This window comes from Oryzias latipes, chromosome 22 (assembly GCF_002234675.1).
Source record: "Oryzias latipes chromosome 22, ASM223467v1".
NCBI lineage: Eukaryota > Metazoa > Chordata > Actinopteri > Beloniformes > Adrianichthyidae > Oryzias > Oryzias latipes.
Window position 1 is genome coordinate 14,173,470 of NC_019880.2, and position 118,878 is coordinate 14,292,347.

Sequence of the window (118,878 nt, forward strand, 5' to 3'; positions counted from 1 at the left end):
TTAAATCCCACGGAAACGTTGTGAGCAAACACGCTGCAAAGAAACATAAAAAATGACACGAATTGACAGCCAGTGATGAATTCAACTCTTTGTGTTGTTGGAGATTTTATCCCTTTATAACAAAAAAAAAAAAAGGCAAATTTTGTTTTTTCTATAGGATATGAAGAGCATATTGTCGTTAAGCTTGTGATATTGTTTTTGTTTTTATTAATCACATAAAATGTGTTTTTGGTACCGTATCTTTATTGTTTAATGCTATAATAGTACAGTTTCCTTGTTTATGTTATTACACTTTTCCTTTAAATCTTGGTCTATTCTGAATTTACAATTTTTTTATGTCCTGCATTGCTACTTTTCTTTTTTTCATGTCACAAGTTTTTTCCTTGCACTGTGTTTCACAGCAGGAGGGCATTATGGGTAATACCAAAAGGCTAAAAAAGAAAGTGGAGCAAAGATTAAGGACACTTTTATTATATTTCGTTTAGTCCGAAGCACTTAATAAGTTTGCAAACATGCAACATTTTAATCTCACTTTGGTCTCGTTTCACATGAAAAAAATCAACATGTTTCTTTAAGCTTAATAAGAATGTCAATCACAGGTGTGTGTAAAAACACAGCTGATCGTACCAAGACGGTGTGGGGGACACTGCACAGATTATTATGACTGTTTTAGAAAAGCACACAATCTGGAGCCACTGATGTGAACGTTGTATTGGATACGTTTTTTAGTTGAGATCTTCAAAACACAAAAAAAGATCTAAAACATCACAGACATTTTAAACTGTTCTTTTGCATCAAAATAATGAGCATGGTGATTGCTGGGTTCTTTCATGCAGGTCACCCGTCTCCAGGTTAGCCCATTTTTGGCCCACGGACAGTCCGTATCTCCCCCAGAAGGACAGGTGTGACCATAAGGCTTTAATGCGCTTAAATTGAATTTAATGTGAGGAATCTTAAGTAAAAACAATTTAGATTGGCAATCATCAGAGTTGAAGAACAACTTTCTCCCTTCATCTCTCCATCACCTGGTATACAGTAGCTGCCATGGTGTTTGTTTTGCAGTTTTTATGAAAAACTCCTGTCACTAGTTGGAGACTTGTCTGCAGGTGACCTGCTCCGGGTGACAACACAGACTGTGATTCACGCTGTTGCCTTTTGTTTTTCCACCCTGCAATCTGTCACTCCGCTACAACCAGCACCATGCAGGGCCCACGACGACAACTTTCAGCCACATCATCAATGGGAATTGTGGAAATTATGCCGTTAGGAAATGAGGATCAATCTTGTGTGAATCAAACTCCATAAGCCATAAATTATAAACCAAACCTCAACTTAAAAATCTTTGCATTTATGTGTTTTTTAAATATTCAAATAAAAAAAATACAATTTTATATTGAACATCGTTTTTGTCAAATCCAAACAGAATTACTATATTTTGCAATTTGTGTATTGACAGCCTAATACTAAGAGGAGGGACATGCAAAAGCTGGCATTTTTTCATACAGTTTACTTGTCCTTTGTGGTTTTCTCTTTCATAGGCATGCATTTACCTTAGTGGTCCCTGATGGGGTTTGAGTGGATGAATGATGGTTTGCACTATCACCTCAAACACAGTGGCTGTAGTGCATCTGAAAGGAGATGTTCAACTGCCTGATGGAACCATGATGTTGGATTTAGTGATGCCTCTCAGCTTACAGAGCTCTTTTGTGTGAGCTTGCCTTGTCTGTCTACTACCCCCAAGGTTTTCAGGGCTGTCACACTGCTTCTTTTCCAAACACCTCAGACTTTTCATCCCATGGAAAACACTAAATTCAGGTAATGAGCAATAAGTAGTAAAGGGACAGCTAAAAAAAAAAAACAAGAAAAATCAAACTCAAATATCTGGTGTTTTTCCCCAGGCAGGATTGTGAAAGGTGATCAGTCAGCAGAGTCAACACACATCCAGCTATGAAACTCAAACCGGCGACATTGAAGTTAGAAAAAACAGCATCCAGCCTCACATCTTTGCTGCTCATCTGAACGTTCTGCCTGATGATGATGGGACGTACATGTGTGTACACATGTGTGTACACTTATAATGTTATGTTGGGGGTGTGACGGGGTGTAAGCTTGTGGAAGAGCGTATGAACACATGGGTGACAGGAAGTGGGGCCGGGGTTACTTCCAGCTAACAGTCTTGCCCAGAACTCAGAGGGGAATTTTTAATTAACTACTGCCGCTCTGCAGAAACTATGTCCCAGTTTTTTTTTGTTTTTTTTTAGCTAAAAATAGCACAATCAAAATTAAAAGACCACTCGGGACAATTTTAAAACAAGTCAAAATATGATTGGAGTGGGACTTTTAAGCAATAAACAAAGACATGACAAAGTTAATCAAAAAAAATGCACAATTTTAAGAGACTTCACATGTAACATTTTGAAGCACTCTCAAAATTCAACACAATGACTTCCTCACTGGGCCAGAAAGTCCTGCAGAACAGCTTCTGCCTCCAAGTTGCTCCCAGCAGCAGCAGCAGCAGCAGGAAGCAGCACTGTGTGGTGCCTGAGGTGTGGTGACATGATGTGAGCTGACAGGTGGCACCATAGGTAACAGAGCCCAAAACTCCCATGATGCTCCCCACTGGGACCTTGTCCCACCTCTCTGACCAGCATAATGTGTTCAGCTTTGCCAGTTTGTTTACTGAGGCTCACAGACTGCATGAAAGTCACTTGGGATGCAGATTTTATTAATGCTGTATACATCTAAAAATAATTTAACATTTCAGATTTTTGAATTTCAAAGAGATTAAGAAAAGATAAGAGCCAAAACAAAGATTTCTTCTGATTTCTTTAATATTTTCTTTCTTCAAAAGAAATGCACGATTCAACAAAGCTGTTACATACAAATGGCCATACAATAGCAAGGTTTTGTTTCACGTTTCAGTGATAAGTGCCATTCATGTCAATTATACACTTGAACATCAGCAATAGTTCAGCAATAAAATAAAACATAATCTGTTCGTCCATGTTCAGAGGAAAACGTTCTGCCACAAACTACATACTCTAACGAATTATGTTACCACTTTAGTAACACTACTGTACAAACTTACAACAAATAATTAAACAAAAGTTTTGCATAGCGTCATTATAATGTAGACACAGTACTATAAGGCACTTGAAGAATTTAGGCTTTTTTTTTTATTTACCCTCCAACCTGTCTTTATGCTTCTCTTGCCTTAATATGCAATTTCACAAAAAAACCACACACATTTTTGCTAACCTTCTAAATTCCTTTTTTTTTTCTTTTGGCATTAAGTCTCAAGTTTAACATTCATACATTGTGCATAAAGAGACAAGCACGTTATCTCAGACCCCACACAACCCACAGTTCTTCCAAAAGACAAAAACAAAAAAATGAATAGATTGTGCAATGATCAGGTTATGTGGAGTAAAAGGCAACACACTGTCAAAGACAAGTCCAGAATCTCAAAGTGAACCCGCTCACTTGTAGCAAGTGACAGGTCCATTTAGACTGTACTAACATAAACAAGTCCAAATCTGGGCTGAGTGTTAGTTTTTGTAGTCGTAGAGTTATCTTAGTTGCAGGAAGGATGTCTTTTCACGCAGAAGGAGGTAAGGTAGATGCTTCATCCAAGCTGATCTTCATACTGTTTACGAAAACAGTCACCAGCAGGAAAGAAATCCCAGCAGCGCTCCTGATACATCTTCCACACATACGACTCCTGCATGGAGAAAAAATGACTTCATCCTAGTGTTTTGTGAGGTTTTGCTTACAAAAAACCTTTAAAAATCCAATGACTTTTACACAGATAAACATTTTATACTGAAACTTTAGTTATTACTTTTACCCAATGCACAAAGGCAGAATATTCCTCAGCAACACGTTTGGTCACGCGCTTTTTCCCCCTTCTCAATCCCAGTAATAAATTTAAGATAACAAAGATGAAACTAATGCACAAAGCTTTTTAATTCCAGGCCTATAGCTACCAGTTGTCTGAACCTTGCATGGCGATAAAGTTTTGGAGAAAAAGGCTGAAAAAACTTAACTACAACTGTGTTTTAGGGTGTACTTAAACTGGAAAGTCCTTTAGTCTAGACCGAGCCCACTTAATTTGGTCAGGACTGAATCTTGAACCTTGTGTTTGGTCTGTATTCAGACTGCTGTCTAGCGGACATTTCTGTGAAGGAAAGCTTGTAAACAAAAACATGTGATTGGGTAGGAATTATGTGGGTGGGGCAAAGCAATTAGAGAAAGAACAATAGAGGCCCATGCGCTTTGCCGTGCTTCTCGTGATAGTTTACTTATTCAAACTTTAATTTTGCTGACCAATTTTTAACAACTGTACCAACATCAGGTACAACACTTTGGTACGGCGGAGGCATGCTGCAAGGCGGTTACAGAGGAGACGACTGCTAAGAAGGTACGCTGATAAGTGTCTGATAAGTATAGATTTTTGCGAAAAAAGTGTAAGAAGCAATGTGTATCACTTATTGTTGCTCCGCTACTCTGTTTACATCCCATACTGCCCGGCTACGGTGGCTGTTTGGTCCAGTCGTTCCGACATCTTAATGCTGTTTATACACATATAATTGTTCATTATTCCTTCCAGTCAGCATATGCCCATTCATGTGACAGTGATACTTTACCTGGCCAGTGTGCTCCGTTTCATCCTTGTTGATAAGGTACATCAAAAAAAACCTTTTAAAAATAAAAACAAAACAGTTCAAAGCTAATTAATTTCAACAAGAATACAATGGGGTACAGGGATTCTGATGTAATAAGCTTCTAACATCACTCAGGTGTATGTTTTATTCTCTGTTTTGTGGTGGTTTTTACCAGTTCTGATGAAAGGCTCTATCTCCATTACCATGTTCTTTTATTAAATGAAGTGTAAATGGCAACAGACTGCTTTATCAGCGAGCATCACAGAAACTGAATAGCAAATGAAGTCACGCTTTTGCACACCTTTTCTCCAATAAAGTTCATGGATTTGAAAATGTAATGAAGCAACATAATGAGGTTGCTGCCCTGTCAACCTGTCAGGTGAAAACTAGATGATTTTCTATTGTAATTATTAAAAAAGAAATGACAGAAGCGTGCAGGAGAGGCACACTGATATGGAAAAATATATATATATATTTTTTAACCTGGAGAACTAACATTTAAACATCCTGAGAGTAATTTAAAGCTAATCAAATGAAGTTGCTAATTTTGTGGTTGAAATAAAAAATACAACATATGATGGTGAGATATGATTATTATGACTCACAGGTAGTTGGCCAAATTGTGCTCTTGTAAAGTGTGGGTCTCGAAGCCATGGGGGGTTGTGTCAAAGTAGTCATTTCCGATGCCACAAATGAAACACTTGGTCTATAGATGGATAAATAAAAACATCACTTAGATTTTTGACTTGATTGCATTTGGTGCATAAGGATTTTAGGACACTTTTCAAAGATATAAGAGTCACCACAATCTGCAAACGAAGGTCAAACCCCCAATCTTCTTCATTTCCCTCCTGCTGCTCAGAAAACCTCATCAGCACTCTTTATGCAAGTGCAGCTGCAACTAAAATGTCAGCTCACCTCCATGTCCTCTTTGACTTGTTCCTGCTGGTCTCTCAACTCTCCAAAGGCATCAATAATCAAACCTGCAGCCACAAAGGAATAGCCGTGAGCATATAGTATATACTGCTACTCCCTTGGGATATAGTAGGGAGCGTAACGTTGAGAAACTATTGTATAGAGAAGCTTTGCAATGCGTCCAAAGTGTCAGCATGTCAGTGGTAAACAACTAGGGCTGCAGTCTTTAGGTGGATTTTTGCAACTGCTGGAAAATGTAACCTGAGGAATGAGTAACGATGGAACGACTGACAAACCCTGGATGATGGCCAGGAGGATGACAATGACAAAGAAGAAAAAAGTGATGTCAAAAAGGATCCTGTAGAGCTCATAGGGATCGCCAGCTGGGTCCTCGATCTCATCTCCAATGCCTCCTCCTGCTCTCACTCCAACGTACATGTGAAACAGGTAACACTTTAAAAAAAAGAAGGGAGTCAATTTAGATGCTAAATTAAGTTTAAAAAAAGTACTTAGTCATGCAACAATTTTGCAAGTTCTCTCACTTAAAAAGATGAGAGAGACCTGCAATTTTCATCATAGGTATACCTCATCTACGAGCGTCAAAATGGGAACAAAGAATCCAGAAAATCACATTGTCTTATTATTAAAGAACCTATTTGTAGTTGATGGTGGAACATAGGTATTTATATAGATAAGGAGTTCAAAAAGTTTTCATTAATACAGGTAAAAAGTGGAGGACAGAGGAACCTCTTACAGAAGAAGTCAAAGGTCTGTGAGAGCCAGAAATCTTGCTTGTTTGTAGGTGACCAAAAACGTATGTTCTACCGTGATTTACAAATAAATTATTTTAAAATCAGACAATGTGATTTTCTGGCTTTTTTCCCCATTTATCTCTCATAGTTGAGGTATACCTAAGATGAAAATTACAGGCCTCTCTCACTTTTTTAATTGGGAGAACTTGCACAATTTGTGGCTGACTAAATACTTTTTTGCTCCACTGTAAATTGTGAGTAGCTGGAACATCAGGTCTTGTTTACCGTCATCATATCATCACACTTCATGTCTGGCTCATCGTCATCCTCACTCTTGTTGTAAAACTTCCTGAAGAAGTTGAAGGCCACCACTGTGTAGAGGTAAACCACAACGGCCAGCAGACCCACCGTTAGCACGAGCTGCAGAGGAGGACAGAGCAGACGGTTTTCAGTTCTAAACATCAAGAAAAAACTGAAAATTATTCATCTTTTGGTAAAACTGTCAAAAAGAACTCTGTGGGATTCCCAGTGATTTTCAAATGGATTCAATTATGTAAAAAAACAGGTTTTATGAGTGCAAAGGCAAACTCTTCTGGGTAGTCTGCGCCTGTGAGTTACATCATTTCTGTGATATCTGTTTATATTTTGGGCAGCTTGTGGGGTCTAGATGACCCCACCCTTAATTGACGTGTTAACCCTCCCATGACAAAGGTGGACAGGATTTCATGTCTGTCATGGACACCAGAGAGGATTAAAAATCATTGGAAAAAAGGTTCAGCGTCTTGTGGGTTCCAGATGACCCTATTCCCAATATTAACGCACCTAAGGCAAGCACAAGAGGGCACCTTTTGTCATAAGGACTTATGCTTAGATTTAAACAAAAGCACTAATAATTTTCTTTAAAGTTCATTTAAAAGATCTGTACATTTTAGGTTCATGTTGTTTTGCGCATAAAATTAAGGTTTTAACATAGACAAAACGTTGTAAATAATAGAACTATGTTTTTAGATAAGATTTTCTGAGAATCAACACTGGTGTAGAATTTTTGATCCAATAAAAGAATACACAACATGTGTACAAGATTGGAAAAGATTTTACAGAAAAAGAAATACTCGAATTTGGTACATCTAATTGTCAATTCTCACCTCACATCTGATAAAGCCCATTGAGAAAACTGTTGTGGTTTTGGGCTATACAAATAAATTTGAATTGAAGAAATGTAGACACCATCAAGTACATACATGTTTCCCTCTTTCTTCATTAGAACATACAGGGCTTGCACCTTTCCCTGGGGGCAGCTCCGGCTGTGGTTTTCCTGTCATTTTAATTACACTTGCTGGAAGTGGCTCCTAACAGGCTCAAGCAGGCAAATAGACCCCCTGTTAAAATAACTGACATCATGCCGGACTAACGTAGCGTTTGCCTCATCATTATTATCATTTGGAAATAATTCTCTCACAGCCAGTCATAAAAAGGTTGGACCTTTCAGTATAGAAAAGACAAAAATTCAAACACACATGTCAGACTTGCCTTTCAAATTTTGTTATTAAACAATACATTTCAAGGTAAAGTAAAACAGGAGATTCATTCAGTAGATTGGTGTCTACATTTGTTGCTTTAATTATTTGAGGAAAGACTAAATAATTTCAAAAAATCAAATGATTCTTACGTTTTCATGTCTTTGTAAGTAAAAGAGGCAATATTGGATTTTAGGATACAAAGGTGCTTACCCTTCTGCCTTTACACATGTCTGCACTCCTTCCTATTCAAGAATATCTACATCTTGATTGCAGACACTAACTTGTATCTGTTTTGTTTTATGATAGATGTTAGTGTTGTTGAGTTTGTCTGTCTCCTTCCAGTTTTTTTACAGTTGTACGTACTTTTTTTTTTGTCCTTTAGCAGATTTTTGACAAATGCATTATAGTTTCCTGCATGCTCTCTTTATTGTTTCTATTTTTGTCCATATCTTTCCTATTTTCGCAGTCCAGGGATCTGCAACATTTCACAATAAAAGAGTCATTTGGGTCAGTTTCCTACAGATTAAAACCCAGTGATAGCCACAAAGTCCCACGTTCTTGTTTAGAAAACCACATTTTATGTATGTTTCTGTTTCCTTCAAGCCATTCTTTTATTAAATGGTTTTAAAATTAATTCATCCATCTTCTAAACCCGTTTGGTCCCCTTGGTCCCAGCAGCCCCATGACCCCGAAAGTGACAAAAAGGGTTTAGAAGATGGCCACTCATGGGCGAAAGCAGGGGACATCCTAGATAAGTTGCCAGTCTGTCACAGGGCCACAAATCATACACCCATGCACAATGAAGCATGTTTTTGGATGGTGGGAGGAAGCCAGAGTCTCTGGGGAAAACCTCCACATGCATGGGGAGAACATGCAAACTTCACACAGAAAGGAACCCCACATACAGGCCTTGGGACTTGAACTGGGGCCTTCTTGGAGGGCCCCAGTAGGGCAAGAGCGCTGACCACTGTGCCACCATGCAGCCTGGTTTTAAATATTTGTAATAATTGAAGTAAGACGGGTTATAGCAGAATATAGAATGTTCTTTTCAAAATAAAATACACCCAAATAAGTGTGTCACATAAGATCCTCCTGCTGCGGCATATTTACTTGAAATTACAGTGCAAAAAAGCCATACATGGCATTTTCTATCATTATGACTTTTGGTGCACCTTGATCCTGATCTGACGAGTTAAAAATCTAAACAAAAATGGCAAAAATTAGGAAAATACACACAAATTAATCCTTAATGAAATAGTTTGGATCGAATGTCATTTAGTCATGAAAGCTTAGTCGGTTGTTTTCCTGGCTTTTGAGACAATCTTGAATAAGAATAGGTGCTTTTCTAAATAAAATTAATTACACAAAATTTTCCCCATCAATCATATTAATAATCATAGTAATAATTTTATATTCGTGCATGTTATGAACTGTAAAATATGCACAGGATGAGCCTTTAAATCAGTTTTATGGTTTAGTTTTACTGCTTTGTTTTATCTTAGGAAGCCCACTTCAACCACCAGCACTGGAGTGTCCCCTGCTGTTGAAAAGGAAGAATGACACCCCAGTGCTTTTCCTCACCTGTTTGCCGTTATGGGTGACAGACGAAAGGATAGTGCGAAGAGTCTTGAAGCCCATGGCGATGTCCAACAGATGGGCAGCAAAGAAGAAATTATTGTAGTGGCCCAGGATGGACATGGTTGTGTACCAAACAAGATACAGGAAGGACTGATGAAGGAGCAAAATCCATTAGAAATATAATAAATATGTCAGTCCCAATTAAAAAACATGTTGAATTGATCCATAAAAAACAAAGACAGAACAGAGACTTTAATATGCATGAGACTCACGTTGTCAGTAAAAACGACGCCCATTTTCCACACGTGGTACTTTGTATCAATCGAACTTAACCTGGTGGCAGAGAAAAGGCTCCGTTTTCCACTTGACCCTTTGATTTTGCTTCAGCCAAACCTGGAGGCTATTTATTGGTCTTATCTCTCACCATGACACAAGAGAGGCCTCCTTGGCAACTGTTTCCTCAGTAGGGTTGAAATCCAGGGCACTCTTGTCCAACCCCAGCAGCTCTGCTATCCTCTCTGCTCCATACAGATCTCCATACTTTTTTATCACCTAAAAATAGAAGCCACAGAAAAACAGAAGACATTTTAAAAAGGCTTGATTTTAAACTTGCAAATTTAAGTAAAAGATGTAGCCACTTACTTTGCGTTTGACAAACTTGTCCCAGTAGTTGTTTGGAAAGGAGCTGATAAAACAAGAAAAAAAGGAGTAGTAATAAAACTTTATTTACACATGTTTATGACCCAGAATTTTGGTCAAATTGATGATCTCACGGAGTGTTGATGACCAATCGGTCCCACTGTCCTTTAATGTCATCGTCAGACGGCTGGTCGGTGATGTAGAGGCCGGCAAACTCCAGCTTCCTCGCTATCTCCTTCTCCCGTTTGAACACAACCAGAGGAACCTGCAGCACAAAGCATTTTCTCACTCACCTCTTGTAAATATGGAAAATATTTTAGGAAATTCCTCCATACACATGTCAGGTTTTTTGTGTAGAAGTTCCTGTACCTTTAAATAGTAGTATCCCACTACACAGAGGAAAGATATAATGGTGTGCAGAATGGCCAGACATCGAAGAGTCGGGGCCATGTAACCCGTGCTCTCCTGAAGAACGAAGTACTCTAGAGCATCCTCTTCCTCTCCGGCTCTCCTCCTGCTGGTCCAGGGGTCTTCTTCATCCGAGTAATCCCCAGTCACCTGGAAAAAAAAAGGCCACTCTTTTTTGTAAACGCCTACATTTTCTCTCTCTGGACGGTAATGAATGAAAAAAAGAATCATACCTTGTAGAAAAGAAGAATGAAGTTGATCGCAAAGGCAACAAAAAGGGCCAAAAAGCGAAGGTTGTAGAAATTCCTGGCCAGGTAGTTCTTAAAAATATGAGGAAAAAACATGCAATAAATATTTCTTTACAGCAATTATATGTTCTATTTTACACAGATGTGAGCTACTGTAATTTTCATTTAGGCAATATAGCACACGATTGTTGTACGAGATTAATTTAAAATCAGACTTGTGTTGCTGTGTAGAGGCAGAATATGCTGCCCTTGGCTAGATTAAGGCCTTATTTGAGGTTTTATGTAAAGTGATGTGCCGTGATGTGCTGTAACGCACAAGGTTTTTAAAAAAACACAGAAAGGATTTTACTTTTTTATAAACACAGCATTCACGCCCCGGGCTTTGAGGAAACCATCTCACCAGCATTTTAGTCTGGTAGACTTCCAAGCCAGCAAAGAAGCTGGCCATGAAGGCCTCTGGTGGTTCTTTTTTCACACCGAGTCTTTTCTTTGGAGCTCGCTTCTCCTCCCCTGGACTCTCTGGAGGGCCTTCGTCTTTGGCCTTATCGTTGTCTTTCTTTTCCCCGTCCTCAGAGCTGCAACCACAAAGGCTTTGTTAGTGAAACGTCATGCATGCTGTGAGAAGTGTGAGAAGCTGTGATAACTCAAAACAACCTTTAAGCCTGAGTCTCATACACCCGTACGGGAGGTTGATCTGCACGGATGCTGCAGGTTTTTGGGTGGTTCGGGCTTGTAGAGAGTCTTAAGGGGAGTGCAGGTGTGTATTACATTTACTTTGAGGCTTGTGTGGCCACCTTAAGGGGCGTCACAAAATGGAATGTACCATTGTCATGCGTTTGCTAAGTGTATCTTTCACACACTTAACGATGTTCTGGTGCTGCTGTTGTACAGTACTCTAGTCATTGGCACGTGTTTAAACTAATACGAGGAAGAGAGCTGCATCAGTCCTGTCTCAAAGTCTCTGCACTGGCTGCCTGTCAGCTTCAGGATTGATTTTAAGATTCTTCTTCTAGTTCTTAAATGTCTTAATGGATTGGGTCCTTCCTATTTATCAGATCTCCTCAGTCCTTACAAACCCTCCAGAGCTCTCAAATCCTCAGGTTCTATTCTCTTATCTGTACCCACTATGAGAACCAGGACTCATGGTGAGGCCTCCTTTCAGTCCCAAGGTCCTCACCTGTGGAATAACTTACTTGAGGATCAGAGAGTTTCTCCCTCTCTGTGGAGATTTTTAATGCAAATTAAATACACATCTTTTCAACTTAGCTTTTATATAACTCATTTAATAAACCTACTTATTTAAGTATTATGCCTTTTATGGTTTTTCATTTGTACATTTTTTCTTTTCTATCTTTTTATCTATACAATTCCTCCCCAGTGTGTAAGCCACAGCATTTCCTGACCATCTTTTTATGTTCTAATCAATTGTTGTATGACTTGTCTTTTATGTTTTCCTCCATAAGAGGCATCCTAGCTCTTTACCGACCAAATGCTGCAGGGATGGGGGTGTGCATGTGAAATGTCAGTGCCCGTAAGACGACTGAAGGACCCCCACACAAACTAGGTTCCGATTGTATAATTTCCTTATTTCTAACAGTCAGGCTGTTTATCTACCCATAAAGGCAGTTCTGACGAAGGCTTTACATCTTTTTACCAAAACACCTGGTTGTTACTCTGGGTGCATTTCTGTCAGCAAAAGCTGGACACAAAACACTCACTCTCCTTTTTCTGAGTCTGATTTGTAGTCTCCATGAGCATCCCGCTTCTTTGCGGCCATCTATCACAAAGACAGGAAAGCTTAAAGCATTTTTTTAAAGTGATTTAAAAAAAAAAGACAAATTGAAGAAGCCTTTCAGTACCTGTGCCTTCTTCTGCTTTACAGCACTGGCTATGGAGGGAGCATCTCCCACCACCACCTCAGAAACATCTCCCAAACCGGGCTCACTCCCATGTTTGCCCTCCCTCCTAGGCTGTATGTTCAGTAACTCAGCCATCAGGTCGGCCTCTGCTGCCCCGCCCTGAGCCATCTGACCCATCTCCGCCAACACCGACGCTTCGTTCGTTTCCATCTTTTCTGTTTCCAGCACATCTCCGTGGATCCCAAACTGAGTTGGGTCGGGCATGTTTCCCAAAATATCTGTCACCTTCATGTTCTTAGCGCCTTCGACAAAACCGCCCCCAAACAGAGTGGTCCACAAGATGTGGAAAAAGCCCCAAATGAGGCTGTAGATGAAGTGGAAGAGGCCTGTGATGATCATCCAGAAGAAGGAGAAGCAGCCCTTCACCATCTCCTTCACGTTCATCTTCTTGAACTTCCTGTACTTCCGCCTCATGCTCTTCAGAGTAAGCTGCTGACGGAAATGACTGAGGCTCTTTCTCAAGGAGATGCATGCGATGGTGAAGGCGGAGGAAAACTCCATCATCACCGTCTCCTCCTCCTCCTCTTGGTTCTCCACCACACTCTGGCTGTCCTCCTCATCATCCTCTGATCGCTCGACCGGGTCCGGCTCTGAAATCTGCGACGCCAGCTGCATCTCAAAGATGGTGTCCTCGCAAAAGTTGACAAACAGCTCCATCTTCTCACTTTCTCCGCCTTCGTTGACCACATCAAATATGAACTGCCGTTTGGACTCTTTTACCTGGGGCTTTTCCCACTGTGTGCGGCTCGACTCGCTGATCTCAAAGTAGACTCTCTCAATGCGCTTGGCCCCACCCATGATCTCGATGCGGCCCAAGTAGGGCTCGAAGTAGCTGAGAACGCTCTCTGCCAGGTCGAGGAAGGTGGAGAGGCGAGCGTCATGTGGCATGTGTTCTGACAGGTTGGTCAGCAGCACGGCCACGTTGAAGCCAATATCCTTGGCTGGTTCGTGGAACCTCTCCACAAACTGTTTGTAGCTGAACATGTCACTTTCATCAGCTTCAGCACACGATAGCAGAAACTCAATCTCAGACTGGGAGTACTGCTTCTGGTTCTCCATGGACTTCTGGAAATCTTTCTTTGAGATGACCCCTTTGCTGTCTGAATCATACTCCTTAAAGCTATCCGAGGTGGTCAAGTCCTTTAACTTGAGGAACATGTCGAAGAATTTAAGGATCATTTCCACGTTGCTGGAGGACTCAACCAATGTGTCCACCATTTGCTTTCCAATAGTCCCATTGACGACATTTCCTATCGGGCAGAAAAAGGGATTAAAGCAGCTTGTGTCAGGAAAAGAAAATGTTTAATAGACTTAAAGGACACAAACCTTCAAGAAGAGAAAGCATCATGACGATCATATCCTTCTGTAGGTCCAGGAGCTCCTTCAACAATTCAATCTGACTAGAGTCCTGTAGACAGGAGAATAAAAACTCAGTGAGCAGAAGCAGTTTCGTCTCAAGGATGCTGATGACCTCTATAATGACCCTGACTGTTTCAGACGGTGCATGGGGCCACAGGTCTCTTTATGTAACACTCATCAATCATGGCCAGGGCTGATGTTATTCCCCTGTCTGGGAGCAGATGGTTGGGTCACTCTGACTCATTTAGGGTCTCCACAGAGCCTCTACTAAAGATGCTATAAATCTTAACCACACTTTGACAGGCAAAGTTCTACCTCCACCTGCGCTCTCCCTCAGATCGTCGGGCTCCAACACTGCAAAAACACAAAATCTCACCAAGTATTTGTGTCTAGCTTCTAGTTAAAATTTCTTATTACACTTAATATAAGAAAAAACAACTTTCGGGTACCTTTTCAGTAAAAGCTAAAAATTTGTTTTAAGACAATAAATCCTAAATCAATCTTTTTGAGTAATTCCATCTTGAAAACATCTTATTTTAATCAATATCTCTAATAAAAGAAGTACTTTTTTACTTTACATTATATTTTTAAACAGAATATTTAGTGATCTTGTTTCAAGACACAAAGTTGCTCGATTTAGGAAAATTGGAAAGTTAAGTTTGACTCATAAAAGAGGAAAAATGTATCTTAAAATGTGCATTTCTAATCCAAATTCAACATTATCATAGTCTAGAAGGAAGGATAAATTGACTGATGTAGAGCTTACAAAAGGGTTTAATTCATCTGTAACCCCCCTCCCCCTCACCACACACAGACACACACACAAATAACAACTTGTTTGAAGATGAAAATTACCTTAATATAATAGCCGAAGACAGAAATAAAACAGACTGAGAAACAAATATATAAAATAAAACAGATTATAAAACTCAAAAGGGATACTGTATATAAAGAATATTGAAATTTAAACTATTAAAGCGTTTTCAGTCTGAATGGAAGTTTCAGTTATAGTAACCCTTGTGCTATCCTAGGCACTTTAACATTGGGAGTTGGCTCATCTAGACCCACTAGAAAGTGTGTTGAACCTTTTTTCTTTAATGATTTGTTATCTTCACTGGTGTCAACGGATTACATAAAATCTTTCCACCTTTATCATGGTAGGAATAGGAATAATACGTCAAAGTATGGGTGGGGTCATCTAAGATAGCACAATGGTTAACCCATCGTCACTTGAAGCAGCAGGGAGGCGGCTCGCTGATGCTGATAACAGATGACCTGATCACATGAACCTGGTTTATGTTAGCTTTTCTCCCTTTACATATCATAATTTATTTATTTATTACAGTTTTGTTCCTAAAAAATAAATACTACAAAGTAACGTGTAAAGTAAAGTGTCTGATGTTTTTCAATAATTACGTTTTTTGGGGTGACTAGAATCGGTTTTCTGCAGTCTGCTTCCACTGAGGTTCTTCTTATGGCAAGAGTGACCTCTAGTGGTGATATTTATATATTTTTAAGACATCAAATCAAATGTAACTTCTTTATAAAAACATTTTTTTAAAGTTAGGAAAGTAAAAGTTGATACAACCAAGTGGGAATATACAAATGGTAGTAAATGTGCATGCTTTATTAATTTAAGCTAGTGAGGCAAAAGTGGTTAAGACTAATTGTGCTCTCTAAAAGAGTAAACATAAACTCTGTTTTACCAAATATAAAAGGTATTCAAACAGTCAAGGAAATTTTTGAGCAAATTATTTTTAGAGTCTGTAGTGAGAGTCCACAAACCTGAGATAACTTCATCTGCATGTTGGCAAAAACATGCAGGAAACCCACCACTGCATCCCAGAGCCTGCTGTGAGCCAAACTTTGCTGATTACCAATGCATGGACCCTGGAGAACACAACATGCGGGTCAAAACACATGACAAAAGAGGCAAAATATTTACAGATTTTATTAATTAAGCTGTAGCATAAGGCAGAAGTCAGACAACACACCTGGATATACTCAGTTAAAGAGTTGAAGACCTGTTTGGCCACTGACAGGGCTTTTGAGAAGTTCCTCTGTCCAGCTTCATCGATGACATCCTTACCAGAGTAGTACCAGTAGAAATCACTGATGGATTCCTTAAATTGGGAGAAATAAAAACCATAAAATTCAAAGTCTTTCAAAGAGTAGATCCGTCTGCCTGTGCGCCACACCTGGAGTCTGAGCAGGTAGTCCACAGTGCTGATGATGATGTTGACTGTAGTTGTGTTCCCCGTTTGAGTTCTCAGGAAATTTTGAAAATCTTAAATGAAACACAAACGATTATCAGCTTTTGTTTTTTCGCTCTGAAAAACGCAGGTGCAGGCAGCTTTATTTTGAAGTGGGAAAGAGAATACCATTGTTGTGTCCTTCACAAAGGAGCTGCAGAAACCTAAATAGGTCTTTGGTGAACTCATCATTTTGCAGAACTTTGGAACCTGAGAACAGAAAATCAGATTATTCGTCCCTTTCGGTACTAAAACATGCAACCTCCACTTTTTAGGCGTTAACTTTTTCGTTTTCTTGCAAAAACGTATACAAGCCATAACTATATAGACCAAAACATAATCCTTATTAAAGGAAATGATGAGTTTTGTAACACTCTACCAACAAAGCTTTGTGGTTTTCTCCAAACAAAGCTTTGGGAGATTTAATTGGTAACACTCTGGTTAGTTTGTTTCATAAAGTTTTAGGAAAGAAAAATGGATCACACGCAAATAACAAGCACTTGTAAAAGCTGTGTTAGTTTTGGTAGCCTGACATAGGCCTCATATCAGAGCATGCATTTATATTTTCAGTCCAGGTTAAAAAGAATGGAGATTAAATTGCATTCAGAAGTAAGAAGTGTGAAGAAAAAAGGGAAGAAAGGGATGGACAAGGAAGAAAATAAAGATTAGAGCAGAGAGGGGAAAAAAAGGAAAAGTCAGCATTGCAATAAATAAGTATCTAAACCGTGTATTTACCCCGCTCACTCACGTTGACTGCGACCGATGACATAAAAATATGACCAGAAGGGAACAAACAAAACAAAAGCAGACATAAGCAAAGGAGAACACATTTAGATTCAATCAGAAAACAGAGAAGGACTGTCACTACGCACTCCAGAGACACTGAGCTGTCACATTTACACTACAGTCGTCCAGCTCGGCAGGTGTTTAGAGGTTCAAGTTACCGTCACTTATGCCTGAACTTATGAAGTGGTAATGAGCTGGGGAATGTATGACAAAAGGATGTTTACATACTGTATGCAATCCATCTGTTATTTTTTTCATTTTTATTTTTTTTAAATAATGGAGAACATGACCCAGACAGGACTTGGACATACAGTAGCACAGGGTTGGCAGGATGACACGACAGCACCAAACATGGAGATGGACCTGGGCCACAAGAAACTAAAGGCAAAAGGTTCCGTGAAGCTTGAATTATTTGTTTTGTGATCATTTAGAGGTCAGACCTGACACACAAGAGTTTCAAAATAGGATAAAGTTGATTTTTGGAAGAATTAGCAGTAAAAATGAAACATTTATTTCATGGAGTTTTTCTGTTGCAAGATTGAAAAGGATTTGCAGTTATTCAAAAGGTTGAACATTTACTATTGAAGTGCTGTCCCTTTTTATATTTTCTATTTTTTGCACATTTTTGTATTTGTATACTTGCACATTTTGGAACACCCCTCACTTTTGCACATTGCTGTCACTATTCTCTGCTTTTTGGAACTGCTGTGACAATTGAATTTCCCCAATGTGGGATCAATAAAGAATATCTTATCTTATCTTATCTTATCTTTACGTAAGTATTGCTTTGCAGACACTCGTGGTCTGCCACGTTAAACTAACACCTATGTTGGTTACTGTGGTTTATTCTAAAAGGGACAAGTAGCAAACAAAAATCGACAAATTATTTGCTTAAAAGAATAGCAAACAAGCATTTCTCCATAGAAAGTTTGGCTTTCACACTTACTTGATCCCTCCTCAGTTACCATTCCCAAACCTTCCGCCTTGTTCTGCCTTTCAAAAGCATTTAAGTCCAAAACACTGTTGACAAAAAAAGAAGCATTTTAGACTGTTCCTTATTAAAATGATTTTATTTGTTACATTTTTTGTAGAAATGAAGAAATGTTTCATTTTCTGATGATGGAGGACTAATTTTAAATAGAATTAAACTTAACATTTCGAAGTATTTCTTTATTCATATTGTTGTGAATCAAAGGCAGACAGCTGTTTGAAAAAAATGTGTATTTGTGATGTATAAAAACACGCTGCATGGGCAAGGGAACGTTGGGTGCAGCAAAACAACATTGACCTATAGTGAGGGGCTGCGACTGTTCAGCTGAGAGGAAATGAATTAACAAATTTAACATCAAACATTTTTAAACTGAGTATGTCAGGAAGGAGTCAAAGAAATACAGGCAAAACACAAAAAAACCCTGCAAAATCGAGACAAATCCCAGCAAAAATGTTATGCCAGCTGAAGCCGCAGCAGCCATGGTTCCAAGCAACAGATCGTGCTCCAAGCGCTAACCTCACTTTCCAAAAAGCTAAAGGACTTGAAACAAGATGTACAACAATAACTTGGAAAATTTAAGAATAAGGTCAGCTAAAGGACTTGAAACAAGATGTACAACAATAACTTGGAAAATTTAAGAATAAGGTCAAGAAGAATTTGAAAACCCCACACCAAAATAAAAAGACATACAGTCTGGACCATAAATATTTGGACAGAGACTCGTTTTTTCTAATTTTGTTTCTCTACATCACCACAGTGAATTTTAAATCAAACAACTCAGATGCCGTTAAAGTGCAGACTTTCAGCTTTTATTCCATGGGTTGAACAAAATTATTGCATAAAAATGTGAAAAACTAAAGCATTTTTTAAACACAATCCCTTCATTTCATTTGACCACATCTACCACTCTTAATCTATCATATGAATAAAGTTTAATAAAAAAATGTATTAAGTTAGGAATAAAAATGAATTTTTCTTGGTTATATTTTGTTAAAGTGTAACGTGGTTGTGGGGAAGATCTTTAGACTTCACTTGGACCTGCAGGGCTTCAAATCCAACCATACATTTCTAACTTTGACGCATGCCTGTTTAGTCAGTATTCATTACCTGCACGATATCATCAGACCGGACAAGCTTTTGAAAAATCCAACATCCCGTTTCTCCTTCAGGTAGTCCAGCATTTTCTGCAGCAAAACAACAAAACAACAATAATTGGCGAATCTCAAGTAGTCAAAACTCCAGCATGAGGAGCGATGCAGACCTGTTGGACCAGAATGTTCCCCCCGTTGAGGATGGAGATCCCAAGCTTTAGGGTGAAAGTGACTGTAGCACCAAGGCGACCTGGAGGAATACAGATCACTACTGGATGAAGTAAGTTTGCTGCAAGACAGATCAATATGAGTTTGCCCACCGTACCTTTGCTGGCACTGATCATCTGAAGCACCATCTCTGCAGCTCCTCGGTCGTGTAACCTGGCCTGCTGATAAAGCATCTTTTGCTTCTCCATTTCCTTTTCCTGCAGAAATTAGAGGGTTTCTTTTAAAGAGAACTTATAAAATATGAAATGAGATGCAGAAATGTTTTCCTGAAAAACTGTGGAACCTCAAATGTTTTCTCTTTCCCTCCTTCCTCTTCTTCTTCTTCGTCGCCCTCAGCGCAACTCTATACAAAATGCACAAATATAGATAAAATATATATTATTGGAGAAAAGCAAATAATGTAGAAATGTATTTTCTGGAATGACGTACCTTTGCCATCATATCCGCATAAGCAATATACAAGGGATCTTCTTCTAAAGCGCTGTCAGAAAAAAACGCACCATTTTAATGGATAAAAGCTTTTGTTTCGAGCATTTACATTTTATTTTTATGAAATTAGTTAAAGTGATGATATATATCCATTAAACAAAAGGAAAATGCATAAATAAATTAAAAAACAATGTTTTGTCTTCACTACAAACTGCTATGGCCACGATTTATGGCCATCTTTATAGGCTAAGAAGCCAGCCAAAAGAAGCCAGCCAAAACTATTATGTGTCACAGATGGAGCAGCTTAGTCCAGATGCGTGTGTGTGTGTGAGTGAGTGTGTGTATTCACCTGCATTCAGTCAGAGCATTGTGGCTGAAATGCAGAATGAGCTGGTGAAGAGGATCGGGCTGCTTTCTGACTTCTTCCTCCTCCTCCTCCTCTTCCACTTTAGGTTGTGTTTTCTGCAGAAATGCCGCGTGAGTTTTGCAACTAAGTCAGGTAGAAATCCTTTAAAGTCATCCATGACGAATGTGTTCGGCGAACAAAGCTTTTACAAACTCAACAGAATCAGGATGCATTGGGAAAATAGACAAAACGAAAGCATGCAAAGTAAAACACAATTGAATGCATGGATTTGATGACCAATGCAACTGCTCACATGCAGAAAAATGCCCAAGGATGAAAAAATGTTCAGCAGGGAACCAATAAAAAGAGTTGAAACATGTCTCCTTTATTCCTGAAGGATCTTGTAGTTGTATAATAGGGAGGAGAACTGTCCGTCCTTAACTCACCGCAGCTTTTTTCTGTCATAAAAATCACTTCTTTTATGTGTAATGTTATTTCTATGAATATAGTTTCAAGGAAATTGGATTTCTTTTGGTTTTTGTGCTGAAAAGCACTAGAAAGTGAAACATAAAGCACGTCATTGAGTATCTTTAGTCCCAAAAATGCATCATTTTCAATCATTTTGTGTTTAAAAGGTAAAATACCTTAATGAATCTTGTGCGTATTTTGCCTAAAGCAAACTTAATTAAGAAGAAAAAGATTTTCATTTGTATAAAAACAAACATATTTTTTCTTCGTGCAATGTCACAAATAATTGATTCATAATCAAATTTGAAAGTCTGTTCTTTTAGATGTTTCTTTCTTGTAATAAAGAGAAACTGTTCCAAAAAATATTTTTTGCTGTGGCAGCTCAGCGTTTCCGTAGTTTTTGACATGTTCTTTATTATGCTGCAAAAATAGGCCCCCAAGAAATAGGTCAAATATATCAGATATCTTTAAATCAGTAAAAAACTGCCAAAATGGTATGAAAAGAAGACTTTTTTTTCAAGAAAAATTTTTTTTTCTTAAACTAAGATTGTTTTAATTATTAAAAAGGATAACTTTTCTTGTAAGACTGAAAATAAGACATTTTCTTGAAACAAGAGTCATTTTACTTTCTTGAGATTTAGTATTTGCAGTGTTTATCTGATCCATTTTTATAAAACGTGACTCCAGGAAGATACTACAAAGTGTAAAGGTCACCCAAAGAACTAAGAACTCTCATTACTGTCTTCTCATTGCAAAATAAAACTAAGTCAGTGGATGGTGTGTTGATTGTCAGGATGTAAAAATTTAGGAAAGACGAGGACTTTCATAAATTTCAAAGGTAAGCTCAAGCATCGAGATGCTTCCTTACCTTCGCAGGATGGGAGACGGGAGTCAATCGACTGGCTCTGACATCAGCGATGATGTCATGCTTGCCAAAAATGTGTCTTGTTGAAAACCACTGCATGGATGACCGAGAGTGACTCAGTGACTCACAGTGGAAAAGTCTGGGAGCTTTTCTTTTCTATTTTCAAACCAACATAAGTGCTTGAGAGCTGTATTGTTAGAGTGACGCAGCGCTCTCTGATCACAGACATTGGTGGGAGCACGCAAATACTTACTGCGAGGTCCTGCACTAGCTTCTCCTCAAAAGAGTACTCCTCTGTTTCTATCCATATTCTCTGATAGGCCTGGAGAAAGAGGTTAATAGAGCGATGCCTGGGAAGTGGGGGAGAGGAGATTAGCCTGGGTTAGAGAGGAGAAGCGCAAAAGGAGGGAAGAGGTTTCATTTCAGAGCGGGTTGGTGCTGGTTAGTTTGGGGAGCAGGCACATCCAACTGGTCACTGTGAATGAGCAGGGTGGGGCCAGATTTTGACCTAAAGTTTTAAAAGTTTTGTGCTTTTTTCAATAAAAATAACAGCCTCAGGAGAAGAATATCAACACAAATCCCCATAATATGTTCTCTAAAAAGTATGTTGATAACAAAAAATGTTTTTAAAAAGACAATCAAAACTGTATTTCCTTATTTCGAATGTCTTTTAATACAAACTAACAGCAAATGTGACGTATAAAATCACTAGCAACACATAGTTAATTCATATTTTGACAAAAAAATACTGTTTTGATAAAAAACAAACAATAAAAAATATTTTTTTAATTAAAAACCAATATTGAAATAACATGAGAAGATGAAGAAAACAGATTTTCTCTTTTGTTTACATAAAATCTTATTCATTTAAAATCAATAGAAAACCTATTAAGTAAATAAACGTGTTTGTAATCATTTAGATAGGGCTTTTAATTATCTAAAAAAAATATATTATGAATATATAGATATATTTTGAGCAAGACGCAAGAAACAGAACAAATCTTAATTATAATTTGACTGAGTATTTTTTTAAATTTCATGAAAGGCAAATGGTCTTTTGAATCAGATTTCAATTTCTTTTTAAAAAAAAATGTCTTCAACTGAAGTAATTAGTTATTTTCTCTTGTTACAAGTGATATGTATTGCTCTGATAACTGGAGATAGTGTGCATTAACAAAAAAAAGTTGTATATCTTTAAAAAAGGTACATATACATATTTAAATATTTATAATTTTTTACAAATATTATGTATTATTTTTAGCGCTACACATTTCAACTATCCCGGACCAATTAAAATAAGACTAGAAATATACTTTTTAAGATAAAGGTGACAACATTAGATGTAAATCTTAAGCTAAAAAAGCTTATTTTATTAGAGATATTACTTAAAATTAGATGTTTTCAAAAGCAAATTTTTCCGCAAGAAATTCAACATTTGTTGTCTTAAAATATTAGATCTCACTAAAAAGTCACTAGAGTTTTGTCTTACATTAATTCTAAAAAGATGTTCAAAATAAAAATGAGACAAAAATATTTGGTGATATTTTGTGCTTTTAGAAAGCTGCTTTTATTCAGAAGGTCATTTTATTTCTTTTTTATTAATTTATTCTTAGAAAACAGGGTTTGTACAATGATTGTTCTTTTGTGTGGACCAGTGAATATGCCAGGGACAGTAGGAGGGAAACCGACAGCAAAACCAGAGCATCAATCTGAGGAGAGAACCACGATTCAAAGGGAAACAGCACACGGATCAGCACTACGTTACCGTCAGCATTGAGAGCAGACTGTCATAGTCGGTGTTTTCATGTATTACCTCCAGCCAAAAGTGTCGGTAGATATTCAGGAAGTAATTATTATTTTTGTGCCTGAAGAGATGAGGTAGAGGTGACACTGCCGTCAAAAACCAGGATGAGAGAACCACACTGAATATGAGGCCTTTCATACGCAGATGTATCAATATATTAATCAAAAAAGGAAGAAGAAGCTGCTCCAGAACTGTGTCAACAACTCAGAGTAAATGAGTCATGCCGTCAGGTTGGCGGGAATCATGGTGTGAGCCCATATTGAGCACAGGCACCCCAAGGTTGTGCCTTATAATTGTTTTCCTCGCTGCTTTAGCTCTCCACCCCAACTTCCTGTGACTCTGTAAGGAAGCAACGGCCCATGAAATTGCCAGAGTCCATTTTTCACTACTGCTGTATGCAAGGAACAGCTGCAGGCTAGACAAGTCCCCTACAGAAGGAGAGAGGCTGTTTGTTAATGCAGGACCAGAACCAGAACACAGAACAGGAGTCTGGCGGAAGAGGTGACACCACACCAGCTGTTGTACTCTCTAACGTCTGTGTAAAGTACTGAAGGGAGGTCCCTGCCACTCTATACTGGAGTTGGGAACTTATGCTGTGGATTCAAACTGCAATAAACACACAAAAAAGGAAAAAAATGTGAACATTTTTAGATTTACCTTGGCAGATTGTAGAGCGGAGCCATTCGAAAGCAAGCGACAACCGCTCGTTTTCTTTGTTTGGACAGGAGCTTTTGCCAAACACATTTTTTAGATCGCAGTGGCTGCTCCACCTGATGAGGGGAAAACAGAAATCATTCAAACACAAAGATGGCGTTTTTACAATAAAGCAAACCAGAAATCAGCATCCCAGCATTTGAAGTGACGTGGCTTTTATTATTTAATGATCTTTTCCTCACCGCTGAACTAAGATGACTCATTCTGGACTCTACTGTCTAAAAACATCATTAAATACTCATAAAAAGTTTCAGCTGTTTCATCAACAGAATCTTTGCGGTTATATGTTTGTGGAAGGATCCCATGTACTTCAAAACTTACTATGCACTATGTTTTCAAATTATTTGTGAATTTCAAAACTGTACTAGGAACCTTAAAAGTCCAGGAGGAACGAAATCCTTGCATGACCAGGATGACTAATAATGTCCAGACATGTGTAAGAAAGATCAGGGTTTGTCAAAAGAGCTTAAAATTTCAAAATGACTGAAGTTCCCCTTAAATAGTATTTAAATGGTATTTAATTTCTGTATTTTTGTAAAATAAGTCACTTTTTTTGGGATATTTTGACCAGGGGTGCAACTTACACTCAGGAGCAACTTATATGTGATTTCAAGAAAATGAAATAAAGGCTCATATTTGTTATTTTCCCACTAACAACCACTAGAGGCCAATGTAGGTGTATGCATCTGTATTTGCAACAGACAGCCACACAGAAGAAGAAGCGCATCTGATGGTTCACCACATGAACTTTATATTTTTCTTATTTGCATCAAGACAATATTATTCTTATCATTCTTATTATTCTTGTCCCTCCTCAGACTGATGCGGGACAACAAATCTTCAAAATGGGTCACAGAGAAGCAGCTTCTGCAGTGAAAGTTAAAGATTGCAGTAAAAAAAAAGAAAAGAACTCTTGAACCCAGACATGGAGATGTGTTTACTGATGCTTTTTAAAATAAATAAACCTGATCTGTCAACGTCATCTGTGTCTTCCATTCATTGTAAATTGATGTACAGTCAATGCTTCCATTTGTCGATCAGGCTAAAAACTTTTTTTCTTCTTGATTATATTTTTGTTTTTTTTTGGCTTATATGCCTGAGCAACTTGTCCAAAACATCCGGTATACAAAAATGCCATCTTCTGCTTTTCATGTGATCAAGAAATTTGCTTTTCTCTTTTTTTAAAAGGATCATACTTTTTTGTGCTGTTACTAGAACTCCTTAAAGCCAGTTATCATTTTTTCCACTTCTGAGTAGGTTTTGAAAACCTTTCAGAATAAAATCAGTTTCCTCGGAATGTGACTGCATCAACGTTTGACCTGCTCCAGGTTGAAGACAGCAGCAGAGATCCTCTGGATACGATCCACCACCCGCTCAGGGTCGGGAGGCCCCTCGGTCCTCATTGCTATGTCCTTGTACAGGTTTAACTGCCACCTCACAGCAGGATCTTCAGACTAAGAACAACAATTATACATGCGAGTCCAACTGATACAACCTGAAATGATTTTCAACAGCGACACACTTACCTTTTCTCTGAGGTGGAGATTCTGGTGAATGTGGTCTTTCACTTCGTCATCTGTGTCTCTCTGCACAGCATCCATGCAACAAAAAACCCAGACATGTTGCTCTAAAATTCAATTCAAACAAAATAAAATACTCTTTTCTGTTAGAATTAAAGATGTATAACAAAAAAATCATTTTCATTAGTTCATTTACCAATTTAAGTAAAACACTGGAATATTATTCTATTATTGAATTACATGTACCGGTAAATGTAAGGTACTTAATGTAGACAATTTAGAAATAGCCGTGCACACAATTTGTAAAATGTAGAGACGGGTTATAAAGTTGTTGTTGACCCTTTTTATGTTAATAAGTTAAAAAAAAAAACTTTTTCTGCACATAATGTATACATTTTATGTGAGTGTGTGTTCAAATCCAAATGAGGTAAAATGCAAACTGAAAGAAAGGCAAATGTATAAAATAAATGACAAAAATTAAGATTAAGAAAAAAATAATTGACCTATAAAGTCAGTACTAATGAGATCAGAGAACTGTTGTGTGACCTTATATGACCTTGTTTGGCTCTTGCATAAGAGTTTGCATCTCCATTCATGGAGGGCTTCCTCACCATGAGGTAGCGCATCTTGGCGAGAGAGATGAGCTCCTGATCTCCAGGGGTGCACATGTTCAGACCGATTGGCAGCATCTTCTTTAGAGCAGCCACGATCAGAGAGGTCTGGATGGAGTAGAATTCACCTCGCCTCTTTTTGTGTTTCCTCTCTTGGTCTTGTCCACCAGACTGCAAAGTTTACAGTTAAACATTAGAGAGACTGGGTAATAAACTGTAAAAAAGATTTGTATTTAATAGAAAAACTGTCAGACAAAGACATGATCTGCTTTTGGTTTGTTTGCTTTTTGTTAACATATTTACATTTTTTTAGAATTTAACCCCCTTTACGGCATTTGTTGCTCATTTGGATTGTACCATTTAATTCCGGTGAACGGAAAAAAAACAAAAGAATAATTTTTCTTTATTGTTGGAATTCAGGAAAGAAGGGGTTAATATATAAAAGCTTTACTTATTCATTTCAGTATTTTAATTAATAATACATTATGCCTCTGTACATTACCTGAGGAAAAATTTACTGTATGAAAACCAATGTTTCTGCTCAACACATGATGCATTCAAGGCCATGGAACAATTTTAAAAAAGAGAACAACATTCACTAAAATGTGTGCTTTTTTGTACTATCAAAAAAAATAAGCAGTTAAATTAAGGAGCTGATTTGTGATTTTCACTTAGTTTACTCAAAATCAGGCAAGTTTTTTTTTCAATTTTGCAAACTTATATTTAGAAAAGTTAGATTTTAAGACATAAGCTATTCATTTATTTACTTTTTATAGTAAAAATATGAATTGACCACCGTTTTCATGTGTAATTGAAACTTCCGATGTCAAAGCAATGTGAAGCCATTCAGCTCTGCTTAAAGCTGCAAATTGTGTTTTATCCTCTTTTTTTTGATAGAACAGGAAGGATTATATTTGAGCAACAGCCAGAAGAATTCAGGATATATACTTTCAACGTTATAAATCTATAAACTGGTTAAAGTTATGAGTTATACAAAGGTATTAACAAAAAAGCCTTTTGTCACATGTTGTGGTTTTATAAATCAGGATGTCATAGCATACTCATAAATAAAAAAAAGCTGAAAGGTGAAAGGTCTGTTTTTTTATAAACAAGAAATCAATTTCCCTTTTTTTCCTGAATGACCATAAAAGCAACCTCAATGTGCTTCAAATGCATCATATAGTTTCCATGCAATATGTTATTTTTGGCCAGCATTAGTTATTTCATTAATTTTTAATATTTATTATTTATAACATAATGCGTTAAAACTCTTATAATTGTGCAGTAACAAAAGGTAGCCAGCTGACCTGAGCAAACACTGAAATGTCCAACAAATGCAACATCAATAAAGGTTCTGAGATACTTGGTAGACAAACGACAAATATTTAATTTTATTTATTATAAATGGACATTAAAGTTAGGTAAAGATGGACTAAGACCCAGAATTGATTAAAATTGTATAACTCATAAAAGCATCACATTGTTTAAGGACCATTTCAAGGCTTTTTTTTTTCAAAGAAACCATTTCATTAGTTAAAATGTTTTGAAAGTTACTTTTTTGTTCTTAATACATAGTCTATCTTTTTTGTACAAATATATTCTTTACAAAAGATGTTAATTTACAGTTAAAAACAGAATTTTTACATTTTTTTATTTTTTCTTATTTAAAGTGAGTCCAAAATGCTTCTATAGAAAGCTTCTCACAACCTCTTCTTTTTTTAAATGATAAAAAAACAGCAAGTCTAAAAACATAATTTTCATTACACATGAAAAATGATTAAATGCTTTCATATAAAATATAAAGGTTTGCAATTTAATCAGAAATTATTCAGCCAGATAAGGACTTTAAAAAGCCTTTTAACATCTCAAAATGTTTTTTTCCTTTTTCACAGATGACAGACTGACTGATGAGCACTGACTACAACAACGTATGACTACCATCAAAACACACTAGAACTATACAATCAGCTGCAAAGACAAACAAGATCACATGACTTATATTGGATTAAAATGAGGCAATGACGACTTTAACAGTGACGAATGGAAACCACATATAACCTTTTAGCAGAACTACACTCAGCAGCACAAGCTATTGGCTCCTCTGCCTGCTGACTAAAGAGCAGAAGCCAATAAGCTGGCAAGCAAACAGCTCATGCACATTGTTACCTTTTCCTTAAAGGACTGAGAGATGGAGGGATTAAAAGACAGAGAGGCAGGTAGAAAAAAAACAGGGTGAAAAGGATATTAATGGAGGTGCACATGGGTGTGCGCTAAAATGAAAACCATGTCTTTGCCATTAACAAGGCTATACATAGCAGACAAGAAATAAGACGCTCTAGCCTCTGTGACAGCATCAGTGGCTCAGGAGCGAGTGTTAGTTTGTGTTTTGTTATCGTGAAAAGTGTGCATGTTAACACACACACACACACAACACATTTGTTTTTCCAAAGACATGAATTTGAGGAGTTTGTCCTCATCTCAGATATGTGTGTGTGTTAACAGTGTCTAACATGTGAGCACATGTACAAATTTATGCATTGACATGGCAGAAAACCTGTTAACATGTTCTTTCAAAATAAAAGCAACTAATGGCAGTTCTGTTTCATCTGTTTTGAAGAGAAGCGGAAGATGGATGAAAGTGTGTTAGTTAGTTGCAGTCCTGTTTTCTAAATAAAAAAAGGTGTGGTGAGAAAGCGGGAACATAACCGACCTTTGACATCTTTGTTTTGCTGTCTCCAGTCAAAAAGGAGAGATTGTTGATTTCATTCTGTACCACAAAATTCTGCTCTTCTCTTTTAAAATTCTGCAAAAAACAAAAAAACCAATTAGTGTTGATTCTAATATGACATTGGGATTCATGTTAAAGTAAGATCAAAACTTGTACATGTGACTTGCACCACAGGATAAATATCTCTGCGACCATTTTAAAGAGCTCGTTGGAGTCCGAATCAGGTTCTTTTAGCCACCGGGACCTGAAGAAACACACAAATACAGATGCACCCCCATCTACTACTGAGGATTTCTGCTTCACTGTTTGCTTAAGGAACAACTCTGACCTGTTGTTGTCCACGTAGCGGATGAGCATGGGGTAAAAGGCGTACAGGTCCCTGCAGAGCACTGCAAACTCGTCCAGGATTAACAACTCTGCCTCTTGGGTGTCCCCCTTACAGTCTGCTTTGAGGAGCTCTTCTTCAACGACCACCTTCACCGTCTTTTTCTTCAACTTCTCCAACGTAGGCAGGAAGTGGCTCTTCAGCAGGTCCGCTCGGGCCTTGCTGATGATGGGCTGCACATAAACTGCAGCAATGCAAAATGGAGTATCTTTAAGTATATTCCATCTGTCTGATACAATCATAGAGAACTGTTGCAATATCTACAACTCACCCGCGATTCTTTTCATCCATGAAGCTTCATCAATACCAAGGTTGTTGTTGAGGATCTTGAGGATGTTTCCAAGAATGAGGCTGAGGTGCTCCGAGGTGACGGTGGTGCAGAAATTGCTCCCTCCGCTGGATGGCTGGTTTTCAGGACCCTTCTCCCACCAGTAGGACAGGTAGTTACACAGCATGGGCAGCACCACCTCGATCACGTGAGGCATCTCTGTATAGCGAGCTCCAGACTCTGCCATGTCATTGATGTCCTTCATGAGGCCGTCCAGCCGGGGCATCCCTGGACACATCTCCTCCACAGAGTCTCGTACTCCTAGAACTAAAAACATCCCACTTGACTTGACTGAGACAGTAGAGCTCTTTCTATCTGCAAAAGTTTGAGTATTTATTAGGATGACGTGTCTCACCAGCTCGATCTCTGGCGGTCTTGGTATTAAACACTGAGCAGGGGTTGTGCGTGTTGAGTTTGGGCTCCAAAAAGGCTACCGGCATGGCCCCCGCCAGAGTGGCCAGACACTGACCAAGAGCCGGCAGCTGCCTGAGATGAACAAACACTCGACACATCAGTGTGCTTCAGTGTTTCATGTAAAAGTGCATTGATGGTACTCAGGTACCTCTCCACATAAATGTTTTTCCCGGTGCCCAAGGCATAGAGGCTGGTCAAAATTCGATAGCAGGACACCTGAACATCATCCACTGGGAAAATGAAAACATAGCAATTGTATAAACTGCTTTTGAAAACCACATCTATTTGACTGAAACTGTAAACTTGTGCTAAAATTATGGGGGGAAAAAATGTTTCTTCTTCTAAATTATTCATATTGCAGTTATTCTACAGTTTTAAGACCTGTGAGGTTCTGTGATAATTAATAAGGAATATTGACCATATACGTTCTGTTGCCGGCCCCCAGATACAGAATAGTATTCCCCCAGAGCTGCGCATGATAGTAAATATACACTGTTTGAAACATCAACTTAAGACTTCAGTTTTTTCCTCAGTAGTTTGTGGCATTTTTTAAATTGGTTTGATTTATTCGTATTTTACTGCTCCTTGTAATTTTATACTGTTAATTTTAGTTTTTTCTTTCTTAATTTGTTCTTTTTTATCTCAACTCTTAATTTAAAGATCTTTGGTACCTAGAAGGTGTTGTAAAGGGCTACAAACATTTAAAACATTTTTATACTTTTAGTTTACATTGTTTAGACATGATCTACAGTGTATAAGGTGTTAAGTAACTTTTTGTCTTCATTTCTCAAGTGTATCATCCATTGACTGTATATGAGAACTGGACTGAGTGAGTGATATGTCACCCATTGAAAATGGTTTACTTCTGGCTCCAACAAAAGTAAGTCAATTCTGTTGCCACTTTTTTGCAATATCAGGAGTGAGCTTGTTGGAAGGCCACACCCTTTCCATGAGCTACTCTAATTCTGTCAATCAAACATTTCGAGCACTTGACAGGGCCAGCAGTCTCCAAATACTTTTATTAAGGCATCTATTTGTTCAATTTATAATTTGAACAACTTGCACAACAGAAAAAAAAGGAAAACAATATAATCAAAAAGAACATGCTAAAAAGTAAGCAGTGCAAGAACAAATAAAAAAGGACAAATATAATGACTGAGTAATAGCTGTTTATTTCTCCAAGGAGTCTTTGGGATTTTGGCTTCTTGGAGGAGCCTTGGCTGTTTGGAGGATGATGGGGGAGAGGTCACTCAGTCCAGTTCTTTTATAGAATCAATGGTTTCATCTGAGAACCTTCTGGAGGTCTCCACTCAAGCCACTCTGTCTGGTAGGAATGTTTTCTCTATGAAACATTATTGTGCTTTTGTTTGCTCTGTTATAGCGTTCACACAGACCATAGTTTAACAGTAAAATGATATCTACCATCAGATAAGAATCTCTAGATCCTAAATCCATGTTTTTTTTTAAGTCTGGATACACTTCAGCTTCTATCCCAATATTTTCTCACACAGTTAATGGGGCAATTTATCAATTATCACAAAATCTCTGTCATTTTATCATAAGCCATTTTGTGCCCTTAATATAAATAAGGTTCAAGGGTTGGCTGCAACAGTTGCAGTCAACTTTGTGATACAAGCACAATCTCATCCTGTGTCAGAAGTGCCATTTCACAGTAAACGCTACTTCAGATGTTCGCCACATTTCCAGCAGCTGGTTTGATGGCTTGTTTGCTGTCAGGACTTACAAAGCAGGTCTACTCCAAAGTGGTGCTCTGTGATGTGTTCAAACAGAGCGGTGAGGATGGGGAGCAGCGCCACAGTAGTGTAGTTGATGTTCTGTGACACGCCTTTCATCTGCGAGCGGGAGTGAGTAAACTTCCCCAGCTTAAGGTTCTCAAAGGTCTTCTCCAGGTCCTCTGCTGCGTTCTCGAAGAAGGTCCTCAGGCCCCCCCTCACCTGGTCAGAGCTGGACTTCATCACTGTTCTGATGGAGTGAACAGGACCGTGTGAAAAGGGAAAAACCAATTTATGGTTTTCTTCTGGCCTAAAGACTACATTTTAATGTATGTCATTCCCAAAACATTATCTCTCATTGAGATTTAACTTTTTTGTCCATACAAAATGAGATTTTTTAAATTAAAAGCTTCCATAGCATAAAGTAGCGCAGGGATTTATTTGACTGCTCTCAACGCTTCACAGTTCATAAGGATTGTGATAAATTGTTAAGCTTGATGGGTCATGGAAGGAAAGAGAAATAAGAAACAGGAATATGAGCAGCTCGAGCTCTTCAGCATAAACAAGAAAGAACAATACTTAGCAGATTTAGCCTCATTATGTGGGCGCTGCAGTCGCAAACAACACACAGTCTCTAAAGAACACCAAGGTCCTTCGGCAACATGTGCTGCATGAAATGTCTGCAGCTTATTGAAATGCCAGAAGAGGCTCTTGTTAATGCCAGTGCCTCCCATGACAATTATGAGCGCTTGAAGGAAACACTGACAACAAAAACATGTCTCTTTAGGGTCCACGTGAGGATAGATCCACTTATCATTTGCAGGATGTCTGTTTGCCTCCAAATCGGCTTGTGCTCATTGATTTAGCAGTACTTTATCATCTCTGAAGTTAAATGTGCACCTACCTGGTGTCCAGGGTATGTGCCAGGATATGCAGACAGCTGACCATGGTGGTGGAGTCGCTCCCTGTGAAGCAAAAAAGCTGTTAGTATGATTTTAAATCACTCAAACCTATTTTTCTATCAATGGCTTTGGCTTGTGTTTACTTTTGTGATATGAGTGCACAAAAGTATTTTATATTCCATCTACTAGTATCAGCTCTTAATGTGAGATGTTTTACAGAAAGACTAATGTTTATGATCACAGCTGCCACTAAAAATGACGGCAGTCTTGCTTGCTTGAAAAGCAAAGACTTCATCAATCAAAACAGGCATACATTGAGTGTGAGAACCGGACCGAGTTAGTGGGACGTCAACCATAGAAAATGTTTTACTTCCAGCATTCAGTCGCCATGTTTTCGCAATATGTACGCTGTCATGTCATAACCAGACATCGACAGCAAATATCGATTGGTCCGAGTTGGTCTGGGTCAACATTTCTATGTCATCAATCAGGAGAGAGCTTGTTGGAAGGTTAAACCACTACCACTTGGAAACAGACTATGGAAAATCTATCAATTAAATGATTGGAACCTTGGCTGTGGGGGCCAGCAGGCACCACACGCTTCTATTGAGGCATCTGATTTGTCAGTTTATAACTTGAATGATTTCTACTACAGAAAAATCTGCATTAAAAAACATTAGGATTAGCAAAAACATGTTAAAAAAACGGAATCAGAGCAAGAATGGTTATGCTGACAATTGTAATGACTAAGTAATAGCTGTTTATTTCTCAACAGAAGGCTATAGGATTTTGGCTTTTTGAAACCTGTTTTGAACATAAGGGGAGGAGGAGTCACTCAGTCCAGTTCTCATATACAGTCAATGTATGCACCACAGTTAGCATGTCAAAGTCAAGAAGTGATGATGATTTAAGGTATCGTACTTTTCGGAGTATAAGTCAAATTTACGTGCGTGTATCAGTATTTGCAACTGACAGCAATGCAGAGGAAGAAGGGCCATACAAAACAAAAATAGAGTAGGATCTGAGCGTTCTCCTTATGAGCTAATGTGGGGCAAGTCATCAAACTGGGTCACAGAGCTTTCCAAAAAAGAGGCAGCACACGCAAATTTGTGTTAGGTGTGAAAACAGAGTTACGTCAGGCTTGGCGGATTTGTACAGAAGCATTGCAATTTTCTCTAAAAAGTGCAACTTATACTCCAGAGCGACTTAAAGGTTTTTTGTTTCTCTTCTTTATTATGGCTTTTTTTGGGGTCCTGCGACTTATCATCTGGAAAAGACGGCACATTTTTTTTTGCTATCCTCTGACACTTGTTTTTGTGTAATTTTTCTTGTAAGAAAACTTGCACACAGAAGAAAAGTTTTGTGTTGTTCATTTTCAACGTGGGCTAAAATGTTTGGGCCGATGTAAATGAAGTCTTTGAATGACATCACATTTATACACGCCCTTAAATCCCCAACCAGATGTTAGTAATCAGCTTACCAAAGAGTGAAATCCTATGTCTGACAAGAGCTGCCAGTTTGCAAAACAGACTGAAGACGTCAGCAGCAGAGAGAAGGAAGAAGACACAAAATCATGAAGGGTTAACGCTTCAGAAGAAAGTTAGTATTTAGGAGTTTGATTTTCTTAACCAGAAACTGGCAAGGGTTGCTGTCAACCCTTGAACTACCTGGCAACCATCTCTTTTTCCTTGTTGGAGGCATAACCACTGCTGCTGAGGTTCTTATTGGGCGATGAGAGGAAGTACAGAGAATGGTTTTTGAAGTACTGGTCTATGAGGGGAAGAAGAACCTAAAGGGAAAAAAACAGATTAGATGAAGGACAGAAATAAAAATGTTGCAGCTTCCACCACTTGAAACTTTTGTCTTACTTTGGCAAAAAACTTGATTTCTTGCTCATGAGGTGACCTGTCTGTTTTTCCACTGGCAGCCATGGCCTCTAAATGACAATTGACATTTTTTTTAATAAAAAAAGGGTTTTGCTTTTAAATATTCCTTTTCAATGTTTTATACCTAAGTGGGCTATAAATTCCTGCGCCGAATCAACGTACTTCAGCAGTTTCTTGAGGAATTTATAGGCAAACCTTTTCTCCATGGAGGGAGAGTCCTGCTCCAGGTCCTTCAGACCCCTGCAACACATAACGGTCCTTTTGTATGTACTATTCTTTTTGAAAGCCTTCAACCCCTCCTAGTTAGAAGCATGACATCAGTGACATACTCTCTGTGTATTGACCTTGTGATGCTAAAGCCATTGATTTGCAGGAAGCGGAAAAGATCCTGCGCTTTTTCTCGATCGCGAGCTTTCTCCTTTGCTGTCAGCGTGTCGTAAGGCACCAACAAAGGATGTGTTCCTCCACCTGTAACCACAAACACCCCCCATGTGACACTTCATGCAAATGAGAGACACCTTTCAGCTGAGCCAATTTCCCACAATATAAACCAGCTCACACTCATGTGAACATTTATCAGCACGTGCACACACACACAGCTCTTGTCTTTGTGCAGCATGCATCCCTGATTGACTTCCTTAGCAATTCACCTCTGCTTCCAAGGTCACTTTTCTTCTTCTTGGCCCAGATGTTATGATAATTCTCTGCCACCACCTCCACCATCCCCTTGCACCAAAGATAAAGAGAGACAAACTCAGGAGTGCACTTCACCCATAATACTCATTCATATGCAGAAAATGTAGCCTTTGATCTTGCATTCATTTGAAGGATCCTTTGATTTTTAAAAGAAAAACAAAACAGTAACGTAACAAAGAAAATGCTCACCTGCAGTTCTCTGGGAAGAACCACGTTGCTCATGTCTACAGGACTTGGGTTGAAGCCGTTTGCCTGGAAATGTATGCAAAGATCTGTGAGCTTCGAGCTATAATTTAAGGGGTTGATAACACATACTTCTGTTTTACTAGCGTTCCTTAAAACAATCACTCAGACTCTTAAGATGTGTGACTAGTGGAATCAGATTAGGAAGAGATTTACTGAGACTGAAAACAAAGTCACTTGTTAGAAATCTCAAACAAGCACAATTGTAAACCAAGAGCTTGTGAGCAGTCAGCAGCTTTAAACTCCTTTTAAAGCTCATCAAATAGCTTTGAAAAGAATTGAAAAACTTGAGTCTTTCTAAATAAATAGTTGAGTATAGAGGTTGAAAAAATGTAGCTTTTTTTGAGCTGAACAGCCAATATACACAACAGGTGAGTTGTTCCGTTTTTTTGCTAGTCTTACCTTCCAGTCATCTTTTGATCTATTGTAAAGGTATTCCCAGTGGTCTTTTAATTATGATTTTGTTGTTTTTAGCCAAAATCCAATGTTTTCTAGGACATAATTTATGCAGAGTGGCAGTAGTTTCACTATGAGTTGTAGGCAGGACCACTGGCATGGAGAAAGCGTGCCCCCACTTCGGTATACATTCTCTCCTGCGAGCTTACAGCCCCATTACACCCTCAACCTAACATTACCAGTGCAACAAAAATGGTGAGAAATATTGGAGCTATCCAGCCGTACAGTTTTAAGTATGACACCAGCTCAGACAAGGGAAAACAAAGCCGTCCATGGATCTATTTGTCTGCCAGTGGATGCATCAGAATGGAGCAGAGCAGGAAGCTTGTGGCGCACCCACTATATTTTTTACGTCATAAATACAATCTTTTTATAATTATTTTTTTTCGTCTGCTCCTGATTCACAATCATTTTAATTCAGAAATGCTACTTTAAGCTTCATTTTCTAATTATATGTCTTTCATCATAACAAAGATGTTACAAGACCACGCTAAAACATAAATATTATCTCATCCTTTCTGTTATTATATTCAAAGACACGTAATACTCCTAAAAACACCATCAAAATAAAGATAAGTAACATTGGTTGAGTTTTTCAATGTAACCCCCTATTTTTTACCTTATACATTATTGCCATTTTATTTTTAGTTGTATTTATACTTGATTTTTATCATTATAGTCAACATTCCACATACTTTGGGCAAGTTTAGATCATGTATATTCAATTATAATTATTGGTGACAATTGCTGATCATTTTTAAACATGCTTTAAGAAAAAGTATATGTTTGTTCTGCTGTAATATATTAGCTTTTGCTTGAAATAAATAAAAAAGAATTTTAAAAAAGTGATACATTTATTCCATTTCAAATTTTTTGTGGAACATTTGCTTTACTTTAACTGCATGTCAACGCTTTTTCACATATTCATATACTAATACACAAACGCCGCAGTAAATGTTGTGTTTTTAATTTCATGCAGGACATAAACCTGAGCCTTTGAGCTGTACCTGTGACACCTGTGATATTTTCCTCATTTTCTCACTCTCCCTTTGCTGAGACATGCTCTCTCCATCCTTCGTCCTGTCGATGCTCCAACCCATTGCCAGCATACTCTTCAGGGACTCTCTTATTGGCCATCGGTAAATCTCTTTCTCCTGGATCACAGAAACGGAAATTTAGAAGGAGGAATTCTGCGAGCAAGGACATTAATCTTGGGGTTGTTGGCTTTTGGCACATGGCATTGTACCTTTTCTGTCAGAGCTTTATAGATCCGGAGCTGAGGGTGAGTCTTTGCCTTCTCATCTATGCAGTCACCATATTTCCACCCTAGCAGCACCTGAAACAAACCAAAAAGTTAAGGATATTTAATCAAAAAGTAAGAAAAAAAACAATGATTTTTTTAATCTAAAATAAAAACTATTGAAGTACTATTTTATCATTTTTTGTAATAAGATGAATTGCAGTAGGAAAGTACCTTTTTTGGGTCAAACACTTATAGCAATGCATTCCAGCTAAAATCAGATTTATTTTTTATTTTTCTTTGGTTGATTGCTTTTAAGTTGTGACTTTGTGCAGCATTCTATCAAGTAAGGCCTGTTTATTTTCTATTGACCCCTGTGGCCTGCTCCCACTCTAACACTGAACCACTTAACGCCCATCATGTTCATGCCAGGAGCTCTCATCTTTCACCGTACCTTTTCTGCAGACCATTTCTCGTGGCAGTGCTCAGAATATTTGTTGGCAAAATGTTCAAGCTTCTCTGGGAAAGCAATGCTAGAACAAGAAAAAAACCAAGACAGATATCGATTAGTCTGCAAGTGTGTGTCAACATGTGCAAATGAAGTCGTATACATGTCATTACAGGTTTAATGTATTTAGTAGGGCTGATGCTACATTTGCCATTGATTTTAGGCTCCGAATTGGCTTACTTAGCTGTATTGATGGGTTTAGGGTCAAAGTTTCCTTGAGCATCAATAGACACAGGCTTTTCCAGTGTGGTATTAATGGAAACATCCACATAGTCTGGGGGTAGAGCTCCTGCTATGGCACTCAGACATGGCATGGCCATCTTGAACAGTTCTTGATCGTACTTCTACAACAGAAAAGTTTTAAAGTTAAATGCAGAATCAAAGTAGTGAAATATTCTACAGGGGATGTGGAAACAGAACATATAATTCTGTATAATGCATTTTATTGGTAAATTAAATTTTCTATGCAATTCTTTAAAGCATTAAAGTCACATTTGCACTCCTTAGAAAAAAATTAAAGCACATAACATCAAATAAACTGGACTGCAGGGGAAAATGTGCCTTTTATTCAATATTAATTCACTTCTATTAAAAAATCAGAGAGAAATACTCCCAAACCATGATAACAACGTTCTGATGACATAACACAAAACCCAAACACCTTACCCTCTGAGACAGAGAGTCAAACACTCCCCAGAAGATCCTCTTTGTGAGAAGCAGCTCATCCTCTGATGCCGTTCCGAAACTCCCCCAGCCTGACGGGAGGCAGTAGTACTTCCAGTTCTGCTCGTAGTGGTTAGTAAGCAGCTGAAACAGAAGGTTTGACCAAAGAAATGCATAAACTATGGTGGAGTAAAACCACAAAATTCCAGGAATACTGCAGAACAAGCAGAGAAGCAAAAATTTGATTTCAAGTTGAAGCTCTTTTAAAAAAGAAACTGGAGGTAAGTATTATTTATCAATGAGCCACTACGGGCTTTTTTCTTTTAATCTAAATTCCTTCCAATGAAAGCTTTGTTTTATTGAAAAAATATATATAAGAAGCCTGATTTCAATATGTGTTTACCTCTGATGTTAGACTTGAAAATAATGAGGGTGTGCTGGCGGTATATTTTCTAATTTATAATTTTATTTTAGATTTGTCAATTTTGTTATTATTATTATTATTATTATTTTTGTTACTCACAAGTTCAAAAAATGTGGTGTTTATGTGAAAAGCAGCAGGATCTTAACATCAAAGGTAATATTTTCATTTGAGCTGGAGGAAATAAGCTGCTTTGCGGCTCTAAATCAAGCTCATCTATTCTAATAGGCTGCAAAAGCCAAGAATGACTAAGGAGCAAACACTAAAATAAATAAATTTTGTAAAGAAAAAGAAATTTCAGCTTGAAATAAAAAAATGGAATAAAAGTGGTACCGGTTCAATAACATAAACTGAGCTATGGTTGCCAATATGGGGTGAAAGATAATGCACAGTGGGAAGGGGGGGGGGACTATTTTTAATGCTAACCCTTAGAGGCATCTTGCAGTATTCAGTCAGCAAGGGCACATCAAAGACGAGGCGGCGCAGGAGCTGCTGCAGCATAGAGGGACGGAGGTGCCTGCAAAATAGGAAGAGACCAGATAAGACTGTTGCTGCCCCAAGCGTCATCAGACTACCATCAACTTTGTCATTTCAAAACACTATTTTAGAACATGTGTTTATAAAAAAAAAAAGTAGACTGCAGTAACGACAAGCTGTCTAACCCCTAAACTAAAGGCATATTTTTGCTCCATACCTGCAAAGAGATAGCAAGCACTCCTCTATGGCGTCTCGCTGTGCTTTAGTCAGAGAGCGGCCCTTGGACAAGCGGTAGATGGTGTGGAGGGTGGAGTCGATGAGGGTGGCGTGGTGTTCGGTGCCGGCAAAGAGAGGCGCACAGCGAGTAAGAAGGGGCAGCACTGCTGAACCGATGTAGCGATTCATCGCCAGGGCTGTCTCCGTGGTGCACAGACCCTCCTGGAGAAATAAACAAACAAAAATGTACATAAGAAAATGTGAAATTTAATAAAGATTATGATGCTGTTTAAAGCCAGTTTGTGATGCCTGTCCAGTTTCCTGTTCACCAATTTATTAAAAAAATAATAGTTGAAACTTTTTTTTTTCATTCAATCAAATTTGCTTTTCACATTTCTCTGTTTGGTTGTCCCGACCTACCGTATCCAGGGAGGTGGCGGCCCTCAGGTCAGGCAAAAAGCCCACTTCCAGCAAGTGAAGCAGAAAGCTCTGATCTTCAATCCCATACACTCGGTCTAAAAACAGGACTATGGGAGCCTTGTGGTCCGGACTGAAGCTTGCTGACATGTCTGGCTCGGTCACTGATCCATCTGACAGAAAACATGACAGACACAAAAAGGCAACATTTAAACAGTGTAATCCATGCGTGTCTGAGGCTCTGGGATACCCAGGGAGGTGTATGCGGTGCGTGAAGGGAAGTCTTTTCTGATTAGCAAAGCCATACGTATTCATTAAACTGCATGCAGCCGTTGGAACTGCAGAGTTTGTGTAGCATTGACCGCAGTAAAAATTGTAGTCTTACCGTGTTAATGGCACAGCTGTAGAAACTACTTTTTTTCACTTTAAATCTGATTATTTAAAAAAATAGAAAGGAATATTATATCATATGATTTAATTCAAACAACAGTGGTACCTTTGTTGACAACAGGCATTTTTAGAGGAATGCTGATAATTCCCACTAGATCCTCGGTTGGAACCAGAGAGCGCAGGATGGCACGAATGCGCAGAGCTTCACCTTTCCCCTTGTTGATGAGCTGGAAAAGGCATGTCAGTTACAGGAAGCTGCAACAAAAATGTCCCCAACTGTTCTACTGTTGAAGTTTCAAACAAACATACATGCATCTCAGGAGCACAGCGTCCCAACAGGTCAATAAGTGCAGAGTAAAAGGACATGATGGCATTGCCCATGTGCACTACCTCCTCCTCATCATCACCATCAGCAGATCTAACACAGAGGAAAAAAGGTGATGAGATTAAAATTAAAATGTGTTCACAAAGTAAAAGGGGGAAAAAATTGACGTTTTAATAGTAAATCCTGCTTTGATTTTTGGAAGATTTGGTTAGGATTTACAAATCAGAGCTGATTCCCTGCACCGAGCCTGGCAGGTCCAATGCTGGCGTCTCTGAGATCTTTATGGCTTCTTTCATTGCAGCCAGCAGGCCGTTTCCTCCTTCTCCACGGAGGGCAGGTCCAAAACACTCGGGACGGCGGATGAGCAATTTGACCACAACACTGGAGTTCTCCTCCACACTCTCCCCTGAAGCCAAGACACAAAATGAATGAATTTAAATGTTTAAGAAAATGCACAAATATACGTAATAACATCTCTGAACATGCTACACATCATTGATTCACCAAAACAAATTATGGACTGCCTTGAGACACTGAAAGAAGTATTTGTTTGATTTTTCTGTTTTATAGATAAAAAGGAAACCTTAGTGGAGGATGAAATAAGTGCTGTATTCCTACCATTTACAAAAACAGCAAAACGCAAGAAGGACAGATAACGCTCTCCTTCTATGGGGTTCCAGCCAATATCTGGATAGCCTTTAGCCAGGAGCATCGGACAGCTCTGGAGACCACAGCCAGCTAGATAGGTGACCACCTGCAGACACACCAGATGCAATCAATAAGCTAGAAGACATAATATACTGATCCTGCATTTTCATCCATCCATCCATGTTTCTAACCCGCTGTATCCCTTTCAAGGTCACTGGGTCGCAAGAACCTGTCCCAGGTAGGGTATGCCCTGGCCAGGTCACCAGTTGCGGGGCCAAAACAAACACACAAACAGACGCACACACACACATTACATCTGATGTGCAGAGGTAGAGTGGTCGACCTCTGGTTGCAAGATTACAGGTTCAGTTTCTGCTTTGCCTGCCCATTTGTCAAAATGTCCTTGGGCCAGACACTGAACCCCACATAGCTCCTGGTGGTTATGGGCTGGTTCCACAGTTTAACAGTGGCATCAGTGACTGAAAAACAAAAAAAATCAAAAAAAAAAATCACCTTGTCTAAGTCTGGTTCTTCCAGTGCCAGCGCCAGGCCATTGTTGTCCATCACAGAGGATGCAGCTACATCCAGCGGAGTGGACCCCCTCATGGCCGGAGAGGCTGCAACACAAACCACACACAGGATTTGGTGTTACCTAATTCATGTCTGTGACTCTGTGGCAAAATGACAACAAACAGTAGGGGATGTAGTTTCCTGTCTCTAAAAGAATGACCTGCTGTGGAATATTCTTGGATTTAATGATTTTGCAAGGCTGTTTTTGCACTTATAATATCAGTTGTAACATGCATGCACAATGAACAGGCATAGAACTGTATGGAGAGGCATGAGTGTTATTGAGATAAAAACTAATATGAATTAGATGATGTTAGCTTCTCTTTCAAATAAATTATCCACCAACAGGAAGAACATTTCTGTCAAGAATGACCTTAGGTATCTCATCCATCATCCATTAGTAACCGTGACTGACAGACACTACCTACCTAAGCCCACACTACTGTTCTCTAGCAGGTAGCTCAGGTGGTCAAACATGGCTTTCTGGTTTTGGCGACTGATACGACAGAAGTAGCAAAGGAAGCGACAGCAGCTCGCCACCATCTTGGGGAAAGCAATTTCCTGCAGAGCGAGAGTTAAGAAAAAAAAAAAAAAATTTCCGTATGAAAGCAACAACACTGTTTAATTCAGCAGATCAATATAACAGTAAAAGCTCCTGTACCTGAGACTTGTCTCCTCCCAGTACGTTGACCATCACCTCCATGACCGTCTCATGCATCCCCAAGATTCTCATTAGGTTTGGATGCTGATAGAAGACCTTATTGTTCATGATGTCACTGCAGGATAAAAGCAGATACTCATTAAAAACTATAACTTTAGAGGAAGTCTCATCGACAGAAGCAAGCCACCCATCTGGAAACCTACCCCAGCCCATCAATCATGAGCTTCTCCTCCTCCTTTCCCATACGGACAGACAGCAGAGATCTGATCTGACCGAGGGAGGCCAGGAGATTGATGGTGTCCTGCACGGAGGCAGCACTGATTGTGTAAGTCTTCCTCATGGCACGGAGCAGCTCCCCAATGCAATCATACTGCCTCCTCAACAGGCTGAACATCTTACGAACAAGCCGTGGATCTTGGATGTGATATTCCTGGGCCCAGCTGACCATGGTCTGAGAGATGAGCTCCTTCAGATTTGCTGAAGATGGATTAAGCAAAGAGAACATTTTATAAAACTCAGAGTTTCTAAAAGTCTAGATAGCCAGAAACAAGATCCCCTTTTCTATTTAACGGATCAATAAAGAAATAAAGCCAAGGTAAGACATTATTCAGAGGAAGCAGGTGTTAAAACATTCAAAGAGAACCACATTTATTTTCATGGTTACATCAATACATTTAACCAAAACCTGCTTGATGTGTAATGTTGTGATCTGTAAGCCAGAGAAGCAAAAAAACTATTTTATAATGAAATTGCCAGACTCTGAATCTGTCTGACTTCAGGCAGCTGTATTATTTAGGACTTTGCTGGATTAAATGCTTCCCAAATAATTGATTCTCTGTTTGTCTACATTTGATTTTGCATACCTAAAAATGGCTTAATTCTGTTTAGGAACAAAACAGAGCATAATAGGCATTTGAATTAAATATATTTTTTCATTAATCTACCCAAGGACCTTCAAATTGTACTCATCTAGGTATTAAGTGATGTAAATTAACATGTTTAAAACATCAAGAGCTTTTCCGTGTATGTGTGGTTCCTAGAACAGGAGAACAATTAATCATTTTGCAATTTCAGCTGCCACGGTGCAGAGGTGCATCAATGCACACTTTTCTCCTCTTTTAATGATAGTCGGGAGCAGTGGGAGGGGCCAAAAACGGTTAAGTTTTGGGCCAAAAAGAAGTTGAGAGGTGCTAAAATGATAAAAAAAAATGTAATTTTTCAGGCCTTACTACAGCAAACAGCTACTGTCTGTACAGACCTTTAGCTTAAACCATAATCATAAATTTAGCCATTACACAAGGTTTTGTTGTGAGTATATTAAATAATACATCACTTGGTGACACACAAAGAAACATATTTTGAAAGGCAATGGAAGCCTTCTCCCCTATCTATCTATCTTCTCCTCAAACACACAAATAAAATGTTTTAGGTTAAAAAAATAAAATAAATAAATAAAAAATGCCTCTGTGACAGAAAAGCCCTGGAGCATAAAAGAGAAATGCAGACAGCTTCCTTCTGTACTGGGTGTTTCTTTCTTTCCAAAATAGCAGCAGTTAAAAAGTGTTCAAACAACGTGAAACCTTTTTTCTTCCCTGTGAAGAAAAACAACACCTTATTCAAGAATTGTCATCCCTTTTTTCTGAGATAAATAAATAAGTGTGAAGCATAAAGATGGAAGAAAGATCAGCGATTAAGAGTTTAAGCTCCTGTGAGCTAAATAAATTATTAATCAATCAGTGTGTGTGTGGATCTTACTTTGAATAATTCAAACGGGATAAACCCATTTTAAGGAAGACACTGTAGGTTTATTTTCACATAATACAAGAAAAGGGAGAACGATATTAGTTTAACAATATATTAATGCAAAAACAATTATTTTTGATGGGACTGAGCTGCATGTGGTGTAGTGCTTAGCACCCTTGTCTCACAGTAAGAAGGCCCTGGTTGGAATCCTGGCTGGGACCTTTCTGTGTGGAGTTTGCATGTTCTCCTCGTGCATGCATAGATGTTCTCCACCTATGAACATGCTTTAAAACTTAATTGGTAACCCTAAATTGTCCCTATGTGAATGTGCATGTCGGGTTGTGTAGCCTTGCGACGGATTAGCAAACTGCACCCCTGCCTTTGCCCAACAGAAGCTAGGATAGGCTCCAGCAACCAATTTGACATCAAGGGGCTTTAGGAGATCAATGAATCCCACAATTATTTGTGTCCTTCTTTATTTGCGTCTGTGATTAATTGTCTGTGTGCAGCAGCAGCAGTACAGGAGAGAGATACCATGGCTCTTTAGAGACCCACTCTGATTAAAATTGTGTTTTTGGTTTTTTTGTGTCGTTTTTCTTATAATGGAGGACATTAGATAAAGAAAATTAAGCTCAAAATTGCATTTCTGAGTTTTCTTTATTCAGATTGTCGTGCATAAGGAGCAGACAAAAACAAAACAAAAATAGTTTGAAAAAGATCATATTTGTGATGTAGAAAATACGCTGGGTGGACCATAAGCTGCCTTCTCCAAGCTCTCAGCTTTGCTGCTCAGCTGTGGGGAAGAAAGAGGGTCGGGTTGATCCACGACATCAGACCCACCCACAACTCCAAGGTCAATTTCTAGTTCCATTTCTAGTTCTGCCGCTCTGCAGAAACTATGTCAAAGAAAATGACACAGGTTTTAAGGTGGTTAAGGGTTAGTATTTAGCCAGCAGACATAGCAATGCTCCACATAACCTAACATTGTTCTTCTGTTCTATACACCCAAAATCTATGGCCCGAATACACCAATCTTTAAAGTCATTGACCTTATTATTATGTTTTACATAACTGCAAGTAACTCCAAGTACTTTGGAAGTTCCCAAACGCTGTCAATTCTGAGATCAAGGGAAAGGGAAACCAGAATGTAAAGTTTATTTGCATTTATTTAAACTCTACAGATCTTTTCTGGCTCATTGTGAAAGATTTGCCTTTCACTATGCCTAGTTCGAAGCAAACATGAGACTACAATAGTCTCAGTTTCACAAAGGTTTGAGAACTTATAAAGTATTTCAAAGCTAATAGTCTGCAGATGATAGAAGCAGTTATATTTGCCTTCATTACCACCAGATCAGGATCATTTTTCAGGTTTTTGTGCAAACTTTTACTTAGACTTCCGTTAACCAGATAACCAGAATTTTGATGCCATTAAGACTATAAAATCCCATTCTGATAATGTCTGTGACTCTTCATAGAATGAATCACGTGACCAGAGCTCTCCCTGTGTTTTAACTGGTCAAAATGGTGCTCACTCTACTCTATCTTCCAGGGTGGCAATGCATCTACCACTGATAAAACTAGAGTGGACTTACAACCCCACGGCCACCCTGTATGTGAAAGTAAAACTAGATATGGCCTAAGATTAAACAACAACAGCTATTTTTCTTTTTTCTTTTTTACACAGACAACTTCATTCCAAGGCAAGAATAAAATGGAATAAATAAGGTTATTTTTTGCACACTTACTGCCATAGAAATGTTGACATTTTTATAATCCAACCAGACATCAATGCTGTTGCTTATTCCTGTCTCTACCTTCCACCAGTTTGTCTGCACTTTTCCAGTGCAGTTAGCTTTAACACACTAATTTCTGACTAATGCAGCTATTAGTAGCAACAAGAAATGACGGTTTTTCATTCCTTGAGGCATTTCTAATTTCTCTGGAACTTAATGAAAGTCCACAAAAAAATAACCTTTGGCCAGATGTCATTTAGAAGATAGACAGGATCATAGTTAAGACCAATGACTATTAATTGAGAGGATAGCCCTTTTTTACAGAATCAAATCTATGACTGCAGCAGGAGGAATTTGGTAATTTTATGTTGATGGATTATGTTAATATAGTCTTGCCAAATGTAAAAGTTGAGGAAGAAAGAAAATAAATTGATTGAAAGTGAACCAGAGTTTGGTTAAATGACAATGTGAATGCCACACAAGTAAATCAAAGACAACAAAGAAGCGAGGCGTTTTTACGGTGATAAAACGAAATCCTGCACCTTAATGTGAAGAAGTTTAAATCATGAAAGAGTTGCAAAATATCTTTTTGATAAATGTAGAGGACTGCACAAGCTTGAAATGAAATAAAAACGCCAGCATTCTAAGCATTTTACACCCACTTAAATAGAGTTCAAAAGACTACCATAGAGGGAAAATGCCTCAGTTAATGAGAGTTGCCAAAACTAAAACTTAATGTCAAAACAAATGAGGCTGTAACTACAAGATCTAAGTCTAAATTTTATATTTCAATAATTTAGAATGTTTTCTATGGCAAATCGGATTTGCACCGATTGTTTTAGATTCAAGCTTTAAAGCACACAAAATTTGGCTCAATATTATTTTGCTATTTTAGCCAGCACAATAGTTTATTGTAGGGTTCAATTCAATTCAAACAACCCCGAGGGAAACTTTTTTTATGGTGCAGACAATAAATAGCTTTTGAAAAAATTGACATCATGTTGACACATCAGAAAACTATAAAATAAGTCCTCGCTTCGAGGAGACGCACAATAGTACACAATAGGAAACAAAAACAACAGAAAGTGATTATAGTGTGAGCATTTTCAGTTAGCCAAGGACTCGTTGGTTAAAAAATTTAAGGATCACAAGGTGTGGTAGGAGCAGACTAAAGCAAGAAGAGGACCTGGCTGCAGACGTCATCTGCCAAAACCAGAAGTCCTTGTGTCCTTCCCCTAAATTTTGATTTAGAATAAATTTATTTTAACTGGCGACCCTAACAGTTAGTTTTTTTTTTCTGTTTTAAACTTTCAAAAAAGTTTCTGAACATTTTTGTAATGATCAATTCTGAAAGCAATAAAATGACCACTGTGTTTGCTCACCAAACTTTATCTTGTATGGGCGACAGTAACAGTTACCATTTATCCACATTTTTTATCTTTTAAGCTAAAAACTTTTTCAGTGTCAATTTTGAAAGAGTATATTTACATTATATGTCTAGATTTGTGCATCTCCACTAAAGGAGGAATACAGGCATACAGGCGAAAAGGAAATTCAACTTGTGCTTGATACATTTCTGAAAGATAAATCAAGGAAATAGAGCCTTATATAAAACACACTATAATGTAGGACATGTGCTTTATAAAGGAAAAAAAATATCTCAATGCAGTGATTGTCCCTATCTTCCATGTTTCCACTTTTCTGTTGAAATAATGATTTGATTTACATTATAAAAGGTAGAACTGCATTTTTTGCAGTGAATTGGTGAAACTAGCAGCTTTCTTACATGGTGCAGCCTGCTCCTTCTCTGTGGGCTTCTCCACCTTATTGGACTGACTTTTGATCTTGTTCACCAGCGTTAGGAGACGGCCTCTAATGGACGTGTCTTGCTTGTCCTCATCTTCATCCATGGGTATTCCTGCAAAACAGAAAAGGATCTCTGTGCAGCTTTTTTGCTTGTGGGTGCAACACAGGCATCGCCTGCAGAATGTCTAGGATGTAAGGAATCTTTGCTTTTTCCATTTGTTTTTTATTGGTTTCTCTCTATGCAGGTTGCTGTGACAGGTTGGTGCCATATGGCACATCTGGGACTGTCTTTCAGTCAATACAGCCACGGATGGTTGGACAATTTAATTATTTCTCAAAACAAGATGTCAGAGCAATCATAGAGGAATTGAACTATAAATTCTCTGCTGAGATGCAGAAAGAAGTACAAGGTGGGAGAAAACAGACATTTCATGAAGCACTAGCAATTATGTTCATGCTGACACACTGGCAGCTTGCAAAACACAGAGAAAATTCATTCATTATTTCATCCATGAAGTCTGCTCATTTCCTGTTTTTTTCTCTCGCTATAAACCATCACCAACCAACCAACCAGCACCCTTAGTGCTTTTCCAATACACCTTAAGTCTTTCCTCCTCAGTAAATCTCACATCTAAAAGGAACTCACAAGTTTTCAAGAGGATTTAAGTCTGTCAAGGATGTGGGCCAAGTCATCACTTAACCCTTAAAACTTTAAATGGCTTTAGATTTACTGACCTGGAGCACCTCCTGCAATGAAATACAGCCGTTTGAACAGCCCCCCAAGTCAAAGAGCATCTAAAGGAAAAGCCCTTTCTAGGTCCTTATCCTTCATTTTTTTACATCCATTTTGTCAGCAACAGGAGATTCACTTGACTGTGCCAGTCTTTTACGTATGACATTAGATCAAAATTGGACCTAATTTAATTCATTAAAACATTTGTAATAAAATCTAAATTAAAATGGCAAACACATTTGTTTAACTTCATTTAAATCAAATATTGCCAGTAACTTTTAAGCTACATCCACATCGCCCTTGGTAGCACATGTTCAAGAGGCAACTTCCAATGAAAACACGTGTAAGTCTGTGTTTCGGGCTTCCGCTGTCACAACTCTTGTGCGCAGAAACACAACTTTTCAAGATGGTTTTCGAGTTCTACAAACAAAACGCATGGCCATTTAATGTGCATTGAAGGTTAAATCACGTTGAACTTTGATGAATCAGAGACTTCGACTTGGTAGTGAGATATGGATGGCGTCCCTTTTGATTCATGGAAGTGCATACCGTTTATAAATGGATAATGGTGGAGAAATTAATATTTGCAGTTTGTGCCTGGATGGAATGATACCAAATCTTTCATATGTAGAATAGAGTTGTGAAAGAAAAAGCCCGGGGTTGCGAGATTTGCATGTTTTGACATTTTGCACCAAGCCTCTTCCAACTGCTTCTGGCGGTCATGCGATGGTAAACAGTAGAAGAAAAAAGCAATAAAGTATCTCATTGACTTGTCAGAAGTGTGTCTCACCACAGTGAAGCTGCAGCTGGTTGTGAAAATCATAGAGTTCCTTCTGGATTTCTGTGGGACATGGACAGTCCTCCCCCGTACTGAAGTTAAGAAGCATGTTTATCTGAAATTTAGGAGAAGTCAAAATCAAGCTGCTGGGACATTTTATACATCTGCAAACTATTTCATTGCGGATCCATTTCAATAAATATTTTCTTACATCTAGTTTCAAACGAAAAAGGCTTTTTTTTTTCTTTCTGGACTGAAGTTGAATTGAAAATGGGAAAAAAATTGAGTCAGGTGCAGTTCAACTGAACTGTGGTTAAGTTTTTTTATAATATTATTTCCTCTTAATATTTAACCTCTTGAAAGTGTACAAAACTTCGGAAAAAAGCTCTTTAACCCCTTAGTCGCAGTGCTCAAACAACTGTCAGAAGGTTTTGTGATTTCTAATACAAAGATCTTCCTGGGAGCTTAAAAGCCAAATATAAAGTATTTCTACAGAAACTCACCTGATCTCCCATCATCTTGTCTTTTATTGGTTTTAGATACCAACCGAGTCTGATGTTAACTCATTTTGGCATTTATAGAAAGGTAAAAGCACTTTAACAGTGGTTAATGCCCGGCCCCCGCATACTCACAGACCAAAGATCAACACAACGGGCTGTTAAAGTAACTGAGAAGTGCTGAGATCGGTCTCCTGCCGTCTCCTTAAGGAACCACTCTTTAGTGAGAGTGCAAACTCTCAGAGGTGCACTGGAGGAATTATCCTCACAGCATCGCTCAGTCTGGCCAAATGGTGTCATCGAGGAACATCTTGAACAAGAAAAAGCTTTCATGCTTTCCAGGTCACAAAAGCCAAAATGGAATTATTCAGTAGTGCTTGCATCAATGGGAAATTTAAGGAAATCATATTAATTATGCATGAAAAGGTATCAGTAATACCTTATGAGTATGGGGACGATCTACTTTTAAAGTTGACCAAAATACTTTATATTCTCAGGGATCTGTCATTTCTGAGGACAGTTACAAGACATCTGGTTTGGCACCAGCTCATGTAGGGTTGTGTTTTGTTTGTTTTATTGAATTCTTGCAGTGCAGCTCCATTTTGGCTCAAAATAACTCATAAAGCTCTTCTCGAGAATAATGCTCCAAATCTAAAGATAAGGTATGCACTTTATATTTTAATGTACAACAACTAATAAACACTGTTAGTGATCTATCATCATATGCATTTCTTCTTTAAAATGCCACAACATATCAGGACGACACAATGAAGTATCACTCAATGAGTTGAACATTCAACTGTGCATCCCTTATGCAGCAAATTTGTTTATCATCCGACGTAGGCTGGAGGTGGATGCTGTGTCGCTCGATAGCAAAGCAGAGTTCTGCTCAAGGCATTAAAAGTGTCATTGTGCCTCTGGGACTTTAGGACACACACATATGCCACCTGTGCTGCAAAGCACGACTCTGTGGTTTTATAGGTCCTTTACAGTTCCAAGAGAAATTAACAATACGAGTGGAAAATGGCATAAAATGACATAATGCTGACCTTCATTTATCCACTTACATGCATAATTTGAAGCCAAGACCCCGCAGTGTTATTGCGGTCACTTATTATAGACTCGTTTTGTAACTAATGCAGCAATCTGCCACCGCCACATTACAGGCTAAAACCAATAAGCATAAAACAGGATTTTACTGGAAAGCACAGAAAGACCATTTTGGAACAGTTAGGCCTGATACTGATTGTTCCACATTATAACTATTTTGCAGCATGTTTTACTGTGAAAATGTGGAAAATAAAAAAAGCAACAACTATTAAAGTGCTGCATTAAATGTCTGTAATCAAAGTTTTTCTTTTAAATACGGAACCAAACCTGATATAAATTAACAAAAACTCAGCAAGGCAAAAACCTGTGATGACTGTTGCTTAAATCTTCTCCTGCCACCTCTTCCTGTGCTTTCAGCAGGAGTGTTGTCTCACCTGCTCCTGCGGAGGCGATCTGAACTCTTTGGTCTTTTTTGCCGTCACAGCGGCAGACATATTGAGGGCCAGCATGAGCTCGTTGTAGCGAAACTTCTGGTTGTACTGCAGTTTAGAGACAAAGCTGTCGGAAAAGGACACAATGGCCTCGATGCGGTGCTTCAGCTCACAGTCACAGAAGTAGTGAAGCAGCTCGCACATCTGAAGAGCAGAAAAGAGACAAACAAAACTATACAACTGCTGTGTTTAAGGGGATATTGTTATAAAAAAAAATAGTTAAACTCCCTTAGACATCACCTTATCCCATTTGTAAAGGTACATTACAACCCAGAAGATTATTTTTCAATGTAGGATCGGGCTGTTTCATGTTTGACTGACCTCTGAATGGCTTTATTACAGCTCAACAGTGATTAAGAGGAGGACAATGCCAGTCATCAGCCCTGAATTTGGTGTTGATTGGTTCTAATGATGTACTTTTGCTGCTTTACCATTATTCCGCGTCTAATTTTATGATTAATCAAATGTGTGTCCATTAGGCCTTCACAATAAATCGAAAATTTATCCTCATTGCATTATTAACATGTGTGATACGCAAAAGATAGTTACTTTAGCACCCAGTGCTCCTCTGAAGAAGACAAAAAAGTCACTGGGAAGGTTTTTTCAATAAAATCCAACCCCAAACCACCGAAATTGTTCTTACTTGTAGTCCATATTTGTTTTGGCCAGTACTACCAGAAAAGCAAATTATTTTTCTTTGATGAGTTTCTCCTAAATACAAGTTCTTACCGGACTCCTACTGAGATAACTTGCAGCATAATTAATTTTAAGTTGACTTTATTTAAATAAAACTGTTGCAGAGAAATGGAAATTATGTATAATGCTACATACACTTCGGGCTCAGAAACACACGTTGGACTTTCAATGAAAAGTCTAATTAAATGCTTGTAAATGTACATTTTAGGTAGGTTTTTAAGTTCACTTCGGGTTCTACGTACAAAACATTAGGGCCAGTGAATGCACGTCATAAGTTAAACCAGTTGAACTTTGACCAATCAGAGACTCAGATTTAGTAGTGACAGATGGGTGGCATCTTTATCAAAACGCAGAAGTGCCAACCGTTTGAAAAGTGATTATGAAGGAGAAGGTAATAATTGTGGTTTGTTCCTGGCTGGAATTCTATGACACCAAGTCTTTCTCTTTCAGAATACAGTTGTGAAAAAGAAAAAGCCTGAAGCAAGATTCACTACATTTGCACCTCTTTGACATTTCGCACTAAGCTTTCTGCAACTGTGAGTACATACGCTAGTATAGGTTAGCAAAAGTCCAATCCTAATTGCACGTTCAAGAACCCGCATTCAGCACGTTCTTGAACGCGCATCATATGCCCAATGTGTACGGAGCATGCGTTGTTTTTCTGTTTGTTTATGTAACACAAGTAATATCGTAATCGCAATATTGATCATTGATATCAAATCGCAAATTTTCTTCATATTGTGCACCCCTATTGTCAGAACAATCTATTATTACCTGTCTTTTAACAGGTTCTGGTAATCTTTTCTCCAGCAGTCCTTTCATTGGCTGTTTCATCTCTTTTCCTGCTTCCTCTTCTCCAGCTTCCACTGCCTTCTCCTCTGTCCTTGTCAGTCCTTCCTTGTCCGTTGTTCCTGTAACTCCTTCACAAATGTCTCTGAACACATTCGGGTCAATTAGCAGCAGAATCTTCTGAACATCGTCACTGTCTAACACTCCCATTGTTAGCAAGGTGCTAATGAGCTTCAAGATTGGCACAAACTGATACCCCACACCGCCACCTACAGGATCTCGAATGTGATGCCCACCTCCTTGAACAGCTTCTGTCAGCATTAAAATTGCTTTTGCCTTCAAAGCATCCAGCGGGATCTGAGGACTGTACAGATAATCCCGTTTGGTGCTGATGAAACAGGGTGGGGTAAAGTTGAGGCGGGGCTTTAGGGAGGTGCTAAGCCCCACCCCTGGAGGGAGATGTTTCTTAGAAGCATCTGAAAACAGACGGATGGAACGAGTTTCTGGGGTGACAGGAATGATGAACTCGTCTTTCATCATGAGCCGAGCCTCCTTAGCCGTCTCCAGGTGGATGCTGATCAGAAGATTGTAGAAGCCTTCACGCAACATACCAGACAGGTACTGATTGTCTATGGTGTACAGGAGCTGGGACTGGTCCAGGTGGCTACAGAGTGCGTGGGCAACACGAGTGTTTCCCAGGGCACAGAGGGCACAGTAGAGCTTTAAGGTGTGGTAGTGGAACCTCTTCATGTCCTCCTGCTCCGACAGCTCCATGATGTCCACACACCTTTTCAATGGAAACAGTACATTTTGAATGTCATCATTGATCTGCATGAACATGTTTTTTTGATTTTCACTCCTGCTTTTATTGCCAAAGAAAAAGTGCATAAATAAACCTGTTCTCCTCTGGGATGTGTACTGCCAACATCTGCAGGGGCTCCACACACTGAACCAGCCAGCCGTGCCTCTCGTTGACTTTGGCCGTTTCCACTTTGAGGAAGGTGTTGGGCATGCGGCTCCAAAGCACAGCATTGATGGTCTGAACGTCTAGTCGCGGTGGGCACTGGGGCACCGGGTTCTTGTGTTCACTCTTAAAGATGGCTGATGACAGAGGCATGGCATTCTAAAGAGAACAAACAAATGTAGACAATAAGTAAAGATTTCTGAATACATCAATCATTAAAGGATATCTTTCTAAATAGAAAAATGCCCAAAACAAATTTTAATAGTATTTATTATTTATTATTTTAAAAAATGACACATTTTTGCCACTGTATTTTGATAAAGACTGTGTGATCAAATAACCCCAATAACTTTGCCGCTGGTAGGTTTCTAGCTATCAAACTTCCAGTGTGAAGGTTTCATACTGTCAGACGGAATGAAGGAACTCAAGAAGATACCGTTAAAATGTGTTTTTATTTTTGAGTCTAGCCTCCATTTTAACATTTTAACACAAATGAAGTTCTCTACCTTTACTTTGGCCAGCTCAAACTGAAAGAGGTTGGGACTGGTGGGTCGCACAAACACGGCAGGGAAGAGCTTTGTGTTTGGTTCGACCTGAAGACGAGACAGACCAGAGCGTTATTTTAAAGGTTCATACAAATTAAGTGCATAAAAGGAAGAAAAGTGAGTCTGGCGTGAAGCAGCTCAATGATGAGTCATGAAAATGCTAATGTGTCTGTGTGTTCTTGATGATTGTTGTGTTTTAGGTGGGAGCATGAGGCAGGAATCAGGCTTCCAAAGAGAGACAGCATGTGATTAGAAATAGTTGAGAAGCAAAGCTTAGCTCTTGAAGTTTCTGCAAATTGCAGGTCTGAAATAGAATGAGTTGCTGTCGATGTAAATTACCTGAAATGCAGTCAATTTATCAGATGGATTGGGCATATTTACTAGAAATCCCAAATTTGTGATCACATTTTTGGAAGTCAAGTTGTGTTTTGCGACAGGATAATATTTAAAGGTGTTTATGGATAAGTATCCAAGTTTGATGGAATATATAAAAAATTCATTTTTAGTCCAGAAAACCTGAAAGTCTTTTACCTTAAAATGTGATAAAATGATTGTTTATAGCTGGTACCTGGTAGGATGTGGAAATCTCCTTGCCATTGATTGTAAAAGTCACCAAACCGGTGGCTAAGTCTATCTGACAGCCTATCTCCATGTCCACATTGTTGCGACTGGAGGAGTGAGCAGCGCTGGTCCAATCACCGGCCCACACCATGTAGCAGTTGCTCCGCTTCACACTGACAGATATTTAAGGAATTATAGGTATTTTTTTTTTTTTATCAAATAGCAAACTAGAGAGTTACATTTCATTTTAGACTAGAGAATGGTTACCTCTCATGGACGCGTCCACGCTCATCACCCAGAGTTACAGTGACCGTCCGGTTCTTGCTGAGGTTAAAGTTATTGCTATAGTAATGGTAGTCAGGGGTTACCCATCCAACCCAGACAGAGGCAGGATCCTGACCAGCAAAGATCCTCACTGAGTGGTAGTACTGTATTAAAAACAGAAAAGGGTTAGTTGAAATCAAAATATTTGCAATAGCAAATTACTCCCAGAAAGCAAGTGAATACCGTGGTGATGCTGCTGTAGTCCACCCGTCTGCTCTCGTCACTGTGCCTCACAGATCTTAAAGGATATCTGTAAAAGACCAAATGAAATCCATTAAATCCAAGCTGATTGTTTTTTATAAAATTAAGTTAAGATGTAGTACAGAATGAATATTGCGGTAAAGCCCAGAGTTGCTGTTCTGAATGGATTAGCACCTGTGTTTAACTTTTAGAACATCTTCGTCATGAACTCCATTCATGTCTACAACAGGGTTGGTCTTAAAGAAGGAGTGGAATTCCACAGGCATGCTGAGGCGACAGAACACCATGTCTGCATTACTGTTCTGGGTGCCGAATGTCTTGTGGGTGACTTTAAGACATGGGGGGCTATCGACCGTGCCATCAATCCGGGTCACCTGCATAGAGAAAGAATATTCAAAGCATGACTAACTTTTAACTTTAAAGAATCAACAAATGTGTCGCTTTCCTTTCATCTTACTGCAATGTGGTTGTGGTCTTTTGGCACATTGACAAAGGTGGGCAAACGCTTGCTGAACCACATCGTCACCTCCCGGTTCATGTTGACAGCAAAGGGTTCAAACCCCTCCTGCAGGCCGCACATTGTGTAATATTTGAAGGTGCTGGCATCTTTCCCCAGATTCATGCGACCAACTTGTGCCAGACCGAGACTGCAGACCGGAATAAAACCTAGGAGACGGCCAAAGGAAGTCCGTGATAAACAGGAGAGAGCAGTAGTAAGAACAGACACTGTGCAAGAGGGAAAAAAATCAATTCAACTTTTCCAGAAAGGCAATTTACATATGTCACATTAAATAAGGGCAAATTTGTTACAGAGAGCCACTTATTTCTTGCTTATAGTCAGAGCATGGTCATTCTAGGTTAAAGCTCCCTGCTCCACATGTGACGGTTTTATTAAAAGAGGAGCAGGGGATTTATTATGGTTAGCAAACGTTTTTACAATCACCTCATCAGGCTGACATTCCCAGACCTTCGTCTAGTCGAAGTCACATTTACACATGTTGTTTCTCACCATCGTCAGTTTCAAAGTCAGTGAAGCAGAGTTCAGAGCCCTTGGTGGTAATCAGGATCTCTCCATTAAGAGTGAAGATCATAGACTTGTCAGCCATGTTGATCATGCAGCCCACCACGTCCCCGGCATGCCAGCAGCGCCCGAACATCCGGCTGCCCATGTTCAGGCAGTGGCCCTTGTGCAGAAACCATGATAGCAGAAATAAAATAAAACAGAATGAAAACTGCAAGAAGTTGTGACTTTTAGTGCTTGACCGCTCACCCTGTAGCCATCAAAGACGAAAGCCAGCTCATCTGTACCCAGTTCCACATCTGGCTTACACCCAGGTCTGGCCCAGCCAACTCTCATGTCTCCTCCTGTAACTGCCTCAAATTCAAAGTACCACTTTCCAGTCTTCACAGCGTACGTCCTCTCCACTCTGAAGAAGCGAATCTTATCGATGCTGAGCCTCTCAGCTGCTTGTCCTGCAAGGGAGGAAAGGATAGATGCCAACCAAGTGAGAATATCCTCTGAACAAATACATGATTCCCAGAAATGTAGGTTTTGCCAAAGGGACACAGTTAAATGCGGTGGGAAAAAGAACCCACATTAAGCTTAAAAAATTAGCTGAAGTTGAATAAAATCAGCCTCTTACAACACGCTTTTTCAGTTTTGCTTCAGCGTGTTTTCACAGGCATAGCTAAATGAGTAAAAGCTCACCGCCTTCTTGGTCAGAGGGGTCGATATTATATCCGTATCCGATAAGAGTTCGGATGGCTTCCCGAAGACTGTCCCTGTTAGACTTTTTGGTGCGTTCATCCAGCAGTGAATAGGGAACCAAGCGAGGGTTTCGTTTACTCTTCACATCCTACACAGAGAAAGTCAGTCTCAGGAAATGTAGTGTTTGCTGCCATTACACTTGGTGTTGCCTTTTAGCTCTTGGTGCCTCAGATTGTCTGCCATTTTCATTAGCATAATGTCACTCTGTAAATAAATAAGTTATTTCTATTTTAAATGACTACTTAGGGCGCCGTCTTTATTCATTTCATTATGTTTATTTTTTGGCAAGTTTTCATTTAAAATGTTGCCACAGGCAAAACTGAATCATGACAAGTGATGTCTAAATCCAGGCTTCCAAACACTACAGGTTTTTAAAATACAGAATGTGTTTTATGTGCTTTAAGACAAGATTTGCATGTTAAAATACTTGTCTGATTTGTGGTAAACAAACCACATGTAATAAATCTGAGTGTTCAGTACCTGCTGAATGCCATAGGTCCATCCCTGCTTGATGCGGTCCTTGGACCAAACATTGTGTGCATTCTCCGCCAGTTTATCCACTAGAAGTTCCTGACCAGGTGTCAGTTTGATATCAGACAGGTCTAGTGGAGATGGTTTATAACCATTGGACATCATGTAACTAAAAGAAGACAAAGAAGACATTAGTACTACTGCAAAAAAGTCTCATACTGCAGTGTTTCTGCAGACTTTTCATATGAGGTATAATAGTATCAATGAGGAGGTTAGTCGCATAAAAAGAGAAATCTGATTTTCTTTGAGTATTTATTTCCACTTACTTCTTGGGTAATTTTTTCTTCTTCAAGGAGTCTTCAGCATTTGGATTCACCTGAACTACACGGCAACCTAAAGCTAACAGAGTTCTGTGAAAAATGGGTTAAAAATGAGTTTATAATGAAATGTTTACTCCTCACAAAAGCACAAAACAAAAAAATAAAATAAAAGCACAAAACTAAAAAATAAATTAAGCGATTGCATGTTTGTAGACACCACACAGTGCAAATAAGAAAACCCCAAATATATTTAAAGTCCCACACCAATCATCTTTTGAAGTATTGCAAAATCGTTCCCAGTGATCTTTTGATTATGATTATGTTGTTTTTAGCCAAAACCCAAAAACCTGTTGTTTTCTAAGACATAGTTTCTGCTGAGTTGCATTTGCTCATTAGAAATTCACCTTTGAGTTGTGGGCAGGACTGTTGGTGCAGAACTGCAGCTCTCTGTTTGAGCAGAGCAGGCCCACCCAGTGTATTTTCTAAGTAAATATGATCATTTTTGAACCTCATCCATCGTCTACTCCTAATTCACAACAATTTGAATAAAGAAATACTCAGACATGCTGTTTTAAATGTAATTTTCTTTACGTGTCTTCCATCATCAGAAAAAATGTTTCAAGAATATGCCAAAGACAGGATTTTCATCAGAATGGGTCTTTAATGACATTGAAAGGAACTGTTAACTCTTAAAGCTCTTCTTACTTCAGTGTTTCAGTGGACATCTGTAAGTTGTAGTTCTTTTCTGTTTCTGGAAGCCTCAAAAAATCCACCAAGCATGGATGCTGCCGCTTGTTATCATCCCTTATCTGTGGGGGGGGGGGGGGGGGGGGGGAGAAAGGCAATATTTTACACTTTCGACTTCCTCTCTAGCAAGCACCAAATTCCTCTAAGGACTTGATATTTCCCTAAAATAAACGGCCACGTTTTTTATTGCAAAAATGCACAAATAAAAAACAGCTTTTTGTTGAAAGTTACTGTGAAGTAACTTGTTGGAAAATGTGTTTTAAATATTTTTTAATACCTGGTGATGCAGTGATTAGACAGTTTTCCAGTGTAAACATGTGATGAAAGAGCATGTTTTCTTGGGGGAGACAGACAAAGAGGTGTGTTGCTGGAACACTGTTGAATGCGTCTCTCTCTAGGCTTTATGACAAATAATCCCTTTGGCAATACTGCTCAGAGTAGGTGGCATGGCAATGACTTATGTTTACCAAGAAAACATGCAGAGCTGTGTGCAGATATACAGCTATATGCAAAAGTGTGTCTGCATAGGGGGATCTAAAGATTAGCAACCAGCTCCTATTTTTTCAGGATATAAAGTATGGAGATGCTATTTTTAGAGAGATCCTACAGTAAAGAATTATAGCAAATAAACTGTATTAGTATGCAAGTCACCAGGCAAAAAATACAAAGTTGCAATAATGCTTTTGGATGTTTCCTTGCTTCTGTACAAATGAAATAAAAACGTTTTGTTTTTTTAAGTTTGTTTGTTTTTTTTTGTATACTTTTTTGTAATTTGTCATAACAATGAAAATATAAAACAATTTTAGCAAAACATTCACAGTTCAGTTGCAGTCTTTGACCCAACAAAGCAACATGTCCACAAATTACACATATTAGAATGTAATATTTAAAAGGTGCTGAATTTGCTCCTGGAAGATCAGGTAAATTACTCTTGCTTTATTTTATAGTTCATTAAAATAAACCCATCAGGTAAAGTTTCCCTCATTGAGATATGTTTAAGTTGTATTATTGGAAAGAGTGAATGCCTACACGGAATCAAATGAGAAATTTTCTAAAAGCTTTGGTGGGGTTCTTCTGCAGCTGTCCTTATTTCTTAAAACATCTAAAATTGAAAAATATTTTTTCTAAAAAGAGTTCTATAGAGAGTGTTTAGCTTTAATTAATGACAAAAATAAAGATCACAAGGGAGTATTCTTTTACAAGTGCTTGTCTGTTGGTCAATTTATGTTTAAATTTTATCTTTCCCATCCATTAAAACAACAAAAGTAGCTCATTAGCTGTGCTAAGGTCTGAAAGTGTGACTAGGATGTAATTTAAATGAATTTACAGGACTGAAGTTTAAGACAGCTGTTTGCAGATATATTGAATTTCCTGATATATGGTATCGTTTTCAATCAAAAAAAACAGGTATTGAAAAAGAGGAAATTACAACCAGTTGAACTTTGACCAATTAAGGACTTGGACTTTAAATACTTGGACTTTAAATTGCCGTATAGATAGGATTCTTTCAATTCATGGAAGTGCCAACTGTGTGAAATGGATCATGGAGAAGAAATTAATAATTGTGTTTTCTTTCCCAACCAGAATTATTTGACAACAAATCTGTCATATCGGAATGGAGCTGCGAAAGAAAAAGCCTGAAAGAAGATTTGCAAGATTTTCACCATTTTGATATTTCGCACTAAGCCTTTTCTAACTGTGAGTACTAGTATCAGGTAGTCCAATGTGAACACCATTCGCTAAAAGCGCATTTAAGACTGCCGTGTAGCACGTTCGCTTATGTATACATTTATATTACATTACATATTTATATTTTGTGGCTGAGACAAAAGTTTCTAAAGTGGCTTAAATATTTGTATCTGAATTGTGAATTGGGTTGTATGTTATTATTAATAATTGCAGACACATTGCAGATTTGGTTTGGTTTGATCTGGTTTATTATGACATTGAAATTGCCAAATATCTCATTTAGCTCATTAGTAAAGAACACAAACTCATGATGTATATTAGGCACACACAATGACACAACTACTTCCTACCTTAAAAAACAATACTAAAATGAAAATTCTATGGGTGATATGAAAACCGTTGATCATAAAAAATGAGTGTTCTTGTCACTTACCCTCTTTAGTTGTGAACAGCAAATTATAAAAGAGAAAGCAAGATGATGAACAGGCTTCTGTGACAGTAAAATTCTACCTCTTTTTATAACTTATGTATTTAAGTGGATATTTTCATTAAATAAAAAAATGTCTACATATATACAAATATTTGGATGTTTACTTCTCCGCAAACACGGACAAATGTGTGGATTTTACTTTGTGTCTTTAATCGTGTCAGGATAATATACAAAGAAGAGCTACAACAGTTTTTTTGTTTCTCACCTTGCCATATGTCCAGCCCAGTTCAATTTTGTTCATTCCCCAAAGTTCATGTATGTTCTCAGCCAGCTTGTCCCGAACTTTCTCCAAATGAAGTGGCATCACAATCTGAATAAAAGTAAGTCCAAATTTTAACAATTGCATGGATGCCACCCTAGGCTGCATTGCAACCTCAAATTGACCTTACCTGACCGGTCTCCACTGGGGTGGGAATGAAGGATGCCTGTGACGTAAACTGTGTAGTGCCCAGTAAATCTCGGACTCCTTCCACGTCTCGCTTGTACTCCTTCACTGGCTCCACCTTCATCTTTTCTTTTGGCAGAAGAGCTTCGTAACATGGAGCGTAGCTTGATGGAGGAAGAAACTTGAAATCACCGTGTCGTCCGCCCAACAGGAAGCGGACCCTGAAAGAAAAAGAAAAAATAGAAAATATTAATATGTGGTAATTCTGTGTATTTTACTGGATGTGTACCTTACCTGATAACCAATTCAATAATAACAAAAAAATAGAGCCTGACTCTTTATTCTACTTAAAGCTGTTTTGGTGTAACAGGGAAACATTACCTAAAAAACGATATCAAGATTTAAAAATGCTCCTCCCAGACTGGCCTGTTCAGAGTAAAGTACATCATTACAGGGTAAAAAAATGTCCTTGCACATTTGATTCTAAAAAGATAATTGTCTGCAATAGTTAGTCTACTGCACAGGCTGAAGATGAGAATTGATGCAATATGGCCAATTATTAATTGGGCAAAATCTTCAACAATCTGCAATAGTTGAGGACAGTTTTTATGGCTACCTAATACCAAAAACATCATTTGGTAGTGCAGATTGGAATATTCACCCAATTTCAAACCTAAGTTGCTAACAGTTTATGATAAAGAAACAAGTGGGGCTGAAATAGCATCAGAACACAAAATGCTGCATAGATAATATGATTAATAACAAAGGCAAACTGCAAAAGAGAGAAAATGACAAGAACAGGAAAAGGGAGCACAGAAAAAGAGGAAGGGTTGATTAAGTTATGAAGGTGGCATTTGTTCATGTGTTATGATGGTTCCAGACAAGAATAGGAATAAAGACTACAACTGGGTGAGGGTTTAACGCTTTTTTTAAATGTAATCCGTAAGCTTTTATTAGTTCTTAAGTTTCCCTTAATTCTAGTTTACTGCTATTGCGCAACAAACATGGGCTATATTGTCCCCATCCTAAAGAAGCACAAAGTGAGTGGATAAAACCTCTTATTAGCAGTCACCAGCATGAGGAAAGTGCTCTGGAAATTAGGTTCTCAGCATGCAAACAGTTAAGTCAGATGTGTGCAAAGTGGCACTACCAAAAAACGAAAACTATCTGCCAGCAAATTGATTTAGGTGGTGTTACTCAAGAACAAACAAAAACTTCTCCTCACATGGCCAGTTGGTCAATTTACAGAACCAAAATTTGTCAATTTATTTTGCTAGACCCCCTACCAAAAGTAGTCTATTTAAGTGTACTTCTAGGATACTAAGTCCATAGTAAAAGTGAGGCAGTATACTTGAAGCCTCCTTTTATCTACTATCTATATATTGAAAACTAAGACCTTAAAAACCTTAAACCTAAATTAAACTCAAGTATATTAAATAAAAAAAACTTTAAGTGTACTACTTTATTTAAGAAGAATTAAAATGCTGAACAAAAATCAAAGTGCTATATTTTTTCATTTATTTTTAAATCTCCAATAAATCCCTTTCTAATTTTTAAAAAATAGGAATAATTGTTAAATTATTGTTGCGGATCTGTAGTTTCAGTACTTTCGTTTAAAACTGTGCCTATTTTTGTGCTGAACCTAGAGCATACTGTCGTTCCGAGCCAGAGTCATACTCAGCAGGATATTCCTTGAGATTCAGGAAAGAAGAAAAGAAATCCTCTGGAGCATATATCCCTGTGAGTGTGTGGCTCTGATTTACTGCCGTGTTTTGTTGCTAGATCTCTGCCTCTTTGGCTGCTGCTCATTTAACTCAAATTCAGGGTAAGGGCAGGGCTGCAGATGTGCCAAAAACACTTCATGCTTCACAATTATTTTTTGAACACCACTATATTTTGACCTCTCAGCACAATGTCATGTCATCCTGAAATAATCAGTTATATTTCTGTTCTTTCTGAAAAGCACGTTCCTATCAAATAATGACAACACGGTTTGCCTGTTTTTGTACGAGAAGGGAAAAAAAGACATAGGGAGCAAAAAGTAAGCTGAAATAAGGAATTGCTTGGAGCAATTTTCTTGAGCATTCACTATATTATCTGTTTTCACATGATTGTTGTACCACCATCTGTTCAAGAATCCCTCATTAAGCTGTTTGACATGAAGACATGCAGCATCCCGCCACAAGTGTGAATTCAAGGGCGTTTTACAAATGTCATAAATGAGGATTACACCATGGGTGGAACAAAAAATATATGTGCATTTCCTTTAAAAATGTAAAAAGTAAAACTTTTTCTCTATTTATGGGAGGGTTTATATCTTGCAACTCATACATTTTCCATGACCTTTATGGATTTATTTCCATCAGGCATTGTGTGATATAAGCTTCTTCTGCTAACTTACATGTGGTAAAAAGAAAAGAAAAAAAAGTGCAAACTGTTATTGTTTTATGTGCTTTTTAACGCGACAGTCAGTGAAAAACGTCTTGAAATTTCACTTTTAAGCCATGTCGATCCCTCTGTTTGTGGTTACCATGACAACAGAGAAAAACCATGTCAAATTTAAAAAAAAATAAGCTACAACGAAGGCTTGCTATTTTTTGAAGACCTGAACTCAAAAACTTGAAATAAAATATTTTAAATATGCTGTTAGTTAAGTAACTGGACAGTAATATATATTTGAAACACCGAATTTTTATTGTGCAGCCAAACAATTACAATGTTGTCATGCAGATATATAGGAATTAAATATAACTCATTTTTTAATTCATAACTAAAAGAATTTGAAGCCACTTCAGATGTTTTATTGACAAGTGTGGACTACTTGTCATTTCTTTACTAAGATAAAAGGTTTCAAGTATACTCCATATGCTTGTTGTATTGTTCCTGCTTCTATTTCTTGGTGTTCCAACAGTTCTGGGTAATAAAGCATGAAAGGTAAAGTTCTTATAAAGATTGCAGGGAAAAAACACTGATTAGATATATGAAATGAAAAGATTTTTTTTGTTATTGAAAGACAACAGTTCACAATTTCATTTGTTTCCCAAATTAGCATCAAAAGGAGGTTTTTCTTGTTTAAGAACACTGTCCCAGATCCGAGCTATGAGACTAATTTTCAGCCCATATCTATTAAACACCCATAACCCACATTTGAAAGAACAATTGAAATGGTTGGATGTATTAGATGGATCTGCTGAAAAGAGGAAAAAAAAAAATCTCACATGCACATGCCAAGCACATGTCTACCGAGAAACCTGCACATGTTTAAAGTAAATTAGTTAAAGTTAATGAAAAATTCTCACCTTACACCTGCAGAGAAACTGACAACAGGAAAGAACAGTCCATCTGTGTTGAAGTTCTCAAACATGCCCTGGACAGGCTGTCCGTTGATCCTAAAGGAGATGCTTGGCGCTCCGAGATCCAGGCAGCAGCTCACGACATCTTCTGAGGTCAGAACGTGCTGGTTTATGGAGGCGACTGCACGCGGGATCCGACCTGTGGAGGCAACATGTTCACTGTGAGATGAGATGAGTGAACCATAAATAGATTAGATTTATATACATTTACATAGAAAAGGGACATATTTAGAAACTGCCACACAGTCCTGGCAAAGAGATGTCCTCCACAACATATTGATTCTGTCAGACCAGACCAAAGGCCAGAACTATACTGCACATTTATGTGATTACTGCGCTCCAAGAACACACATTCAAACAGCACCTCTCACCCACCTGACCAAAGATGGAGTCCATCAAAACCGTACGAGTACAGGTCATCCCCGACTCCATTACCTCCCCAGCCCTCGCCTCCTCCAGGATAAGGTGCATATCCTTTACTGTTGGCCCAGCCCACTCTCAGGTGCGAGGGCTCGCTGGTCACAAAGTGGTCCACTTGGTCGATCATTAGCTCATAGTACCACTTCTTATACTGAGCCGAGCCCTCGCTAATCCCGAGGAAAATGTTTGGTCTCATGCTGGGGAAGGCAGTGAAACAGGAAATCCCTGATTATTACCCAGAGCAAATAAAAGCGCGCAAACATCCCATTCACGAACCAAATTTACTCTGAATAGCAAAAGCAAAAAACAAATGCATGCTGTGAATTTGGTTCAAATATAAAATCGATCTAACCTTGCAAAATGGTTAACAGTCTATGGAAAAGCCCAATAAAATATGTAAAGCATTTCTTTAAGGGCTTCACTGAGCATGTTTGAAAATGTACACGGTTCAGAGATGAGAATGCTGAGTAAAAAAAGCTGGGTAAATGACCTGTGAAATAAGAATTTCCTTTTTTAATAGTATTTCACACATCAAACTATTTGAGCTGCAAAGTCAACATTTTACAGTTTAGGATGTTGATCCCTTCATGCCTGATAACAAATAAATATTCTTTAGTGTTTTTTCAGTTCAAGGTGATGCTAAATTAAATATGATGCAAATTAGCGACTTTGGCATAAATGTTGTTGAAATATATGATATTTCAACATTTATTGTTGTTATTCCTGTCAATTTCAGTCATGCAGGTCTTCTCTGACATTAAGATGCTTTATATTTTCAAAACTTCTATTCAGCTTTTACTCTACCTTTTTCCTTCTCTGTTCAGTGTGTTCTTTGAGTCAGTCATGTAACAATTGTGAAATAACAATGATAAGTATCATGATTTTCAAAAGGCCAGTATGGCAGGGCTTCTGTTACCTCTGGACATCGTTGACCAGCTGCGTTTGCAGCAGCAGATCTCTTTTGGGCAACAAGTGGTCGCAGATTAGGTTCTGATTGGTTCGGACGGCGACCCCATTGCACACACAGAGGGAGCAGAGGACATCCAGAATCTAATTTAAAAAAAAAGGAACTTTCAGGAAAACAAACACAAAACAGTAAGACGTGAAGAATCACAACTTAACTTCCAAAAAGTGACCAGAAAGTCCCTGCTCAGTCAACAAAGAGAGGCCGTCACAAAAGCTTAGCCAAGTCTGATGGGTGCTTTGTCAGTGACCTTTTCCTCCAGATTTTATGGGACAGTTTGGCTGATTTAAAACCTCAGCCTTCTTACTAACTGCTAAAGATTGAGTCATGATGGGGAACCGTCAGAACTAAAGCCCCGAAGGAACCTCAAACAAATGATGGAACCATATGCTGGGAAGACGAAAGTGGAAGCAATTAACAGCTGAAGAGAAAAGATGTCCCTGAGGGAGCTGGTGAAGAAACAAATATTAATTTACTAAATGTTACAGAGGGATTCATGGAGACAGAAATGTAGATGAGTTGACAGAGGATCTTTAGCCTGCTTCATTGATTCACTATGCAATATAAAAAATGTTGATTATATTTCAGCGTGAAGTAGCCATTTGGTTTAAAAAGTTAAAAAAATGGATACAGCTAAATAAAAACTAAAAAGTTGAATATACTGGAAAATTCCTCATAAAATAACAGGTTAGAGTGCAAGAAGTACTTTATGTTCTTAATCTAGGGACCATGCAGATTGCTTCTTACTATAAATCCCCCAGAGACAGCAGAGATGTAATGACTGAAAAACAAGGTTTTTTTTCTCCAGTCTTTAATCTTAGAAAAGTGATTTATGCAGCATTTATGTGTTTATCAAACAGGTGCATGCTCAGTTTTTTTTTTCTTACAACCATATTTTTCTGGAAAGCAAAACAGAATGTAAGAAGTGTATTCTCCACGTTTGCCAAGCCCCCTGAGGGGGCGGTAAGCTGCAGTCCAGCTGAAACTGCTTTTAACACTCAGATCCGACCATAGTTGCTGTCCAGCAGCGAGGCGTTCTGCCCCATTTACACACTGGATTCACACCTCCTTTTTTTATTTCGGCCTTAGGGCAGACACTCCACCACTGGGCCACTAAATAGCTCAGTCTGTTAATACTTGCTTTTGGCACATAAACTTTTATCATCTTGTTAGATGCTTAACAGAAGCATAAAGTTTGCTCAGAATTAAACGTGCTGTTTTGATGACTTCTTCATCAATGTAATTAAAAATAAATCACTTTCCAAAGGTTAATGGGAAGGCTAATGTCCTAGACTGCTGATTGTACTGCAGTAAACAGATGAGTATTTTAAAACTGCTACGGTTTCAGGATCATTCCAACTCTAACCGGTGCTTACCTTGTGGTTGCGCCCATGTTTGTAGAGCAGTGATATGATGGACTTGATGTGTCCTTTCTGGATGATATTGAGTGCTTCGGGGCTTTCAATTAAGATGCAATGCAGAACTTCCAGGATGCCTGAGTGGCCACAAAAGTAATCAATTAGTTAAGCCCCTCCGAGACGAGAAAGGCACAACAGAGGACGCCTTTCAAGCACAAATCCAGCGACCGTGAATAAACAGAGAACATTGAGTGCTGCTGGTCTGCTCTTAATTATACATGTAAATAAAAGAAGCACCTGCAGAAGCGTCATTTTGGAGATATAACAGCACCCGTTTTAAAACGTTTTACTCCCACAGGAGTGTACCTGAGGAAGACTCCAGCCTCTCCAGCTTGCTCACCAGCCAGTCTAAGTTGTTGGAGAACTGGGTGCAGTTGTTCCGGTTCCCTCGGATAAGCGCCGCTGCAAGTTTAGGAAAAAGCTTGCGTGAGTGAAGCTTAATGACCAACTGTGATTTTCTTTTGAGCTCTTTTAAAAGCATTCCGAGTGGCCCTTTAATTATAAGTATGTCGTTTGTAGCCAAGATTAAAAAAATAAAAAGGTTAATTTTCTAGGAGATAGTTTCTGTAGAGCATCAGTAGTTCATTGGTAATTAACCTCTGAGTTGCATGGAGCAACCCCACGCCCACCTCCCATCCTCTATTTATTTACATTCTCTCGCCCTGCCTATTGCTTAGAGTCCTCTGTTTACACGCTCTCTCAGTAGCTTAAAGCCCCTAAAAAACCAACCATTTTTACCATTCACCATTAGCGGTAAAACGGAAAGACGAGCAATACTGGAGCTATCCAGCCATACAGTTTCGAGTCAGACACCAGCTAAGAGGAGAAAAACAAAGTCGTACATACATCTATTCATCAACAAGTGGATGTATTAGAGTACAGCCTCCCCAGCCTGTTTTCTGCATCACAAATACACTTTTTTTTCAAATGGCATCTTTTCATCTGCTCCTGATTCAAATTGATTTATGTTTTAAAAAGATATTCAGAAATGCAATTTTGAGCTTAATTTCCCTTGTATATATCTTCCATCATCAGAAAAAAATCGATTTGGGTGCCTTAACTAACAGAGGCAGCCAAATTGTTCTGTCTTACAGAATAACCAATGTCACTCAACGCTGGACTTCTTTAAGTCACGCCAAAGCTTGTTAAAGGGCAGTTTCCACTTGACACTTCCAAACGCATTAGCTTTGAAGTGTTTCTAAGATAAAAGAAAGGTGTGGGACAGAAAAAAAAGCAGAAGGGAGGCATCTCAAATCCACTTATAGCTGTGCTGCAGCAGGTGTGCAGAGGAAGAACCAGAACTGAGACGTGGCTAGAACACTAATTTAAGCCAGTAGGTGAAAATGCAAATAAACAAGAGCAAGAAGGACAATTTTGAAGGACACAGAAGATTAAAGTTCCTGCCTGCGCACAAATTTTCTTTCGCTTTTTTTTTTCATGACAGTTGGTTGAAGGTACATGACATGCGCCATTCTCCACAGGACAAAAAGACAAGTAAGTGCAGACAGAGAAGGAGAGCAAAAAGCATTATTCTCTCTGTCAGGTCATTTTAGTGAGAAATAGCTGTGCCTGACAGAACATATGGCAGCTATGTCCAAAGGTTAGAGTGATTTTTCAGACTCTGCGCCACATGTTCGGGAAAAATAACACAACGGGAAGACAAAAAAAAAACAGATGACTGTGGAAACTGGAAATCAACAACTACATCCTGCCAACGGAGATACCCAAGATTTCATTGCAGTTATTGTTATTGGCTCATGGAATTGCATCATATTAAGAGAGGAGCCTTGTAAATGCAATGAGCCACACACTTTATTGAGTTGCTCACAAACACTAACTCCACTTACAGAGACTGTTAGAGATTTGAACTCATGTATGACTCAATTATTAGTATTAGTAGTATACCAATTGTGATATTTTTCAAGTGCTCAAACGGGGCTATTTTTTTATAAACCTACCAGTTGAAATCTGATTAACTTCCACGTTTGTGTGTTTGTTGTGCATTAGATCAGCTAATTACCCAAAAGCTCATATAGAAGGTTGAGGATGTCTTTCCAAGCAGCACCAGCTCCAGGTCCAGCACATTCCCCAAAGTGGGCAGCGCTGTTGTAGACGTTTAGTCGGTCAATGCAGTTAGACACCAGGGTCAGCATTCCCTAAAAACCACAAATGAACACAAGAATATCCTACTTAATACAAATCCTGCCAACAATCCATGACTGCACCACATAAAAGTGTCATAAAAGTCACCAAATACATGACATATAACTATTAGATTAGATTTAATATATATTAAGATCAATATATATACTGTACAGGTAGATAAGTAAAGTTGATGTCTTACATGTACATAAGCAGTTTTTTGACGGACAGATGAGATGATGAGAATGTGATCTACCTGTACACGTTTCAACCATTGACTGTATATAAGAAGTGGACCAAGTGAGTATGACATCACAGAAAATGGCTCAATATGGCTCCAACATGATAAGTCAATTCAGTCCCCATTTTTTCGTGATTCTTATGCGGCCATGTTGCAGTCAGACGTGTCAGTGAGAATTGATTAGTCCAAAATCTGTCAATCAAACATTTCGAACGATCGACGTGAGGGCAAGCAGGCACCAGATACTTTTATTGAGGCATCTGATTGGTCAGTTTATAACTTGAAAAACTTGCACAATAGAAAAATACCATGAAAAAAATTAGGATTAACAAGAATTAGAAATTAACAGAAATTAATTCTGTCTGATAAAAACTGGGAACCGGATATTGATAAATTATGTAATAAAATGGTTACAGTATAACGGGGTGGGATTATATAAGTTCGCTTCCTCCCACTCCCTTTCAAGCAATATTTATTAATATGTCTAATTATCCTAAGTTTGATTAGTTACTGTATGCATGTATAACTGATGTTTATATTGCTGTTGTGTATTATTTCTACTTAATTGCTTGAAATAAACCATTTCAAATCAAATCAAATCAAATCAAGAACATTTTGTTAAAAATGGTATTAGAGCAATAATGGTTATTCTGACCAATAAAAGTCTATGGGATTTTGGCTTCTTGGAGCCGGAGGGTACCTTCTGTTTGGAGGTCACTCACTCCTCTTATACAGCCAATTATCTCAACCTCTTGCCTGAAGGTTTTGTCACTTGGTTTATCGCTGACTAACCTGATCAAGTTATTTAAGATGGGTGAACAAATCTATCAAGTCTTTCAAAGTAACCACGCCCCCGACAACCAATAGCACCAACTCAATGCAGATTCATACTTTGGAAAAGTAATGTGGACTACATGCTATAAAAAATAAACAAGGGCACACATAGGAACTCACTGATCATCTCAACAAGCTGAATTGTTGAACATCAGGAGGCAACTTTAACAGTGTAAAATAACAGTATTTAGAAAATGCATAGACCAAACACTGCTATGTTCATCAGAACATAAACTATCAAGTTTCAGGATGGGATCAGACCAGCATCAAAACAGATGAGGGGAAGAGCAAAGACAAATACAACCAGATTTTGGAGCGCTGTCAGAATTCAAAATGGACCACGAACAAAAGAAAACGCCAGGTGGAACGTAGAAAAAAATAATAATAATGATATAAAACAGAACTAGAAGGTGGAGAACAGCTAAAAAGAACCAATAACCATTCCATATGTCTGGGGAATAACAGAACCAATGCAAAGAGCTATGAAGACACACAGGACAAACACAGCAAACAAACCTCCCCTAAAAATCAGACATGGATAAAACAAAAATAGAAATGTAAAAACCGGTATAATTCTTGTGGAAACGCTAACATTGGAGAAACTGGACGCAGGATTACCACGAGAAAAAAGATGCACAAAAATTAATGTAGAAAGGAAGATTCATAAGGTCAAAGAGGAACAAGCAGAGCAATAAACCCTCAAATCAACCATATCTGATCTCTGCAAAATAATCACTCCCATCATACACTGGGACAAGGCAAGAGTAAAAGGAACAAAAAATACATCAAAAGTTGAATCAAAGGAGACGTTCAATTCAAAAGGCAGAAAGAAAATGAGATGAGGAGGCAAACACATCATCCACTTTTGATGCTCTTCTCTGGGGACCACTAGGCAAAAGGGGGTGTGGTTACTCAGATAGATCTGACAGGTTTGCAAAATGGCCACACCCATGACAAACAGCAGATAGTGACAGGCATGTTTTTTTTAGAAACCAAACCTTCTTAAGTTGGATGGAAACATATTGGTGTGAATAATCATCCTTATCTTTCCATGTGTCTGAAAAAAACATGACTTCACCAGGCAGTTATTTAAAAGATGGGAGGTAGTGAGATTGAATGAATCATTTTAAACCTTAAGTAAGTCCTGAAATGTGCTTTTATGAATTTGTTTGACTAAGAAACCATCTCATTTAAATATCAACACAACAAAATTGTTATTAATGACACTCTCCCATTAGCAAAAGAGCTTTATGTGGAAAATATCGCTCCAAGTTTCAATTAGCTAAACATTGTGAGGCGTTTTGGTGGCTGTGCCATGGTGATTTATTCTACAGAGAAACATCTGAAGTCATCAGCTACTGTATCCAAAAGGGGAGGGGTGTTATAACACAAAGCAGAAAGCACAAGTGATTTATAATACCAGGAAAAATCATGAGTCAGCTGTGTCTGGTGATAAATTGGCCTAAGGAATGAAATATTCTAGGTGTAGGACTTCCTACTTTTATTTTTTGTGTTAAGATAGAAAAATTGGATTTACCTCTGAAATGAAGCAAAATAGTATTCCAAAAATATATTTCAGATTAAGGGAAAAGTTTGGCAAAAAAAAAAAAAAAAAAATCTATCAAGTTTTCAGTATATGCTAAAGGATTTGGCTGAAATCTCATGACGCTTTTGTGCTATTGCTGAACGAATGAGTAAACGGCAGCTTTGGCGACTTGACATCAGCGGGACCATCAAAGCAGCTGCTGTGTCATAACTGATGAAAGCAATTTAAGCCCCGGAGGCTTAGTGGGAAGCTTCACTGCACTTATGTCTGCCTCAGGGAAAACCTATAACTGCAGAATTGCTGACACTTTCATATTCAGCACTTCCAAATCCTGGACGGCAATGAAACGCACCACAAAGGATCAATTGCTTTATTGCTTCCGCCATCCTCGTAGTTTGCCACTTGCTCTCGGCTCAATCACCGAATGAAGTTTACTCATCCCAACCCCGTTCAGAGAAGGTTGTGTTGTCCTACGCTTTTCTTATGTTTGGGATGTTAGTAACGTTTCAATCTTTGTGGATGGTGACACTCACTTCCTGTTTGAAGAGGTTCTGCCTGTTCTTAAGCGAACGCAGCTTGATCTGCCGTTCCTCGTGCTCCAGCTCTGCGTCTGGAAGCTGGAAATAGGTGATGAGGTCATTGAGGGTTTGGAGCACCTCCTCCACAGGGAGGGCGCCATGTGCCTGGTTCTTCAAACTCAGACAGTCAAGGTCTCTGTGACATGGAGACAGACAAAAGGAGACAACAGAGGTTTACACATCTGATCTCCACAATTCGTTCTGAACTGATCAAAAATGTAGTTGGAAGGCAAAACAGGCAAGAAGGAAGCAGGGGATGACTGACACAATGTTTAGCCCACAAGTTCATTCATGCTGAAATACTGATTTCCACTGGGCTGCCAGAAATAGCTTCTGCGGGATGTGTGGGAGTGTGTGTGCAGAGCACGTCACTATCATGAGAACCTCTAAAAGAGACTAGGCCCTTTGACAAAAGTGCCATCCGCTTACACATGCTCCAGCTATTTCAACATAGCCAAGTCACTGCAGCAGGGGTCAGGGTTAGGAAAAGCCAAGAGGGAACACTTATTGAGCTTTCCTCAAGATCCTGCACATTATGGAGCCCCTACATCACAGCTGCTCCCCAAACTCCCTACAGTGGTGCTCATTTGGCTCGTCACTTTATTTGATAAAGATAAGTGCCATCATATGCAAAACAAATACTGTTTTGCAATGCTTGACCTGTAGATGCCATAAGGCATTCCATGTGGGATTGGCACAGGATGAGTTTTGACTTTAATAAAGATCAAATGTGCAGAGGTCAATTCCTTGCAGGTAAAATTTTATAAAAGCTATTGCCCAAATGTTTTGCATGCAGGTATTGATCCTTGCAATTAGCAAATTAATATTGTCTATATAATAGCAGTTATTCTATGCATTCATTCATGACCCTATTTTAACTAATTATATGGAACTTTCAGTTTGTCTTTTTAAAGACGCACTCTGATGAAGATGGTGTCTTTAACATGTTCTTGTAACATTTTTCTGACGATGGAGGACATATACAAAGAAAATTAAGATAAAAATTGCATTCCTGAGTATATTTACCCTCGTTGGGGATCAAGGGCAGATGAAAAATAGCAGTTTAAAAATTGTATATTTTACTGATTATCAAGAATCAGTTTGTAAAATTGCATGTAAAATTGACCACTCCAGTCATTTTTTTCCAATGAGTAATTTTGTACCCCAAAAAAGTCTGTTTTTTTTAAAGTCCTATACTGAACCCACAATAACCTTTGTCTTTTCTAACTAAGAAATGTTTTTTACCATTGGACAGAGTTGAAAACAACTTCAGGTAATCTTTATGGCTCCAAATCCTTCATATCCTTCTCATGGATTGCTGGCATACTGATGCTTGGTGCACCCAGACTGTGACTCTCACTCCCCATCAGTGGTCACACTCTGAGTCTACACTCTGCAGATTGTCAGAAAGGGTTTGGGGGACTTTGAGATGACAGTTTTTCAGCACATCTTGACTTTTCCAACTTGGTTTACTATGCTTTTTAGCAAAGCTCTGCTAACAAGACTAGTTCTTAACTCGACTCGCAAAGAAAATGGGATATTTCGCAAAAGCAAGTGTAGATGATAATTCAGTTCAATCGAGTCATTTGTGCAATCATCACTGTGTGCAGATGTGAGTACCCCCGTGGCAGCAATTACTCTGTGCGCTGTGTACCTGATGAATCGGTTAAACAGCCGCATTGTGTTGCGGATGATTCGTGCAGCGCGGGACTCTTCATGTTGGCAGCGCTGGAGGGTTAACCCGTCATCCATGTGACCCTCAGAATGTAGGCACGCCTGGTAAGACATTCAGACGGATAACAGAAGAGGATGGGGAAAAAAAGCAAAAAATATACAAGTTGAAAGTCTGCAGAATCAGAGTGTTTGGGATACAGCTTTTACCAGTTTGGTTATGTTTGCATAATGACATCAAATTACTGCGCACACATTTCAATTATTTCTGCTAAAGTGGCAAAGGGAGAATATTTACAGCACTGTGAAGGAGACATGACCAATCTCATTAACTCAATTACTTTTTTACTCTAAAAAAGGAAAATCTGCCCAGAGAAATCTTTCTATTTAACTCAAATTTTATTTGTCCCTTGCATCCAAAAACAATGAGAACTTATGACACTACTCACTCTTCTCTTGAGAGGGCCGAGGCGGGCCGATTTGACATCAGGCGCCTGGTAGGAGAGCCACAGACCCGTGGCCACATGCATGATAAAGCAGAGGGAGTCCCCGTATTTGATCTCTGCCACCCCCATGCCCTCAATGTCCCGCTTGGGGCTTTGTTCCAGCTTTTCCTGCACAGAGGGAGAGCAATGATAGCTGTCATGAAATGCATGGGCCTGCTGGCACAAAGGAAACAAGCACAGCAAGTTATCTGCAGTTTGTGGCTCCACCCATCAAGGACAAATTGTAGTAGAACACAGAAAAGAACGTAAAGATTTCTATGAAAAATGACCTCAATTCTATGGCATTATTCATGCTTTAAGTATACTTTCAAATGATGAGTTCACAATATATAGCCATGTGTATAAAATGGCACTACAACCAACACACCCAAATGGTCCTTCGGTGGCAGTTAGTATTTTCAACTCAATTAACCTCCATGCTGTATTTTTCACTGGTCTAGTAACTCTTTTAATTTTCATTGTCCTTCATACAAATGATGATTTTCATGTGATGTCTGTGGGTGGATCTTTCGTAAAGGTTTTGAGGCAATTGTGAGTTAAATGAATGCTCCTTAAAGCAGAACATAGATCATCCTGACAGAAAGTGGGAATTAATTCTTCATGCCTTTATATTTTTACAGTCAGGGTGGGGGGTTCTTACCTTACATGCTCTGAAGCAGAAGGCGGTGGAGACTGTGTCAGACCTCTCCCTGTCCTGCAGGACCAAACCCCTGTCCTCAGTCAGAGCCAGATAATGACCCGTAGTGAGGTGACGCAACCGAAAGGACTGCCCCCAGCGGATGTGGCTTCCACTCCAGCTGAGGATGTAAAACAAAATTCAAGTTGCAACGGCAATCGATTGCTTTGTTTTCTGTCACAAAGATAATATAAAGGGTAGAAAAACAAAGAATTTTCTGATACTAGCTGTTAATTAGGAAGGAGGGATGCCACACAAATGAAAAAGCAGCTTTGAAAATGCAAAACTGATCGGTTGTGACAGTGTATGGTAGGCAGTTTCAAAGATTAGAGGGAAAGAGGAAATTGAGGGAGTTAGAAGGAGCCTTGATAGGAAGAGCGCGGATAGGAGAAAAGTGATATGGAGAGGGGGGGAAATTGCTAGAAGATCCAGCACAGAAATAGTATAACTGGATGATGGAGAAAAAGAAGAGGGAGTGGAATTATTTGTTAAAAAAAGTAAAATAAACTCACAACCTACCTGATTCGAAGTGGCTCCACCCTCCACAGCGACCGTGCCTTTGCGCCCGCTTTACCTGTCTCGTAATTGACTATCCTGTGATGACAGGAGAAAACTATTTAAACCATATAACCATTCATATCACATTTGATGTTCACATTTCTGAAACCCCTGTCTCATTAGTATGATCAAAACTTTCCTTAAAATGCCATTGTATAGAACTTGGTCCATGTTTTCTGCCCTGTAGTGCATTATCCTTCCACTAGGGGCAGCATTTCATTTCAAAATGGCCTTGAAATCTCATAAACACTTTTGGCGGGAAAGGTTTAGCTAATTTTCTTAAATTTATGGTGAGAATAACAAATTTTTAATTTTTTTTAATGACTACTTCTTGTATTGAAAGAATGCAACATTTGTTAATAATTTATTATTAAGGATACAGCTACATCATGTTAAAATGTGTTTATCAAATTTGAGACAAATTAAAAAATTAAAAAATTAAAGACCCTCTCCGGTCATCTTTTCATCTGTTTCAAAAGCATCCCCAATGGTCTTTTACTTCTACTCTAAATCTGTGTCGTTTTCTAGGACACAGTTTCTACAGAGCAGTATAGTTCGTAAATGTTAGGGCAGAGTAAGCCCAGCCTCATTTCCCATCATCTCTTTGTTTACACCCGCTAGCTTCCAGCCCCTCACAACCTCAACCTAACTAATCTACGTATATTCAAAACAAATTGGAATTTTCTGTCAATCAATTGATGTAGTCAATTAAGATCTGTTTTATGTGTAACCCTCCCAAAAATCTCTAAGGTCATACATCCCCACTTAAAAGACTCCCCCTGCAGCCTGCATCTGTCACACCCGTGTTCACCGGCAAGATGGTTAACTCAAAGACATAAATAAACACAGGAACACACAAGCTGCATCCTTCAAGCAGAGACATGGTCGCTGATAAACTACACCACGCTCCCTATCAGTGATATATATGACTGGGTCTGGAGATAACAGAGAAAGACGCCCCCACCGCCTGCAAAAGATAGAAGCCTGAAGTGTTTGAGCCGCACCCGGAAAAAATTGGGGCCTTAAAAAAGATTGCTGCTTCCGCTGGATTTCAAGGTCAACAGTAGGAGATTAAACGAAGAAAAAGGGAATGTAATCCCGCCCCCGTGTTTGCCATGCTCTCTGCTAAAAATAGACACAGAGTGTGTCCGCGTCTGAGAGGAGGAAGCACATCTTCTGGCACCTGGATGACTGTGTGTGGGTGCCCTCTGTTTCGACCCACTTCTGGAATGGTGTGCCATTTTTATTCAGCCTAACTTTATCTGTGTTGACATCCTGTAGCTACAGTGTAGCCAAAAATAACCTCAGAGGCCATTTCGGCTCCCAAGAGGGCAAAGTGTTCAACGCTGGTCAAGGAGATCCTCAGTTCATGCTGTGTGTTCTGGACAGGAGTTGCTCTGTGATCCCCACCTCTGCTGCTCTTCGCTCTGGTCCGACCCTGGGATGGTTACCACTTCGTCGTGACCGTGGAATAGACGCATCACATGACCCCCTAACAAGTAACCTATTGGAGGAGAGAAAGGCGTAACATTTATGAGTAGTTATATTTTTTGTTATTATTATTATTTAGCTTCTTTGAAGACTGTAGCATAGAGATGAGAAGAAATAAAATTAAAATCTTAAAGGTACTGTACATTATTCACAATCATAAAGTTTCTGCATTTGATTGTTTACTTATTATTCATCATAAAACGATATCTTCATCTATGCATTAATAGAATTATAATCAATACATTTGAGCTTCCAGAACTTAAAGCTAAGGGAGCTACATAATTAAAATCCTCCATCTGGAAGGGTAATACCTCCTAAATGAAACAAACTACGGTAATCAGAATTGTTGAATTCTTTACCTTCTTCAATGTTGCTACCAGAACAGATGGGATGGACGTTCCATAGAGTCTGCATGAAGGAAGCATCCACCTGGATGTTGCCATTGGAGATAGACAAGTGCTGCAAGACAAAGTTGATGCCACTTATTAGTAGCACACAAGAAACAGCAGTCACTGAGCAGTAAAATATGCAAGAAATACATGAAAAAAGCGATCTGTGAGTTTGCTCAAATTATCAGGAAACTGGTGAAAAAAACATGTTATGAGCAGAAATAAAACACTGACTGACAGGTGCCTCAATTTGGAGATTTTTTTTTTCTTTAACTGAGCTGTTATAAAGTCCCAAACCTACCACTAAAAAAAAAAAATAATTGCAAACAGCAGCAGCTGGGCCTCCACAGAACATCCCTCTGCAGCCCTCAGGAGTCACTTTATCAGTGACAGCTGGAATAAAACTCAGATTGACACAAGCGACAGAAAGGTGAAAGAAGTCATCCGCCAATGGCTCTGCCACAATCTGTGTGTACATGTGTGGGAAGGAAAATAGGTGCACATTTTATTTTATTAATCTTTATAAAGTCAAAGACTTCATGAAATGTACGGTTACAAATGCCACAGTGATGGGATATTAGAATACATGGGATGACAACTAACCATTGCTGAGTAAAAATGACCCTGGCAGGAAATTAGAACCTGTCTAATGAGAAAACTTCAGCTTCAATAAACCTTTCTTATTATTATTGGGCAACCTTGAAAAGATAAAACTAGAAAATGTTATTAGTTCTGATGCTGTGCTTTCAGATTAAGGTTACAGAAGAATCCAGCGAGTAACAATAATACACATCTCCCAAACAGCAGCTGCGGTTGGAGTATTAAACAGAAAACGTACCAGATATCGCTCCGAGGACACGCTGACGAGGATGAGGTCATCACCAATGCGCACTTTCTCCCCCTCAGATCTCTGTTTTGAGGCAGGGTGGATCGTCCACCAGCAGGCCTCCCCTATGAAAACAAACAGTCTTCTTCATGTTACCTCCATATTTTGATCTTGATATCTCATAATCTACTTTTTAGATTTGTTTCCATTTGTTACGTATGCTATCTTCTGAACCCACTGAATCGCTTTCAGGCCAGGGTCACTAGGTTGCTGGAGCCTATGCCAGCTACTGTTGGGAAAGAGGGGGGTAGACCGTAAACAGGTCACCAGTCTGGTGCAGGGCCACACATTTACACACATGCACATCTAGGGACAATATAGAATTACCAATTAACCTGTGAAGCATGTTTTTGAAGCATATTACTGGGGGATCCTGGAGAAAGTGGAGTTTGCACAAGAAGAGTATGCAAACTGCACACAGAAAGGTCCCAGCCAGTATGTACCTTTTACGCATGAAAAGATAAATATATTTACATCTAAGCAAGTTACAAAGGTTTTACACCTGAAAAGCATCTTGTTTGAAATCGGATTTTTCCAGCTGTCCACATCATTTTAAAAACAAATACATGGTGGGTATTAGGAGCTCTAGGCAATGCCAAGAAGATAGCCTTCAAAGACAAACTTGGAAATCCAAAATTCTTCTTGTTACAAACACTTAGCTTCAATGAAGAAGAAAAAAGCTTGTAGAGCTTGTAATAACATTAACTTCTTCAAATATTCTATATTGAACAGATTGATGTTTTCAACAGTCAAAGGTTTACATTTTTTTGCTGGCACAAACAAAATCTGAGCACAAATCCCACAAAGTCATCCTGAAGCAATGGCTCGTCTACAATGCTGCATGATGTGCAGCAAATCCAAAGCAACGTTAAAAAGTGGGCCAGCTTATGGGGAAACAACAACAACACTATCAAATATATCATTACACACTGTGTGTCTAACTCACTTCACAGGGAATATTAACTCAAACGGTGAAAAGAAACACTGAAATTTAGTCAAATGAGGTACTGAGAGAAAGTGTTGAGCAGAGGGAATGAAACAGAACAAAAGACATCATGGAGGATAAAAGCAACACTGTTCCAGAGTATCTCTTTTTACCTGTGGAGTCCTCCTGAAGGCCGACATCAAACGATAGCTTGTCTGTTTGGGACCTTGATGTCTTTAAACAGGCCAGGTACTGTGAGCAACATGTACATCAAATTACCAGAGATGAAAGGTCTCACATGCTCTGTCATGTTCTGGTGACCCTACTTGCCACATATTGGTAATATTTGACTCAATAAACCAAAATTTGATACTTTTCTCTTTATTTGGTCACAGTTTTGTGCAAGGTCTCACCATAGAACTGAAGGAGTGCAGCAGGAGGATGGCGTGACCATACAGCAGTGTTTTGTGTCCACCACTTTGTGCTGCCTGTTAAGACAATTCACACACACACAACAGCACATGTCAAACAAGCTTTTGGAAGAAGAAAAAAATCCACAAATCTCCTTAATATTGTGCTTCTTCATGCCACCCCTGACATGTTAATCTAATATGACCTTCTTGATGATGTTGATGTCCTCAAGCAGCAAGAACATGTCTCCTGGGGAGTGCTGGCCGCCCTAACTTGCCAATGAAGACATGCAGTTTGACTCGCCAGGAGAAGATGGTGCTACTTGCTCTTGTATCCATGATCGAACCAGATACAGGGTAATCTTCTCCGACTACGAGAATGTGGGAGGGATGCGCAGCAACTGTCAGTCTCAAGCAAGGAATGACTGTGTGGTTTTTTTTGTTTTTTTTTGGGAAAGGGGTTGAATTTTTGGGATGCAGGAAGGGGGATACGAATGGGGTCTCTTCTGGGAAGAAATAAAAAGGTATCTGGCATTCTGCTGCAAGCAACTTAGGTGTCACTCACCTTCCTTATGAGCCTCTGTGAAGCATTAAGGTAAGAAAGGGTGGCATCATTTATATTTTTTTAAATATTGTTCTTTTAAAACTTTTTCTTGGTTTTGATGTTACAGCGCCTTAAGAGCAAGAAGAATTTTAAAAAAAATCTGACTAAAAATAAATGGGGGCTGGAGAAAAATACCATCTTGGAAAATGCAGGTCGAATCATGGGAGTTGTGGCAAAATTGGAGTGAATTTGCATTAAATCTACAGACTACAGTACTTCAAAAATGTCAAACTATGACCAGATGTGGGGTAAATGCTGTTGGAGAAATTGTCAGCAGGCTGTTGATTTTGCTCTAATTTACAAGAATATTGGACTGAAGTCATGAGAGCTGATAGCAAATGATAGAAGTCCTCCCATAGAAATGTACCAAACTCTGTTGGGTAATTTTCTATACTCCCTAAAACGAAAATATATATTCATGCTGGAAGTTTTGTTATTTACAGCCAACTGTGGAATGAAGTGAACCATTTCAACCAAAACTGAAATGATGAATAAAAGCTGAAGGAAGTGAATTCTAGCAAATATCGATCCGAAAATACAATACATTTGTTTTTAAAAATAGTTGTGGTTGGCAGAATGCTTATAAAACACAAGAAGTGACACGACAAATATTTATATCATACATGTAAATGTGAAGAGAAATGAATACTAAATCATCATCTACCACGAAAGAATTCCCCAAAGCAACAGAGCTATTGTTTAATATTATTAGGTATTTAAATTATTAATTTTTTAATCATTGATTCTTGTCATTTTTCTTGTCTTGCTCTGTATGACTGACAATACAAGACTTGTGCTTTGGATTTTTCTTAATGCTAAATAAAGTTTAAAAAAGAAAAACAGCTGCAGTGCTTTTTTTGTTTTTTTTATAAGAAATACTTTTTGTGTATATTTCTAAGGTAACTCTTGTCTTGCTGTCAGTATGGGCCCGGAATTTTGTCTTTTTCTTACAATGTTAAATAAAGTTTTAAAAAGAAGAAAAATAGCAGTTTTTTCATGAGAACGAGAATTCTTTGTGTACAATTTGAAGGATTTCTTGTCCTGCTGTCAATATGGGACCTGTGCTTTATGTTTTTCTTTTAACATTTAATAAAGTTCTAAAAACAGTTTTGAAAAAAGAAGAAAAACAGCAGCAGTATATTTTGTTCTTTCTGTGTATTTTTGAAGGATTTCTTGTCCTGCTGTTAATACGGGACTTGTGCTTTGTGTTTTTCTCGTAACATTTTATACAGTACTGCAGAAAACTATCATTTTATATTTTGAAGGACGTCTTTCTTGTATTAAATTGTACTGAATTGCTGTCAATAGAGGGCCTGTGCTTTTGTGTTTTTCTTAAAATAAAGTTTAAAAAGGAATTAAAAAACATCTTTGCATTTTTGCAAGAATTGGTATAATATTTGCTAATTATTCCAAGATTAAATTCAGTTAAATAATCTTTATATACTAAAAAAAGTCAGTTAACACTGCCTCTCTTCTACTGTTTTTGCGCCTCCCGTCTATCTGCTTTTGATTGGCCACTGGAACAATAGCCCATCTGTAGTGTGATGCAGCTGTGTTGTGCAGACTGCAGCACTGGCTTCCAGGCTTCTTCTGTGCTGCTGGCTTCTTGCTTTATGCTGGCTGAGGTGCTGAGCCTAATGCAGCGAGATACACAGAGCTGCAATCACCCCCACCACCACCAATAGACTCTGGTCTACTGCTCATTTTCCACTCTGGGCAATGCGTTATCATTAAGGGAAGAAATCTTCTAAAGGCACACAGAGAAAGCAGCAAAAATGACTACAAGTGTAACACCCTTGGTTTAACTAATGTAAAAAAGAGAAGACTGTTGGATAAAAAGGAGAAAGACAAGATGTATGTGCAGCTGTTAAGTGACACCGTCTTATCAATTTAGATGTCTGACATGTAACAAGACACAGCCTCCTGGTGGAGTGTGATTTCAGCAGTGGTCAGTATAGGCTTCCCTCTGGAAACAAGGGAAAGATGTGAGGGAATACAAAGTGAAAACATGGCGCGCACACATCATCAGGGCACGTCTGTCTGTTAGACTGTCAAACCAAATCGCTTGGCAACAGGTTTGCACTTGAGGAAATTGGTTTAAAAGGGCTGCTGCTTGCTATTCGTGCAGGTCTTCGATACATGTCGATGCCACCTGGCTGAAGCGGACTAAACTATCTATTTGGCCCAACATCTGCCCAGTGATGAGCCCATCCATCGATAGGTGCATTGATTCCACAGCTCAGTCGAGACATATCTAATTTCCCTTTTCGTAATAACCGCGCTCGTGATATTTCAGCGCTTGGGATGAGCGATGAAAGTTGGACAGTATCGAAAACGGCTAAATGTGGCAACAGAGAATATACTCAGGAGAAATGCAGCCTGAAGGCTTCCCCCGGTATTCCCTGAAAGTCACATAAAGAATAAAAAGTTATTAAAAAACATCGGAGATGGATTTATCACCTTCAGAATAATGCAATGTCAAAGCCCCACTGAAACAAATTCAGTCATCCCTGTAGGTTTTCATGAGATTTTATTGATTTGGGTTTTTTCCATAGATTCCTGCCAGCTAGAACAAACAACCCCCTCAACAGCAGAGGAACTAATGGCCTTGACGTCCATCATTCTACTCTACAGAGAGTCCCCTGTGGCTCAAATCCTCCATCCCTGACACCTCCCTTCATCTCTGGAACACAGCGTTAAAAGTGAAGGGTTTAAAGAACACCTTCTTGTCATTACTGATGTGGTATTAGTGGCTGAAGAGGGAGAAGAGTCATGCAAGGATCTTTGTCTTTTGACTATGTCACATGTGATCATCTCTGGTTTAGAAATGTGTGCGCCTGACAGGGATTGTACGGCCACTTTGATTATTGGAAAGGGTGTGACAGATGACAGCTTTTTCTGGGAAATTGGGTTGTGAACGATCCTGTGTTAAATCTGATGCTACCGGCCTTAATAATGCACATTCAAGCAACCACTTCCAATACAAACTCTATGTAAGTGCATGTTTGTGTGTGTTTTAGGCGCCCACGTTCAAAACTATAGAGTTCATGCATCACTATGCGAGTTTTCAGGTCCATTTTCGGGCTCGACAAACAAAATGTGGAACCAGTGAGTGAGTGACGAAAAGCTAAAGCAGCTGAACTTTGACCAATCAGGGACTCTGGTTTGGTAGTGACACACGGATTGGGTCGTTTTTAATTCAAGGAAGTGACAACCGTTTAAAAAATGATCGTGGAGAAATTAATATTGCCGTTTGTGCCCAGCAGGAATTATAGACATCAAGGCTGAATCCGAATTCCTCCCTTACCTCTCTGGCTCCTCTCCATTGCTCCAATTGCAGTGGCATTTGAAGCTGTAGTGGTGTCCAAAAGTGTCATTTAAGTAGGAGCCGACTTAGGGCTGGGGATCCCTCCGCCAGTAGAGTGAACCGTGTCACACTGGGGTGTGGAGGAAAAATGCATTTCTTTACGTCGGTGTGCTCTGAAGCGCAGAAGTTTTAAGTGTAAAAAAAGTGTAAATTTAAATGTGAGTATTGTTTTTTTTTTTGCATGACTTTTTAAAGTTACAAAACCAATGTTCTCATGTATTTTATGAGTAACTACTTGCTAAATAACCAGCGACTATTGATAAGATCATCAAGCGGTGGTAATCGTCCAGATTTGAAGAAAATATTTTTTCTGAATCTCTTTGATTGGAGGGATAAATGTAGGGATAGGGAGAAGCCAAAGGCGTAGGGAAGGAATTCAAATTTGCCCAAGTCTTTCATATATCAGAATAAAGTTGTGGAAAAAAAATCCTGTTGAAATATTTGCAAGATTTGCACCACTTTGAAATTTCACACCGAGCCTCTTTCAAGTGTGAGTATATGTGCTAGTATCGGGTGGCGACAGTCCATTGTAAAAACCATATCATAAAAGCACATTCAGGTACCCGCGTTCAGCAAATTCTATCACTTGGCCTGTGTGTAGTATCATAAGCTTTCAGGACAAAACACTGGTGAACTGAATGCCACACCATCCAACAATGAGGCTCAATTTTTTTAACCCAGTAGCAGAAAAAAGAAGTCATCTTTAAAGAACGCGCTAATGGAAAAGATTCCATTGATTCCTGTTTTAGATGCTCAGAGATGACACGCGATATGCTGAAAAAGCTGTGTATTTTATCTTACGCATGCATAAAGGGTGAGAGGAAAACAGCATCAGCAGCCAACCTACCCATCGATCCGGGCCTCGTGTCTATCGTGTACAGGATGGAGATTACACACAGAAAATAGAAGACAAAGATGGAAAAATTACATTTCCCAAACAAAAATAATTTTTGTAACAACAAACTCAAAGGTTTATAAAAAATAAAATAAAACAAATACATGAGTGAAGCTGCAGTAGTAGCAGGGTATCTTCATCAATATTCATCATGTCCTGGACCTCTGTGCAGTCAGAGTGCCTAAGCTGGTATAATGGGCCTATTTTGTCAATTAATCAACAAGCAGCGTCTGCCCAAGAATATTTAGCTCAGCTGCATTTCGTCTTTTCTACCTCTTTAGAATCTGAAAGCAAAGTTGGCATGCATGCAAATAAGTTGGACTATGGTTCGTATCTGGGTTTTTTTCTTCTGTGTGTTGGAGAGTGTTTCTGCCACTCACCCCTTCATTGTTCTGTCCACTTTTAGCCAGCATCTCCTGGAGGGCCCGCACCGACAGCGACTGCTCCAGCACGAAGGTGCAGATGCACAGGTCCGGAGGTACATACTGCAACAACAGTTGACCCCACATTAAACATTACAAACCCTAAAGGTGTTAAATTCCTATGGAAAACCTGTTTATTCTTTATTCTTCTAATACTCAGCCTGTACGTTTTTCTAACATTCAACAGAGTATTAGGGATACAATTGAATAAAAACCTTTATATTAGCACATGAGAATAAAGGTGTAAAAATTATAATTAAGTCGTAAAATAAAGTCGTAAAATTATGAGGAAAAAAGTCAAAATTTTACAAAAATACAATTTTACATTTATGTGTAGAAGATTCTATATTTCATAAGTTGTGAAAAGAAGAGAAAAGAACCAATATCATATTTCAGTATGAAAGGCATAGAAAATGAAGAAATAGCCTACTTAGTTTTTAAGTGAGTCAACATTGACTTATTTTAAGTACCAGGACATTGAAAAGAATTTGCAGGAAACTCTTCAGAAAAAGATTCTTGACCAACAAGGAGTGGATTTCCGGCGGGTGAGCTGTTTACGCTGTGAGCAATATAACTGCAGTGGCCCAAATGCATTATGGCACATAGATTCCTATTATAAGTTAAAGCCCTATGGCATCACCACACATGGCTTCATTGATGGATTTAGTCTGCACCTAATGAGGATGGAAGCTTACCCAACCAACTTTATTTAAAAAAACAAGCCTTTTTCCTTGTAAAGTCATGACTTTTTTTCTCCTTATTTTACGACTTTATTCTTGTATATTTTTGGCTTTTTTCTTACACTTTTAACACTTTTGGGGTTAGTGTTAGGGTTATGGTGGCAGTAAAACTCTGTTGTAGTAACATGAAAGCAATGCTGCTACAGTCAAAAAATGGCAGTTTGGTTTGGAGTTTAAAAGAATAATGATAAATGTGTTTTGTTTTGTTTTTTCCCTAAAATGTCCCTAAAATGTCACTCCTTTAAAGCACACAAAAGGAAGTCAAGGTAAAATAACTACCGCATCATCTACTGCAAAGTATGTTTTTTAGCTGAAGTGGGATTCTAGAAAGCCAGCAGCAAGTCTTCATCCAAACACAAAATTTAAGAGGGTTCAACAACCTTTACGGCCAGCTATCAACACTTGTTTTTAACTCTTTTTTTTTAGTAACTTAGAGGAAGAAATCTACATAAGGCTTAAGAAGAAAAACAGCTTCTTGGTCTGCACAAATCATAAGATGATGACTCATGAAACCGGGGCTGACTGATGTACCTTTACTACACTCAGAACAGTTTCCCCATTAATAAAGGTTAACTTTAGAAACAATAAATGTAGGTACTATCTGCACTCTCCATGTCCACATTAGTGAAGTACTGAGCAACAGCTAAAAACTGAAAAACTGAGAAGTTGCCAAATATAACAAAAAATCAGGACAGAAAGAGCCCCGGCAGCAAAAATAGGAATGCTGAGGCCACAAGATAAATGATACCACCCCAAATACACCCAGCTAAACTTTTTCTAAAGTGGATCATTCACAAAGATGAGTCTGAGACCTTGTTCAAAACCTCACAGCCCAGTTTCAGGTTCAACATCGTTAACTTTAGCGGGGAAATAAAACAATATTTAGGGTAATTTTACTGCAGCAAATGCAAGTCAAACATGTTTTGACATAATTACATCAATATTTTTTAACATGAAGCATATCTAACTATAAAAATATATTTAACTCTGTAAAGTACACTATATTAAAAAGACAGAAAATTATTATTTTTTTATTAAGATGTTTTATAAACTTTTTGATGAAATCCACACAAAGATATCACTAAAGCATTTTATATAGAGATAGTCTTTACATAAGACATATATATATATATATATATATATATATATATATATATATATATATATATATATATATATATATATATATATATATATATATATTTTGTGCTTAGGAAATAAATCATCTTATTTACCCATTGACCCTTGGAAATACGTTCATCAAATAAGGTAGGAATGGTGACAGGGAACAAAAACATACTTTTAAAATGTATTAAAAGTATTGAGAAAATGTGTCTTTTATTCTAATACACTTTATAATTTCAACTGTGCTTGAGTGAGACCTGATGTGTAATAATCTATTTTGTCAAACATAAAACAAATTGGGATGTGTACTGAAATGCCTTATACTAAGATCATGTAAATGGAATTTGGTACCAACCAGAATGTTGACAGAAATAAACATGATATCACGCTGGTACATAGATGTCTTTTCCAGGCACTCTATAGTAATAACAAAGAGTTTGAGAAAAGCTTCACTCTTAGGTCAAAGGGACGAACAGCTGACATCTGCTCATGTCAATCATGAAGTCATTCCATCAGATGACCTTGAAGATGCCTTCAATAATTTAATAAGCATCACAAGGAACTAAGAAAGGAGACAAAGTCAAACAACTAAATCAAATTTACGTAATAATGCAAATTGTTATTTTTCCCAGTAACCAGATGCATTTATATAAGAGTAATTCAGTTACTAACTTACAGTAATTACTAATTGCTTTTTTTAAGCAACGTTCCCATCCTTATTGACATCAAACAGATTAGGATTCACCAACTTTGAAAAGAAAATCTACACGAACTTGATCAAACATGATTTCTGGGTTGAGAGTCATTTTAAAAATTATTTTGCAAAAGGGGACTTAAACTACACCAATCACAGGGGGCTTAAACTGTTAAAAGCTTGATTTATTAAATATCTTGTGATCATTGCAAGGCCTAGACTTGTGTACAAAGCAAAGCGGCAGCATCAACACCAAAGTGTTAAATGGGCATTCTTCTGATAGTCATAACATTTAGTCTCTGACAAGGACAGAATTTCTGGTCATAAATCATAATCAACCATTTTCCCAAACTGATTGATCACGCCATTTAGGCTGCACACATTTTAAATCATTTTCAGCCCTCAACTAGGATCTTTCACCGATCACTTAACCGGTTCACTAAAGAAAGAATATATATTATTGATTAGTCCTGCTTGAAATTGTCCTGTTGGGGTTTTATTTTTACCTCTATCTCTCTCTGAGGTTTAGCTTTGTGTCTTTTTTACACAAAAACGAAGATAAAACACAGAAATGTGAGTATCTATCACACCTGTCAGGTGTAATAACAATCCTAGATGTGGTTAAAACCCATTTATACCGTTTGACATGCAAACAACAACCCAAAGCAGTCATCTTTGCTAATCTGAACAGTTTGCTTTTCATTCTCATCCCTATTTCTGAGAAACATCCTGCCATCCTTTCAAAATAAATAATAAACAAACAATAATGAATCAGAAAGATTCATCTGAAAAAAAGCCTAAAAAATATGTCAGAGCTGCAAGTGATGTATTCTGATTTTCTAAGGGAGGCTGTCATGTCAGAGACAACACACTACTAGAAAGACATAGAGGAGAATGCCCCTGTGAAATACACTATACTGAGACAACATCCACTTATGCGGAAACTACAAAGAAAGCCAATTAAATTTAACTGAAGAGAAGTATATTTTTTCCACACAATCCATCTGTGATGTTCCACGAAAAATAATCAAACATACGGAGCCGTGTCAGATTATTATAACACTTCACTGAGCTTTAACACTGTCACTTATCAACTTTAGGCAAGGAAGTCTTTTTCCTACACTGATGAGGCCCTGCTCTGATTTTCTAAATCTAAATCTGAATCTATGCTTTGACATAGTCCTGGTTTGTGTGGTTTAGGATGCTTTTTAGCTGATATTGACTGAAAATGAAATTAAGTCACTTGGCATTTTCTTAAATGTGCATATTAAAAGCTCATATTTTTGCTTACTCCATGTAAAGCAGCTTTTTTTCATGATTGCAATCCAAATACTAAACTCTGCTGCTCATATTCCTCAAAAGCATGTTCCTTACAAATGTAGACTCATTTAAAATGGAGAAAAAAACATGCCTTCCAACGGTATAAGACTTAATGCCAGAGAGCATTGTTACAGAAAAGGATACTGATAAGGATTCTGTGGTTTAGTTTGGGTTTTGTTGTTCTTGGTCATGTTTTTGGTTTCCTTTTTGTTAGTCACACCAGTTTCAGGTTCATGATCTACAGCTATCTTCAGTTCAGTTAATTGCCCTCCTCCTATTTAAGTGTTTTGTTATCTGTTCATCCTTGTCAGGTCATCTGCTCTTTTCTAATTTGTTGCTCCCCATGGTTTTGTCATGTTTCAGTTTGCTTATTAAATGTTTTATTTTCTGTCACCAAGCCTGGTCTCCTGCATTTTGGGTCCTCCACCACCAGTTCCTGAAAGATACTACCAAACCAAGATTTCTTAACATTTGGGCTTTGAGTTTACCTGGAAGCCTTATGATCATGACTGCAATCAGATTTTCCATTGTCAGTATCTTCCTGTTTCTCTAAAAGTTTTGTTATTTTTATTCTTAGAGAAACTACTTAAAAGTGGAATCACTGAACCCACCTTTGCCTCTGATGTGGGCTCCAAGTAACACAGTCGATTGCCCAGCCCCTCAGCAGCCAGGCAGAACTTACGATTCTCCTTCTGGATGCAGGCCACGCACTGGAGCACCACTTCATCATCCTGTCAAGACAAAACTGACTTCAGTTTTTTGGGTCTACCCAAGCAAGTGTAGACACACAAAGTACGTTCCATTTCAGCAGAAACCCAGTTCGACCCATTCTCTTCAGCTGATAAGAGCGGGTATGTGAAGGTTTCTACTCAGTCTCCCCTGCCTCAGCGCTGGGGGAGAATGCATAAAGACACCCACCAAAAGTTCTCTTAATGAAGTGCTACGTAAACAACTATCAGAGCAAAGGAAAACTTCAACCACATCAATATGGTGTAACATGGAAACATTTTGAGTGAATTTTAATGTAGTTACTTATAAATTTGCTCTGTGTATGTGTCTTTGTAAATTGTCAATTCAGAGGAATAATGGAGGAGTTAGTTATGACGTTAGGAGGAAGTGGATAAACAAAGTTTTAACAACATATTGAGTTTGGTTAAAAATACTTTATCTCTGAGCCATCTTGGACCTAACAGGTGAGTTTTCCAATGTTGTAGGAATAAAAAAGAACCCCCATTTGCATTGTTTTCATCCAAAATTTAATGTGAAAGGTTCAATAAGGTTTTTTAACTGTGAGATTTTTGCTTAACAACATGACAAGAGCTATGGCACATAATTGAGATTTCCAGTGGAATTTTGGGCAGATCTTTGCCAATTGTCACATTTTTATTTTGTCTCTACATGTTTGATCCTTTGTTTTAAAACATAAAAACAGTTTGGCTTCAATTTTTGAGATTTTTTTTGTAGTAAAAAAATGACAACATTTACCACATGGAACTTAGTTTTTTGACAGGTTCATTGTGAAATTACCATGTAATGTAATAAAAAATATATTGGTTTAAAAAGGAGCTGGGGTTGTACCAAAAAAAATGGATGTTACGCACAGTGCCACAAATACTAACTTTAAAGATAAATAAATAGAGCAAATTTTAAAATAGAAAAAAAAGTTCAATAAGGCCCTGGACTACTAAGGGTTTATTTAACCAAGCAAAGGTTAATATAACTGGCAGTTAAAACACAAGTTTGAAGTCTCTTATCTTTAATTTAAAATATTTTACAAAAGCATAAAAAACTGTAATGTGGCATTAATAAATGAACACATTCCTTTTAATATTGTTTTTTATATACGTATAATTCAAAAAGGATTAAACATGACGGATTTTAACAGAATAACATGCAAATAAACCGATGGAAATGGGTATACATTGAAACATTGAATACATGATTCCTTTAAAGTTCAAAAATGTAGGCTACCGGTAATCATTTTATGTTAAGAAAAAGCTAACAGCTTTCATAGTGATTAAGTAAACATTGTGGGTGACTATATTTTTCTCTCTTAAGTCCCACTTTGCAAAATATTTAGAGAACATAAACGCTGAAAATTGATGCCACTGTTGGATAGAGCAAATGAGCAGCTTGGAGTTTATAGTGCTGGCCTTGTAACTGTTGAATTGAACATAGTTACTCTCTGAAATCTGCTGATGTTGGCTGCTGTGGGACAGGGAAAGGTGGGGGCATCCATACAATTGCCAGCTGCATTATTTAATGCGAGCAGGTATTGTGCTGAGAACTGTGTGCAGCAGCAACAGTGGAGACGGAAAGCTCTCTCTGCACCGGAGACCTGGATGCCAGCATAACAAAGGCAGCAGCGCACACAGGTTCTGTCATGTTTCCAATAAAACTTGCCATTCAAATCAACGACATGCCTCATGGACACAACGAGCCATCAACTGATGTTTATGTGTGACAGATGAGAGATTATAATTTCAGTTTTACTACCATTCATTATCGTTACGTGCTCCATCCTGAGTGAGGTCACTGGCGCTTATCCTAGCTTTCATGAGGCAAAGGCAGGGAACACCGCAAACAGGTTGCCAATCCATCAGAGGAACACATACAGAGACTTTAAGCCACGCTCACATACCCCCACCACCCTGCACTCCTTTTGGCTGATTACCTGGATCAGGTGCATTGAGAGGACTCCTGAGTCAGCAAATCAGCAGAAAGCTGTTCAGACAGAACCACAAAACATACAGGCTGGCAGATCTAGGAAGACTAGGGTTGGGCAATCCTAATTTAGAGTCAAAGGTTTGAAACCTATGACTCAACAGAACTTTCCCTGGCATGAGGCTAGAGAGCTAACTACAAGAATGGGTCACGGTTTTTTTAAAGTTCAATCTAAGATTTTTTTAAATTACAAAACAACAAAAAAGTAAAAATAAAAAAATACCTTTTTTAATTTTTCTAATAAGCGAGTAACAATAACGGAAAAAAACATTTTAGATTGGCCCCTTTCAGTTGGCTTATACCAAGCCTTGTGTTTTTTGATAAAATAATAAATACCAAATCCTGGTATGGTACATACTGGTATGCAGTAAGATGCAACGTTTCACTTCCCTCATGATTTGGTTTATTAGTGTAACGTACGGTTCAGTGTTCAATCCAGAATTGTGGCTTCCCTACTAACTACCATCCCATACTACAGCCTAAGCAATGGCTCTCTCATATTAAAATACAACCAACTCTGTGCTCTTCAAACCAGTTGATAAAGACTTGAAAAAGTGTCCAAAAAGCTCAATCCACCTTTTAAACCACTTTTTTTCAACCACTAGTATGCTGTGAGAGATGGTAAGGTTTCTTTCACCTAATTGGTCCAAAATCATTTACCGTTGCAGGATATCAGCTCTGTGTTTATCCAAACAGGCCCAGAGTAGGTAGAAATATGAACAATATAAAACACTTTTTTAACCCTTTGTGTTTATTTGGTTCTTATTAAAGACACTTTGATAAGAATGAATGTTGTAATTGTTACAGACTACTGAGTTTCAGGTTTTTTTTCCATATTTGTCAAGTAAAAAGTGAACATTGGCTTAGGAAGTTTGAAAAATACCAAATGTATTCAACTTGAGGTCATGGGGTTGCTGGAGCCTATACCAGCTACTGTTGGGTTAAGGCTGGGTACTTCAAAGACAGATCATCAATCCATTCAGGGCCACACGCTCACACAATTTAGCATGTTTCTGGACAACCAACCTTTTTCCTCTGGAGGAGGAAAGCATTACATGTATTTGTCACTTTCACCGTAAACATACTGGTATGTGAGAATGCTAACCCATGCCCCACAATGCAGCCCTGCAAAAAAACTCCATCAGATGATGTTAAACATCAGACAAACCTGCACAAAGGCAAACAGCTCGGAAACAACAATCACCAAAATGAACGACCCTGGGAGTATTTCAGGCAGGCAACTCGAGCAGTGCGCTTACCCAGTTACTCCTCTATGTAGGCGGTTCAGTTTAATCAACTCACCAGTTTAGCATCCTACTTAAGTTCCAGGTGTGCGGTCCATTCCTTCTCTTCCATTTCCGCAAGCTCTGCGTTTGTCACCCCACCCTCCTCCCCGGCTTCCCCCTGTGAGCTCCGTTAGGGGTAGTTTAATACCCTAAATTTTCTATGGAGATCTTTGTTTTATTTAACTGAACGGAGCCTTATGCCGAACTAAAATAAATATGGAAATACATTTTATTTACTGCATGAGTTGTCTGACTGAAATGCATGTTTTGAAAATGTGGAATGAAACCCACATCTGCACAGGTAGATAAACTTCATCAAGAGAAGGTTATATTTGGAATCCAATCCAAATTCATGTCATGCAACATCCCTTTTGATTATCTAATCATGTCATGAAAGCCCAGACTACCATTTTAATCCAGTTTGGATAGTATCTTCAACAGACACACTCGAGCCAACACACGTCTGCTGGGATTGATGGCACCATTCATGAGTGCAGCAGCAAAGACTTTAGATGATCTGATCTCAGATCAATATGAAAATGTTACTCAGCTCTGAACTGCAATGAATAGCCCTTCACAGCAACACAACACCTGGCTGGTTTCAACATACCATTACTCACCCTGTTAAGAGAGACAGCAGAGGATTGACTTGGACCCCATCATGACCATATTGATCCACGCAACGCAATTTTGTCTGTCTGACCACCGCCATGGCACATAAAATGTTTCTACACCATCTAACCCGCAACTGACCCCGTCTCACCCCAAACACTTGCCACTTTCTGGCTCCCTCTGTAAATCTCGGTTCCTCCATCATAAACACATATTTCTCATTCATCTCCTGTTATTTATGCTCAGGATGGAACAGTCCCTGCTGGAAGCTGGCAACTGTTAAAAAAAATGAAGGAAGGCTAGAAAGAAAAAGGCTTTCCGTAATTTACAGTCACAACGTTACCATTTGAAAACTGTTTTAAAAAAAATCTGTACTCTAAAGACCCACTCAGATTAAAACAGTGTTTTATGTGTTTTTAACATTTGTTTTGTGTCATTTTTCTCAGGATTGAAAACATATACTAAGAAAATTAAAATTAAAATTGTGTGTCTGAGTATTTTTTTATTCAAATCATTGTGAATCAGGAGCAACTGAAAAAATGCAGTTGGAAAAAGATTTTATTTTTTATGCAGAAAATATGCTGGGTGACAAGCTTTCTGCTCTGCTCCATTCTGATGCATCCACTTGTAAACAACAAGATCCTGCCACTCTGCAAAATATATGTACAGGGAAAAATTGCCTAAATCAAGGACCACTGGGAATACTTTGAAAATAGATAAAAAAGATGATCAGAGTGAGTCTGTAATGCACCAGACTAGGGGGTTGTCAACCACTCATCGTTCTAAGTTACAGGGGGTTTTAAACATTATTATTTATTATTTCAGCTTTAAAACATTATTTCATTAAACATTATAAAATCCATTTAAAAATCATCATAGACTACATATTTATGCTTCTAAAATCCATTTCTACAAACAACTGAGAAATAAGCTGAGATATCAAGGGCACCTTGAGACAGAATTGACTTTATCCGTTTTTTTCCCCTTACTCCCAGTTTTCTGCCTCTGTCATCCCTCCACCCCCCTCCCTTAGAGGATGCAAGCGCACATGTTTAACATGAATTGCATAAAACACCAGCATGCTCGGTTGAGTCTCATGCGAGTGGTGCTTTGGCATGTCAATGAGCATGGTGATTGTGATGGGAGCTTGTTCATGGTATTGTTCCTGTGTCGGCCAATCACAGCCTCCCCCTGCATGTGGGAATTATGATATTGGAGGAGAAGGTTGCATGGAGACAGACCGGCTCGACCAAGATGTCCTTCCACAAGGTTACAGAAAGTCAATAACAGTTCAGACAATTATATCAGTTTGTGCTGATGTAAAAATCTTTCTGTTTTTGCTGACATGGACTTCATCGACTATAATGCTTCTAAGAGAAATACTACTGAATGCAACGTGCATTTATTAAGTTTGGAGGTTTGAATATTAGTTTGCATTTATTTGATAATTTGGTCTTTTCAAACCTTTTTTATTCATCTTATTTCCCGGCTTTCATCCATTCCAGTGCAAATCTGTTTTTCCCAATCTTGCAAAGAAGGTTTCTCCCGCCTAATTACCAGAAAAAATTGCCAATATAACCCAAATGCTCCTAAATAGAGTATTAAAGCCTCTAGATCAAAAATAAAATGCAGAACGCAGTACCGTGCATGCAGTTGCCAATATAACCCAAATGCTCCTAAATAGAGTATTAAAGCCTCTAGGTAAAAAATAAAATGCAGAACGCAGTACCGTGCATGCAGTTAGTGAGTGAAGAGAAGCTCTCACTGTGTGTGTCACGGGATTGCAATGCATTTTCTTGTGTGTCCCAAAGGCATGACAACAGCTATGGTAAATCTAACGTCATTTAAACTATGTCCAAGTCACGAAGCAGCAAGAACAGCATCAGCAAAGACTTGTTTGTGGGAACAGGTTACAAGCCATGCAGGACTTCTGCATTTTATGATTCTCTCCAATGCTTCCCATAACACCTGTAAAACTTCAGCTTAAGTTAAGTTCACCTGCAGCCAGTATCTCATCTTTTACGATGTCAGACACCTTACTTTATGTGTAAAGAATAAAAGCTGCAGAAAAAGCTGAAATCGTTTGTGTTAAACCTGAATAAAAATAGGAAACATACAAAATCATCAAACGTTAAATATCCTAAATGCAAACGTGAAACTACAGAACTTTTTAAGCTGTTAGAGTCCATGAATCCAACTTTTTACATATCCTCTGTAAAGACTCTTTATACAGAAAGTTCAGTTATAATTAACTGAAATTTAATAAATGGTTATTTTTTTACAGATCAATCTCATGTTCCTTCCTGCATTGCATCCTCTCATTCATTCTCTAAGGTCAGGGAACTATTTTTTTCTTGACTTGATCCTATGCCAAGGAATGAGGTAAATAAACAAGCTGATCCAAGGGTGGGACCAATTGGGCCCAAGGGAGGAAGGACAGAGATGTGTAGGGGAAAGAAAAGGAGAAAAGGTAAGAGAGAGTGGTGGTGAAAGTAGCTGCAAACCATTGGATCCTTGCAAAGATTTAAACCTTGTTTTTAGACATTTAAGATATTTCACCAAGTTTTTTTTAACTTATCTTTGCTTTTCCAAGCTTTTCTCCAAATCAGCAAAGTCTAGAATTTTGTTTCAATAAGAGGTAGAATCTAGAAATTAGGACATTATTCATAAAATAAGTTAAAATTCTTTTGCTCCATTCTATGTATGATTTTATTGGGATTTATTAAGTTTGGTCAACTTGTATCTTATTCTCATTTTGTTCACATTTTGTTTTAAATTTAGTCATTTCCACTTATTATACACATTTTTTATGAGTGTTATCATAATAAACTACCATAATGTATTTTCCGTGCCGTGTAACTCCCCTAATCACTTCAACATCTGTAAGCACAACCAGAGGTAATCCACATATACGACTCAGTATTATAAGGTCCAATGTCATTTTTGAAAATATTTTAGGCTTTTTGTGCACCGTATAGTACGGAAAAAAACGATGGATACATAAAAACTCAAAAAGTACAAACCATTTGCTTGTAACTAGCAAAAAGAAATTATTATTGATTTGAAGAATATTCAATTTTAAATAATTAATCTAATAGTAGAGCTTTTTTAGCTTGTTTTTTTTTCTTTTTGAATGCTTGTATCGAACTCCAAGTTTCTAGATTTTAATGTCTTATCATATGATTTCTTGTCAAGTAAAATTATTTGCTGCATGGACAGTTCAATTTATTATACTTTCCAGTGATTTTCTTGTTAAGATTAGTTTTCTTTTCCTAATTTTAGGCTACTTTAGGTACTTTTTGCCGTGGGCAACAGAGAAAACTGTATTGATAATTTTTGTTCCGTGCAGTAACAAATGTTCATCATTAATAGGGTTTTTTTCCTAGTGACAGAAACGTTTTTACAGATTGACTGAAGCTGTTCTCCTCCCATGAATAGTGTCTGAATTTTCACACAAATGCACAAATTAAAGCCACAGAAGAAGACAACTGGAACAACTCACATCTGTTACAACAACTAAAGTGTTAACAAGAAAGAAAAGAAAAACATCTTAGAGGACTCACTGTGCACAACGATTACTTATTGTGACTTTTTCGACTGAAAGGTCCAACAGTTGAGTTACTTCTTTGTTGTCTTTGCCTTTCATGATTTTGAGCTGCACCACTAATGACACTGAAAATTGAAACTACAACACTAAAAGAAAAAAAAAAACTCACTCAACACTGTAAAATAATTTGGAAAAAAAAGCATTGAAAAAAGCAAAAAGTCTACCAATGGGTTCAATGGGAAAATTGACTAAAATTCTTATTTTAAGATTTAAAAAAAAAGGTTGTCACTAAGACACGCTTTTCTTAAATTAAGACTTCTTTGCTATTGAAAAACTTCAATAAGAATATTTTTCGGAAAAGACAAATTATCTGAATTTTTCTTTAAAAAAGTCTTTGTCTTTTTACCATCTTAGAGCTCCATTTTTGAAGTGAAATCTGCAGTATTATGTGTTACTTTGCATAGCTACAACAATAGTTTGACTCTAATTCATATATGCTTCCAATAGTTCATTTAAATAAAATTCCATAAAATCATGGAAGAGGTGGTATATTCAGGCAGTGTGTGGTATTCTGTGCATTGCAAACATGCAATTATTTGTTGAATCTTCAACTCTGGTATCAGATGAAACTCTTTGAAGCAGGAAGCATTATTTTTCTAGAATATTCTAGTGGAGATTACAGCTTTCTGCTGGTTTACTGTCAGAGTGATTTACAGGTCTGTAGCTTAATGCTTTTGCACGCTTGCGGTGCGACAGCAGCAAGGATGGAAAGAGAAGTAAAAAAAATAAAAAAAACTTTGGACCAGAGGAGTGAGGCTTTGTTCTCATGACTCAGTGTTGCTGTTCAAATGAGAGCACTAATGCTCATCTCCAGGCAAAACTGCTGAACATGCTCCCCCAAGAGCACAGACAGAACCAAAGGAAAAGAGACGGGAGAGCAAACAGAGTTATAAGGAGCACTAAGACCTCACACACTGACAGACACCTCATTAAAATCTGCAGGCCAGAGTGACACAATAAATTAATCCAGGAGGTTTTTTTTTTCCCTTTAAAGACTTTTATGCAGATGACAGACTTGAAACATGTCACTGATGCCAGCTGCTGGTAACAAAATGCAGCCAACAGCAGCAAGGATTGCAACTCTTAATAGATAAGGAGTACGTTATGTTTTTGGGTCAACAGGAACTTTTACACTAAAAGCCCCGGAGGTTTTTTTTACATTTACAAGAATTGATGGGGTAATTAATAATTACTAATTATAAATTATAAATAACTAATTATAAATAACACCTTAAAAACACACAGAAAAATGTTTGCTTTTTTTTATTACAGTAAGTGGAATAGATGTATAGCTTTGAGAACAAGTTGAGCTGTGGAGCTCAAGTACATGAGTGGCAGAAGAAAAAAGCAAGGGGTTTGGAAACAGTTGCAGCAGCAGCAAAGGAAAAGGGGAAAAATCCGAGGGGCAACTTGATGCCGAGATTTATCCAAGAAGGGCAAAAAGTTTAAATATATTGAGAGTTTTTCTCTCAATGCAATTTGATAAATTTGCATTTACAATCCAAAATGAAAATTACAACTAACTTTGTATTTAAAACTTTAAAAAGAAAAAAAAGAGTATGAGTAGAAAAGACTATTTGCTTTGTTTGTTTCTTCATAAGCAGCTTTAATAAACGTATGATTTTACTTTATTTCACTAAAACATATTATTTGTATCACTAGAAAAGTTAGACTGGCCTCAAATGAGGTAACAGCGGTTGATGGGATTTTATGGAGAGTTTGCTCTGATCTGATACCAGGAAATGCTAAAAAAGGTCAATTTTATCCATTTGATCAAATGTATCCAATGCATAAACTAATTCTAAGACGTGAAGAACATCCTAAAGCAGTTTTAACCCTTTAACACCAAAGGTTTAGCCCCGGTGTTTACACTCTTTCAACTATTATAATGCTTCAATCGTTTGAGACGGCCTGACGGCTCAGTTTGCTGTGTGCAGGACTCATGCATGGGAAACCAGGGTTTGTTTCCCAGGAGGCGAGTTGAACTTTATCCAGTGTTGGTCCTTGGGCAAGACCCTTCATGTTACTGCCTAACTATGTTGCCACAAAGGGGCCCATGTTTGGTCTCCCTGTGCTGGTCCCCAGTCCGAATAAAGTACAGGGTTGTGTCAGGAAGGGCATCCGGTGTAAACATTTCTGCCAAACCACATGTGCGACTCAATGAAAACTGATTCGTTGTGGCCCTGACGGAATATGCGGAAAAGTGAACAGTGAACTCTTCAATTGTTTGCGCAATTAACATGAACAAATCCAGGGTCATTACGAAGTGAATCGTTTGTCTTTGCTAAAATCAGCCAACAACAAATTCATGAGTACGGTAATTGCATCCAAAGAACTGGAAGATTCTCTAATCTACGGCTCAAAAGTCTAATCCAGATTTGATACTCTGAGGTTCATTTAGTTTTTGGGTAAACGCCTGTGTGTTAAGAGTTGCCTAGCACATATTGTGCCTCAGGCTGAGGCAGTCTAATCACTACGGGCAATCTAATTAGCCTATCACAGTACACTCCCAACATACAGCTGTGAACAGCAGCAGCCATATGGGCCGCGGTAATCCATCTTGAAGATTGGACGGCTCCAGTGATCACACAAAAAAAAAAGCTTGACTGTACACAAATGTTTTTTGCTGCTTTTGACTTTGCAATACCACGGCTATGTCAAAGTATTTATACTAGCAAACTGCTGAAACTGAGAGTTCCTGAGCAGCAGGTCATCTGAGGAAGACGTTGACAGTGCCTGCCCTGCATGCACCTTCCTTACCTCTTAAGTTTGGGGGGCAAAACGACTGACTGCATTTGTCAGGAGTGAGGAAGCCCAAAAAAAAAACTGCAAAATCTGTCTGCCCTGCCTCCCTGGTGATGGCTTTCATGTGCAGAGCTAAGGTATCTAAGGTATCTCTTCTTTCCTTGCTTTAGGCTTTAACTGTCCACACTACTGGAAAAAATAATGGAAAAAAACTTTAAGAATTCAGCACATCTGATCTGTGGAAAAGCAAAAATATTGACATCAAGAAAAGAAAGAAAGTTATGATGTTGCACTTCTCCTCTGACTACCAAATTACACCAGGGATGCTCAGCGGCAATATGTGACTATGATGGCAGCAGTTTCCTACTGCTGCTTCGTGCCCACAGAAGTGAGATTCCCATGTAGACCACTCTGATTCTACATCCTGCATGAGCCGTGGGAGAAAACCCTCTTTGGAAGTCCAAAGGGACGGAAGTACTAACAGCTAAAACTGCATTACTGTTCCTGTGTGAAGGAACTAGAGCGTGGTTTGTAACTCATTTCCTCAACTGTGTGACGCAAAAAAAACAAATCCCAAGTGGCACGAGAAAGGAAATTACATTTTGCTTCCAGGTCAGAGACATTGACGTACATATCATGTGACCTGGAACATGGCTGTGTTTAATTTAGCATTCAACAGAAAAGATGCTGTCCATAAATCAGCACCGATAATGTATTTTGTTGCAAAATCTGGGGAAAGAAACCACATCCGTCCAGATTACATCCACACTGTCCCCTAATCAGGATCAAACAGGAGTCGGTTTCAGCCGTCTTCAGGTGAAAGCAGGTTACCAGTCGATGACAGGGCCGCAAAGCGAGAAACACACACACACAAACATGTTCACACTGACTCCTAAAGGCAAATAAGATTAAGCAATCAAACTATGACACATGTTTTTGGAGTGTGGGAGGAAGCCCACACACACAGAACATGTAACCTCTAAACAGAGCTTTCTGCTGGGATTTAAACCAGGAGCTCTTTGCTGCAAGACAAACCAGGATGCAAGTTATTCAGTTTTTATCCTTATTAATGTCTTTTCTATTAATTTGCAAAAAAAGAGTACTCATATTTTGTTAACCTCTAGATACCTATTGATGCAAATTTGCACCAAACTGCTTCAGCTCCAAAATTACCTAAATAAAACTAAAGCTTTTTTTTTCATAGCTGGAAATAAATTCTGGCATCAAGGGGTTAGTTCTTTGCTGGAAACAATGTTTAATCCATATTTTTCAGCTTCAGATGTCTGTACCTTTTTCAGTGATCACTATTAAGAGATGACAAATGATCCAAAAAGTGCGAGCAGAAGCCATGGAAGTATGACCTTTCATTAACTCGCACCAACTATGAACATTTCATTTTCATTTTTTCATTACTTTGCTTGGTTGAAAGAGACTTCAAAATAAAAAGAAATAACAAATCTATTTATGAAATGCAGATTAAATAAAAAGACCTTGGACCGAAATTACAAAGTGCATCAGGATTCTGTTTAAATTCAAGGTGCCCCACAGCAAGAACGGCCCTGGCTCAAGTCCTGGCTGGGGGACCTGAACCATAACACCAATGGGGGACCTTTCTGTGTGGAGTTTGCATGCGTTGGTTTTCTCCGGGGACTACGGCTTCCTCCCACCGTCCAAAAAACATGCTTCATTGGTTAATTGGTTAATATAAATTGTCCATACGTTTTAACGTGAGAGTGCATGGGTGTGTGATTGTGGCCCTGCAACAGACTGCCGACCTGTCCAGGATGTCCCCAGCCTTCGCCCGCAAGATTAGCTCCGGCAGCCCTGTGACCCCAAAAGGGAATAAACGGATTAGAGAATGAATGAAAATCTTTTTTTTTCATTTTTTTAAATGTAGGATTTGAATTAAAGAAATGTAAAGTAAGGACATCAATTTTTAGAAATGAAAAATCAAACACATTATTTACTCCCTTGTGTATGAAAGCAACCTATAAGCGAAGATTACCAAGGTTTCAAAGAAATTGCAATTTCTTGACATTAGTCTCAAACAAACCACCAAAAAAATCCTTTGAAAGAATTTTTTCCCCCTGAATTTTATATATTTTTGATTTGTGCAAAAGCATTTTCTAGCCAACCCCCTGAGCAATTTATAGGTCACCTGTAAAAGCACAAAGCCACATAAGAAATGAAGCATTGCGCCACTTAGTCTGACTCACTTCTCTTAGAATTTGTGACCGATGACCAAATAAATAGCCAGAAAGAGCAAAAGCCATTGCTTGAATTTATGTTCCACCACAGTATTAACTGAACTTTCCCTGCAAAGTTTAAATGGTTGATTAAACATTTTATTTATTTGCTTTTATAGGTGAAAAGAGTCTCAGACAGGATGATGAGCCTAAAGTTAGAAATTGAAGGGGTGATGGTGAATGTAGTCAGTGGGTAGTCAGTGGGTATGCGCCACAGGTTGGCTGTGAGTTAGAAGTGAAGGAGAGATTCTGGAGTGAGTTGGATGAGGTCATAGAGAGTTTTCCCAGAGGAGAGAGAGTTGTTATTGGAGCAGACTTTAATGGCCATGTTGGTGAGGGCAACAGAGGTGATGAGGAGGTGATGGGCAGGTTTGGTGTGAAGGAAAGGAATCTGGAGGGACAGATGGTGGTGGACTTTGCGAAGAGGATGGAAATGGCTGTAGTCAACACTTACTTCCAGAAGAGAGAGGAACATAGAGTGACATACAGAAGTGGAGGTAGGAGTACTCAGGTGGACTACATCCTATGTAGACGAGGTCATTTGAGAGAGGTTAATGACTGCAAAGTGGTGGTAGGAGAGAGTGTAGCCAAACAGCACCGCATAGTGGTGTGTAAAATGACTCTGGAGGTCAGGAAGAAGAAGAGAGGGAAAACAGAAAAGAAGACCAAGTGGTGGAAGCTACAGAATGAAGAAACTTGTGAGGAATTTAGGCAGAAGTTGAGACAGGTCCTGAGTGGTCAGGATGAGCTTCCAGAGGACTGGGAAACTACAGCAGAGATTATCAGGGAAACAGGTAGGAAGGTGCTAGGTGTGTCATCTGGAAAGAGGAAAGACAGTAAAGAGACTTGGTGGTGGAATGAGGAAGTAAGGGACTGCGTCCAGAGGAAGAGGTTGGCTAAAAGGAAGTGGGATGTAGAAAGGACTGAGCAAGGTAGACAGGAGTACAAGGAAGCGCAGCGTAGAGTGAAGAGAGAGGTGGCAAAGGCCAAACAGAAAGCTTACGATGAACTATATGACAGGTTAGACACAAAGGAAGGAGAGAAGGACTTGTACAGGCTAGCCAGACAGAGAGACAGAGATGGGAAGGACGTGCAACAGGTAAGAGTGATAAAGGACAGAGATGGAAAGGTGCTAACAACCCAGGAGAGTGTACAGAAAAGATGGAAGGAGTATTTTGAGGAGCTGATGAACGAGGAAAATGACAGGGAAAGAAGGGAGGAAGATGTGGTTGTTGTGGAGCAGGAAGTAGCAGAGATTGGAAAGGATGAGGTTAGGAAGGCTCTGAAAAGGATGAAGAGCGGAAAGGCCGTTGGTCCTGATGACGTACCTGTGGAGGTATGGAAGTGCCTAGGAGAGACAGCAGTGGAATTTCTAACGAGGTTGTTCAATAGGATTCTAGAGAGTGAGAAGATGCCTGAGGAATGGAGGAGAAGCGTTCTGGTTCCGATCTTTAAGAACAAGGGTGACATGCAGAACTGCAGCAACTATAGAGGAATAAAGTTGATGAGCCACACAATGAAGCTGTGGGAAAGAGTAGTGGAAGCCAGGCTTAGGAAGAAGGTGGAGATCTGTGAGCAGCAGTATGGTTTCATGCCCCGTAAGAGCACCACTGATGCCATCTTTGCTTTGAGAATGTTGATGGAAAAGTACAGAGAAGGTCAGAAGGAGCTGCATTGTGTGTTCGTAGATTTAAAGAAGGCGTATGACAGGGTGCCGAGGGAGGAGCTGTGGTACTGTATGAGGTCATCTGGAGTGGCAGAGAAGTATGTCAGAGTAGTTCAGGACATGTATGAGAGAAGTATGACGGTGGTGAGATGTGCTGTAGGTCAGACAGAGGAGTTCAAGGTGGAGGTGGGACTACACCAAGGATCAGCTTTGAGTCCTTTTTTGTTTGCTATGCTGATGGACAGGCTGACAGACGAGGTAAGACAGGAATCTCCCTGGACAATGATGTTTGCGGATGACATTGTAATTTGCAGTGAGAGTAGAGAGCAGGTGGAGGAACAGCTAGAGAGGTGGAGGTTTGCTCTGGAAAGAAGAGGCATGAAGGTCAGTCGTAGTAAGACAGAATACATGTGTCTGAACGAGAGGGATCAAGGTAGAAGCGTTAGGTTACAGGGGGCTGAGGTGAAGAAGGTGCAGGAGTTTAAGTACTTGGGGTCAACAGTTCAGTGTGATGGGGAGTGTGGAAAAGAGGTGAAGAGGCGAGTGCAGGCAGGTTGGAGCGGGTGGAGGAAAGTGTCAGGAGTGTTGTGTGACAGAAGAGTGTCAGCAAGACTCAAAGGAAAGGTGTACAAGACAGTGGTGAGACCAGCTCTGCTCTATGGGTTAGAGACGGTAGCAGTGAGACAGAGACAAGAGGCTGAGATGGAGGTAGCAGAGATGAAGATGTTGAGGTTCTCCTTAGGAGTGACCAGGTTAGACAGGATAAGGAACGAGTACATCAGAGGGACGGCTCATGTTGCCTGTGTTAGCGACAAAGTCAGAGAAGCCAGACTGAGATGGTTTGGACACGTTCAGAGGAGGGATAGTGGATATATTGGTAGAAGGATGTTGGAGATGGAGCTGCCTGGCAGGAGGGCAAGAGGACGGCCAAAGAGGAGATACATGGATGTCTTAACAGAGGACATGAAGTTGGCTAATGTTAGGGTAGAAGATGTTCATGATAGAGCGAGGTGGAAAAGGATGATTCGCTGTGGCGACCCCTGATGGGAAAAGCCGAAAGAGAAAGAAGATTTATTTGCTTTTATCATCTCTAGATTTAAATACATATATTTAAGTTCCTTAATACTATGTGATTATTAAACCTCCTTTCTTTTTTTTAAATGTTTTATACTTATGGATGCAGAACATAGTCCACAAATGGTTACTAAATTAGAAAAAATAACTTTTAGCAGAGTTACAATAACCCATGTTCTATGAACAAGTCGACACCATAGTGGAACTCATTAGAGAGGGGAAATGATAACTTAGTTGAAACTATTGGCTTTGTAAACATAAAAAAACTTGAAGATATACGGCGAGAGGAAATATAAAAAGAAGAGGTTGTTTGACACCAACACTAACACAGAGACATGTCACCCTGAGGGAATAAAAATGCAGGTGGTGTTGTTCAAACCAAAACTCTCATGTCATCTGACATCCGATTTGCGAGGCAGTCATTTTTTTTCTCCTTTCTCAACAAAAAAAAAATCCACATTTTCCATCCTCGTGTGGCCAACACTGAAGGAACTTGAAAGCGTAGCTTCTTTAAGTATATAGTAATGCTGCAGAGGCTTGGCGCAGCAGATTGAAGAAATGCTTCCTCATTTTCACCCGATCTCTCAGCTGCAAGACTTGAAATAAAACTTTAAATGTTTGTTTTCATTTAAAGAGCTGTGGCAAATGGGAAAATGAGCAAACTGTTCCATTTCGACTGGAAATACTACTATGAACTGAAAAAAATCCTTTCTGCAGTTGCAGCTAACACAATTCTACCACCCCGCATCTCTGTGAGTGCATTGTTTTTACAACCCACTTTTTTCCACTGCAGCAACAAAATGCTGAATAAAGAAGGTGAAAATGTCTGGTCTGTACTGCCATGGTGCAATAATGAATCTTTTATGAGTTACGCCACCAACGTCCATATCAGATAAAAATCTCTGACAGCTCTAGAATTTCTCAGCAAGGCAATTATGTTGAGCCAGAATGCACTAGTGTGTGAAGATCCTGCTAACTGCACGCTGTACACCCTTAGCAGAGTCAATTAGATTCATCTCCAACAATTACCCCACTGTATGAGAACTTGGCTTGCAGCAAAACGACTCAGCAATCAAAGTTCCACGATTGTAGAGGTTTGCCTAAAAGAAAATAAAGTCACTCAACTTCCTACTCTAACACATTCCTCAACAAGCAATAGATTGAGGCAGTAAACACTCCTCACTGTGACCTAAGAGGCAGAAGAGAGGCAGAATATTGGAAATAATTACTGAAAATACCAGAGCTGCTTTATGTGGGAGTGGAATCATTTATGTCTGATCAATAATCTTGTTTTCAGATAAATTTTATTCTTGGTAAACACTGAAAACATTTCAGTCAAAAAAACAAAAACAAACTGATGGTTTTACAAAGTCTGTCCCATTTTTGGGGTTTGTAATGATTCTTTTCTGATCTATTATTTGAATTTCATGTTTCAGCAGGGTCTGATTAGCTATTAATTTTAATATCTAGTTTTATTTCAATCTGTGTCAGGTTGTCTTGGTAAAAGCCCAAGCAAGACCAAAATATTTCTTTTCATCCTCCAAGCTATTTCTTTTTTTTTAAATGACATTTTAATGCATTTTTCCTAAATGTTATATCAGAATTTTTATATTTGGTGGGAAGTTTGGTTTACATAAACAAAGTCCACAACAGCTTTTAGTCCATTGTTGGAATTTTTTTTAAATGTCATGCGATGTCATGCTGACTATGGTTATTATTTTAATAAAAATCTTAACACCGGTACCCAGCCATTAATTGGAGGTGCTGAGGTTTTGAGTAATTTGAGGACCCACTAGAAAACGAGATGACACACCTCAAGGGGCTTATCCTTCAAACAAATAAATTGAAAAATTAAATTGAAATTTGTAATAATAGTTGTACTTCTGTGATGAATAACACAATACAATGAAAAAATGTATCTAAAGGGGCAACATAACCTATGAGGTGCCGTGTAGGACATTATTCAGAATTAGCATTCACATACACATGTGAAATCTCTCACACACACTAGTGAAATGCTTGTATACATACAACTGAAAATGTATTCATTCACATACACATGTGAAATCTCTCACATACACATGTGAAATCTCTCACATACACATGTGAAATGCTCTCACACACACTACTGAAAATGCTCTCACATACACATGTGAAATGCTCTCACACACACTATCCAAAATCCTCTCACATACACATGTGAAATCTCTCACATACACATGTGAAATGCTCTCACACACACTACTGAAAATGCTCTCACATACACATGTGAAATGCTCTCACACACACATGTGAAATGCTCTCACACACACTATCCAAAATCCTCTCACATACACATGTGAAATGCTCTCACACACACACTACTGAAAATGCTCTCACATACACATGTGAAAATGCTCTCACATACACATGTGAAATGCTCTCACACACACTACTGAAAATGCTCTCACACACACTACTGAAAATGCTCTCACATACACATGTGAAAATGCTCTCACACACACTATCCAAAATCCTCTCACACACACATGTGAAAATGCTCTCACACACACACTACTGAAAATGCTCTCACACACACTACTGAAAATGCTCTCACATACACATGTGAAAATGCTCTCACACACACTATCCAAAATCCTCTCACATACACATGTGAAAATTTCAATAGAAACGGAAGGCATTTCAGTAGAAAGGTTTTTTTTTTTTTACTTTGTTAGAAACGAAGTTGCTCGACTGAAGGCATTTCAGTGGAAATGAACCTGTGTCCGAATTCCTGCCCTGATCCCTAGCTACTAAAACCCTATATAGTGCAGAACTATATAGTTCTATATAGCAATTCAGACACCCGTGCTCAGTACTTTTTTCTTTTGGGTGTTGTTCATAACGCTCTTGACACGGAAACAAAGTGGCGCATTACCGCCACCACCTGGTCTGGAGGCGAACTACTCCTATTTAACGCGGAGAATGACACTTATTTGTCAGAGTAAAAACATAATAAATATGAACATTTTACAAAGACTATTTATGAATCTGCTGTGTTCTGATCATGGAAAACGTGACTGATTTATAAATAATTAAATTACAAACACTTTGGTGTTGATTTAATGTATTTGTTCATAAATAAACCCCCAAGTTATTTTTTCATGCCAATATTTATTTTGTTTTTGTGCCGCTGAACGATTAACGGGCTCTTGCAAGGAGGCATTTTTTTCTGTAGTTTTCTTACACCTTACTGAAAATGGCTTTGAAAATGAATCTGTCCGTGTTCCGTTTTTCGTGAGATCAAACTGAAAACGAGCAGATATGCAGCATCACAGGACGGCAAGGACAAGCAGACATCTCAGAAGATTTCCTCTGGATGCCCTGACCAGACAGAATAACTTGTGAGTTAAACTTAAAGCTTTTTTTTTAGTTAAACCTAAACTTTAACTTAAACTTTGTTACTAATCATGCTCAAGGTTACACAGTCTGCTGGGTAAGAGTTTAACATTCTTTTTCAAGTGAGTTGTGTAGTCCAATTACATGAAACACTTGTGAGTTCAAAGTTTAGAATTTTTTATTCAGAGTCAAACCATATCACTTGTTTTAAACAAAAACAAAACAAAAACTTTCATTTTTAAAAGTTTAAATGAAAATCCAAAAACCCAGCCAAATAAAAACCACGAGATTTTCCAGAATTAATAAATACTTCATAATCTAAAATGTAAGACATCAAAATAAATAGAATTAAAAAAATGTGATTTAATTTCCTCAATGAAATAATTAATGTTGCATTTTCCAGGGTCTTCCACGTCTCTACTGCTTTACCAACACAAAGGTGTCTGTCCTGGCCCTTTACGCTGACGGTCAGTCCGACACAAGACTGGATTTTCGGTTGACCCGCAGGACCATCGAGCATCTGGGTCGATGGTCCTGAAGCATCAGCTTCGGGTTCCTCACACTCTGGGGGGTCACAGGAGACTGACGTCCTGGTGTTTCTTTTCTGGCTGGCGTGTGGCACATCTTACAGTGTGGTAGCCAGAGTCTTTGACATGACACGGTCCACCGTGAGCGATGTTGTCCACAGGACGGCAGACCGCATCCTCCAGCTGATGAGCAGGGTCACCCAGCTTCCCAGTGGGAATGAACTACCATAAGTTGCCTCTGGATTTTAGCAGCTCGCTTGGTCTTTCTCCTTCCAAAGGGTCACAAGGAGCATTGATGGCTGCCACATAAGAATAAAGGCCCTAAAAGATAATGCAGCTTGTTATTTTAACAGGAAGCTTTTTTATTCCATTAAAATGCATGCTGTATGTGACTCTAATGCCAAATTTATAGATATTTTTGTTGAGAATCCAGGATCAATCCATGATTCACGGGTTCTACGTAAAAGCCCAATTTATGTAAATCAAACAAACCCACCTGAAGGATCCTTTTGGGTGATGGTGGGTATCCCTGCATTGCACATCCCATCATGCTGCTGACACCCTACAGGGAACCCACGAGGAATGCCATTGAGGCAGTTACAACCAGAACCACTCCAGAACACGCTCTGTTGTGAAGAGAGCATTTGGCATGATAAAGATGAGGAGGAGAGCAATATTTCTGAGGGCACTGGAAGTAAAACCAACCTTTGCAATGAAAATCATTGCCTGCAGTTCAATTCTGCACATTCTGTGCATCAGCAAAGGCGACTGCTTAGCCACAGATGTTGAGCCACAGCAGGACAACACCAGGAACATGCAGGACGAGCAGAGTCACGTCCGTCTGCAAGGACAAATCTTTGCTTTCCTTTCAGCTCCAACTGTGACACACATGACTCTAGAAGACCAGGATTATTGTTAACATGTATAAAAATAAATATTAACATATAAAACGAAATTCTAAATATGTACATCTGATATTTATATGAAAATCCTTTTAAGATTGTTAAAAATAGCTCAGATTTAAATAATACATGTAAATTATTCATTTTTGTTCATACATTTATTAAACAAATTGGAAAAACAATGGCTGCAATTTAGAACAATAATTTCAACTCAAGTAAACTTAACAGACTCTCCTGTCGCTGTTCCTCCCTTCTAGCCCTTTCCTCCTCTCTCTTCTGGCTCTTTGACATAAACCTTTAACCCAGTACGACAACGATTAACCGTTTATTAAAATGAAGTCAAATCTGATCATGTGTCTCTACCCATCTGGCACGAGCTAGCTTGAAAACAAACAGGCTATCTTTCTCCATCCGCAAATGGATCGGATTTTCCTCATCCTCGTCTGTCCCTACATATATGAACACATTTAAAACATGTGTTAATAACTTGTGACTACGGTTAGAAGTCACTGCTTTTTGATGTAATATCTAGCGTTTGTTTTTAGCCTTCGGCGCTAATTCGCGTTAGCGTTAGCTTTAGCATTACTGAAATTGATGAGCTTCAAAACAATCTAGGTTGTTGATTGAGGAATATAACATATTAAACACATCATCTTAAGTATTTACAAATATATTTTACAACAGATACTGGATATTTTTTAATATACTTACACGTTTCGGTGGTTTTCCTTGCGCAACCGGCTGCCATTTTCGAATGATTCAGACGAATGATTATCTCGCGATAATCAGCCAACTTCCGTTTCTACTGAAATGCCTTCCGTTTCTGTCGAAAATTTCAGTAGTGTGTGAGAGGATTTCAGTAGTGTGTGTGAGAGGATTTCAGTAGTGTGTGTGAGAGGATTTCAGTAGTGTGTGTGAGAGGATTTCAGTAGTGTGTGTGAGAGGATTTCAGTAGTGTGTGTGAGAGCATTTTCAGTAGTGTGTGTGAGAGCATTTTCAGTAGTGTGTGTGAGAGCATTTCACATGTGTATGTGAGAGCATTTTCAGTAGTGTGTGTGAGAGCATTTCACATGTGTATGTGAGAGATTTCACATGTGTGTGTGAGAGCATTTCACATGTGTATGTGAGAGCATTTCACATGTGTATGTGAGAGATTTCACATGTGTATGTGAATGAATACATTTTCAGTTGTATGTATACAAGCATTTCACTAGTGTGTGTGAGAGATTTCACATGTGTATGTGAATGCTAATTCTGAATAATGTCCTACACGGCACCTCATAATAACCTCCAATGTGTCTTTGCAATCTTTATTAATAAAAATAGATCCAACAAATGTAGCAAATCCAGAATAAGTGAGTAAAAAAAACGGATTTCAAACTAATTTCAGCTCCAAGGACAGGACCCTTATCTAAACTAGACCCCATAAATAATGGTTAGAGTTTGTTTTTTTAGAACTAATGAAAATGCACGAGCGTTTGCTACTGATCTATGGTGGGCAAACTTGACCGACCTAATCATTTCATTAAGGGGAGATGAAACACATTTCTCATCTGTAACCTGATGAGGAGGGCAGTGGTCTAAGCAAAGATCCCTGGACTTCCAGCTGCCAAACCACCTTCCAGAGTTCACCCTTTAGGAGCATGGTGAGTTTATTACCCCAGAACAAAAGCAACATTGAGTACCTGATCATGCAACCAACAGAGAGTGCACACAGTGGTGGTGCGTGTGTGTTTCTTTAATTCTAACAGGTGCAATAACCCGTGTAACGTGCATAGCATGGTGCCAAGCAGGATTAGGTAGACTCTATATAAGTGTGTGTTGAGGGTGCTGTGCTACAAGCCAGCACTATCCAGTCAAATCCCATCATTTTTAATATTGTATGGGCCGATTGAAGATGATGGATACACAGCTGTTATTTTTTTGGTCAAAGCCTGAAATATACACAGGTAATAAATTATGTATGTTTCAGTTTTGTTTGAGAAATAATTTGATGGTTTTGTAAAGTATAAACATGAAAGCAGCACTTTTTTATTTTGATTTTAACATTTATTGATTATAACATTTATATAGTTTTCATTTTGCATATGTTTATATATGTATGGCAGCATGGCACCCACATAAATTGGATTAAATGATTCAGTGCATGGTTTTGCCCTTAAATGCAGCTTTTTTTTTCTATCATGAAGAAATGGTCAAATGTTCCAGTTCTTCTATCAATTCTTACTGCTTTCAGCTGTCAACACGAATCCTCATCTTAACACATTACACTTAGTTTCCAACCCACAAGAAAACATCCATCCTTTACTGACGGAACTGTGACCTAAAAACTTAACAATGCTCATCCTAGCTTATTGAATATCCTTTTTCATCCTCCTTACTGCTTGTTATGGACCACATCAACTACAAAACAGCAAAATAAAAAAGTCCAACTAGAATCTCTTCATTTTAATCAGTGGCTGAACACCCAGCATTTTGGCAAAACCTGGCAAAGTGATCACCTATAATTAATGTAACAAAGAAAATCAAGCTCACATTCTGGTACAGCAATCATTATATAGCTAAAGAAAACCCTCTTATTTTGTGTGTCGTTCTCACCTTTTCATGAAATGCCACAGATACTTTGCTGTTCCTTCATTTTTACTGTCTTTATGTGAGGAAACAAACAAAATGGCCACTCTTTGAAATTTAAAATATTTCTAAAAAGAATATAATATCCTTGTATATTTATCATCTGCTTTAAACAATTTAGCGGAGACAAATAAGAGAAAGCAAAAATATTAAATATTCTCATTGATAAACATTGTGACGGCAACATACCTCAATATACTAGGAATTGATGTCAGAAAAAGAGTTGGATCTGCTATGAATTGGTGCCTATTCAGAATACGTGGTATGAACAATCTGAGTTTGAACATCTTGATGTTTCCTGCAGCAGCTGTATTGATTTTTATGCATGCTAGATTTGTATCTATATTTACAGAATACATTTAGTAATAAACCGGAATTCACTTCATCTGGTTGCAGAACAATCAAGGAAGTAAATAATGCTTTTTAAAGTAAAAGAAAGAAAGGAAAATGATCAAACAAAGAACAGACATCTTTGTAGTTGTGTTTTATCCATTCATTTTTTTTTCTTCAAAGACAAAGGCACTGATTAAGTCCTTTAGCTTTAAGCAAAAACCCAACAAAAACTGCCAAAAAGCTAAACAAAAGGAAGCCAAGATAAAAGATAAGAGATGCCCTTGTTTTCTCTTGGGGACGCAGGAGCTAACAAGAGAGGCTGGAGGTGGTGAGCTCATTGTGGCAATTGTGCTTTGCTGCCATTTGAGGCTGGCTTAGCTTCAATGCATTGTTGTAGATATTTATATTCTACTTCAAAGCAGGAATGGTGGTTAAAGTCCAAAGGGGAGAAACTCCAACCGGGGAGTTTGCATTCCAAATGTGCAAGGAGCACCAATGCCATTTGTAAAACACAAAATTACTTTGTCAAACAAAAAAAAATCTAATAATGATATTTGATCTAGTGTGTTTTGTGTAAGAAATTTTAAGCTTTCTGTTAGTTTAAACAAAAGTATTACTGAGATTTGCTGATTTTTCCAGTAAATATCCCTTCTGCCTAAGCTGTACTTGAGGCACAAAAGGTGAAAGTGCAAATGGTACATTTGGAGGACCTCAACCTCACAGACAAGGTCTTTCATAGAAGGAAGCTTCCTCTGCAGTCTTATCAAATATTCATCCTCCAAAACACCCAATCAATCAGGTCCACTTACTTCATTCTACCATCAGTACAGCAGAAAGTTCTTCATTTAGGGCCACAATCGATAGCTCATTACAGCGGCTTTGCTCTGGGTTGTCTCTATAGAAAGGCATGCCGTTTGAATTCCCCACACCACTGGCCTATCTGATATGTCCATCTTCATCACCGCAGCAGTCTGGACAGCACTTCCACTGTGAAACCAAACGGCCACACTCCATTTTCTGCAAGTTCAGTTTTTGAATGTGCAACTTTGAGAGCTGTGAATGGCTTTTAGGTTGAGCTAATGCGCAAAATGAGGGGAATCAATACTGCAGCGGGGCCACTGGGAGCTTCAATGTGTGTTAAAAAAAAATAAACAAAGAAATAAAAAACTAGACACTTTAAAGTACAGATTCGAATCCCATCATACATTCTGCTTACAAAATCGAAGCCTTTAAAACTAAAAGACCCACTCTGATCATGTTTTGATCTATCTCAAAAGTGTTCCCAGTAGTCTTTTACCTAATTATACCTTTTTTAACCAAAATCAGAAAATCTATGCTGTTTTTTAGGAAATATTTTCTGGAAAGCAACAGTATATCATCAGAAATTCACCTCTAGTTGTGGGTGGGACTGTAAGCCCGCTACCAGTTCCCATCATCCATCTGTGCTCTGCCGCTAGCTTACAACCCTTCACAACCACAACTTAGCATTACTGGTGCAACAAAAATTGTATAGTTTTTCCCCAGATTCCAGCTCGGAGGAGAAAAACAAAGACGTACATGGATCTAGTCAGTATTGGGAATACTGAGTATTTCTATATTTAAAGAAATACAATTTTAAGCTTAACATTCTTTAGATATCTCTTTCATCATCAAAAAATGTCCCAAGGACATGTTAAAAACACACAAAGAAATTCACTGGAGTGGATCTTTAAACATAGCACATACTGAATGAATAAATCAACAGGTTTGACTTTCTAGGAATAAAACAAATAAGTAAACAAAGAATGTTGCATTTTAAATATTGCTTTTGCAGCTAACATGCTCCAAGACATTTTTGCCAACAAAAGACTACTTTTTTTATTTTTTTGTGCTTGAATTTTCTCAAAGCTCTTTTTGGTTTTGAACAAAACTAAGCCATTCCTTTCTCCCACTCAAGCGTGAAATGACAGCAGACCTCATCATAATAACATTAACGCTCCCTTCCTTGGTGTCAAGTAGAACGCTGAGACGTGCCCGGCTGAATTCCCATCAGGTGGAATAATTTCACGGTAATCTCTGGCAATTACACACACACACACAAGGCAGTTGCTGTGGCAGGAGGAGTCAAACACAAAGTGAGTCAGACATACGACAGCAAAAGAAAAAAGGAAAAAGACAAATGGGTGCCTGGATGCTGCGCAGATGCAGACGGTTCACAACAGGTAGTGAGCAATTATTGGGTTAGGAGTTTTTGTTTTGCTTGTCTTCCAACAGTAACAAATAACAGACAACATCCAACAGAGTGTGCAAAGAAAGCACTAAAAAACACATTTCGACAATGAAAGGAATGATAACTGTCGAAGAGCAGAGAAGAGGAACTAAAAAGTGCAAACTCAAGACCCAGCTGGATGAACACACACTCCAGTAATGTCAGAGCCTAAATGAATGCTTTTGCTGCTCTTCCAGTCAAAGTCTAACTTTAGAAGCAGCTTTTGCTTTGGCTCATTGTCTTCTTCCTCTGCACTGCTGCGCAGGCAGTCATCGCCTGGATGCAAAGTGAGGTCTGTGCCTTCTTACAAACAAGCCATGCGTTGCCACAGTGCATTAGTCACAGCTGTAGTCTGGCCTTTTCAAAGTCGCTACACCCACAGAAATTGCTAATAGATCCCTAGAATTTGATATTCGCCTAGCAGGGATCCTCGCAATAGAAAATCTGTATGTGTGTGTATGAGAGAGAGAGAGAGAGAGAGAGAGAGAGAGAGAGAGAGATACACTGCACCATATTTTTACTGAAAATTGCCCCTTTGTTTGGATGCTTATAAATAAAATGAGAATAGAAAAACTAAAAATTTTAATCATAACTTCTTCCGACTCACTCACAGGGTAAAAAGCTCATTTTACTTTTATGACTTTGATGACCTCCCATCTTTGCACTTTATTGCTATAGCAGAAGATGGAAGGTAAAATCAGATCATACCGACCTGTGAAAGTTTCTTTGCAGCCAGTTTCAGATCTTCCTGGAGCTCCTGTACCACTGTTCCTTCAACATCAAATTACCCTGAGCTGAGATATCCTCCCTCCTTCCCTCCCCACCCACTGAGTTGCGTTTATAGGCTGTGGTCCGGCAGGAGTAATTTCTGCTACCACTCCAGGGAAATTACTTTATGTTGTTAGAGAAAAGGCAGTTTGCAAACTGCTTTATCAAGCTCCTTGACTCCAATAAAAGTCAACATGTAGATGCGGACCAGAAATAGAAGCTCCAGACGTTCAACTCTGCAATGCCAATATAAGATGCAGGGTTTTTTTTTTTTGTTTTTCTGTTTGCCTGAACAGGAATGCATGCATGTGCATCTATTTGTGCCAGAAAGAGTCCTTTGACATGCGTGCGTAGATGTGCACTCGTGCTTGAATCTGTTCTGTTCTTCTGTGATCCACAGCTCAGATGCGTTTTGCTTGGCTGATGAATAATTTCTGCACTGTGCTCCGCCATGGCACGTCTGGTGCAGCCTGAATGCACCACACAGCAAGAACTCGGCATTTGCATTCAGCACACACACGTGCACGCGCATCACCACTCTCAAAAAAATCAAACTTGCTAACTGCAAGCCCATCTGAACACCATTAAACATCTCAGCTGCTTCACTTTGGAGGAGCACAAGCTGCTGAGCCTGTTAAATAAACCAAAACTAGTAAATCGCCACTAATCGTTTCATTTTCAAGCATTCTCCTCAACTTCTCAGGAAAAAAAAATCCGATGGGAAAGTGGCAAATTGGATTAAATGGATGAACGAGCTAAATAAACGACATCCGCCACTGTCACTGAGGGTTATGCGTAAAAAATCTTTGTGGCATTTAGGCTCAAGGCCCGTTAAGAGAGGAAATTGTGCTGAAATGTCAGCTCTATTTTGAAGTGGCAGGCATGCTGATGTGCTGACCTCTTTGAGCTATGGTTAAAAGGTTAGGAGGCTGCAGGAAAAATGTGCTGAAGGTATTCTCTTTTTTGTTTTTTCCTTTTTGTCCAAAAGGAGAAAGCATTCTGTTTCCTACCAGCTTGTAAACTTCTGAAATTAAACAGACTGTATAATTAGATGGTGTCTGACATTTACAATGTTGCTTCTAGAAAAGCTGAAATTGGGAAAGTTTGTTCTAAAGATAAGAAGAAAACGCTCCTGTGGAAGAAAATGTACATGTCAGCTGTTGCAAAAGAAAGAAAAGTTAATTGTATGTTATAAAAATGAATATTTTCTTGATATTTATTTAATTTTTTGTTAGTTTGTCTTTGTGACTTTTACACGCTGCTCAGGTTTTCCCAATGACAGTGTAATCTGTTAGGGGCAAACTGATTTTGCATTATTCCATCTGTAAAATATTATTTCAACTCAGATTTAACATAATTTAATTTTAAAAAATGAATCTTAAAGGCTTTATTTGCTGCTGATCACATCACCTCATACCTGCAGCAGGTTGCGGATCAGTGAACAGCCTGACAAAAGTAAACCTAGGGGCATCATGGTGTATGTGTTTAACCAAACACCTACTTCTGTCTGGATGTTCTGTAGCCCTCTGATACCTTTTTCCCTCGCATGAGTCTGGATTCTCAGCCGTGATGTGTCTCTAAAGCGCTTCTGACCATAGATGAGCCGGCTGTGTCATCATCCATCTCTGTCAGCTGTGCAGTAACGGCCAGAAAATGGTCATCCTCGGCTGAAAAGCTACACTTTAACTCTGCTGCTGATAAATTCATGAAAGTGCTGCACCACTTTCTTATCAATAGTTGTTTTGTATCCAACAAGTGACACATTGTCAGTTGTGTGTAAAAACTGCATCAACCTTTGCATCTGCTACAAAGAGATCTCTGTGGGCAGCAGCTTAGAATAGGGATAAAACTCCTTTTTTCACCTTCTTAAGGATAAAAGTGACAATAACAGAATGTGATTCTCTAATTTGTTTGAGTATGTGGTGAATGTGAGTGTCCAAATATAGTCCAAAGCTAAGTTTTTTTCCACCTCCCAGATTTTGCTGTTAACTTCTAGACAGAGATGCTGCAGGGAAGACAATAGCTGTCAGAGGAAAATGCGTATAACAACAGGGATCTGCAGGAAGGTGGAGATTTGATCGCTGCTTCACCAGAATGTGGAGAAAGTACAATTCACCTCGCAGATTAACCATCTCTCCACCCCCCACCCCCTCCAGGAGAACCACGGTTCCAAAACAAGCGGCCGGAAATAGGCTCACTCACCGTTCTGAGGAACTGGATCTCATCCTCTCCTTCTCCACCTTCAGCCATGGCTGCAAAGGAGCCCGTTCAGACTCCGCTGGCTCCTGTCCCTTAGCGATATTAGCATATAGCTAGTCCACGGGCATGCAGCGCGGAGAAGAATGCTGTCGCGTGTGTCAGTCAAGCCCCTGTGCTCACGCCCCACTCAGGAAGAGGAGGAGGAGTGCATGTCAGCATCGGTGGGCTGGTGCAAGTAGGGACGGTGTGGGGAGCCGAACGCTGTAGCACAAACAGCAGCAGCAGGAGGATCTCTGCCGTCCGCGTCAACAGCGCGGTGGTTCAAATCACTTGCGCGTCTCCGCTGTGCGAAAAATGGAGAGGATCAGGACCACGGACAGCGCCCCGAAGAACATCACTGCGCTGACCGTGGTGCTGATAAAACAGTCATTGTTGGCTGGAAAAAGTTGGCAGGAAATAGCTCTTAAATTGGTTTTTAGTAGCCTGCTTTCATGCACTTAAAGTGCAGAGCTCAGTCAAAAGCTAGTCTGGATCCGTGACCTGTGTAAAGCACATGCAGTTA

General features: G+C 38.6%; 1 protein-coding gene across 16 annotated transcripts; it reads right to left on the bottom strand.

Moving 5' to 3' along the window:
* Window positions 1-2,809: 2,809 nt before the first annotated feature.
* On the bottom strand, window positions 2,810-118,612 carry LOC101172039 (ryanodine receptor 3-like). 16 transcript variants are annotated; one of them, XM_023951496.1, is made up of 108 exons: window positions 118,320-118,612; window positions 89,982-90,101; window positions 85,450-85,554; window positions 85,022-85,042; window positions 80,769-80,783; window positions 80,207-80,281; window positions 79,967-80,045; window positions 78,821-78,933; window positions 77,953-78,052; window positions 77,513-77,606; window positions 76,064-76,138; window positions 75,509-75,665; window positions 74,812-74,976; window positions 74,346-74,467; window positions 72,647-72,827; window positions 69,371-69,506; window positions 67,657-67,752; window positions 67,309-67,427; window positions 65,885-66,018; window positions 64,924-65,165; window positions 64,495-64,687; window positions 61,200-61,416; window positions 61,016-61,120; window positions 60,754-60,756; window positions 58,590-58,693; window positions 57,891-57,974; window positions 57,574-57,733; window positions 57,034-57,181; window positions 56,596-56,798; window positions 56,335-56,509; window positions 55,783-55,991; window positions 55,500-55,699; window positions 55,308-55,374; window positions 55,068-55,228; window positions 54,808-54,973; window positions 54,201-54,287; window positions 53,627-53,853; window positions 52,716-53,517; window positions 51,189-51,389; window positions 49,220-49,322; window positions 47,677-47,808; window positions 42,618-42,891; window positions 42,415-42,529; window positions 42,182-42,314; window positions 41,697-41,800; window positions 41,154-41,289; window positions 40,755-40,941; window positions 40,520-40,628; window positions 40,317-40,437; window positions 39,824-39,993; window positions 39,405-39,625; window positions 39,137-39,227; window positions 38,293-38,433; window positions 37,807-37,970; window positions 37,573-37,651; window positions 37,125-37,214; window positions 36,886-37,032; window positions 35,369-35,431; window positions 35,134-35,209; window positions 34,828-34,951; window positions 34,608-34,723; window positions 34,466-34,533; window positions 34,265-34,386; window positions 34,078-34,127; window positions 32,600-32,660; window positions 31,707-31,945; window positions 30,111-30,192; window positions 29,904-30,034; window positions 29,492-29,815; window positions 29,164-29,404; window positions 28,992-29,079; window positions 28,818-28,910; window positions 28,274-28,288; window positions 26,108-26,278; window positions 25,503-25,562; window positions 25,296-25,430; window positions 23,920-24,032; window positions 21,712-21,808; window positions 21,462-21,551; window positions 20,129-20,241; window positions 19,780-19,831; window positions 19,634-19,693; window positions 19,448-19,547; window positions 19,293-19,372; window positions 19,139-19,215; window positions 17,987-18,060; window positions 16,990-17,007; window positions 16,384-16,464; window positions 16,201-16,289; window positions 15,997-16,125; window positions 15,788-15,892; window positions 13,970-14,051; window positions 12,584-13,893; window positions 12,443-12,501; window positions 11,125-11,299; window positions 10,710-10,796; window positions 10,438-10,626; window positions 10,203-10,333; window positions 10,072-10,114; window positions 9,854-9,981; window positions 9,702-9,762; window positions 9,433-9,579; window positions 6,617-6,751; window positions 5,876-6,032; window positions 5,583-5,647; window positions 5,270-5,370; window positions 4,647-4,698; window positions 2,810-3,721 (listed from the first exon to the last, which is right to left on the bottom strand). In XM_023951496.1, the coding sequence occupies exons 1-108, from the start codon at window positions 118,365-118,367 to the stop codon at window positions 3,626-3,628; spliced, it is 14,781 nt and encodes a 4,926-aa protein (XP_023807264.1). In that variant the 5' UTR covers window positions 118,368-118,612; the 3' UTR covers window positions 2,810-3,625. The 16 variants fall into 16 exon arrangements, with proteins under 16 accessions (XP_023807264.1, XP_023807262.1, XP_023807267.1 ...); XM_023951494.1 differs by having other exon boundaries at window positions 34,813-34,951; XM_023951499.1 differs by lacking the exon at window positions 85,022-85,042 and having other exon boundaries at window positions 34,813-34,951.
* Window positions 118,613-118,878: the final 266 nt, after the last annotated feature.

Coding starts and splice junctions, on each gene's coding strand:
- LOC101172039 (XM_023951494.1), bottom strand. CDS start 118,367: ATGGCTGAAGGTGGAGAAGGAGAGGATGAGATCCAGTTCCTCAGAACG. Junction 40,629..40,754: donor CAGGGAATCAGCTCTGATTT/GTAAATCCTAAC, acceptor CCTCTGTGTTAG/ATCTGCTGATGGTGATGATG. Junction 15,893..15,996: donor CTTTAACTGAGTATATCCAG/GTGTGTTGTCTG, acceptor TGTGTTCTCCAG/GGTCCATGCATTGGTAATCA.